This window comes from Phoxinus phoxinus (genome assembly GCF_949152265.1).
Source record: "Phoxinus phoxinus genome assembly, chromosome: 16".
Classification (NCBI taxonomy): Eukaryota; Metazoa; Chordata; class Actinopteri; order Cypriniformes; family Leuciscidae; genus Phoxinus; species Phoxinus phoxinus.
Window position 1 is genome coordinate 7,553,094 of NC_136891.1, and position 130,907 is coordinate 7,684,000.

At 36.7% G+C, this 130,907-nt stretch overlaps 5 protein-coding genes and 1 long non-coding RNA gene across 10 annotated transcripts; 4 read left to right on the forward strand and 2 right to left on the reverse strand.

Moving 5' to 3' along the window:
* Positions 1 to 11,820: 11,820 nt before the first annotated feature.
* On the reverse strand, positions 11,821 to 55,786 carry LOC306983275. 2 transcript variants are annotated; one of them, XR_013794329.1, is made up of 6 exons: positions 55,628 to 55,786; positions 54,822 to 54,878; positions 44,910 to 44,996; positions 36,878 to 37,180; positions 36,010 to 36,180; positions 11,821 to 12,129 (listed from the first exon to the last, which is right to left on the reverse strand). It is a non-coding gene; the product is annotated as an uncharacterized lncRNA (long non-coding RNA). The 2 variants fall into 2 exon arrangements; XR_013794330.1 differs by lacking the exons at positions 11,821 to 12,129; positions 36,878 to 37,180; positions 55,628 to 55,786 and adding an exon at positions 55,043 to 55,141 and having other exon boundaries at positions 36,043 to 36,180.
* Positions 55,787 to 55,818: 32 nt separating this feature from the next.
* On the forward strand, positions 55,819 to 66,128 carry hsf2 (heat shock transcription factor 2). Of its 3 annotated transcripts, XM_079583498.1 has the most exons (14): positions 55,819 to 55,908; positions 56,020 to 56,177; positions 56,352 to 56,449; positions 56,825 to 56,933; positions 57,029 to 57,156; positions 57,351 to 57,475; positions 57,955 to 58,030; positions 59,529 to 59,590; positions 60,262 to 60,340; positions 60,671 to 60,795; positions 60,888 to 61,142; positions 64,526 to 64,628; positions 64,823 to 64,886; positions 64,983 to 66,128. In XM_079583498.1, the coding sequence occupies exons 3-14, from the start codon at positions 56,357 to 56,359 to the stop codon at positions 65,273 to 65,275; spliced, it is 1,512 nt and encodes a 503-aa protein (XP_079439624.1). In that variant the 5' UTR covers positions 55,819 to 55,908; positions 56,020 to 56,177; positions 56,352 to 56,356; the 3' UTR covers positions 65,276 to 66,128. The 3 variants fall into 3 exon arrangements, with proteins under 3 accessions (XP_079439624.1, XP_079439623.1, XP_079439622.1); XM_079583497.1 differs by having other exon boundaries at positions 55,849 to 56,177; XM_079583496.1 differs by lacking the exons at positions 55,819 to 55,908; positions 56,020 to 56,177 and having other exon boundaries at positions 56,200 to 56,449.
* A 93-nt stretch (positions 66,129 to 66,221) lies between these two features.
* serinc1 (serine incorporator 1) lies at positions 66,222 to 76,026 on the reverse strand. The gene is made up of 10 exons (XM_079583500.1): positions 75,839 to 76,026; positions 73,465 to 73,626; positions 73,141 to 73,334; positions 72,371 to 72,450; positions 71,961 to 72,098; positions 71,124 to 71,293; positions 70,824 to 70,914; positions 70,596 to 70,737; positions 70,280 to 70,504; positions 66,222 to 67,190 (listed from the first exon to the last, which is right to left on the reverse strand). Exons 1-10 carry the CDS (start codon positions 75,875 to 75,877, stop codon positions 67,052 to 67,054), a joined length of 1,380 nt encoding a protein of 459 aa, XP_079439626.1. The 5' UTR covers positions 75,878 to 76,026; the 3' UTR covers positions 66,222 to 67,051.
* Positions 76,027 to 80,200: 4,174 nt separating this feature from the next.
* On the forward strand, positions 80,201 to 112,829 carry pkib (protein kinase (cAMP-dependent, catalytic) inhibitor beta). Its single transcript, XM_079583520.1, has 3 exons — positions 80,201 to 80,344; positions 107,276 to 107,444; positions 111,780 to 112,829. The coding sequence occupies exons 2-3, from the start codon at positions 107,300 to 107,302 to the stop codon at positions 111,863 to 111,865; spliced, it is 231 nt and encodes a 76-aa protein (XP_079439646.1). The 5' UTR covers positions 80,201 to 80,344; positions 107,276 to 107,299; the 3' UTR covers positions 111,866 to 112,829.
* Positions 112,830 to 113,145: 316 nt separating this feature from the next.
* fabp7b (fatty acid binding protein 7, brain, b) lies at positions 113,146 to 114,663 on the forward strand. Its single transcript, XM_079583519.1, has 4 exons — positions 113,146 to 113,319; positions 113,682 to 113,854; positions 113,970 to 114,071; positions 114,417 to 114,663. The coding sequence occupies exons 1-4, from the start codon at positions 113,247 to 113,249 to the stop codon at positions 114,465 to 114,467; spliced, it is 399 nt and encodes a 132-aa protein (XP_079439645.1). The 5' UTR covers positions 113,146 to 113,246; the 3' UTR covers positions 114,468 to 114,663.
* Positions 114,664 to 114,971: 308 nt separating this feature from the next.
* smpdl3a (sphingomyelin phosphodiesterase acid like 3A) lies at positions 114,972 to 121,606 on the forward strand. Of its 2 annotated transcripts, XM_079583504.1 has the most exons (9): positions 114,972 to 115,127; positions 115,279 to 115,327; positions 116,456 to 116,669; positions 116,845 to 116,989; positions 118,462 to 118,558; positions 119,347 to 119,510; positions 119,699 to 119,879; positions 120,034 to 120,158; positions 120,910 to 121,606. In XM_079583504.1, exons 3-9 carry the CDS (start codon positions 116,626 to 116,628, stop codon positions 121,222 to 121,224), a joined length of 1,071 nt encoding a protein of 356 aa, XP_079439630.1. In that variant the 5' UTR covers positions 114,972 to 115,127; positions 115,279 to 115,327; positions 116,456 to 116,625; the 3' UTR covers positions 121,225 to 121,606. The 2 variants fall into 2 exon arrangements, with proteins under 2 accessions (XP_079439630.1, XP_079439629.1); XM_079583503.1 differs by having other exon boundaries at positions 115,084 to 115,327.
* The last annotated feature ends 9,301 nt before the right edge of the window (positions 121,607 to 130,907 follow it).

Below are 130,907 nucleotides of genomic sequence, written 5' to 3' on the forward strand. Positions count from 1 at the left end.
TCTGTTCATAATATTTATGAATTATTTATGAATTATTATTTGTATCAGATAATGTTTAAAAGATTAATAAATACTGTAACTAATGTATTAGCCATTGTTAGTTAATGCATTAACTATGAACCTTATTGTGAAGTGTTACCGATAAGGGTGCGTAAATAATAACTTTTATGAATTTAACTTTTTCACTGAAATATGTTTATTGTTTTAAGCATATTACAAAAGCAGAATAAAATGAAATCACCACTATTAATATTAGAAGAGGACAACAAGAGTTAAAATATACTTTTGCTTACTCATAGATGATGAGAAGTGCATTTCCCACAGATGTATCATGGGATTTTCCTGAAAAACATAAATTACAGTACTTGAATATGAAATATGTGTGCAACCTGGACAATAATATTTTAATAATATCTCACATTGCCCCAGATTCTCGGTTCCCTCAGCATATGTTTTATGTCATGCAGTGACACTAGACATAAGGACAAACGCTTTGGGTGAGAAGAGGTGAGGAAAGGTGACGCAGAGGAAGGAACATAATAAATCTTTTTAATATTCGCAACTAATGGTAGACTTTGAAAGCAGAGAGAGGCAGAGACGTTTGCAGCATTTTTACTTTATTAACAGGGAAATTACAATAAGGGAATTATTAAACCTGTTACTTTGTTTATTTTAAGAGATTCATTTTCCTTTAGTTGATTTTAGAGACATTTACGGGTTGATCTGCTGTAATATATCTTATGAATCTGGAACAATCTGCTCAGTACTGCTGATTTTCTTTTTCTTTTTTTTTATGACCACAGCCATATTTATATTGACAAGCTGTATAACACTTGTATACACTTTGCAGGTCAGAGAGTACAGGCAGTTAATTTTTTAATTAATAGTATAGTATTAATAACTCATTTTACTTCTACAGTTATTTCAAAGCACTCTGCCTCTATAAGTTATAAAGGCAAGGATTCATTAATGTGGTTTAGAAGAAGATACAGTAGGCCTAGTTTGTTCTCCCACTGTGGCTAGAAATTACCCTGACACTGAGGATTAAATCTGCTAACAGGTCCTTTGCTAACTTCGGCTAGCAAAGTAAATCCATTTCAAGCCGGAGATAAATGCAGTAAAGCCATTTAAATCAGTGTTAAATGAAAATATAAACTTTAATGTCAAGTGTTACCTTATATCAGATGTGATTGTACTTTGCCTAATTTCTAATCTGGAGAAAGGAATTTATTATTTACAATCAGAAAAGTTCCCTCGATTGAAGAATAAGCCAAATATGTTTGTTCAAGCCATTTCGACATGTTACATGACGGAGTTGGTTGCAGACGTGAAGGATGCTAGGATGATAATTACTGCTAAGATCACAAAGAAACGGCTCTAATTTAAAAACAATTCAACACCAAGTATCTGCTGTACATCTGTTCTCCCTTTCGGTCTTTGTTTTACAGCACAAATGTTTGGCTTTTTATGTTCTGTTTTTTAATAGTCTTGATCACAAATCCATCTGGCAATTACTTCAAACATACTTTAAATAGGCCAATGCAGAGTCAAGACATGCACTACATGCACAGTAGTCCATAAACTGCATATATTACAATATTCCCAATCCCATTATTTTCTATACTCTTGGTATTTCGAGGTGACATTTGAGCCTTTCTTGAAACTAAAGATCCTGTGATAATGATGCCTAGTTCCTTAGCTGATTAACTTTCTCATTGCTTTCCTTCCATACTGACACACAGAAACGCCACCCTTGTTTCGTGTCAGTCCAATCACCCAGAACTCCACAAGAGGCTCTACGTTGGTTGTGGTTTTAGCCAAACATAAGCAATAATTACCCACAATGCATCGCTGCTCACTTTCTATAACTCTCAATTAAAGTAGCTCTCTATTTTAGCAATGCATAGCTGTGATTCATTTAATTTTAATGATAGATAGATAGAGACAGAACAACAGTTAGTCAGATAGAATGACAAACAGAGATAGAATGATAGAACGATAGATAGATAGATAGAACGATAGATAGATAGAACGATAGATAGAATGATAGTTAGATAGAACGATATAATGATAGATAGATAGATATATAGATAGATAGATAGATAGATAGATAGATAGATAGATAGATAGATAGATAGATAGATAGATAGATAGATAGATAGATAGATAGATAGATAGATAGATATTAGATAGATAGATAGATGGATAGAGACAGAACAACAGTTAGTCAGATAGAATGACAGACAAACAGAGATAGAACCATAGAACAATAGAACAACACACATATATAACAATAGATAGAACGATAGATAGAACGATAGATAGATAGATAGATAGATAGATAGATAGATAGATAGATAGATAGAACGACAGAGATAGATAGATAGATAGATAGATAGATGGATAGAATTGCAACTTTTCTTCTGTTCTCCATCTGTTAGCAATAATGCAGAAGTTTTCGTGCAGTCATGAAGGAGTCCTTTTCAACAGTGACAATCCAAGAGCTGACCGATATTCCGCAGTGTTTTAGCTTTTGGCCACAGTTTTTCCACTGACATCATTAGCATGTTGTTTGCCGGCTTGATAACTCGTAATTGTTTGTTGGTTGGAAATTTAAATAGCGGCCTGACCAGCATTATGATCAAATAATATTGCTAGACTGCAGAATTCCTCATTTAAGCTTTCGGTCCAAACCTAAGAGACAATTGATTTAGTGAGCATTTATATATTCCCGTTCCAGTTTATCAGTCAATAGACCTATTCTTGACAGCCTGAGATCATATTACGCCACAATAATTAAGAAGTAAAAACGATCATCATGTACTGTATCTATGTAAACAATTTGTAAAGTAGAGGAAGATGCAACTTTGAAGGAAGGAAGTCAATGTTTTGGTAAACTCCGTCCTGCAAGCTTCCGGAGAGGAGGTCTTTGTCTAATTGAGACTGGTTTTTCTGGGGCAGGGGAAGAGCTCTCCTCTGAGTCCCAGTTACAGGTCATTAGTCTGGAGCGGCACCCAGCTCCATAGCATGAGAGACTGACAGCTTAATCCTGTCCGAGCCTTTTGTTTTGTGCACCATGTTACTCTTTCATAGATGACTGCGTCACCCCTGCCTGGAGATTAAGTAATTTCTTTAACAACTTGAACAAGTGTCAGGTTTACTACTGTCCTCAGCTTAGATATTGTTGGGCAGAGCATGAGAGGCCTGAAGACTCTGTTTTAAGTTGACCTGCGAGGTGACCTAATGCTCACGTCAGTGTAAATGAGTTCCAGTAAGAGATGAATTATCATTCGAGTCAACCTATAATCTTTTTCGGCAAACAATCATTTACGAGAAACGGGAATGGTAGGACAGTGACGCAGAAGAAAGCTCATGTACTAGTAGTCACTTTTTTAAAAGATCTCTCCCTTATTTTTACTTGGTCTGTAGGTAACAAAAGCCATTTCTAAGCACAAAATACACACTGCGGAATTATGGATGAGCAAATTCATTTTTACCTCGATCAGGGACTTACTCAAGCTTACTTCCAAATCTGTGTCTGTTCATTGCCAGCCATTTTGAAGATCCAGAACATCTTCATGCTTAGAATGAGGTTTAAGAGTTGCTGAATAAACTGGTCAAAATCACACACACAATAATAAAAAAAAATAATAAAAAAATGGAAAAGTCACAATGAAGAAGTATAGTAACTGATCTTTGTAGGGTGGGATTTAATTATGGTTATTGGTTGTTGATTGGATGATTGCTGATGATCGTAAGAAAGGGACAAAATGAGTGGAGAAGTCTGGCATTGGTCGCCAGAGAGAAATCGTTCAACTGGACGATTGAGTTATGAGATTGATTAAAATTACAGAAGTGTCCGGTAATCAGGCAGTCCTTAAAGGGGACCTTATTCACCGTATCCCCCAGAGTTAGGTAAGTCCATACATACCCTTTTCATCTCCGTGCGTGCCGTAACTCTGTCTGACGCACCCACCGCTAGCCTAGCTTAGCACAAAGACTGGAGGTGAACAGCTCCAGCTAGCATACTGCTCCCAATAAGTGAAAAATAACGCCAACATTTTCCTATTTACATGTTATGATTTGTATAGTCACAGCTTGTACAAATAACAAGGTCACATGAGACAGCCATCTTCTAACCGTATAGGCCTACATACTGGGAACTATATTCTCAGAAGTTGAAGCACTGCTACTTGGGTGGAGTGATTTGCTCGCAGCGTCTGAGAAGCCCCGTGGTGAGGAGCAGAGAGTTCGCTCAGAGTGTTGCGCTAATCACTCCACATAATTAGCTGTGCTTCTCCTTCTGAGAATATAGTTCCCAGTATGTATAAGGTTAGAAGATGGCTGTGTCTCATGTGACCTTGTTATTTGTACACGCTGGACTATACAAATCACAACATGTAAATAGGAAAATGTTGGCGTTATTTTGTCACTTATTGGGAGCAGTATGCTAGCTGGAGCCGTTTACCTCCAGTCTTTGTGCTAAGCTAGGCTAGCGGTGGGTGCGTCAGACAGAGTTACGGCACGCACGGAGATGAAAAGGGTATGTATGGACTTATCTAACTCTGGGGGATACGGTGAATAAGCTAAAGTCCCAAAAAGTCGGCGTGTTCCTTTAAGTCTGACAATCCAGATTTCTGGATTAATACATTCAGCACTAGCCTAACATTCAATATCACTGATGGAGCTTTATTTTTTGCTGTTTGCAGTTGACAACGGATTACCAACACACATTATACAGTCTCTGGCTTTACAAGTTCACTACTCGGGTGAGATAAGACACATTAGCATCAAAAATAAACTTGGACAAACAGGTTTTCAGGCCTCTGTTGGAGTTTTCACTGATGAAAACAACTAACTAGTTTGTTGCCAGGGTTAATGACCTATAACATAGACATGAAAGAAGCACTGTTTGACCAAGTGATTTGGCCACGTTTCAATTGCTTCAAATAATCTGGAACATTATGGTTAATCATGTTTGTTCTGTCATCAGCGATGAACACTGTATCCAGAAAGAAGTTCACTCGTCCTACCCGGGTTGCGCAAACGAATGGAACAAAAGTAGCACAGGATTTTTCGCCTGGGAAAATGTGAAGAGAATACTGAGCATTTGGGCTTCTATATGGACTCTTTTGAGGGCCTCTATTGCTGGCTGTGCTGCCAAAAAAACTGGGATAAAAAGCTCATTCTGCCTCTCACAAACAACCATGCAGAGCCTCCTCTTTCCTCAGAGCCCCTTTAAAGCCTGGCAAATCAAAGTATTTTGCTTTATGAAAATGCATCAGACTCCAAAGCGTGTTTGGCTCTAGGGATGATGGTAAAAGTTATTAACCAGGCTAATGTGCTGGTAAGTAAATTCTCTCAGAGAAGCGCTTGGGCATGAAAAATGTGAGCAATTTTTATCATGTTAACCATAACGCATCTGACACCATATCTCTGAAAAACCAAAAGAAAATCAATCTAAGACAAACATTGTAAGACAAAGCAACAATCTTCCATATTAAAATAAATAAAAAGGCTTTTCAGCACTTGACATATATTGTTCAGAAAGAACTAAATGACATTACACAAACTATATCTGATGAAGTTGTAAAAGCTTTGAGAATCATGGCAAGTGATTCCACAGTAAATCAGCTCTGTTAAAGTGTCATTTATCTAAATGCTCAAATTTTTTATATAATTTATCACAGCTGGATGCTGAACTTGTCTGGCTGTTTTCAATTCTGTTTATTTGCTCATTGCTCGGCGGAACTCAATCTATAGAATAAATAATCTGGATTTTAAAGGGGTATAATAAAGTGGTCTAATTGGTAATGAACTGTATGACCTGCCTTATTTGTTACTGGAATTCACTTCAGCGGGAGCGAGACGTCTGGCTTCGTAGTAGAGCTAGCCATCCATCCATCCATAAAATTGTTATGTATGGCAATACATATTGTAAGTTAACTGAACTTTTTGTGGAGTATGTAGGGAGCAGTGAACACTAATGAGAATCAGAGCACTGCTACTGTCTCTTTTTCAGAACAGGTTGCAGGGGTGCTGATAGAGGCCGGCACGCACGACTCCCATAGACCCCTGTGTTTCGCCGCTTGTAAAGCCCAGTCAGCCGGACATGCCATTCAGACTGGCATGCTAATTGAAAACAGCACCATTCTCCAGTTCCTAGATTCTAGCCCCCTCCAGAAGTCCCACAGCACATGCTGTAATACGCTAACAGCCTGAGAATAGCATTGTTAGGTACTGTATGCAGTAAACTTGTTCTTTATACCCAATTTAAAATTAATATATAGAACCTTGGTGAATTCCTCTACCTCTCAGTATTCCATTAAAGTCTATTGGATGTGACAGGGAGAGGGAATGAATTCAGAGTGCATTTGCCAGAATCCCATTTCTTTTAACAGTCTGATTATTTGGTGCTCTTACTTAAATGCCGCTGGGGTCTGCCAGCACATTGCACCTTTTTTGCCTATCCAAACTGAAAAGTGACACTAGAATTTCCAAAAATAGTGATTACTCTTCATTCCAGCTATGCAGTGCATATTACAAATGCAATTAAGACAACCTCCTCTGTGCCTGTGAAATAATGATGCTATATAAAATAATCTTTGTAATGGCCCAAAGGAGCTTTTTTTGGTGAACTTTAGCATTGTTTTGTCACATGGCATCCACCCATTTAAGCAAATCCTCTCTGGTTTTTCGTTTAATTTTTATGGCATGTTTTGTAATCACTCTGAGTTATGGACAATGGCAAACATGTAGTTTAGATCATTGATATAAATCTGTAAGCAAATTAATACGTTTTAAAGAGAAGACAAAGAGTTATATCTTAAAGGGCTAGTTCAACGTTTTTATCACTCTCAAACTGCACTTGCACCAACGGGCGGGCCACATGATTCTACACATTTTAAATACTTAACATATTTTATGTACAATGTAGAAAAAAATGATTTGTTTAATATAAATTTGTGCTTTTCATAATTAAAGCCCAATGTAGCCCACTGCATCAGACATGGTACAAAATGCTTGAGTACTACTGATCTAAACAACCCTGAGATTATCTGAAAGCATAAACAGGTAAACACTGAGCCGTACGTGATTATTCAAATGTTCCGTTGTGCCGGTCCAAGTCTAATTCGGGTTTGTTTGCCTCTTTCAACGAACAAACTAATCCAATTTTCACTGGTTTATATAGGTAGCATTTTCACATGTACAATAAACATTTTTTTTCCTTTTGTTTGAGCACTGTAGTTTAAATTTCATCTCATCACGCACAAACACGTGTTGTCGGTCATCTGTTCAGTGTTTAAAACCATTGCATTCCTCAAACATCCCTCAGTGCATCCATACTCATGGTGCTGGGGAGTTGTAATGCGTTTCTTAACCCATTAATTATATCATGTGACACATGGGAACCGGTTTTATAGGTGTGGAATAAATGTATTTCCTGTTAGAGGTTGTTGGGTTTGAAAATGTTAAAATCACCACTCTTAGCTCAGGTGGAGAAAATTCTTTTGGTGCTGGTGTTCTCGAAGTGTTGATGACATAGTCGTCCAAAAAATGGGCCGTTGTTATTCCAATTATGTCATCCATGCTGGATCTACGCGAAAGGTCCATATAGGGTTCAGAATCATAACCTTTATCTTGACTTTTGCAGAACTACATGAGTCATATACAAGCGAACATGTAGGGGAAAAATGCATTATTCTGCCAGATTAGATTGTCAGGTAAATGTTAAAGGGCACCTATTATGACATTTAAAATGTTCCTAATGTTGTTTAGGGAGTCCCCAACAACAGTTTTACATGCATGCAATGTCAAAAAACACTTTTGTTTTCGTATAATATGCATTTATTTTTACCTGATTTGCTCACCGACTCCCAAATGATTCGTTCAACGACTCATTTTTCCAAACCCCTCCTTTGCGCGACGCTAATCTGCGATTGGTCAGATGACCCAGCAGTGTTTACAGAGATAATACTTATTGTTTAACACGGAGTACAATGATGCTTTTATCAATTAAATCGTGTTATAATAATGATTATAGTAAAAAACTAAAAATAAGATAAAGAATTTAATGTTATGTTAGCGAGCATAGCCCAGAGTTCATATTGTAAAAGCACAATCAGTCTTTCTTTGCGTTAGCCCGATGCATAAACATAATGTTTTTACAAAAAAAAAAAAAAAATGCAGTTATGTTACTACGAGGTATTAATCTATTCTATAAGACAACTCCGAAAACAACGACAACACTTCACATATCTCAATACACTTGCCATTGAAGACCTAGAAGCTAAACGGTGCTTACACAACAAACAAAATAATTATTAAGCATGCTACATAAAACATAAAAGCAACAATTATTAATAACACTTACAGGTTGTGATACGGAGGAGGAAGCTGATGCAAATACACTTGGAACTGAACCTTCCTTCAATATCTCGCGAATCCAAGTTTGATTGCATTTAAGTTGGTAAAGCAATCGTCTTCAAAATGGCGCTAACAAAGCACAAGGCTCAGACTATACTTCTGTGGTATACATTTCCATTTAGTCATTTAGCAGACGCCTTTATCCAAAGCGACTTACAACTGAGGACTACAGCAAGCGAGTCATCGTGAAGAGGCAAAAAATAACGCAAGAAGTGCTCAAAATACAAAGTTCTGGCATTGCTCAGAGTAGCATAAGCCAAAACAAGGGAGGGTAAAGGAGAGGGTTTTTTTTTTTTTTTTTTTTGTAGTTGTATATATGAATTGTAGCCACTTAGTCTTTAAATGCTCCTCCTTGGGCAGATGAAAAAAGTTGGCTTTTGAGTCGCACTTCAGAACACAGCGTCTCGTCGCCATGATGTTTTCCCTGGCCTTGGAGCGCAATAAGTGGGCGTATCGTATTCAAATAACTTGACAAGTTGACGTCATCTAGTCAGAGAAAAAGCTTCGGTCTTCTAACGATTCATAAAAATGACTCCGAGTCGACTCTTACTTTTGAAAGACAATAACTTTATATACTGGGCACTTTCATATTTCAAACTTTGCAGGATGTTTTTGTTCACTTAGATATATGTTACACACTACATGAAAGGTAAATTTCAAAATTCCATAATAGGTGCCATTTAAGACATTTTAGTCCACTTTATTCGATCAAACGATTGATTGAGCTATTAAAACAGTGTTGTACTGTAAGATTACAAAAGTTCAAGTAAAAAAAAACACCAATAACTAATGCAATTTCTATAGTTGGTCAACTTCTTAGTAAAATATCCCATTACACTGGCAAATTCTCTTTTGCAACCACCCCTAAAACTGACATAAATCTATAGCAATCTATGAAAGTACTGTATATGTATATATATATATATATATATATATATATATATACATATAGAGGACAACTGAGGGACACAATAATTGAAAAAGGTTCAAACTTTCACTGAAGCTCCAGTAGGAGACACAGTGAATTATTGAGAGCCAGGGGGTGAACACTTTTGAAGAGGATGAAGATGTCCAAATTTTTATTTTATTTATTGTTTAAATATCCAATTTTTCAAATTAGTACTGCTCTACGGAAGCAACATAAGATAATTGCATGTTTCCCAAGTGCACTTTTCCTTGATCTTCAAATTCAAAAAGTTTTCACCCCTCTGCTCTTAATGCATTGCGTTTCCTTCTGGAGCATCAGTGAATGTTTAAACCTTTTTAATAGTTGTGTTTGAGTCCCTCAACTGTCCTCGGTGTGAAAAGATGGATCTCAAAATCAAACAGTCACTGCTAGAAAAGGGTTCAAATATGCAAAAGATGCTGGAAAACTGAAGAGTTTGGTTCTTATAGAATAGAATAAGGATTTTTATTATTCAGTTTAACTACTCAGGACAAACAAGGGACTCAAGAACAACCATCACAACAACAACAAAAAAACCGTTGTGGATCATTCAGGTAACAACACACAGTATTAAGAATCAAGGGTATGTAAACTTTTGAACAGGGTAATTATTATAAATTCCCATTTTGTATGATCCTATTATTTTGAAAACTTTTAAGCACGACTGTATATATAAAATGTAAATATATTTCAATTAAAATGTAAATACTTTTTTCAAGCCCTTGTTCTTCTTGCATATGCATTAAACAGTAACACAATGTTTTTTTTCTTCAAACTGACTGAACCGAGAGATCTTCTTAGTCAACATAAGACAACTAAAGAGCTGACATACAACATTTCAATGCAAACTGCAACCCTGCACTTAATGAAGGGTATCATTTTAGGTCAGGGTTTCCAACAAATTTGGTTAAAAGACATGCATGTAACCCAGACAATGCCGATTTACTTTGTGATTTGTGGTTGTTTGTGATTTGTAAATCAATGTCGTGGTTAGCGTCACAGGAAATGCTAGAAGCTCAAAACCTCCATTGGCTCATTTCTCAGGCGAAGTTTGAGCCCTCAGCCTTTTATTAAGGCATAAGCAATACCATCAAACCACGATACAAAAGACGCAACCATCTAAGACCACATACAATGTTAGATACTTCCATTTAATATTCCAACCCTTCAGCAAAAACCAACATGACTTCCTGAGCTTAACCAACCTTTGAGATACTGTTTCTCACATTTCTGACATTTGTTCAGTATAGATAGAGCACTCATTCGTTCTATTGTGTCACTGTACAACCTCTTTAAGTTAAAGACATGTTAGTACTGAGGGCTTAGAGCACGCTCAAGTGTTATTCGCTCTCTGGCCCGAGTCGGACTTCCATTGTCATTGCGAACCCTCCACACCACTCGGGCCGTTGTGGCATGCTGACAAAGCACTTGTCGAAGAAAAAAAAAAAAAAGCCCTCAGTCAAGCAGCTGCAACCCCGCACAGAGGAAGCACTCAGCTCAGTTCGCCTTTCATTCCTCTCCTGGGAGAACGTTCTCCAGGAGGCAAGAGCATGGCAGGAAATCCGCGCACACTGCCACTCTCTCCCACGCTAGCCATTTCCAGCCGTCTGGGCCTCGGAGTTGCCGAGCTGAAGTCAAATGAATCTGTCATCGGTTCCCTGAGCTGGGAGGCAGCGGCCACGCTACAATCTCTAAAGAACATCTCCTAATTGCCTGCAGACCCTAGAAGGGCTTACGTACCAAGGCATCCCCGGGCGGCTAACGTTCAGCATACGTCTCACTAAAGTTCACAATTGCCCAATGTCCCTGAAAATGCTGGTCGACTATAGTGGGAAGTGATTCATTCTGTTATGGCGATCTTGGTTTTCGATCACCACGTAGACATTTTTTTCAGATGGCAATTGGCAGGGAATTTGTTCTTCCAACTACTGAATCACTAACCTATTAAAACAAGCGTGGCCTGTTTCACCATGATGAACAGGATGAGGCAGAATAAGTGGGCGTTTGAACAGGAAGGGCTTCCACAAACAATCCTCTGGAGTGGGCATCCATTTCAAACGTTTCTTCTTGTCTATACAAAGGCTTACAATGCAAAAAAAATATTATATTCTCCCTCAGTATTTTTGTCTTGTTTTCCAGTACAGTTAAAGCAAAAGGACTTTAAGAACTTTGATATATTTGTAATAGAAAACAAGACCACCCTTTTATGCAGTGTATACACACAATAGACACCTTTACTCTGATACCTTTCTATTTTGGCCACATATGGGCAGATAATTATGGGTATCCTGTTAGCAAGTTTTCCTGTTAGCCTAAAAAATACATGGTCCGCAATTTTAAGAAAGGTTCTTTTAAACTGTTCAGACTTACTCTTTGCTTGGCGTCATGTGACATATGTAAGCCATGGGGTCCCTTTACATTAACCTCAGTCAAAACTGGACCGGCCTCAGTTATCACACCTTTTATTTGGGCCAAAGGTCAGGTGAGCTAGAAGAAAGCATTATAGTTTAGTCTCACAGTCTTTCTATTTAAGCTTTAACCCCCGTCTTTCTCATCCTCCCTTTCTTTAGACAGGAAGAAGAATGAGTGTCCTCCAAGGCACCGTCAGACAGGAGAGGGACGGGAAGGGGAGGTGGGGTTTTCCTCTTTTTTGTGAAAAGAGACGCGGCCGCTCCTCCCTTTCCTCTCCTCTATCAGGCCGCAAGTTGCCAGGGAGTTGTTCATATTGCTCGGGTTATGCACACTCACTCCGTCATCTAAATGGGGTTACAAAATTGGAGGAAATTATTAATTTCCCATGTTTAGAAGCTGGAATCACATAACTCAAAGGCTTTGTAATATATCAATATTCATAATAATAACATATGAATATTAAAAAATCAAATATAAAACTAAATACAATTCAATAATTAAAATAAAAAAAGATACAACAATCGAAAATACAATCAGAAGTTATATTATAAATAAAAACAAACATGAAAATATAATGACCAGCCTGATTATTGAAAACTTATCATATTCCAAAATACAAGGTGGATATATTATTGGAGACTGGGTGTTTTTACTCAGCTGTCTGGAATGCAAAATCCCTCTAAACACTCCATGAAATAACTAAATTACTTGTGTACATAACTGGTTGATTACAGTGAAGGCAGTGCAGTGTTTATTTTCTGATTCTGGTAAGTAAACATAGAATGGGCAAATGTGTGGAGGGCTGGTTGCAATGGTCTACATGGGTATGCAGCGTTCAAAGGGCAAGAATAAAATACCAGGAATCCCCGAGAGACACTTGATTTTCATAGCTTTCAATATAGGGGAACTGCCAGTTGTAAAATAGTGTTCCTAAAAAATAGTTGCAAATAAACTTAAGATTCTTCCAAAATGATGAAAGAAATATCCTATGAAAGTCACGTTTCTCTACTCCTAGAATGAACTGTGCAGATACTTCAGTACTTTCAGGGACTCAATCAAGAGCCTAGACTGAATGTAAAGGTCTCGAGTCACAATGCCCTCTACTGGTCGTCAAAGGAATTGTAAGATGCAACAATAGTAAAAAATCAGAGGAAATCATCAGGGTACATTACATATATGTGCTCTTATATTTAAAGAGGCTGACCGTGACCACAATTAGGACACAGAATTAAGATGGAAATCAAGTGCACAAAGTATCTCATTAATGTAAACGCGGTTATACAAAAACAAGCGATCCTCGAGATGTCATGTATGGCCTTTTTTGCAGCATCCCATGCTTATTACAGTGAGCATGTGGTGTCTGAAATTGAATCTTGGCCAGTGCTGTAAATTTTGGCCAGTGCAAGTTAGTGAGATAACTGAGTTGGGATGACTACAATGTTTAGATGCACGCAGACCCAATGACACCCATAATTCCTTCCATTATGTTGAATCACACATTTCAGATCAGGGTGTCTGTGAGGATAAGACAAACCCATTGTGACCTTTAAATCTTGCAGTGTTATGACCAGTTGCATTAGCACCCAAGTGATGCAACCAGATATAAGCAACTGTTTACTGTATGTTTATGAACCTTGGTAGTCATTTTCTGACAAGGCACTTGGAAAACAATTTGTTTTGCCAAAAATGTCCTTGTTGTATCAAATAATAAACTGTGAAGTGGCTGTAACATAATAATTTCATCTCTTACTAATAAAATAAGTGCACTGAGTTTTTGTGCACGGCAAACATTAGGGGTAAACGTATTAAACGCTTGCCACTGACAATATCATCAGGGTAATGGCATCTAATCAGTGTCATGCTTTTGTTATTTGCTTAAAAAGGTCAGACGTAAAGCTGTCCCACCCTTGCAATGCTAATCATCAAACTGGCAAGGATTTCCAGGAATTGAGCTAAAGACTCTTTTTGTAAGGCTACATCTTAGGCTAAATCTAACGTCTGTTGGCAGTTACTCCGATTGTGTACCCTGATAGCAACTTTTTTGGGGCGTTGCTAAGCAATTGAAACATATACAGTTACATCACACAGCAACAAAAAACTTTTTTACAACCTTGAAGTTGCATACATTTTTTTTACCAATGCACGAATACATGTAAAATACAAAAGGATCAATACGAAACCTGTCAAAACAGCAAAGAAAACTGCACTCGTCAACAATTTCATAGGGAACTTTAAAGCATCCAAGTTAAATACAAGCGACAGCGAGACGATTTTATGTTAAGGAATGTAGGAATATAAAAATTCTTACAATTTCTCTAAAAGAAACACTGTGGTTAAACTGGATTATTAAAAGGCCATTTAAATGCTTGTTATGGAATCTTTTCCCATTTGCTTCATTATGCCAAATACTTTCACTAAACCAATCCCGGACTTGGCCAATAGCAATTACAGGGTAACTCTAGTCATGAGGTACATTTACAAAACAACAATGAATTTTAGCCTATCTGTGTGTCGAGGTCAACTGCAGCACATCAGATGTATAGTGGCCTTGAAAAGTACTTTGATAATGAAGTCACACCTCAGAAAGAGAATTTAGTTCTGGCATTGTTTGTTTGCAGTTACAACTTAGATATATAGTTACTTTATTGATCCCGGTGGGGAAATTAGCTCAATATTAGTCCAAAATTGGTCCGATATTTTATGCATTGACATTTATACAGTTTTATGTGATACTCCAGTGTTCAAATACTTTTTTCGGCCACCATAAGCATTCCGTTGACAACTAAATCAAGCGAAAACAGTAAAAACTAATTTACTTTAGACAACAAAGCGACAAAAAGTACACCTATTCTAAATGTTACTAATCAGTCACACCGACAGAAATAACAGTCAAGGCTGATTTAGCCTATTTGGTCCATGTAGCTCAGCTTAGGTGAATTTCCAGTCAAGCCGATTGCATGACAGTTCTCCGCCACATTAGTCTCCAAATGAGTTCCGTTTCATGTTGGGGAACACAATGTGATGCAAATCAAACAAACACAGTGCATTCCTGACCCCCAATAACCAGACTGGGTCGTCAGAGAGGCAAAGTGTGTTGTAGCTCGATCAGCCAGACAAACCTCTTCAACCCTGATACAGCAGGCAAAAACATGAGAGTTATGTTTGTTTTCACTCAACATGAGAGAAAGAGAGAGAGTTCAGGGCCGCAGTTCACTGCCACGCCATAAGCCAGCTGCCCAGATGTTAACACTTCCTGTTCCACACTCTATGACTTTGTTGGGACCCACCACTAATAGACCTCTATTAGCCAAATTGTTTGGGGGAGCTTGCTGCCCACCTAACTAAAGTTGCATTTGCATGCGATATCAATGCAGCATGTGCAAACCTGATAACACTGAGGGGGCACTACGCAAAAATGATATTCATACAGATCAATAACACTGAACCATTTAGGGTTTTTTTAATGCACCGTTCACTCTTGTCTATCATTCTAAAAAAATCCGTCCAATCACACCGCACACCCTGTTCGCTCAGACATCACACATCATTAGCGCGTTAAGGCTATGCAGAGTTGTGGACAGCCAATCACAGAGTGCAGTAAACAAACAGCAACCGCGTTTTATAGTTCCTCCTGACCTAAAACAACAAGCTTATGCTGCGTTCACGCCATGTCATGACCGTAATTACGAGATGGCAACCTGTGACGTTGTTCATGTCCTCAGATTCTACAAAGTACAAGTGGTACAAGTAAGAGCTCTGTAAGTTGTTTACGTTCATTATTATTGTAATGTTCTATGCTTTGAGACATGAGGTAACATGAGGTAATCAGACTCTGCTGTGCGTGTTCATGTATTGTGAAGGAGGTGTGGCTTTGGAGACACTCTGAAGGGAGGGTGGGATATGCTTTCAAAGCTAGCTTGCTATTGCCTCTCCAAAATTGCCTACCCTACCTTTAATGAACTGTGATCAGTGAAAAAAAAAAATATTGAACCATGTTCAACATAAACATCTCCATTAAAGGAATTTTGTTTTTCACCCACTTTGTGCAGGCTGTAATAGTGTCAATTTTAGCAGCCAAATAGAGCATTAGCGAACATATAAAATTGTTTTGCCAAAAATAAATTTATTTTCACCAAATATCAACAAAGTGCATATGTAATGTAATGGTTAATTGTGGCAACCAAATGCTGCATTCATAAACAGAGAGAAATCAACTTTTTTATTATTTACATACAAATTGTGTTTGCACTTCTTTTTTAAACCAAATTTAAATTCAGTGTGTAATCTGTAGTGTAATTGTTCCATTTCAACACCCACCCTACCACAAACTTAACCTCTTGCTGCTATTGTCCCCCAAGGACTGTTCATCTAAAAATTGTTTACAATTTTTATGTGCAATTCATATGTGCAACAATATGTGAGCGAGTAGGCTACTCATATGATGAGTGGGCCTTACAAACCATGCAGCTTTCTGTAATTCTCTCATCTCTCCCTGTTGTGCACTGGACACTTTAATTACTTTTCTCTCATCGTGCACTGTCTCTGTTTGCACTGTTTCTTGCCATGTTCCTGGATATTTTGCTGATCCTGGAACAACATTTCTGTCTGAAAATTTAGTCCTAATCCTATCCCTACCCCTAAACCTAACCCTACCCATAATTTATCCCTAAAATCAGAGGGAAATGATAGGTGAATAACACTGATGTAGAAGCACCTAACACTGGTTGTAAGCCTAAACTTGACAAACTGTAAACTTGTCCCTCAAATCTGATTGGTTGTTTGGAATGTTGTTCCAGGATCAACAAAGATGTTACTTGATGAAATCACATTCACTGTAGATGTATAGGTTATATGTTTATATATATCTATGATTATATGCAGCACCGCGGTCCAGTGAGGCATTTTTTCATTCCCTAGTATGACTCTACATGTAGCGGAATTACAATAAATCTCACTTGAACTTGAACTTAATTGTGGCAGCCTAGTACTTCTTTAATGAAGAAAGCAAGACCGAATTTACATAACTAATTAACATTAATAAACATTGTACAACCCAATGTTTTCCCCCATACTATGGAAGTCAATGGGGATGACAATAAAGCTCACTTGAACTTAATTGTGACAGTCAAATATTGCTTTTGCAAACAAAGAAAAACTAATTTACATCACAAATTACCATAAACACTGTATAACGGAAGCGTGTTTGCACCTGATTTTTTTCACCTGTTTGGTTACCCATATTCTCTCGTATACATGTTCTTCTTTTGTGTTCAGCAGAAGAAAGAAATTCATACAGGTTTGGAACAACTTCAGGGTGAGTAAATGATGACAGAATTAAACATTTGGGTGAACTATCTCCAAATTGTGAACAAAGTGGAATCTTTTTATATAGGAAATTTACATACTATAGAACATAAGTGTTTAGTTTTTTTTTAACCAAATTTTATTGTAAAATCATGTTTCTCTCCCCGCGTCTGTTTGGATGTAACCGATTTCCCTCACACATGATCTGAATTGTGCTGCCGTGCGATGCGAACCCTGACCACCCCAAAAACAGTTAGTCATCTGGAGAATGCAGATATTAAAAAACACATGTTGTGAACAGGACAGCGCAGCGGTCCAACAATCTGTCATTCCCACTCCAACTCACGTCACGCAGTTCCGACCTGTGCTCTTAACAAACAACACATCACTCGATCAATCTATCAGTGGAATAATTATCGCCTGAGAAGGACGGCCGGGCATTTGAGCTGAGTGTTTACATCCAGCCGTGCTAGATTCCGCTCCCCTCCTTCCTCGACCTCCAGTATCGAATAATTCGTCTCGCAGACGTGCGTTTCAAAGGGACAGATGTTTAATCATACACACTAGCACAGGGCCAGAAGCAGAGATTTCATTAAAAAGTCTGTAGCCGGGAGGAAAACACCAGCGAGCGATCCGTAAACATTAACGCTGGGAGCGCAGAGTTGTTTGAAAAAGACTGATGCACGACATCGCTATTCAAATAGCCTGTCGTCGTGAGGCCAAAACCCATTATTTGCCCCATTGGTAATCCTGTGAGCGTTCAGGCATGCGGAATATGCAACACCTCTAGTCTGGAGCTCCGCAAAAAAAAAGGCCGTCTAGCTTGTCACCACATTCGGGATTGGGCCGCAGTCTCTGTTTGTGTGTGTTCCATGGTGATGCTTCCTCAGGGACGAAATCTATGGGCGTAACATAATGATTAAGAAAATGACAAATGGACCTGATCTATCGCTCTCAGGCGATGTCTCAGGAACATCTGTGCTTGAAACCAGGCAGAAAGGGCTCCGAGTTCATACAGTACCATCCAAATGGGAGGTGACCCACCCGAGGTCAGAGTTGAGGGGCTCGGCTCACTCGTCTCCCCAAGCCCTACAGTCTTCTGCACGTGTAAACATTTACATATCTGTCTGTGCAAAACACAGGCTAGGAAATAAACAAGACGATTGGCCTTTACAGAACATTGCACCTCGGCTCTGGTGTTGATTTGTCCCTGTTGCCTCTCTGGTGAACTGCATCTTGTACTGGCTGCGCCCAGTCGACCATAGCGAAGCGTTCTATTTTCAGTGCTCTCTGCGCAAGTCCATGTCCCGGCAGAAAGCATCTTATCCTCCTTGTTTTTGAAATTTTCCGAGTTTTATGGCTCGGAACCTACGCACATCATTGAAAACACACCGAAAAGAAATGGAACAAAGCAAAGGTGCGTGTGAGAAATTGTAAACGGTGCTAACACAAACTAATTCGGCCCACATCATCAATGAAAGCCAATAATATGTTGTTGAAAGTGATAACAGATGCACATCAGTTCAGTTCAGAAAACTCTTACGGATATCTGTTATTATTCGAATGCTTGAAAAAAAGGTAGATGGGATAAATACATGTCAGCTTCAATCCCTTCTCTAGGCTCTGAGTTATGTCTGCTTCACCCAACATCTGTACAACACATGACAATGCAAGGTATTTCAACACCTCCAAGACCACTTCTTTTAAAAGGCGAGAGAAAACACACTCCGAAAATGTATTCTGAGCTGAGTTTTGCCCAGTGTCCCAGGATATTTAGCAGCCTAGAGGGGTTGCAAAGTGCATTCCCTCCTCTTTTCTTTAACTTTTACCAGGACTTTACTCTCACTAAAAGCCAAACTTTGTAGGTGAGACCACAAAAAAAAGGTGGATTTTCATTCAGGCTTGATTTACATAGACTGGATCTAAACTTAGCCCAGCTATGCTTAGCGCGAGGGTGAGAGATGCTTGGCCCTTGATGTGATGTGCAGTTATGTGCCATGGAGAAGTGAACAGCAGAGGAATGCATTCATTCGTGCATAAAGGGCTGAGAGGTGCATAGAAACAAACAGATTACAAAAAGAGGCATTTACTTACCCATGATGTTCCAAACCTGTAAGATTTTCGTTATTTCATGGAACACAAAATGAGAAGTATTGAAGAATACTTGTAGCTTATTTCCATGCAGTCACTGTGCAAATAATGGGGACTGAGGCTTTCAAACAAAAGACACCTAGGCCAGGTTTCACAGACTAAGCCAGTATTAGGCCTTAGTTCAATTATGGCATTTGACTAGCTTTTAACAATTTCACTGTAGCTGAATCGACTTTGTTTCATATTTGATGAATTTTGCAACATTGACACGGTTACTGAACTGAATTACCGCAATTTAACATGACACCACTGCCTTCTGTAGTGCTGCTTATATCGTATATCACTAATCTCTTAATTATAACTTTACACAGTTATTGAACTGAACTGATTCAACACTAAACTGACTTGAGCTGAAGGATGCTATTGTCTTTTTAGAGCTGTTTTACAGCAGAATATGAATTTGTCTCATTTTTGATGAAGTTTGCAAATATTCTGTTTTTTTTTTCTATGACTGTGAATCAGCTTTCAAATGATCATATTGCATAAAGCGCTATATAAATAAAGGTGACTTGAGTGAGGAAAATATCAAATGTAAGTTGTTGTTAAAATGTTCATCTTTCTGGACAAAAGGAGAGAATGAATCGCTTGCAAACAAATCATTCGTTTGTGAACTGAATAAATTCTTTAATTAAAAAGATCGGTCTCAAAAGAACGATTTGTTCACAAATCAGACATTGCTATGAGAACTCCTATTGCACTACAACTTAATTTTTGGTCTTGTTCTCACACAAAACTGTATGAGTTAAGAAGATGTATAATATAGCGCAATAATCATATGGACTATTTTTATCATACTTTTATGATGCTTTTGCATCTTTTTTTGAAGATTGAGAGCCTCAGAGCCCACTCATTGTACTGCACGGAAAATAGCAACCATTCCTCAGAATATCTCTTACTATGTTTCATGGAAAAAAGAAAGAAATGTGGGTTTGGAACGACATGAAGGTTAGTAAATAAAGTCAGAATTTTCATTTTCGGGTGAACGATTCTTTTAACGAACTAATCCAAAAAACCTGATAAATAGTTTAAACAAAACACAAAATGTAAACTTGTTTTACCCAAAATTATTTCAAGTTTGGAATATAATCTGCCAATGCAATGGAATATGTTTGAATTTGCACCACTGAGAATATATACAATCAGAGCACTGGTGCATGTCTCAATTTTTGTGTTGATTTGTAGATTTTATTTTACTCTCCCCTTAATTTGGGGGGACCGAAGGAATCTGTTTCCAATACAATTAACAACAGAACATTTTTTTCCTCAATACTTTTTCCAATATAGTAACTTTATAGTAAGGTACATCACTCAAATTATTAGCATTCAAGATCTCAGTGAGATTTGACGAAGCATGTTGACAGCAATATAGTTCATAATGAAAAGCAGACCCCAAAGAAACCAAACTATGTTTTCTAAAAATGCTGAAAGCTTGGCACATGCACATTCGCAGAAGGCAAAGAGGTCTGAGGAAAGACAAGGCATTAAAGACCGGTTCATTATCTACTTATCCACTTACTAAACCTCATGTAATTGGCAAAGGGATGTGCTCTAAAATTAATGAGTGGTGTCTTGGGTTGAATCCCCCTACTAAGAATAAACCATCATGCAAGGCGGCGTGGTGAGCGAAACCATGATGCGGGATACAGCAAGGCCCGTGTTTGTGCACTTAGGCTGCATTTTAAAAAGGAAGGACACGCCACACAGTCCAAATGATCTGATTAAAGGAGAGGTGGAACAAGGACAGATGGTCCACAGGCTCAGCTGTCTGGGAGGAATTACCATCAGAGTCCAGAACCACAGAGAACTTGAAAACAAGACTGTCCTCGGATACTTGTGTGGGGGACAAACATTAGCCTTGATATCAGAACATTGAGGAATTCACAAACTGTCCCTGAACTTGTCCTAAAAGAAGCACTACGGTCATTTGTATGCGCGGAGCCAACATCTGAACCAGCTCTCCTGCTGTTGCTAAGGCCCTTTCGGCTAGATGGGACAGGGACATTTATTGAAATGGATGTGAGAAGGAAACAAAACATGCCTGGACTGACAATAATTACTTTCTTCTCCCTTTCTACAGTGCTGCTGAAGTCCGTTTACAAAAAACTCCTAGCAAACAAGAATTCTCTCTCTCCCTCTCGCTTCACTGTGCAAGTCTCAAAGTTATACGTACCAACACTGCCTCTCTGAAACTTTGTCTATGAACTGCCACGTTAGATCTAATCTGAATCATATTGGCTTAAACTATGTTTAAAAGCCACAACTGTAATGTTTAGAAGTATATGCATGACTTCCAAAGGTCTGTCAGTGTCCATGCAGTACTTAAGATGTTAAAATAATTATCCAATTGCAGCTTAATATGGAGAGACAACTACAAGTGAGCCATTCATAGGATGACTGACTGCTCTCAAAGTGTAAACACTTTCAACATCTCTGTTTGTTTGAAGAATCCAACATCCAGCAATCCAACCAATGGCATGAGTTTAGGGCAGGACTACCTGTTTGACCTGACAATAAAAGATTGGGCATGAAAGGGGCAGTATGATTGTTTGGGAAGCATGTTTGGAAGATTGCTATGCTATTGCTCATATTGTATCTTTTTATATATGCTAAAACCACAAAGCTTATTGAGATCTGTGGAATAATTCTGGCAGGCAATACAACCATCAAAGTTCGTCCCATAACCATATACACTATTGCCAAAGGTTTTGAGAAGTCTGCCTTTACATGCACATGAACTTTAATGACATCCCATTCTTAATCTGTAGGGTTTAATATGGAGTTGGCCTACCCTTTCCAGCTATTACAGCTTCAATTCTTCTGGGAAGGCTTTCCACAAGGTTTAGGAGTGTGTTTATGGGAATTTTTGACCATTCTTCTAGAAGCTCATTTGTGAGGTCAGGCACTGATGTTGGACGAGAAGGCCTGGCTCGCAGTCTTCGCTCTAATTCATCCCAAAGGTGTTCTATCAGGTTGAGGTCAGGACTCTGTGCAGGCCGGTCAAGTTACTCCACACCAAACTTGCTCGTCCATGTCTTTATGGACCTTGCTTTGTGCATTGGTGCATAGTCATTTTGGAACAGGAAGAGGCCATCACTAAACTGTTTCCACAAAGTTGGGAGCATGAAATTGTCCAAAATGTCTTGGTATGCTGAAGCATTAAGAGATCCTTTCACTGAAACTAACTCCATGTGTTCTAACCAAGCCCAGCCCCTGAAAAACAACCCCACACCATAATTCCCCCTCCACCAAACTTTACACTTGGTAAAATGCAGTCAGGGAAGTACCGTTCTCCTAGCAACCGGTAAACCCTGACTCGTCCATCGGATTGCCAGACAGAGAAGCGTGATTTGTCACTCCAGAGCATTGCACTTGGCAACCTATTACGGTACCACGCTTTAATACACTGAGCTGCTGAGAGAGACCAATTCTATCATAAATGTTTGTAGAAGCAGTCTGCATGCCTAGGTGCTTTATTTTATACAACTGTGGACATGGAAGTGATTGGATTACCTGAATTCAATGATTTGGAGGAGTGTCAAAAATACTGGACAATCTGACAATATAGTGGATCAAAACATCTTAAAGATTTGAGGATTAGCTTTTTTGACTTGGGGTAGTAAGCAACAGCTTTATTCACAAAGAATAAGTTTTTCCATTCCACTGCGCTACTTTTCCATTGCTTTTCAATGTAAACATGCGCTAGACGGACGTCTTTAACCGTTGAACTAGACAATGCACTTTTCTAGACCTTGCACTTTATAGAAAACACTTCAAAGTTCAAACACCGTCTCAACTGCACAGACATCACATCGCAACCACTAAAAACACCTTATCGAATACTACGAAAGCTGTCAGGCTTTCCAGTAACTCACACCAGTGGTTGAGCCAATGTTGCTTTGTCAGGCTGGTTGAGATGCTTGGACAAAGCAAAGTTTTGATACTGCCAGAGTGGATTAATCTACAAAAGCCTTACTTAGTTCACTCAAATTTCTGTTATCATTACTTGTTTTTCCAAACCTGTATGAATGTTATAGAAGTCTACATTCTCCGCCCAAAAATGAAATTTCTGTCATCATTACTAATACTCACCCTCATATCTTTCCACACCTGTATTACTTTTTTCCTGCTGAACACAAAATAAGAATGTTGGTAACCAAACAGTTTCGGTTCCCATTGACTTCCACCATATAGACTTTTGTCTAAATAAAATAGATGTCAATGCTAACCGAAACTGTTTGGTTACCACAGAAGTCCTGAACCGCAACGTTCAAAAAAAAAAAGAAATCACAGTTTCCACAAAAATATAATGCTGTAAAACGGTTTTCAACATTGATAATAAATGTTTCTTGAGCACCAAATCAGCATTCTAGAATGATTTCTAAAGGATCACGTCACGTGACATAAATTAAGCAAGAATGCTGCCATGCCACCTAACTGGCAGTTAAGATCCAATACTAATTTATCCCAGTTCACACTTTCCAGAGACCTTCATGCCCTCCATTTATCTTCTGAACCATGTGATACTGCTTAACATTTTTCAACCCGCAGACACATACCTCTGGAAATCCACCTCGTGGTTAGTCACAAGAGGTAATGCATATTCTATTTAACATTATGATGATTAAATATATCCTTTTTCTAAAAATAGCAATCTTGTTCCTTGTGATCCCACAGTTATTGGGCCCAAACCAGATTTATGTAAATATTGTAATAGTACACAGGTGTGAGAAGAATTCATACCTGAATCACTTAATCATATTATGGTCCAAAGCAGTGGTTCTCAACTGGATTGACCATGGGACCCACATTTTCCGATGGTCAATTTTTTCAGAGATTTGACCTAATTCCTAAAAAATTATAAAAACCACACACACACGCACACACACACGCACGCACACACACACACACACACACACACACACACACACACACACACACACACACACACACACACACACACACACACACACACACACACACACACACACACACACACACACACACACACACACACACAGGGTTTTACATGTCAGAACCCAAGTCTAATTCAAAGCTGGATCCTACGAGATTTATTATGGCGTAAACACCCATAGCTAAAACGATAATTTTTGTAAACATACGTTTTACATAACTAGACAAGACAGCTTGGGGTGTGAGTGTGTGCAGTGAACATAACATCAAAGTATCGTCAAGTTATGTTTACCGCAGGCTTTATACCCCATTATATATGCTACTGAATCAGGACCACACACTTTTCTCAGGCACTTAAAGCTGTCTGACAGAAGAGTCAACAGCTTTCACGCATGTCTTCTTTAAAATATAGGCCCATCATGGTCTGCAACAATACCTAAAAATAAATGTAAAAAAACCCCAACAGCTTTTTCTTTTTAAAATTAGCATAACTGTGTGCATGTGTGGCAGAAAATGTTTTAACCTCTGTCATGGAAAAACTCGGGGCTTATTTTCTCCTTGTGTTTCAGGTTTTTTGTTGTTATTTGAATGAAATTCATATGGCTGAAAAGGAGCATTTTTTATTGCGTCTCTCAAAGCTATTTCTAGTCAAGGGTCGGGTTCACAAGTGGAACACAGCAACCCCACCGAGTCCTTATAAAATGAGTATGTGTCACAATCACAATTTTTAGAGTTTTCGAAAGGCCCCTAGGCCTTTTCTGGATGATCCACAACACATAAACACACAGCCAAGCCTAGTAAACCATGGTCCTTATATTCAAGAGATGCAACTTTATATAACTGATGAATGAATGAATGAATGAATGAATGAATGAATGAATGAATGAATGAATGAATGAATATTATTGCTGTCAAATTGATGATTAATCGCGATTAATTGCATCTGAAAACGTTTTTGTTTACATAATATACATGTGTGAATACTTTAAATTATATTTCTATATATTATATATTATATTGTGTGTGTGTGTGTGTGTGTGTGTGTGTGTGTGTATACATCTATATATACACCTTATATATACCTTAATCAATTTAACAGCACTAATATATACTGTATATATAATTAAGCAAAATTAAGATGTTAAGATATTAAAAATTAATTTTAAGAGAAAACAATCTTACTATTTTTCTTATCCCATCAACAAAGTGTTTTTTTTCTAGCATAAGCAAACAAACACAACTTATGCAAAATGTAAAAAATAATATGCAGTACATTAAAAATTAATAAATAGGCCTAAATGTTGGCGGGGTACGAAAAAAATACTTAATATAATTTTTTTTAAATTATTTTACAGAAATTTTCATTCACAAGTAAACTGACCATGTTTGAAATATATTTAGATATTTTTACTGGAAACAAAATAACAACAACAGACTAAAAATACTTTTTTTCCACTGCAACTGGATGTTACCTGTTCTAAAAAACTCTTTGATATATGAGCTCCCCTCTCCCACCAATGGGCCGAGCGAGAGACCACCCGCTAAATAGCCCCCGCCTGCAGCGTTTTTCTCACCGAGTGTTGAGGTCGGATGTGAGTGGCACATGGAGTAGAGTTTTACAGAGGTCACCGGGGTTGACACGTAGCTTTTACATGGTGACTGTGCCACCTTGAATCACTCAGTGTTTTTTTCTTGATGTCTGCCTCTTTGCAAAGAGCCAAACCCTCAGCTCTCTGCCGCACAACTTCACCGGTGACCACATCGATTTTATAGTATTCATTGGCTGACTCCAGAACACCAGTCATTTGGTGATGCAGTGCGCTAAAGCTTCTCTCGTGCTTTATCGTCGTAAAGCATCTCCACTACGCTGCACAAACAGCAGCAGGCGGCCAAACCACAGAGGGCCTCTCAAATTAAACGCTTATTTAAATCAAAGTGAAAAGTGAGTTCGGAGCTTTGTTGTTCTAAAAATGAAAGAAGGGAACTTCAGAAATATGTGATGCTAATGGATAAGATGATTAAGCACTGTGCAAGGTTCAACTCGTGTAACATAGTCCACCAATACACAAGTGACTTTTAATCGAGTAAGCCTGCAAGGCGGTCTACAATATCTAGAGAAAGCTATCTGATGGCATTCCCATTCATCTAAAGGCAGTTGCTTTGCAATCTTTGTGGGGTTGTGAACAGATCACCTGAGCTATGAGGGCTGTGTGACTAATCACTCTGGAGCTGCAAAAAAATTATGTTATGACAACACCACGAAAGCACACACAGTATAGCAATTAGCCTTTACATTAATATTACCAAATACTGTATATTAATATATTTTATCCATAGGAGCTATCAGGCTTCTAATGAGCCAAAACCTGACCCCTTATATTGGAAAGCAAAATTGTATCTGGTATGAACACTTGTTATGAAAAGGTACAGTACTTTTCTTTACCATACAGCGAATCAATATTTTATTCAGCAAGGATGCAATAAAGTCCTACAAAGTGAAAGTAATGTCATTTATAATTTATATAAATCATTTATAGTTTCAAATAAATACGGTTCTTTTAAACTTTCTATTCATCACAGAAGGCTGAAAAAATTTACTAGTTTCCACAAAAATATTATGCAGCAACTGTTTTCAAATGTGATAATATAATAAGAAATGTTCCAGAAATTCAGCGTATTAGAATGTTTTCTGAAGGATGATACGACTGAAGACTGTAATGATGCTGAAAATTCAGCTTTGCCATCACAAGAATAAAATTACATTTTATTATAAGGCAGTTATACAGCCTTGGCGAGCATAAGGAACTTTCAAAAACATTGAAATAACCTAATCCAAATAACATAATCCAAATTTATGAACTTTCAGTCATTTTGATAGAAGTGTTTTGTTCTCACCTTGGCAAATAATATGTCCTTATATAATCCTAACTAACGCAACAAATGTCCTAATGTTGTTTAGGGAGTCCCCAACAACAGTTTTACGTGCATGCAATGTCAAAAAACACTTTTGTTTTCGTATAATATGCATTTATTTTTACCTGATTTGCTCACCGACTCCCAAATGATTCGTTCAACGACTCATTTTTTCAAACCCCTCCTTTGCGCGACGCTAATCTGCGGTGATTGGTCAGATGACCCAGCAGTGTTTACAGAGATAATACTTATTGTTTAACACGGAGTACAATGATGCTTTTATCAATTAAATCGTGTTATAATAATGATTATAGTCCACTGCTTTGAAGTTTGTAGTAAAAAACTAAAAATAAGATAAAGAATTTAATGTTACGTTAGCGAGCATAGCCCAGAGTTCATATTGTAAAAGCACAATCAGTCTTTGTTTGCATTAGCCCGATGCATAAACATAACGTTTTTACAAAAAAAAAAAATGCAGTTACGTTACTACGAGGTATTATTCTATTCTTTAAGACAACTCCGAAAACAACGACAAACACTTCACATATCTCAATACAATTGCCATTGAAGACCTAGAAGCTAAACGGTGCTTACACAACAAACAAAATAATTATGCTACATAAAACATAAAAGCAATAATTATTAATAACACTTAACGGAGGAGGAAGCTGATGCAAATACACTTGGAACTGAACCTTCCTTCAATATCAGCCGGCTCGCGAATCCAAGTTTGATTGCATTTAAGTTGATAAAGCAATCGTCTTCAAAATGGCGCGAACAAAGCACAAGGCTCTGACTATTCTGTGGTATAGTTATATGAATTGTAGCCACTTAGTCTTTAAATGCTCCTCCTTGGGCAGATGAAAAAAGTTGGCTTTTGAGTCACACTTCAGAACACAGCGTCTCGTCGCCATGATGTTTGTCCCTGGCCTTGGAGCGCAATAAGTGGGCGTATCGTATTCAAATAACTTGACAAGTTGACGTCATCTAGTCAGAGAAAAAGCTTCGGTCTTCTAACGATTCATAAAAATGACTCCGAGTCGACTCTTACTTTTGAAAGACAATAACTTTATATACGGTGCACTTTCATATTTCAAACTTTGCAGGATGTTTTTGTTCACTTAGATCTATGTTACACACTACATGAAAGGTACATTTCAAAATTCCATAATAGGTGCCCTTTAAGAAAAAATATTTTCTGTTGCAGTGTGAAAAATCCGACAACAGCAGATCATTAAAAGAACATTTATTAAAACAAATTGCTAGCCTGAAAAAATTGAACACATGGGCTTTAATTGTCTCACTATTGCTGTTAATATGTTGTTGTAATGCCTACAAGGTACCAATGCATTTCTTTGAAACAACCGGAACAGTATGTTGGCTCCGCAATAAAACTTTGATTCCAGTAACTGCAAATACATCCAGACTCTGAGCTGTAAAATGCAGTGGGCGTAATAAAATTGATTCAATGATTAATTATTGAGCTATTCACAATTTTACAAGAGAACACCAGGTTCTTTTATTGGGCCCTTGCTTATTTCAAGTAAGGCCAAAAAAACACATTTGCACTCTGAACAATACATAATTTCATATGTATTTTGTGCATATGATGGGAATTCGCAAAACTGTGCTATTCTTAGACTTCCATTAAAAGTAGTTTTGACAACTACCAACAACAACATTACCAGAAGAAGAAAAAAAGGGAAATTTGATTGGTATACTACACTCTAAAAAATGCTGGGTTGTTTTAACCCAAATTTGGGTAAAATATGGACAAACCCAACCGTCGGGTTACCATTTTTAATTAAAAAATTTTACCCAACGGCTGGGTTTGTCCATATTTGGGTATGTACCCTTAAATGTTTCTCAACGTTTAAAAGAAGCAATATTGCCATAGACAGAAATGTAAAAAATAAAAATAAAAAAATTATATATTAAAATGCCCCAAGTGTATGGAATTCCAAAGCTTAAATAAATACAAAAAAGAAATATATGAAGAAATGTTAAAAAAAGAAATATATAAATAAATGTAAAAAATAAAAATAAACATTTCTTTGTATATTTATTTATGTATTTCTTTTTACATTTCTTCTATGTATTTATTTATTTATTTATTATTCTGTCAACTTTGGAATTCCATACAAATCCACTGTTGCCAAGGGTTTAAACTGGGTCTAAAAAAGAAATGCATTGGTTGGCAGTTAATTCTTTCAATCCATTCCCTTGCTCCAGTCCAGTTTTTGTTCATTCTACATTTAACACATGCTCAGAAAATCTTTAAAGTTCATTGCAATAAGCACAATACTTCCCTCTAGTCAGAGTAACAATAGACCAACTTCGAAAATGCCAAGTTAACCCCAAAATGTGAACAAGGATTAAAAAAAGGAAAATGATAAGATAGGAACACTTTCATTATATTTAAGCGCTGTCCTGAAAAGAGCAAAATTCCATGTCAGCTATAAAACAGTGTTGGGATTTATCACCCATGCACGATCCCTTTCATTCCCACTCTCACCTGACGTACATGGTGTCATGAGGTTCAGTCAAGGATGGAATCATGTTGGAAACTTGTGTTCCCAGGATGAATTTTCCATTTCATACAGAATTTGTGTTGTTATTATTATTATTCAATTATATGCTGTATAAAATGTGAACCACCTGCCACAGAGCCTTCGGGGGGAGAAGGGAAACGTCTGTTTCGGGAGAGCGGATTGATGCCCGTTCCCTCCTCCAGCTCCCAACTAAACCCAGACCGCCTTCTTCAGTACTGCCCTGATGTTAATCATTTGGAATCCATATTAATAAATGCCTTATGTTTGCTAGGGCCTGCACAAAGGCATTAAGTGCTCTTTTTGTGTGGCCTGATACAATTCCAATGCAGCCTCAATAAAAAAAGATAAACTTTCATTTTCCCGAGAGTCGACAGCATCACTATGCGGGAGGCGCTTTGCTGCCGTTTCTTGCTGCATTTAAGTGGAATTTCCTAATCTTAAACTCCCATTACTGAATAAGATAGACCACCTAGCATTCAGACATATATTAGACAACAACTCTACCAGGCCTTAACCACATCTGTTGTTTTCTGTTCCAGTTTTACTGGGATAAATGTGGGTCTATGCTGAATATTGCTCTGGAAGAAATTTGCTGAACTCGACACGACTAAAGCATCATCGTTGTCCATCATCTCAGAAGGCTAAAAAAACTATTTTAAAAGCAGATGAAAGAAACGGTTACACACTTACACATTTCGTTACAGTTTAAACAAGTCAGATGTGTGTATGATTACAAAGGCTCTTTACAAAAAAAAATTATTCCACAAAAATATTAGGCAGCACAACTGTCAACTTAATATATTCTGATATTAATGAGAAATGTCTTTTAAAGCAGAAAATCTTTGTGTGTCACTGAAAACTGGAGTAATGATGCTGCAAATTCAGCTTTCCCATCAAAAGAATACCTGACATTTTAAATTGTAAAAATAATTTCACAATCTTACCGCTTTTACTGTAATATAAATTCAGCCTTGGAGAACATGAGAGACTTCCTACAACAATATATATATATTTTTTTCAATCTTACCGACCCCCAACTTTTGAACGGTAGTGTACATATACCTATTCATATCATGTAATCATCTTTATCCCTATGGCAAGACATTCCACCCGCCTCTGCCAAAGTAAGCTAAGGTGTTATTGCCAACTATTGGGAAATTCAGAGACCCTTGGCCCGACTTCACAGGAATTGTTGTTGTCAGATTTTGACCAAAGTAACTGGATATCTTGCTTCACAAATGCGCAAGACAAGAACAAATAACTTCAAAAAGCTTCTTAAAGACATCTTCTGTTGACAGACCAAGGGTGTGAAGCAGTTCCTGTACCCTTTACTCCTTCAAGTTCACTACGTTCTGTTGTTAAAGATCTTTTCACATGACAAAGCATAATAAACACAATGTAGCCCAGCTATCTGATCTTATCGGATCTGAACGAAGCAAAAAAGAGGTCACTGTCTTTAAACTGATGTAAAACACCCAAACAATAACTTAATGTCTACATGATTCAGTATTAATAGAGGAGCAGTAATCAGTTTAGCGACGTTTACTTGAAATTAAAGTTTGATATTGTTTTGGTTTAGACTTATGTTTATCATGCGCATTCTATCCTAATCAAGATTATTTTATGAAGTAACCCAACTGTCTTCTTCAAGTAACATCATTACTTGATTTGTGTCCTGTGTGCTGCAGAGGTTTACACTTGATTACAGAATGAATACACACGTGTGTGATATTATCATCATTTAGTTCTTTTAGACATTTGTATATGCCTCAAAGCACAATGAAGTCCTTAATTAGACATGCATCCCCCACATTACTTTAACTATTGGTTGGATTGAATGCCCTGGGAGATGTTTAACACTATCCTTGTGGTTTTGCCTCAGTTCTCAATAATCACAATTCATCAGGTAAGATATTTCCCACATGACTCATGATGATCCACATTAGGTTTAGCAGATGAAGCTGAGGTGATGATGATGATGAAGGGGGTTTTACATAAATTTTGTTTGAGAAAAGGCCAGTTACTTCTGGCTCGATTTACACCAGGAATTAACATTCGTCTCAAGGGCTGTTTACACGACACAGTTTTCAAGTAAAAACGTAACACTTGTTATGTATTTTGGCCATTCATTTACACGACAGTGGCTATTTGGGGGCCTGCAAAAACGCAAACTTTTGAAAACGGCTTTCAAAACCTTTTTTTTTTTCACTTTTTTGAAAATGAAACGATTATCGTCTCCGTGTAAACTACAAAAAATTTGAATTTGTAAAAACGGTGATGTCATGTGTTCAGTCTATAGGCGCATAGTGTTTCTTTACAAGTGACATTGCCAACTACTGGCCTGACAGCAGAATACAGCGTTTTTAGTCGTATTCACGGATCCATGTGAATGGGGATCATGTTGACAATGGTGTCATTAGTATGCAAAAAATGCAAAGGAAAAAAAATCCGTTTTAGTACATCGTTGTCGTGTAAACGTATCCTCAGGTGAAACATTCACATCAAACGAGATCATGGTTTTGTTATAAAGTTTAGGGATGGGCAACGATTAATAGCGATTAATCGCATCCAAAATAAAAGTTTGTGTTTAAATAATATATGTATGTGTAGGCTACTGTGTATAATTATTTTGTATAAATAAATACACACACATGCATGTATATATTTAAGAAAAATGTGTTATTTATATATAAAATATATTTATATATAATATAAATTATGTATAAATATATACATGCAAATAGTTCTTAAATGTATATATATATATATATATATATATATGTGTGTGTATATATACAAAATAATTATACACAGTACACATACATATATTATTTAAACACAAACTTTTATTTTGGATGCCCATCGTTGCCCATCCCTAATCCAGTTATCCCTTGTTATAATAAACAGAAAATACACTACTGTTCAAACGTTTGCAGGTTGGTATTTTTTTAATGAAATCTCATACTCACCAAGCCTGCATTTATATGATCAAAAATACAGCAAAAAACGTAATATAGTGAAATATTGTTGCAATTTAAAAGAACTGTTTTCATTTAAAATTAATTAATTTATTAACTTTTTTTGTTGAAACTGTGACATTTTTTATGAACGAATAGAAAGTTCAAAAGAACAGCATTTAAATAAAGTCACTTTTGCTGCATCCTTGCTGAATAAAATAATGTATTTTTTCTCTCTCTTGAGAACAGTATAGTTTATTCATTATATTACAGTTTGGACTGTTTCTATATCAATATATTATTACATTCAAATGCTATACTGTTATGATTTTGTATCAATATGATTTTGGACACCTGCCACGTTTTTGATTGCTTGCTTGTCTATTTTATCATTCTTATGCCACCAGAGAATTATGGGAAGATAATTATGTGAAGTGCAGTTGTGTTATGCAAGCCTGTCAGCATAAACCAGCTAAATGAGTAATATTTCATGTATTTATCAATAAAATGCATGCAAACTAAACTGTGCCATCAGAATTCTCAAATACAACTTAATGTGACCAATGCCTCTCAGGTTTTGTAATGAATCTCAAATCAACACACATTCCCAAATCAGAAAGTCAGGACATGTAGGCTAGCTAGCTAACCTTGCTAGCATCATATGCTTGAGCATGCTAACAATAAACCCCATATGGCACTGTGCAAAACACCTGTGCTTGCCTGGGATAGAAGGAAAATCCTCCTGAGAATGCTCCTTTTGTTTCAATGACACTTTGATCCATTTGTGCCAACTCAGACAACCTTGATTGAAGAGAGGGGTCAAAACAGTCACATGCCTGCTCCTCATAGAGTTTGGATCCAGCTCCCATTTTCTGCTTCTTTATCCATGGTCCACAGAGGCTTTAGTCCTCACAACACATAATGACGGTTTTCTAGCAACAGGCCAAAACAGTGTTATAAAGCTGGGCAGACCAGAGGTACGCTCTTGCATGTTGAGAGAGTCTCCAGTGGAGGGCCGGAGAACAGTTAGCGCATTTCTGTGTGGGTGAAGGCCTGAGCTTAGCAACAGCTTTGTCCTCTGCAAGAAAATCTACCAGTAAGAAACTTTTTCATGAATTAAACATGTGGAACACAAGGTCCTAGAAATGTCCAAACATTATTTACTGATGCTGTGTTATATAACCTGAGACAAAAAGGCACTTTAATGAAGTTGAAATCATGCCAGGGGCTCTGCAAAACAATGACAGATAGTAAAGACCCCGTCAGATCTGTTTACCAATGTAATATCACATTGGATGGATAAACAGCACATCTAAACAGTAATATATTAGGTTACATACTGGTCAAAAGTTTGGAATAATATATTTTTTTTTTTAACTCAACATATAATAATAATAATTAATAATTCATTACATTTATATAGTACTTTTCTCAGAACTCAAAGCACTTTTACATGGAAGGGGCATCTCCTCAACCACTACCAATGTGCAGCATCCACCTGAATGATTCGACGGCGGCAGCCATATTGCGCCAGAATGCCCACCACACACCAGCTTACTGAGTGATGAAGTCAATTAGTATATGGTAAATGGACTGCATTTATATAGCGCTTTAACAGACATGGCCACACATTCACCCATTCATTCACTCATTCATACACCGACAGCGGTATCAGCCCACCAGCTTGTCGGGAGCAGCTACTCGCTCATATATATATATATATATATGGGGATGATTAGGAGGCCATGATGGACAGAGGCCAATGGGCAAATTTGGCCAGGATGCCGGGGTTACACCCCTACTCGCTTCGAAAGGCATCGGTTTAACGTCTCATCCGAAGGACGGTGCTCTTTGACAGTATAGTGTCCTCATCCCTATACTGGGGCGTTATGTCCCACACAGACCACAGGGTGAGCGCCCCCTGCTGGTCTCACTAACACCTCTTCCAGCAACCTAGCTTTCCCAGGAGGTCTCCCATCCAGGTACTAACCAGGCTCAACCCTGCTTAGCTTCAGTGGGCTGGGCAACCAGTCTTGGGCTACAAACATGATTTCTGAAGGATCATCTGAATCTGAAGACTGTAGTAATGGCTGAGAAAAATTCAGCTTCGTTATCACAGGAATACATTACATTTGAAAATATATTAAATATTGTTGTAATATTTCACAATATTATAGTTTTTACTGATTTGATCAAATAAGTGCAGCCTTGGGGTGACCCTTTTGCCTTCAGAACTGCCTTAATTCTTCGTGACAGATTCAACAAGGTATTGGTGCTCCATATTGACATGATAGCGTCACGCAGTTGCTGCAGATTTGATGGCTGTACATCCATGATGTGAATCTCCTGTTCCAGCACATCACAAAGGTGCTCTACTGGATTGAGATCTGGTGACTGAGGAGGCCATGAGTATAGTGAGCTTTACTCAAGCTTTGTGACATGGCGTGTTATCTTGCTGGAAGTGGCCATCAGAAGATGTGAACACTGGTCATAAAGGGATGGACATGGTCTGCAAGAATACTCAGATAGGCTGTGGCGTTTAAAATATGCTCAATTGGTAATAGGGGGCCCAAAGTGTGCCAAGAAAATACCCCTTACCACCATTACACCACCAGCAGCCTGAACCATTGATACAAGGCAGGATGGATCCATGTTTACATTTTTTACGACAAAGTCTGAATGTCGTAGCAGAAATCGAGACACATCAGACCAAGCAAAGTTTTTCCAATCTTCTATTGTCCAATTTTGGTGAGCCTGTGCAAGTTGTTGCCTCAGTTTCCTGTTCTCAGCTGACGGCAGTGTCACCGGTGTGTCTTCTGCTGCTGTAGCTCTTCTGCTTCAAGATTGGACGTGTTGTGCGTTCAGAGATTCTCTTCTGCAGACCTTGGTTGTAACGAATGGTTATTTGAGTTACTGTTGCCTTTCTATCAGCTTGAACCAGTCTGACCATTCTCCTCTGACCTTTGGCATCAACAAGGCATTTTCACCAACAGACAAGCCACTCACTGGATATTTTCTCTTTTTCTGGCCATTCTCTGTAAACCCTTGTTCATGAAAATCCTGGTACATCAGCAGTTATGTCACCAACAACCATGCCACATTCAAAATCACTTAAATCACTTTTCTTCCCCAATCTGATGCTCAGTTTCGTTGAACTTGACATTGTCTACATGCATTGAGTTGCTGCCAAGTAACTGGCTGATTAGATATTTGCATTAACGAGAGGTTGTACATGTGCATCTAATAAAGTGGCAGCTGAGAGTACTGTATATAGTGTCCTCATATAGTGAGAGAAAAACATCAGTTGTCATCAGTGCAACATCGCTCAGTAGTGGAAGTCAATAATACATACTACTATCTACTTTATATATCCATCAAACTACTGTAAAACAACAAAAAATGCTCTTCTCGCTGTTGTTGAGGCATGCAAACCTACCTTCTTTTTTTTCAGCATATGGTCCTTCCTTTTTAAATGTGGCAGCTTTGATGTTTATCACACAGGGTTATTTTGATCTTATTGAATTTGTGAGGAATCCCAGCATGGTCCTCGACAGGAAATTAAAAAACAGGTACCCATCGGCTCAAAATTTTTGTAGAACATGGAAACCTGGAATACACAGAAAGAACATTACAATAGATCACACATTGATGAGTTGTCCTGTCATGGTTAAAGAGAATAATACTGTTGTTTTGTCATGCAACGTAATTGACTTGAGAGTTCAGGAAATCATTTATGAATAAAAGAGGATTCAGTGGGCCCCCTAGCGAAAATGCCTTTTTTATTACAAATATAATAAAATAGACTTGTCATATTGCAAGTTACTCGGTATAATAACATCTTGTATGTAAAAAACTATTGTATAAAAGCAATATTATTCTCGCAATTGTGCCCTTGCCGGCTTGTACTAAATAAAATATGCAGTATAAAAAAAAGTGTCAGGAAAAGTATTTGTTAAATGATAAAATATAAAAGGTTACACTATTTTAAGGTGACGTAGACAGACGTTAACATTGTCTGTCCTCAAATAAGTACTGAGTAAAATGTATTAACTACATGTAGTACTATAGAGTTATGGTTAGGGTTTGGGTTAGGGTTAGTTACTTAATTATGCCTAATTAACTGTTATTACTATAGTAAGTAACCTAAAGTACGTCACCTTAAAATAACATGTTAAAATTATCAAATAAAAAAAGGTTTCAAAAATATCTACAGAAGAAAGAAAAATATGCAATCTGAAAAGCACCACAAAGAAACAAAAGAGAAGAGTTTAAAATGTTTACAATGGTAAATTATTAAGTGTTACCTTATTTTTCACTTTTCAGTGGCTGGTTGTACTCATTTTGTGTTCCTGGTTTCTAAATCATTTCAATTTCTGCTGTATTTGGTCTTGTTTTGCTGCCTTTTTCTTTGTCACAAAGATCTTATGAAGGGCAGATGGGTAGAACATGTGTTTGTGCCTTCTTATGTGATATAAAAGCGACGTGCCGAAGTCCACAATAAAGCACTGGGACAGTTTGTCCCAACACATGGTAACCTGTCACAATAAAACTGATAAAAGAAGGACCTCTGCTGGAAGCTCCTCATTTTTGTCCGCATCTCGGTGGACCTTTAAAAAAAGGAAACAGGGAGTTGCTTCAGGACATTCTTGACTTGGACATCACATTCACAAACTAACAAGAGGACACCAAATAACGTGTGACAAATGGGAAACACGTGACAATGTCCACTGTGATGTTTGTGAGGTCTCACATTTTGCTTTGTACCAGATCTCACTTAACTGTTCTCATATGAGATCAAAAAGTTAGCCCTACAAGTGCACAACAAGTTAGGAAATCTGTGACATTCCAGTTACAGCTTATTTTAATTTAAGAGCAGATGATATTTACCATATTGATGTTTATCATATGAATATTAACACAAACTGTCTTCAACCCTAAATGCTGTTTTAAGTCTCACTTGTCCCTCTGGCTATCACAGGGTGATGTTTTAAGACCTCCAAACACTACAGAGGAGCCAGATGTCTGTCTCTGTGTGACAATCTTCTAACAGCGGCGTTTTATTTTTCATTCATTTGTAGAGCTGTTTTGTCTCGGTTCTGCGCACAAGAAATATTGCTTTTGTCAGTAGTTCAGTTAATTCAAGCGATGTGAGGGAGTGGTAAAAACGTGGACCTTTAGAGACGAATATGGTCAAAGCTGTGACTGTATTTAAGCAAAACTACCTTGATTATAATCTCAAAGGATCTAAATTGCATAAGGAGACAATTCCCTCTCTAAAATTACACCTTTGTCAAAAGGCACAACACTGAGGAGGGCCAGCATCTTATGCCATTGTCCAAAACATCACTTTGCAGTGTAGACATGTCATTGAATGCAATGCAAACGTGGAATTTAGTGTGGTCCCACACCACCATGTGTGGGGTTTCTCCGCCGTTCAAAATTGCAAGTTAAATATGTTTTGTCCTCTAAGGATGCAGCCAGTGCATAATTAACATTCCCTGGCTGTTTACAGTTGATTATTTAACTCAGTGGTTTTCCCTGGGAGCTGGTGATTATGCTGCTGCTCGACTACTAATAAAGAAATCCCTTTGAAAGTCAAGGCTCGTATCAGGGAGATTTGGCGAAGAGGAACCAGTTATTAAGACGGAGACCAAAAGATCAGCACCATCCTCACATTCAGCTTATGAAGCAAATATAGATAGATAGACGGATAGAGTCAGTCAGACAGACAGACAGACAGAACGATCAATGAAACATTAAAAAAATACAGACAGACAAATCAACAGACAGAACGTCAGATAGAACGTTAGACAGACAGACAGACAGAACGTTAGACAGACAGACAGACAGACAGAAAGAACGTTAGACAGACATACAGACAGAACGTTAGACAGACAGACAGAAAGACAGAATGTTAGACAGACAGACAGACAGAACGTTAGACAGACAGACAGACAGAACGTTAGACAGACAGACAGAACGTTAGACAGACAGACAGAACGTTAGACAGACAGACTGAACGTTAGACAGACAGACATACAGACAGAACGTTAGACAGACAGACAGAACGTTAGACAGACAGACAGACAGACAGACCGAATGTTAGACAGACAGACAGACAGAACGTTAGACAGACAGACAGAACGTTAGACAGACAGACAGACATGTTATCTGTCTGTCTGTCTAACGTTCGGTCTGTCTGTCTAACGTTCTGTCTGTCTGTCTAACGTTCTGTCTGTCTGTCTAACGTTCGGTCTGTCTGTCTGTCTGTCTAACATTCTGTCTAACGTTAGACAGACAGACAGAACGTTAGACAGACAGACAGAACATTAGACAGACAGACAGAACGTTAGACAGACAGACAGACAGACAGACGGACGGAACGTTAGACAGACAGACAGAATGTTAGACAGACAGACGGACAGACAGACAGACAGACCGAATGTTAGACAGACAGACAGAACGTTAGTCAGACAGACATAACGTTAGACAGACAGACAGACATACAGACAGAACGTTAGACAGACAGACAGAACGTTAGACAGACAGACCGAATGTTAGACAGACAGACAGACAGACAGACAGACCGAACGTTAGACAGACAGACAGAACGTTAGACAGACAGACCGAACGTTAGACAGACAGACAGACAGACAAACAGACATACAGACAGAACGTTAGACAGACAGACAGACAGACAGACATACAGACAGAACGTTAGACAGACAGACAGAACGTTAGACAGACAGACCGAAATACAGACAGAACGTTAGACAGACAGACAGAACGTTAGACAGACAGACAGAACGTTAGACAGACAGACAGACAGACAGAACGTTAGACAGACAGACAGACAGACAGATGCCCACAAATAGAGGCTGGCTAGTACTGTGGACCACTGAGTTTGAGGACAATTTCTCACATTGGAGAACAAGTGGAATGCGCCAATAGAAAGACAGATAGACAGATAGACAGACAGACAGACAGACAGACAGACTGACAGACAGACAAAGCCTCCATCCTAACACTATCTGTGCTCACATAAACACGGTTTACAGTTTGGTTGAAGTGTCTATATGTCAAAACATTATCACATCCAGCGACAGAAATCTGGAGTTGGACAGCTTGTAGTCTCATGTTTGCTCTCCCCAGTCTTGCCACATAAATATACAGGCTTGCTTGCCAGTGTTTACAATTCGATAAGTGCACACAAGTTAAAGGCTTGTGTGCATATCGGCTGGTTGGTATAAAACAAGCAAACCACACACAAAACTAAACAGGCACATAGTGCTACTTTTTGCCAGGAACATGCAATTACTTGTAGTTTTAAGATCCAAGCACTTCCTTTTTTTACACGTTTTCTTTTCCTCTTTGAGAATCCCATTCGGAGGAATAACCACATGTTGCACTGGAAGTGTCTCAAATGTGGTGACGGGAACACAGTGGATGAACCATTAAAATTCCTCTGGGATCATATGGTTGATATACACGAAAGCCATAAGGATCAGTGTCAATTTTCTTTAAGAGATACATGTTGTGTGGACTTCTGAACCCTGGGTGTTGAACACTTTAGGCAACTTATATTTCAGCAACCAGTGTAACTGGCCATTTCAACATTTTATATTTGTATTAAATACATTGTTATTTTAATTAATAGGAAGCCACCATTCCTATTATTACTAAATTTGTTGCTCATAACCACACTATCCGTCAAAAGTTTGGGGTCAGTAGGTTTTTATTTATTTTATTTTTAAAGAAATTAATACTTGTATTCAACACGGATGCGATAAATTGATCAAAAGGGACAGAAAAAGGATTTTACATGTTACAAAAATATCTTTAAATCAAATGCTGTTATTTTCAACTTTCTATTTATCAAAGTATCCTGAAAAAAAAATCACAAGTTTCCACAAAATTATTAAGCAGCATACATTGACATGTTTTGAACATTGATAATAATAAGAAATGTTTCTTGAGCAGCAAATAAGCATATTAGAATGAAATTCAGCCATCACAGGAATACATTATATATTTAAATAAAAAACAATAATATTATTATTTGTAATATTTCACAATATTGCATTTTTACTTTTAGATTAAATAAATGCAGCCTTGATGAGACTTTCTTCCAAACACATTTGAAAAATCTTACCGACCCAAAACTTTTGAACAGTATAATTTGAATAATTTCATAGAGAAGTGAATAGGCAAACACCCAAAACACTCTAGCAACCCCATAATCCAGAATCAGATCTTCTGAAATTAGTAAGGCTGCTCTAGTAAAGTGCAGATTTAATGTGTAAGCAACAGCTCTTGAGCACCACCAACAAGAATAGCAATGTAAAGTCATTACTTTTCCAAATAATAATTACAAAATTATGTAATATGAAAATTAGATTTTTTTATCTCTTATTTACACTGTCTATACTTTGTTATAATGATTCTTTGTTATAATGATTCTTTAGCGTGCAGAACTCAGAGTCAGCACTAAAAATTCATTTTGAGTGATGAGTGGATTCCCGACTAACTTAAATTTTCTAACTTAAAATGTTATCCTTTAAAACTCATCTTTGATCACCACAATTAAAAAAATTATTAATGCCTTAAAATAGATTGAATGTAACTGTACACCCTTGCTTCAATTAGAATACGCGGAACCATGCATATGCAAATGAGCCCCGCCTCCACTCACTCATAAAGGCTCGTATACAAGTCGATGTATTAAAACGGTAATGCGTTTAATGTATTTATCCCTACTACGTCGGGTCGGACACATAACGGTAATTAATATGATTAGCTTTTTGCTTAACTATCAAACAGCTAATAATGTGTTGCTAATGTTACACAAACCATGTTCCCGTTCGCATCTCAGAGTCAGACAGCTGTCTTCTAAAAACCAGCATTCTTACAATTGCTTTGAACAACTTAGAACGTCAGTGGAGAAAGGCGTATAGTTCATCATAACATCGTAATATGCATCATATAAATAATTTACTATCCGCTATATTGCTACATGTACCCGATTTCTTATATATCAACATAAAAATATATCGGGAGAACCTGGCTTCTCTCTTTTTTCCACTGCGGATTTAAGGAGAAAATACTCAGCAATGGTGTTGACTTGTGAATTTGCACGTGGTTTGTCTTAAAGCATATTAAAAACACCACATAGACATATAAACAACATGAAAAACTTGATTTTCACCACAGGGGGACTTTAAACACCTCTGAGGCCACTGTGTTCAAGAGATCAGACAGATGCTGCAAAAACATGTAAATAGAAACCTTTGACAATCTCTAGACTAGAGCACAAACACAAATATGCACTGGAGCGTTTGCCAAATCTATTTCACCAAATACTATTATTACAGTTTCAAACAAGATGCTCTTCTTTTTATTTTCACCCTTTAGCACCCGGCCAGCAGAAACGTCAGAGCAATGTGCTATAAAATTGAAACGAATAAGAAAGACCATTAAGGGTGGGTCTAATCTTTACTAATCAAAAGACACAAACAAAAGAAAGGCAATAAGTGTTGGTTTTATTTGTAGCCAATGCAGTGATGGGGGGGAAAAGTGTCCCGTTGTTGTAAAGTCACATACTATACAACAGCTGAAGTTAGCTCAAAGTAAACTACATCATATCCACACACCAACGGCTCTCACTTCCAATATCTACAAAAGATTTTGATTAGCCTTGCTTGACCCCTTTTAAGGATGTTTATAGAACAAATCACAATTATTTGACGTGCATCAATGACATTTCCAAGCGTCAACAAGTTCACAAAAGGTGGTTGTTATTAACACAAGCTTGAGTTCAGATGGCACGGAATTAAAGCCATTTATGTGAAATCACACTTGACATGATTTATTTTTGCCATCTGGCAAACACTGCGCTTTTGATACGACCAACAAAGTAAAAATGCAGTGGGACATTGTGTTCATCATGAATTATTTCATTTCCCCACTTATGGTAGATAAAAGACTTTGAGTGGGAATTTAAAAAGTTTTTTGCATGTGACAAATATCGCTTACTTCATGATTCTTAGATGCATTCATCTAATCCAGGAAAACGTCTCCGACCATGTAATCAACTTATTTAGTCTATTGCCTGATGCATGAATTAATATTATCTTAAAGCTAGTAAAATACAATACAACAAATATTTAGGCCTTAATCTATGTATATTGAATTATTTATTTTTACATAAACTAATATTTGTCAGTCATAGATAATATTTCTGTAATAGTAGTAATAAACTAAATGTGTTTTAAATACACAACAACCAGATTTATATACATTTATCATCAATAAATCTAATTTGTTTCAATATCATACAAATAATAGAATATTGCTTGCTATTTTTGCTACACCGTGTTCATACATTTTAACTGAATACATATAATTGTTTTTATAATGAACATATTTATGCTGATACTAAGCTACTTGAATTAATGCATTTTAAAAATATGAAAATTTAAATAAAAACAAATACAGTAGATGCAAATAGTTAATAATAAATTATGCCATGTTTGTTTTTTTGAGTGAAAAAACCTTAACCATTTCATTTATGCATGACTAAGAAATATGCATTACATTAAGCTCATGTTAAAACTGTGTAGTACAAACGGAAGGAAAATGTATATGCAGTTCTTAAATTTAGGCCTAAATATTTTTTCAGCATACTAAAATATCTGACCGGATGCGGAGATTTGACAATCAGGGTCAAGTATTCCAGAGAGCCGGATCAAATTCATACTACTGTATACCCCCAAACACCATGTAAAAACTATTGTTGGCACTTCACATGTCAGTCAGGCGATCGCTTCCTGTCTAAGTGACCAGTTATTGTCCAGATGACCAAACATCTAGTTCTTAGATTTATCATACTAAGTCATTGATTCAACATCTTTATAACTGATCAAACATATCACACTGTTTCTAATTTAGCACTGGTCACCTCACACTAATAAAGATAATAATGTGAGACAGTAAAGAAGGAGAATGATTGAGACTAGTACAGTTTCAGAACACAATTGTGTCAGTAAACACTCACTACCACATGCTTTGAAATACTTGACACCCTGTGATTTGTACAAGTGGTTGGCTCCAAAGCACATATCTTTGAGTTTGGGACCAATTTCCTATTCGGTTAAAAGAGCATTGTTTGAACACAACAGGCTTTTCTGACAAATACCAGATAATTGTCAAGAGTTTTCTTTTTACATTTCTCCAAAAGGACAAAAACAAGTCATCAAGTCAGGGTGAATCATGGCTATTGACTCATAACCTCCACTTCAGCGTGATGTGAGCTGGAGGTTAAGTGTGTTGAATGCTTAAATATCTCCACAAGAGAGGGACATGGGAAAGAGCGTTGAGAGATTAGAGTACGCACTGCGTTCACTGCTCAAACCCAAGTGCACCGGGGATCGAGGTCACGTTTGAGACACGCAGGATAAGCTGATAACACAGGGAGTAGCTACAGTATGTGGATAAGAACACCTGTGAGTTCACAGAGGACATGCTGATGTGCCGCTAAAAACATTATAAGATGTATTGCCAGTTGTTCCTTTGCAATGAGGTAGATGTGGTAATTATAGCATTACTAAGTTATCTTTATTACACAGCTCTCCATAATACTTGATTCTGATTGGTTAAATGCATCATTACATTGCATTCCTCTGTCAGATGTTTTTGTATAATGATGTTAAACTATAAAGCTGTGCTAGATTCATGTCTCGTGTATTACTCTGCAGCCTCTTTGTACTTAGATAAATATAAAAAAATCTGTATTTCACGCCCATTCCTCTTTTTTGATTGTAAAGAAATAAGCAACTTATATGAATAGTTTCTGTTTTCATTTACTTCACCCTCATGCTGTTCCAAATATGTGACCCTGGACCACAAAACCAGTCACATGGGCCAATTTTTTGAAAATGAGATTTAAACATAAAAAGAAAGTCTGAAAGTTGAATAAATAAGCTTTCCATTGATGTATGTTTTGCTATGATAGGACAATATTTGGCCGAGACACAACTACTTGAAAATCTGGAATATGAAGGTGCAAAAAAATCGAAACATTGAAAAAATTGCCTTTGAAGATGTCCATTCATGTTCGTGATTGTGCAGCATTCTCTCACAAAAATAAATGTTTTATATATTTACGGTAGGAAATTTACTAAATATCTTCATGGAACATGATCTTTACTTAATATCTTAATGATTTTTGTCATAAAAGAAAAATCGATAATTTTGACCCATATACAATGTATTGTTGGCTTTTGTCACAAATATAGCCGTGCGACTTGGTTTTGTGGTCCAGGGTCACATGTGACTTACTTGAAATAGAAAAGGAGACGTTTAGCAGAATGTTGACACCACTCTCTTCCATGCCATGAAGGTGATGGGTCATCATGGGGTTTCAAGCTGCAAAAAAGACAAAACACAGCATAAAATTTGTCTTTTCAAGGCATATGACAGTTTGAAAGATGAAAATAACTTATCAAATGTAAGTTGTTTACTGATAATCTCACGAGAAAAGAGACACATTAACATTCTACTAAACTTTCTTTCAGTTTTATTCCATTAAGGGTGAGAAATGTTTAATTTAGGCAATAAGAGGATGTACTGAATTAAAAAGGTGTCTTTTGGCCTCTAAACTTTAGTCCACTATTTGAAACAAACAAATGGTTTCAGCGGTTATTTATCGCATTAGAAGAAAAACAAATGACCTCAAGGCTAGATTATGAAAAGGCCTCTGCCAGTGTGTCTGTAATCACACAAAGAAGCCACGCAGAATGTCTTTAGCTGTATCCGTCTGTCACACTTTTTCAGAGATAATAGCAGGTGGCTACAAAGCAGATAATGAATGGACAAAGAACATTGTTATTGACATATTCAAAGCCAATATTTTTGCATGCTCACCTGCTCAGAACCAACACAACTGAACAACTGTGAGAAAATAAAGATATGACAATGCCAACATCATTTGAAACATCAGCATCTTTAAAATAATAATTCATTTGTTAATGGCTTTTGTCTAATTTGTGTCCGATTGTACACCATTGAAACACTTCTGATGACATTCATTCAAACGTTCTATTGTTCTCTACTGCTTTTGAGTAGGATACAGTATACATTTGTGTAAGAAATGTAACTCTATAATAGAATACTATGATAAAATGTCACTAAACATGCTTGTAATATCTGAAAATCAGTTTAAGATGATTCTATTCTTCTCAATGGTATATAATACCTGATAGTATGCGACTTGAAATCTGCCAATATTGCTTATGGGCACTCAGTTCTGTGGATGTTTTAAAGCAATAACCTGAGCTATAAATGCCATGAGAAGACCAGCTGAAAATGATATCACGAAAACACTGACTGTGCAATTGCACCATAAAAAAACATGCACATCCCCAATCCCTTCACTAGTGACAAACCTGAGCCCTATAAAAAATTAACGGCTATAATATAATGAAACAACTTGTGATATTGCTTGCAACAAACAAAAATTGTCAGCATGTTGTGATATTGCTTGCAACAAACAAAAATTGTCAGCATGCGCAGTAACTTTTGAATAGCAGTTCATGTAGAAATATGCATTCTGCTGCCAAATGATACAGCATCTACAACAATACAGCTACAGTATCTACCAGCATGGGCCATACGAACTAACCTAAGATATATACTACCATTCAAAAGTGTGAGGTCAGTAAGATTATTATATTTTTAATAAAGAAATGTATACTATATTCAACAATGACTGATGAAATTGATAAAAAATAAAGATGTTTACAATGTTAAAATATTTCTATTTAAAGCAAATACAGATCTTTTGAACTTTCCGTTCATCAAAGTATCCTGAAAAAAAAAAATCATCACGGTTTTCACAAAAATATTAAGCAGCACAACTTGGGGAGCATCCTTCTGTAGCATAAAATACTTTCAAAAGTAAATCGGAAGTACATAGGAATTGTCTTTTTAAACAACAGAACATATAGCAATATATTTAGCAGCATTCGACTAATAATGATATGGGTGGCACCAAATGACAAACACATAAAATGCCCACCATAGAAAAGTATGTTCACTTGAATAGATACTGTGTCTGAATGGGTTAACAAACCCAAAGGTCTGGTGGTAAAAACTGGCAGGTTTTATACCTTCATGTTCAGCAGTGGCTGTATTTCTTCTAAACCTAGAGGACACCCAAGTTGATGCCTCTAAAATGGTCACACTCCGTATCATATGCCAAAACAACTCGTGGACCACGGGGGATAGAGTTGGATGTCAAATAGCCTGTATTAAAAACAGCTTTGCTTAGAAAGTAAATCCAGACAGTGGGTGGAGGACCAGACTTGCCCAGATCAAGTGGCTGGAGCTTAACAACTCATTCCTGAACAAAAAGCATAAAACCTTCAAAAGCTTGAAAACCATGTGTAGTTCTTTATGCTGGATATATGATAAGGGATGGTTAAGATGTTAGCGACGTGACTGTACACAGTGCATAACAATGTACCAGAGAGTTGAGAGTTGAAATTATATCTTGTATCCAAAAATTCAGATCAAACATGCAGCTGTTTAGTTTATTTCCATTTTAGGCCACAGATTGTTGAATTCCATTCTCAGTGGAACTGTTGTTAGTTCATTTTAGCAACAATATCATGCAATGTAACAGTAAGATTAACAACAGCCAAGCAATTCATTTTTTTTGGTGTTAAAGTCGGATGTGATCAGAGCAGACTTATCAATATTAGTGCACTACTTTCAGACACTTGCAATATAGTCGATGATATAATGCAATAATATTGTAACTGAGTCAAACTATAAGACTATCCTTACTTCGATTTTGCAGTAAGATGCAAGTGGTCAGGGTTTGGCTGGTTGGTACGTCCCATTTAACCCCTTCTGGTAGAATTACACACTCCGCCAAGGAAAAAATATCTTTCTCCAATGATCATTATTGTAATTGCACATTAAAAAATTTTTTTATTATTATTTCATATTGTATTTTTAATGGTTACTTTTATTATGCCTCACACTGAAAAAAAAGAAAGTTTTCTTACTAATTTTTATCTTGTTTTCCACATCAAATCCAAACCAGGGGTGTCCAATTCCGCTCCTGCAAAGTTTAGCTCAAATCCCTATTAAACCTGAACCAGATAATCAAGGGCAGCGTTTAAGTCCAATTTTGTATCTCCTTACCTCGCAAAAAAAATAACAGACGAAAATGATAATACAATAAACTATAACTGTAAAAAACAAAGGTTGTTTAAGGTAGCTACAATTATTAAATGCGGTTAAAAATCTAAATAACTCCAATATCATACACTAGAGTTGAGGTGGGGATAAATTAAGCGCGACCTGCTGTGACGTCACAATCGTGTTGCATTGTGGTCTATGGATCTGACAAAAGTGAGGGGTCGAGGGTCTGTCCATATAAACCTCTGGATGACGCACTTTAGTATGGTGGCGGAGATTCCCAGAGGGAAAGTGTTTTGGGGAGAGTGTATGTCTAAAAGTGGATTTAAACACAGCCAAGGTCTTGCAACTTCCAGGCAGGTGTGTTGAGGCGAGCTGGAGCTAAACTCTGCAGGACAGTGGCCCTCTAGGGACCAAGTTTGGACAACCCCGACTAAAATATTTTTTAATTTACTTGAGAAGCGATACAACTTATATGTTTTTTATTATTGTATAAAAATGATGTGAGTTTTTGCTTTAAACAAGAAAAAACTGCCAATGTGATAAAAAAAATCTTGTTTTTTTAATAAAGTTTCTTTTTCTTACCCCATTGGAAGATATTTTTTCTTGTTTTAAACAAACACCTTTTTTTTTTTTTTTTTTTTTTTAGGAACAAGACTTTATATTAAGTAATTTTGCTTCTTAATTAAATGTACTTGAAAAGAAGATTTAGATATTTGTACTGGAAAACAAGACAAGAATACTATATAAATATAACTTTTTGCAGTGCAGGGATCAATGAACTATATTGTCTTATTACATAAAATACGTATTATTAAATACATTTTCTGACACATATGAGAACTTCGAAACCTCAGAAATCCCACACTCTCAGGCAGATCATTTCAAATTGTAATTCCCATGTAAAGTCCTTCTCAGCACACACAGCTCGCCGAACCTCCTGGTTTGCGGTCTGCCAGGGATATTTTAGTGGTTACAACTTGTACACAGTTGGCTGTTCCTCTGTATTTACTGCCTCTGTGTTTATGGGGAAGTGCTGAATATGCATATGAGACTCAACAGGAGTCTTAAACCTGGCATCATCAAATACCTCCCTCTGAATCCACTCTTTGTACCAGCGCTTCCAATGAAGAGGGATTCACGTTTCTTCACTATAACCCAAATGAGAAACACCTGGCAAGGTGAAGCCTCATAACTTGCTCTCTTGAGGGTATTTAGCACCCTCAAGTGTATTGAGCATCTGTCCAACATTTAAGCCTATAGTGAGCTAACTTGCTGTCTGTAGACTAAGGCAGCATCCTAAACACTGTGAAACATCTTTCGATTTTGGAAAGTCATAGAAATGCTATCGTGGTTTTTTCTTTCTTTTGCTATTGGGGCAAATGGGAACCCAAAAAATTATATTTGTTGTAATTTCTTTTTATCACCCCAACAGTGACGACTTACGTTTCCGAACCCCAGAAATGAGAAAAGGATCCATTCGCAATGCATTATGGGATTGCCTCCTCCACAAGGATGCATGTAATGCTGCTTTATAATTTGCCTGAAACGAGGCATTTAAGAATGCAACAAAATTAAGTCGCCTACATTTTGGAACTGCTTTCATGTCAGGAGTAAACGCATGATTCAGCAAAATGCTTTGCCTTTAGGCAGCTAACTTATGGAACAAAAGATTTGTTTGTCTGAACAACTAGCACTTAAATATACTTGTAATACCTGTAGCAATATCTTCTGCTCACAACGGAATTCCACCTGGGTCATGTGAAACTCCAGAATACGGCCAATCACATCCCCGTGGCCTAATGACACAGCGCTAAGTGTTTTTTGAGCAATAAAGCACAAAACAATGTTAATACTGAAGCATATAAATGTACATGCCAGGTGGTTCAGAGAGCTTGGCTGCATTATTTATCTCTTTACTTTTATGACACTTGGCATGCTATGATGCAAACCCCCGATGGAGTGAAAACAGAATACATGCTGACTAAATTGCTTCATTGCTTCATTATCATGGAGGTGAATCGGGAAAGACATTTTGAGAAAAGTGAAGTTATTTAAATGGAAACCAGGATTGTCAGGCGTACAGAGTAAAAAAAAAGCTTAGGGATTTCAAACAAAGGCCTGAAATGCGTCAGGTTATGTAATAGGCCTACAAAAGTGAAGAAACAAAGGCCAGATGTGAGCGTCTCCCCCTCTTTGATAGTGACTAATGCGTTAATGAGGTGGCAGAAGAGCTGGGTGCATTGGAAAAAGGCTAACATCATTTTGCAGACAAAATACCACGAATAAAGATGAAGACATGATGATTTGAATAGACACAACAAGTACCATTCAAAGTCCATATTCCATTTTTACACCATTAAGAGTCATTATTAGTTTTTCTTTTGTATTATTTAATTATCAATTCATTCAACATTTACACGTAGCAGAGCGGTGTGCGATAATGATTAGAATTACAATACGTGTCATTCAAACATTTAAACCTCCCTTATTAGAAAAATAGAGAAAAACTATTTCTTCACCTAATTTAACCTTCGATTCTGAGCTCCGTGAGGTCATACGTGGCGACTCCTTGATGCTGAGGCTAAATGTGAAAACATACCTTTTATTGCCCCTGGCTAGCATATCGTCTATAACCATTTCCAAGTCTCACCGGGCCGAAAGAAACGAAATGGTTTTTATGTTCTCTTTAAAAAGAACTTCCTCAAAGTAAAGAAAAAAAAGTTTTTCTCCCTGACATCCAACTGGTAAGGTGTGTTTTATTGTTGCAGTTTAAAACATTGGCTCTAAAACAGGAACTAGTTGTATGATGAGATCATTTGATTTCAATTTGTGTGGTGGAATATGGAAATACTGCACCAATTAATACAGAGAGGCAAAACCATTCAGCTTCGCTTAATCAAAGATGTTTCGAGCGGCAATAAAAATGGTCTCCTTGGCAGCTCTGCGTGGCATAACCCAAACTTATCTATTCATTAGGTAAAAAATAAATCTGCTGAGCTCAGCACTAATATATTTTTCTCTGTTTCATTTCGGTTCTCTTAGACTTCAGGATTAATCAAATAATGAGAGGGAACAACAACTATAAAACAGAGGTCCAAGTTCTACATCCAATGGAAAATATCAATTCCTTCCAGGCTTTTATGGTCCAACTCTGTTGGAAAAAAGAAAAGAGAACAAAAAAAAAAGACAAAAAGAGAGGGCAAGGGCGAGGGAAAGTGAGTGTACTGCTTCACATCCAGTACCTACCTGAAGACATCAAGCCTGTCCAAGCAAACGGGTTCAATGATACAGTGTGTCAGTCCACCTCGGATGACTCCGACACCTGTTTTTTGTTTATGATTGTTTGTTTGTTTACATTATGAGCATGCCATGAACCTTACGTTCGAGCAACTCGGCATAATTTTGCAATTGTGCATGGCATGTGTTTGCACACAACAAAAATATCTAACATAATATCCCCTTTCCACTTTTTAAAGTGCCCCTATTATGCTTATATACTGTATATATATATATATATATATATATATATATATATATATATATATATATATATATATATATATATATTACATGCTGTGTCTAATAAAGCTGCTTGTGAAAGTAAAAGGTCTGCAAAGTTTTAAAGATCAAAGCATGACAAATAAAGTTATTGTCTCCGAAAATAAATAATCAATTCTGAAGTGCTGAAACGAGTGGTCAGCAATTCTAGTCTCACTTCCTGTTACATAACTACAAAACAATGTAACACGCTTGCATTATGCCAGCCTATGGTCTTCATTATCAATGTTTCCATCCGAAGTTGTGAATTGACCTTATGCTCAAAGTTGGAATATGGCATAAAACATTTGCGAATAAAGCACCGTTTCTATCCAGTCAGTCAAAGATGCCTGCGGTTTGGGAATGCAGTTGTTTAAAACAGTTTTGGGAGGAAATCACACCTAACATTTCACATGTCTTTAATTTATTCTTTAAATGTGTTTCCATCGTAGTTTATGCGCATGTTTTTTTATCGGATAAATTTATCTGACTCAGTTGAGCGCTTACGTTTTTTGTGTGCATTTTAAAAATGTATGCGCATCTTGGCTTTTCCATCTAGCCCACGAACAACGTCTACTTTGACCCGCCCTCAAACCGCTGTAGATGTGGCCAGGAAGATTTTGGTTTATGTTCTCCCTGTTTTCAGCGTTGTGAACCCACTTTGCATGCACTTCTAAAGGATGACATGATGACTTGCGCTGGAATTGATGCAATAAAACCGAAGGCATCATTATTGTTCATATCACCGTGCACAAACCAGAAGAGTAGGTTCATGGAAAGGAGGAGTTTAGAGAGACTGAATCTATGAACGAACTATTTCAGACTCTTTGAGACATGAGGTGATGTGCAAAATGAGAAAATTAAAGTGTTTTTTTACCTTGGATGCATGCATGTAAACCTGTTGTAGGAGACGTCCAAAATAATAGCATAATAGGGACACTTTAAAGGTTTCATTTTGCTATGATATTTGCACCTATCACAGCTATATATTCAAATACAATGTTGTGGCACTTTGAAAACTTAGCTCTGTTTGAGTATCCCGACATAGCAACAATGACTCAACCAAAATAGAGCTTGCGTATGGAATTACGTCACCCCAACGTTTACTTCACTATATTACAATTAAATCCTAATCTAATCATGACACACTATATATCGTTGGAAAGGTCTAAGACTCCTAAATAGATATTTTAGCACTGTTTTTTGTTACAAATTATGTAGGAACAGTAATAGATGAATTTATGACAAGAGTGCACCTCAAAAAATCTACATCATAACAGGAGTTCTGACCTTTGTCACAAAAAGTAGACGCAAACACTTTTAATAATTGAAACTAGGGTTTCATGCTAAAAGATCATAATAAAACATATAATCTAGTATTTGACAATACAAATGTATAAAATAATATTATCCTCTAAAAAGTATAATATATATATTATCCTCAAAAATATAATATTACGCCTTTTTTTACATCACGTATTTTAGTATATCATAAATTAGGTATCATTTGAAAGCTTACAAACTCAGAATTAAATTCATCCTTTTGAAATTGGACGTTGCATTACCAAAGAAACGGTACTCTAAATGATTTGATCTGGCTCCTCCCCTTTTGGGCATCATCATGTTTCATATTTATGATCAAAACCTTTTCTAATCTTGACAAAACACATATTGTCAGAAAGGTCTGAGTCTCAAGGTTCCATATTTTGTGACAGAAGTGATATTTTGACAGAAATGTATTAATTTGTAAACATACAATTAAATTCAATGGAAAGTATGTCACCCGGTGGCTTTCTTTGGTATTACTCCTAAACAAAATCTCACGGGAACTTACATTTTTGTGATAGCAACTTCAAACTTGGAACACAATTTGGTTAGATATGGTTTTGATTTTATAGTAATTTTAAGAGTAAAAAATATTTTGTAAAATATATATATATATATTATATAAAATAAAAAATATTAAGTACAGTATATTTGATTTAATGTACATTTAAACTTCCAGAACTTTTTCATACTTTAATTTCATATTATTCACATATTTAATTTTCATAGCAATAATCTGCTGAGTGTTTTCTTTAAAGCAAGACCAAACTTAGGTCTATATTCCAAAGCATTCTTGAATTACAACCATTTAAGTTTGAACAGTGCATTTTAATGTCCATTCTCAAAAAGGGGGTGACAGTTAAAGGGTTAAAATGTTACGTAATTATTTTTGCTAATCTGTTTGGTGACATTAATATATAGCTTCAGCATTAACGTAAATCTCACCAATCTACAGTAGAGCAGCTAAACAGTTATTATCTAGAATTGGTCATACTTCATATCAGATTAGTTCCAAAATCCATTCATCCAAATATTTACCTTTCCTTTATTATGATAATAACAATGTACTACCTAAAGTCAAACACTTCAGATAAGGCCATTATAACACAATCTGTTCAGAAAGAAAGAAAGAGTTCAGGTGTTCTATTGCAATTTTCTATACTATGCAGTAGTGACTTTCCTATCACCTGTCTAACTATAATTTGCACTGATTCTTGTCATCTCCATAATCTCTCTTACCAAGAATCAAAGAATGTTGTAATTATGGCTATTAGGAAAGACTCTTTGATGTAATCGTTTGATGTGATATTACTGTCTGCTCCCATTAGTCAGGCTTGTCAAGTTCATTCTCTGTTACTCTCACCTTAATGTTCGTCTCGTAGTGTTGTAAGTCCACTTACAGTTACTCTCTGTCCAACATCAGGTCTGGTTAATTAAATACAGCCTTTTATTTCTCTCAGAAGGCTATTTGTTTCGCAGCTGGCTTAACGAATTAAATCAAGTGCTAAGCATTTAAAAAGCACAATATTCAGTTATTTATAACATCAGCTAAAACTGAAATTAGCATACTATCACATGTGTGTACGTGTGGGGGAGAGAGCATTTGAAGGCTCTTTTTTTTGCAGGTGCATAGGTAAAATCCTCTTCAGAACAGACTAAAGGGCTCTGAGGAGGACAACAGTTTAACCTTGACATGTTTTTGCCCACAGGTGCTTAGGTTTGTTGAAGAACGCTGCCCTTTGAACCCCTTAATAACAACGTCTTGCATTCTGCACTATATTACTACATGTTTAGCATCAATTTGTAATGTAATCTACTATACTTGAACAATCTGAATGTCCCCGACAAGTGTAATGACACCAAATAATCAATCCGTTTCTGAACTTTTAAGACCAGATTGATATCAGTACACGCAATGCTGTGTAATGCTGACCTCTAGTGTTAGAATATGGCACCGGATTCTAATAAGGCATGATGTGCCAACCAACAGATCTTTATACAATGCATCATACATTTTATTCTATCCTCAATTCCCTAAAAGTCATTCAAAAGACTTTTCCATCGCATGTTGCTGGCAATTAATCTAAACATTGTTAACATAACAGTGGATTTATAATGGAAAAATATAAACCAAAATAAAAGTGACATCTTAAAATGCATAAGTTTAATAATACTCACATGCTGCCCTTGTGCAAACTGTATGTTCTGAAACTGCAATACGTCGAACTGGATCTGCTGTTAAAGTAAGAGACTGGGTTTAGTTGTCATACTCTTGCTCCAATACAGACATTGCTCTGGGTACATATACTGTAGGTTTATTTTATTAACTTTACTAGCTGCAGGGATTCAGAATCTTGCAAAAGCATTTCGTTTTATAGAAGCCATCATTGATGAAATACCTTATAATAATTTACTGCACACGCAAGAATCCAATACCAAGGGAGTTCAGCTGGTCATGTGATCTCAATATGTCTGCCCACATGAGGAAACCCACTTCATATAAAATAAACTTTGATGCAACAAAAAATATGACTGGTATTGTCATGTCATATGAGTTTGTAAAGCACTGTATATATATAAAACTTCTCAATAAAGCTAACTTAATGCACATTTGAAGTCTTGGCTAGAGGCTTCAAAGAAAGAAGATATTAAACATTTTCACAATGATTGTCCTTGAAACGAAAAAAATAAGATTAATTATTGATACACATTGATCTTTTGCGGGGCCCTGTTTGGCAACTGGCATTAAGTTGTCACAAACAGCCTATTTATTAAATAATTAAAAATTATAAATATTTAAAAAACATGATTTACAAAAATGTAAAAGTAACATTAAGCAATATCACACAAGCAAAAGTGAATATCTGCATGCATGTCTGCACAGGTGTGATTCAGCTGTTGCCATGAGGCATGTAAATGTGATCGTAACTGTATCTTTTTTAATACAAGAATGCTAAAAAAGTCAAAAATATAAAATAACTTACATTTTAAACAAAAAAATGTCCAATTAGGTCGTATGTTTCTTCTCCGTCAACGAAATAAATTCCAAAAACAAAACATCAAGCTTAAAGCATCATCAAACAAGCAAACCACAGGCTAAAATGCGTTATGGAATCGTGTAAACGAGTGGAACGGAGCAAAACTGATTTCCCTCACTGCGTTCTGTAATCACTCTGCACTAGATTCATTCCGGATTTTCCATTTCACGGTCCACGCATGCAGACTCCGAGAAGTGTGGACAAAAAAACGCAAGTTGGATACAAATGTAATGTAGTTTTATTGTGTTTCTTAGAAAACATTCTAATTTAAGTTTTATAACAATTGTGCTTTTGTTTAATGTTTTCTGATAATTAATATAGTGATTTGCAACACACAGCCATGCAAAACACGAAAAACCTAGAACTACGCAGCACAGCAGTTCATGAGCGCTGGCGTCGTTATATTTCTCTTGGGTAAAGAAGTAACCAATCAGTACTCTCTCCTCCCAGCGGAGCGTTTTCATTGGCTAACACCAACACACAGATGCCCATACACGTGAGTAAACTTACGTAAACCCGCAACGGACCAATCAGCGCTCTGAAATCCAACAGGAAGTTGTGTAGTTGCGTTGCTATTTTTCACTGTTACTCGTGTTTAGTGTAACCCAAGGGGAAAATATCTAACCGATTCGTATTATTTATACTTTGCAACGTTTCGTTTTCATTCCAGCAAATATGAAACATAACTCCAACGTTCCCGCATTTCTCACCAAGCTTTGGACCCTCGTCGAGGATTCGGATACAAATGAATTTATTTGCTGGAGCCAGGTAAACAAAAGCAAAAGACCTAACGTTAAATGTTAGCATTCTAGCTTAGCTTTCAGTGACACCGTTGTTTGTTATCCGGGTCCTGTGTGATCCGTTGTTTATTGTGATGGACGTGTGTCAGATCATATGATAGAGTGCTGTCTGTGATATAAATATACCATTATCTTAATTGTTTTCATTCCATTTTTTTTCTTCCATAACGTTATTGATCAATAAGCTGAATCACTATTCTTACTTGCAATTAAATTAATCCTATAACGTTAGTCCATTGATTTGATTCGATATATATATTGTTATGCTAATCTAATTATTTTTATTTCCTCGTGAAGTCTGTTTTCTTTCGTTAAAAACAAGGCTCTTTATTTATCTTTATAGGAAGGGAACAGTTTCCTTGTACTGGATGAACAAAGGTTTGCAAAAGAGATTCTCCCAAAGTTTTTCAAGCACAACAACATGGCCAGTTTTGTCCGACAACTGAACATGTGTAAGTGGTTTCTCCACAAATTATTCTCCTTCCTCATTGTTTGTCTGTAATCTGAAGTCAATGTTTGTTTCTTTGTTAATTCCCCGTACAAACAGATGGTTTTCGGAAAGTAATGCACATTGATGCAGGCATAGTGAAGCAAGAGCGGGATGGACCAGTTGAATTCCAGCATCCATACTTCAAACATGGTCAAGATGACCTGCTAGAGAACATCAAAAGAAAGGCAAGACATCTTCATGTTGAAAATTAAGAAATACAAACATTAGTTGTAGTGTACAAAAATTAGTTTTTTTTTTAATGCATAGAATACTTGAAAATAAGTAGCAAATTTGGCATGGTTTGGTTTTAAAATCGTTTTGCTGTTTTAAAAAAAATCTGAATTTAAGATTAAGTTGATCGTTGATATTATTGATATAGGTGTCCAATGCACGGCCTGAAGAGAGCAAAATAAGACAAGACGATCTTTCTAAAATTCTGACGAGTGTTCAGAATGTCCATGAGCAGCAAGAATCCATGGATGCTAGACTTGCCACCCTGAAAAGGTAAAGAAATACTCTTTTAGAAGCATAATCTATGCTTGTGCTTTAAATTATCCTTTATTAGCTCAATTTATCTGTGTGTATGCATCCAGAAGTTAAGGGAACGGACTGATTATTCACTAGTTGTGCTTAATAATGCCCTTCTACGACTAATTTCATTACCATTTAAACGGAAATTTTGCAACCAACTAGTCAATGATTTTGTTTTCCGCTGCAGATATACATGTTTTTTCAAAATATATTAATTTCAAGATGTGACATTAACATGACTATAAGCGTAGCCCTTGTAAAAAAAATATAAAGAAAAACATTAAATGTGCAAAAGGGAAAAAAATAGTAAGTGACTAGTATTTCCAAAACGACTAGCAGCAGTATCGTTTAATCCAGTAATATCTAAACTATTCGGCTAGTCTCGCACATCCCTAAAAAACACTCGGAATATCTTAGCAACTACAAAAAATGTTCTGTTCTCTTTTCCTCAGAGAGAATGAGGCTCTTTGGACGGAGCTGTCAGACCTCAGACAGAAACATGCACAGCAACAGCAGGTCATAAAGGAGGTACGTTCTACCTGTGCGCTACAGTTTTGCAACCAGTGCAATAGGCCCTATTCACATGACGTCACACAACTTCCGTTCTGACACGAAGCGGTGTATTCTTACTTCCGTCAACATAGTGGAATACTAGCGCCACTCGAATGGAGTACACCCAGTGTTTGTATATCTTCCACAAATACAGTTCGAGGATGACGTCAGCTGCATACTTTTGTCTACATTCACGGCAAGGTCGTTTGGCAGATCTCAAAAGAACTTACAAATCGGCGAGATTTGCCGCTTGAAGTCGAGGGAGGACTTGAAAACGGAGCACTGAAGTCGTGCTCTTTACTCACAGTGTTTGTTGTCTTTAACAGTTGATTAGATGTATTTGTCAAATAACCACGTTTTAGACGTTTACATGTAGCACTAGCAACATAAAGGCTTTTCATTCAATATTTTATGTACTGCTTAATTCAGCACCTGTATGTACAAGAATAAAGTTCGACATAAGTTTTTCATTTCAGTTTTATTTTTGATAAGCATGACATAACATAATAAATAAATATTGCTATTTTTAATATGACAATAAATATATTTATACGTGAGGACTTTTTAATGTTATAAAAACATGAATATTTAACATGAAATGTGATCAGTCATGAAATAACCAACAATAATTCGCAAATAAATATTAGGACATGCATGTATATTTAAATTAAAATGAGGGATTTAAGTAATTGTAGTTCTATGGCTTAAAAGTCCCTGCAATGTTTCAAAGCAAAGCTTAACTTTAGTCATCAACTGGATAATATTGGGTTTCTTTTCAGACAACTTGCATTAATGGATGTTAAATTTGCCATGTAACATGAAAATACTTAATATGAATAAAATATGACTCTGTTCATGTCATTTTTCCCATAGTAAAAAAAACAAAAACATTAGTCGTCGTTTGACTTTTTATTGCAGAGCAAGAACATCGCTTACACTGAAATATACAGAGGATTTACACCGTATACTCAGTTACAGCCATAGCAGCACCAAATAAATGATCTAGGGAATAACATAAAATGAAAGCATAGAATGTGTTCAATCATTTAGTCTTTTCTATGTCTTACATAATTTAATTACATAATCAGTTTAAAAGGGTATGTAAAATGATCTAAAATCTTAAAGGGATATTTCTGTCGTCGTTTACTCGCCCTCAAGTTGTTTCAACCCTGTATGAACACAAAATAAATTTTTAAGAATATGGGTAACCCATATGGGGCCCCATTGACTTCCATAGCATTGACTTTCAGTATCTGCATGTAACAGTGTGTAACACAGTAACACTGTCGTCGTTTACTCGCCCTCAAGTTGTTTCAACCCTGTATGAACACAAAATAAATTTTTAAGAATATGGGTAACCCATATGGGGCCCCATTGACTTCCATAGCATTGACTTTCAGTATCTGCATGTAACAGTGTGAAACCAATGTACAGGCTTGAATTCTAATGTCACTTTTTGCATTGCTCCTTCCAGCTGGTGCAGTTCATCTTCACATTGGCTCAGAACAATCGTTTGTTAAATTTGAAACGCAAAAGGTAAGACCAAGAAGTATGTGCCTACATCTAACAAAAGTACACAACCACTTTTCAAAAGTCTGGGGTCGTTTTTTTCTTTTTGTGTGAGAGAAAGAAATTAATACTTTTATTCAGCAAGGATGCAAGTATCCAGGAAAATTCAGTTTGGTTTTTACCAACAAACAAAAAAACACCAATCATTTTATGATATTAGCATATTACAAAGATATCCGTAGGATCATGGAAGTAATGATACTGAAAAATCAGCTTTTCCTTCACAGGAAAAAAATACATTTTCAAAATGTATTCAAATAGAAAGCATTTATTTTTCATTCTAATGGTATTTTATAATTGTACTGTACTTTTGTTCAAATAAATGCAGCCATGATGAACGTAAGGGACTTTTTTTATTTTTATTGTACATTTTTAAAATCCTACAAACCCCAGACGTTTGAACAGAAGTGTAATTAAAAGTCATATTGTTGACCTTTGCTATTTTTGACCAAGTATATTTGCTATTAAAGATGAGAATTGTAAGAAATTGAATTTTCCCGGTTCCAATTCCTTAAGGATTCTGATTTTTTTTAAATGTAATTTTAGTTTTGGACTTTATTTTTAATAATTGAAAAACATATGTTAATAGACTCCTTACCTTATTATTAATATGCACATTACTTGCTGTCTGATTACAGGCCGCTTGCACTGAACATTAATGGAAAGAAGTCCAAATTCATCCACCAATTCTTTGAGGAATCCATGGACCACAGCAAAGTATGTGCAGAAGCATCCGGGAGTGATTTGGTTTCATTCACTTTATGTCTCTTCTTGCTCGAAAGAAACGTGCTGTTGTCAGTTATTTTGTTACCATAATGTTGCTATTCATTATCTTGCGTTTTTCTCTCTTGATGAGATTTAAGGCAGGGTTCACTTTGTGTGAAAGTGTCCTGCCCCTGGATATGAACCTTAAATTGTGAGAGTCACCGTCAGTTAAATTCACGTTGGTGGGGGACCGATTTATTTATATAAACACGATATTCCTAATTAATATTGAAACTTGGAAGATCTGTTTGTCAGAGACTTATCCAGTGCCTTCTCTGTAAGTCCACAGTGAATGGACTCAATGGACTACAGAACAATTCCGACATTTCGGATGACGTCATCATCTGTGACGTCACAGACGATGATCCAGAAGTTACAGATGGCCTATCTGTACCGGTTGACCAAGGGTAAGTATTTAGGAGTTGATTCAAACAAGTTGAGCCTCTAGTCTTTTGCTGGAGGGAAATTAGAAATGAGTGTTCTTCTCAATTTCCTACAGGGATGCTGAAATCGTGGAAGTCGCGCATGAAAGCAGCCCGACTGTAAACGACGATAGCACAACCGGTGGCACTGTAACAAATTCAACCACTCAGCAAGAAGCAGTACCCAAAAGCAGCCCTGACATTTCACCGACTAATATCGCTCTGCAACTGAACAAACCCTCAGGTCTAAGTTTAGAAGATCCAGTACAGCTGATGGACTCCATTCTCAGTGAAAATGGCGCCATTTCACAAAACATCAACCTTCTTGGGAAGTAAGTCAGCTTAAGTTGCGCATATATAACATATAAGGGAAGCTAAGATTTAAAGTGCCCCATTATGCTTTCTACCTTTCATGTTGTGTGAAATATACAGTAGCTGCTTGTGAATGTAAAATATATTGTCTCCTAAAAAAAAGAAACTAATCTGAACTGCTGAAATGAGTCGTCAGCAATTCCAGTTTAATTTCCTCTTACATGCCTATGTAACAATGTAAGAAGTGTGAGATTTTAACCTGCGCTAGCAGCATGCAGATCCGCCAAACCATTGGCTTCATTGATTATCTCATATAAGTTTGCTGACCACTGCGGTAGACCAATATCAACAGACTGGGCTATTTGACCAATAAGAGTAGGCTTGCAGGAAACTTCTTCTTCGAACAAACAGGTTTTTTTTTTTTTTTTTTTTTGACTCTTTGAGAAATGATGTGATGTGCAGGGCTCTACAGTGCGAGTGTTTCACTCGCATTTGCGCCTAAAAATAGTTATGTGCGAACTTGAAAAATAATTTACGAGCACAGTGTGCGAGTGACGGGCTGTTCTCAATACACTGAACAACAGCGTGATGAAGCAAAGCATCCCATTGATTTCACATGGAACTGAGCAACATAGACAGTATATAAAAGAGCAAGAGGACGTGACAGCGTCGCGACTGCGCGATGTGAACACATAGACAGTATGTGTGAAAATAGCATGATGACGCGCTTAACTTTATGCAAATGAGAGCGACGATTCGCAACCAATGAGCCGATCACTGAAATAGTGTGGGAATGTGCGGGAACTGCTGGATTTTAAGTGAGAGAGTCAAGTGAGGTAAAAACTGGAAAGAAAATATTGGTACAATAGAAGGTACAAAATGAAGAACATAAGTTTTTATTTTAAGCGAAAAAGAGATGAGGAGAAAGAGGAATCAGGTGAGGGGGATATGGAACAGGGTGTCCGCGGGGTCTTAAAAAGTATTAAAAGTTGATAAATCCATTTTAGGAAAATTAAGGCCCTTAAAAGGTATTAAAAAGTCTTAATCCCGATTTTATGAGGTATTAAATTTTGTTCAAGCTTTGTCCAAAGAATTTTGACTCCAAAAAGTATGCATGAATATATTTATTTTCCTCCCCATTAGCCTACTAATAAAAAACAACGGCGTAGTCGGTCAGTGAGATCAGAACGCCGCATACAGGTGAGGTGATGTCACATATTTTGCGAAACGCGTGGTTAGGTGATGTTAAAGCTGCAGTCCGGCACTTTTTTGGGTTTAAAAATATCAAAAAAGACATTTTTGAAAAAAAACGTAACCAGCCAGTGTTCAAAACGATCTGCTTGCCTTACCTCGATTCAAAACGGTAAGCTTGTAATAATGATTTTAATTCCAGTGGTACTGGTGGATTTCCGCGGGAATTTCGAGCATGTCTTTGCGTCATTACGTCACTTCTGTACACATAGAGAAGGAGTCCCCGGCTAGCGTGTGTGGATGATGGAGGTGGAGATTTAGCTTAGCACTTGGTATGGCGGATCCCGAAAGTTTAAAGCGACAATCACCAGTGACAACTGGAGATTCACCAGTTGTAAAACCCAAAGACTTCGGACTTCAGAGTGGCTACAGAAAAAATATATTTTTCACGTTTTGACGTGATATAAGCAATCGTTAGATTTAATCAGCATGACATAGCCTAACGTTACTGCAATGCTTCTCCCCACCCCCCGAATATGGTCAGAACAAAAGTGAATGTTACTTACTTGTTCAGATGACATTTTCCGAAGAAAATTCTAATGTTGACACTTTCAAAAAGTATACTCTGAGATTGCTGATGACAGTACAGTATCCACAGCGACGCGGCAGCCTCAATACATTGTGTTCATCCGCGCTGTTTCATGCCGATTTACTACCCACGCACAGTTAATAATTCCGCGAATAACTGCAATTGCAGATTTCGAACAGAGATGGCGACAAAGAGGAAAAACGACGGACTGCAGCTTTAAATAAAAAAACTAAAACTATTAGGTGATGTGTCATCGTCCTCTACATGGCACAAACAACTGTTTATTAAGTTAAAGGTTTGTTGCTGATTAGAACTTGAAGTAGGGCTGTGCGATATCTCTTGATCGTGGATGATAAATGTCTCCACGATCTGCTTTTGAAGAAATATCGTAGGATCGTGCATTCTATCAGTTTGCAGTTCTGGCGCCTCCGTCTCAACATACTGTACAGCACGACGTATATTCACATGAAATGCAGAGGAACGGGACACTGTAGTTCATAAAAATTAATTATTTGCATGTGCTTTAAAGCCTTGCCGGTTAAACATGTCATTTGCTGCTGATGCGCTGTTCTAACGAGCGCAATACACCCGACGCGCACATGCACTAAAAGCCTGTTAACAGAGATACTGGACTAAGTTATCTTTCGAGTCGTATTGCGCTAACACTGTCAAATACACACAAGGTTTACATAAACAAAGTTGGTTATGTCTAAACTGAAAGAACAGTAGAAAAAAATTAAGAAAAAAATCTGGTTGTAAAATGCGTGTAGACTCATTGCGCGCAGATCTTAAAGTGACAGTAGCCCTAATAGTAAACATGCTGCCGCTTGTCCTTAAAGGGACAGTTACCCAAAAATAAAAATTCTGTCATTATTTACTCACTCTCTAATGTTGTTAAATACCTGTATTAATGTATTTCTTGTGCTGAACACAAAAGAAGATATTTTTAGGAGTGTGGCTAAAAGGCGGTTAACTTTTTTTGTACTGTGCTCCTAAATTTCTTTGTGTGCTCCTAAATTTTTTCATTTAGGAGCACATGTACTCCTTGGGAAAAAAGTTAGCGTAGAGCCCTAATGTGCATTGTATATTATGAGAAAATATTTTGACCTTGGATGCACGTAAACCAGACCTCCAAAACAAAATAACAAAAATAAAATAACATAATTAGGGGCACTTTAATATTCATCGTGATGAGCTTCTAATTAGCTATTTTTAACAAAAAATGGTTTCTTGTTGTACATTTTGAGTAAACAAATATTATTCTAATTCTTAAGAGCAAATTTATGGAAGCCTATTTCTGTCACATCAGAAAAAAAAATTATGCTTTGGGGAGTCATAATTTAAAAATTTTACTTAATCTCATAATTATAATTTAGTATCTGTAATTTTGACTTTTTACCTCAATTTTAACCTTTTCCTCATTTTGACTTGGTCCTATTTATATATATTTTTTGTGGTGGAAATGGGATTCCTTTCATATTAAACTACCAAATAATTTGTTCAACAACAACAAAAAATCAAGCTCTCTCTCTAATTGATGTATTATTTTTTTGACAGGTACTTCTGCTTTATATATATTTATATATAATATTTAATATTTCATTGTAAATTAAATCACTACAGAGTAGAGTTGATGGACTATCTGGACAGTATTGACTGTAGTCTGGAAGACTTCCAGGCCATGCTGTGTGGAAAACAGTTCAGCATTGACACCGATATCTTAGAGGTATGTTTGGAGATTTCGTAATCTCTTTGTGCCTTGTGTACTTTTTTTGGTGGGGGTGGGGGTGGGGGTGGGGGGTGAAAATGTTTTCAGTGACGCATCATTCAGCTGCTATAATTTAACATTTCATGATGACCTGTTGAATTTTATCCTGTGTTCAGTGTCATATTTTTCCTAATGCTTTTTACCTTTAACAGGGAACTGGAACAAAAGAGAGCATCATCAAAGCCAACAAAGGGAAGTCTGACCCTGAAGACATAGGTAATTGTTGCATAATTCTCTGTAAATCAACATCCTCTTGTCATTTGTGTGGCATCGCTGTGCTGCATTTACTAGCCTGCCGGTTTCTTTATTCAGATAAGCAGCTGATCCAGTACACGACCTGCCCTCTGCTGGCCTTCCTGGATGGATGCACCCCTCTGGCTCCATCAGATTCTGCATTTGAAAACCTAAGCCTGCCTCTACTGCCCCAAAGCCCTGAAGAACCCACAGATCTGTTGGACGAGGCCCTGGAGATGAAGACGCCTCGCAGCTCTCTGATCCGTCTGGAGCCCCTCACAGAGGCGGAGGCGAGCGAGGCCACGCTGTTTTACCTGTGCGAACTAAACTCTGACCTGTCATGTGTCGACACGCCACAGCTCGATATCTGAAAGCGGATTAGCATAGAAAACAGGGACCGGACCTTTTTGTAAATATTCATCAAAATGATGATGATATTTATTTGCCAGAATATTTGTTTTTGGTACCATCTATCCATGAGTTTGACATTCCTTAATATCACAGTTTTTTTTTCCCTGTTCACTACTAGATAGATAGATAGATAGATACTGTTCACTTGCTAGCGTCCTTTCCACGCTCGACATCAGGAGATTGGGCTGCAGCTATGTTGCTGGTTTACATTGCAGCTGTATTGTTAAGCACGTGTTTTCCTGTGTTGTTATTGAGCAGGTCAAAAAATGTCATAGCTATCCTTTATATATATGGTATAAAAGTGCCTGCCTGATATCCTAATGTCACTATAATTAGACGTGAAGATTTATGGTTATTCCCATAATGTTGGGCAATATACAGTGATTTCTTGTTACCGTGAGCTTTTTCATTATTAGCTTTGCAGTAGCATTAAAGAAACTCAAAGGTCAATCCTGGTGTGTTGTTTTTTTTTTTTCAAAATGAGCAGAGTTGAAAATATCGATTTTAGCGAACCAATATTGGTCCTGTCCTTTTAGTCTATACTGTGTTTAGTTGATGCGTGAATATAACTTCAAGTTAACAAACTTAGTTACTTTTGATAAGAACTTATTTAAAAAAATATATATATTCTGACAATACCGTTTTGACGCTCCTGAATGGCGTGGCGCCTCAGTTCCAGCGAAGCAGCATCACCGAGCACTCTTGAAATTATAATTTTTAAATTCACTCCTAGCTATAGCACAAAATAAACATGAATGACCATCAGAAGGTTTGGTTGAAAGTATAATGTTCAACTTACTGAAATGCCTTATCCTATATAATCGTGGAAAGCCGTAAATACAAAATTACCTCAGGAAATACATTCATAGCTCCTTAGTTAGGAATTTTCAAACTCCACTCAGGACATACCGGTAATTGGGTTTTAAACCTTTAATAAGACGAAATTGAGTTATTACAATGCACGTCAAAAAGCAAACACTGACATCCAAAAAAAAAAAAAAAACAGGTTTTGCAAGTAGTCATCAATAAAATTAGCATTATGCCAAATACAATGAAGGATAAAGTCATCTATTAAAGTTTTATCAGCAAAGATAAATTCAGTGCAAAACATTGTTCAACACACACATTGGCTACAAGCATAAAATTAGTATTGCGCCAAACAACTAACATGTGCAAGTTGCAAAGGGTAGCACTATTACAGTCATATGTTCATGGTGCAAATAATGGAGAAGCGAAAAGTATGACAAAAGCTACAATTACCTGTACATTTTTTTCAAATGCTAATTCAACACTGTATAGCCTATGTTGTGCATTCTATAGGAAACTATGAATGGCATGACTTATGGGAAAACATTACCTGCATTTTCACTACTCTCCACAAATAACTTAAGATACATTTGATTGATTTATTAAACCATACAGAGATTATTTAACAAGGTTACATTATCCTTAGCATTGAAGAACACACATTCTTAAAAGAAATATTAACATCATAGCACAGACAACCCAAGGCCGTGTTCTTCATTTTTTTTGAGTGTGTTTGTGTCTCTTACATGACACAAACACCTACGTAAAAGCATGCTAGATTAAAAAAAAAAAAAAAAAAAAACCTGTAGGGTTAGCTGAATGAATGAAAGCACTCACAGTATTTACATTTACACCCTCTTATCCCTATACATGTGGATATTCACAAAAGTAATGGCGGATTCTAATTGCAAGCTTTTATTTCCATCCTCTCAGTCGAAGTCACGGTTGGTGAGGACCAGTGGAGCCACCAGGGTCCACACGTAGAGAGAGATGCAGATCCAGCTGGAGGTGATCTTCACCCACACAGAGGGCCACTTGCTGGTCATGGTCTCATAGGTGGAGTCAGGGCTATAAAATTGACAGGGGGGAGTTTATTAAAATCAGAGATAATTCTGTAAACTTTGGCAACCATAACCATTTTAATATAGTGACACACCAAAATGGGCAGATAGCAATAACTGACCTTCATTGTTATGGCATTTCCAAATGGTTTTATTATTAGAACAGCTATCATTTAAGTTATTAATTTTAGTTTTAAAAAAAGAAAAATATATATACAAACACTACTGTTCAAACATCTGGGACCAGAAACATTTCTTATTATTTTTTATACATTTTATCCAGGATTTTTTAATGAATAGAAACTTTAAAAGAACCACATTTATTTTTTATTTTTTACATTTTAAATGCCTTAACTGTCACATTCAATCAGTTCTTGGTGAATAAAAGTATAATATAAATACAATTATATAATTATACAGCCATTCTGAAAATGGTTATAGACAATAAATGTTAATATATATATATATTAAAGCTGCAAGCAGCTTTAATTATATATATATATATATATATATATATATATATATATATATATATATATATATATAAAAAAAAAATATATATATATATATATATATTATGTAAATTCTTTTTCCCCCCCTATTTTTAACATATATATTATTATATATATAATAATAATATATATATTATTAACATTTTTGGATGCTAAACTATTCTTTTTATAGGCTTTGTACTTTGTACACTTTGTACACTCACGTTCCAATATAGAAAAATTAAAAAAAAATATTATGAACGGCACAAACTGTACAAATGACTATTTAAACAGAGCAGTGTAATTTTTATATGTAAGGTTGACTATTTTATTAAGGCTATAATGAACATTCTGCGATGTCAAGATTGCAATGCTGGAATGCTGTGTGTGTGTGTGTGTGTGTGTGTGTGTGTGTGTGTGTGTGTGTGTGTGTGTGTGTGTGTGTGTGTGTGTGTGTGTGTGTGTGTGTGTGTGTGTGTGTGTGTGTGTGTGTGTGTGTGTGTGTGTGTGTGTGTGGCTCGATCAAACAATGGAGACATAAAAACATACTCCGTCATTTTGTTCATACAGACCATCATTCAAAATGCAAAGTGTTTCCTTATATTTGTGTACACTCGCAATGAAACACAACATTGTGCTTTTATTAAACTATAAACTCTTGTCAAACTGTAACCTACAACTGTCACCCAACCAAAATCACACACACACACACACACACACACACACACACACACACACACGTTCTCCAATCAACCCGTAATAGCCGACTTCCTGTTGGGCTGGCGTAAAACTTGACCCAGGGAAAGTTGTTCGGCCCGATTAAATCTATATGTGTACCGAGTTTCATATTAATTCATGCAAGCGTGTTTGATATACGGACAAGTGTTCGAATCCCATTCCAGGGGGCGCTGTCGAGCCCCCCTGCCACGCCCGGGTACCAGCTTCAGCCTGGCCCTAATGGCCGCGGGTTCTGACCTGTGTGCAAAATTTCAAGAGTTTGAGCACGTTAAGGCCCTCAAAAGTGCCAGAGATTTTGCACACAGCAGAGAAATGGTTAAACTAAACTAGCCCCCCTCCTCACACACACACACACACACACACACAGAGGGGCAGAGGGAAAATGCTCCAAACAGTACACATTCAAACCAAAATATCTGACTTCCTGTTGGTCGGAGCTAATGACTGTAAATTAGAAAGTTGTCCGGATCGAAGAGAAGAATATACGTACAGAGTTTGGTTACTGTAGGTAAAACTAATACCCCATTTTTGACTAAAGGTGGCGCTACTGAGCCCCTTACCACGCCCGTTTCTGAAACTTCGCACAAGTGTACTAGGCAATAAATGTGATATGAATGTTGAGTTTCATGCAATTTGAAGCATGTTAAGAGCCTCAAATGCATCCAAAAAGAATATAAAAGTTTAAAGCGTTGCCATGGCGACAGTATTAAAGATATCAATAATCCTTTCACAGGTCTACATCTGTCGTGTGTTTACATTATACAGATGAAGTTTGAAGCAAATCGGGTAAAAATAAGAGGGTGATTTCAAAGCATTTTGAAAGTGACACTTCCTGCTGCCAGTTGGTGGCGCTATAACTTTGACTCACAATAGTCACATCCATGTGATCGGCCTCTTACAGCGAACACACTGCTGAAGTTTCATCAAGATCAGTTAATGTATGAGGATGTTATAACACACTTCCTGTTTCCAACATTCGCCATAAATTCGTTTCCTCGCCACGGCCAAACCGTTCGAGATATCAAAAATCCCCTCGCAACTTTTCATCCTCAATGTCTTGACTTCATGCACACCGAGTTTCGTGGTGATTGGTTGAATCGTCTAGGAGGAGTATTTTAAATTCCATTGCATGTGTTTTTTAAACTACGCCAAATAGCCGACTTCCTGTTGGGCTGGGGTAAAAAGTCAGAGCATGAAGGATATATGAACCGATGAGATCTATAAGTGTACCGAGTTTCATATTATTTCATGCAAGCGTGTTTGATTTATGGACCAAGTTTTCGGACCCCGTTCCAGGGGGCGCTGTCGAGCCCCCCTGCCACGCCCGGGTACCAGCTTCAGTCCGGCTCTAATGGCCGCGGGTTCTGACCCGTGTGCAAAGTTTCAAGAGTTTTTGAGCACGTTAAGGGCCCTTTCAGGGCTTGGGCCCTAATAAAATAAATAATAGTTGAAATATTGAAAAAAGTTTAATGATGGCAAAAAAAAAATATGGTACATAAACAATTTCAGTTCATTATCCATTACTGTAATTATTATTCAAGGTTGTCAGTAGATATTGGGGGATTTTTTTTTTTAAATAACAGTAATGTCAGTCTTTTAACATTTAATATTATAATTCATTACACCTATATTTTTATTTACAGAATTTTACATGTGAAATTAAGACAAAAACATTATAATATACAATAGGAATAATAATATTGTCAGAAAACAGCTTTTTTCTTTTCTTTCTGTTTTTAAATAAGTGCTTGATCTACTTCTAATATTGGCCTAATCAAACCCAGACAGATAATTTACAGATACCAAACGGTCACCAATATATTGTGAAATTAAACCGATGAAAAAGCATCATCACATAGGCACATACCTGTACCAGTTGGTCAGTGTCATCATGATGTACAGGGAAGCCAAAAAGAGCATGAAATGGAAGAAAGAATAGCTGTAGGTGACTCCATCCTTCTCGTTGTCAACGGCACGGTTGGAGCCATCGCCCACTTCAAAGTTCTCTGGAGCGGGACCATCCTCGATCAGAGCAGACTCGTCGCTGGTGAGGGTCAGCTTGTTCACCTGAGCATTGCTGGAGTTGCGGATACTGAGAAAAAAAAGAAGGAAATTTGACTGCAGTGTTGAAAAATAGCATCAAAAATACAACATATCTATTAACAAATTTCAAGCTTTCTTACCTGGAGTACAGCACACACATCAGGAACAAGATCAACCCCACAATGCCCTGGGCATCCCACCATTGAACGACACGGTCCTGACCAGCAGGGCTGGTGCTGTTGAGGCCAATAATGCCAAGCAAGCTTGGGTTGCATTTGCGTTCTTTGGTAAAAGAAAAACTTTATTTTTAGACCGATTTTATGAACAACAGAATATCTTCTTTTAGACAAATCTTTCACGATGCTTACCAGGTTCATTGGTCATGGCAGACCAGGTCAGATACATGGTGTACATGGTAACAATGGAGGACTGCAAGAGACCAGACCTGGGCTGGGACTCCTGGAGGAGAGGAAAGAAAGAATGAAGAAATTGCATAAAGAAATTAAATTAAATTTGAATTTATGACTCCCTAAGGACCACGGTTTCAGCTAAAAATCTTATTTACATTTAAAATTTTCATTTTTAGGTGAGCTATTCCTTTAAAGCATAGGAGATTATCACAGTTCCAACACTAGTCATACAAACTCCCTCTGATGTGCATTCATTACCTGGATTTTAGGCAAGACGGACAAGACGGATGCACCAACGCACAGCAGCATGTTGATGCTGATGAAGACTTTGTTCTCAGTGCAGCCATCAGAGTGAGTGTAATACACATAGAACAAGACCAGAGACATCAGGGACAGAGCGTAGTTGATGGCCGTGGCAGACAGAAGAGCTATGGGCGGTAGAAAAAATGTGTTAGGAGGATGCAATCAATCTTCTTTATGATTGCATATACACCAGCATCGCAAGAAATATCTAAACATTAAAGGAGCAATATCTTATATTTATGTAAAAGATACACTAACATTTAAAAGTTTGGGGACAGTAACTTAAAAAAAAAGAAGAAAATGATTACTGTATTCAGCAAGGATACATTAAATTGATCTGAAGTGACAGTAAAGATGCTCTTTTGTGCTTTCTATTCATCAAAACAAAGAAATCACGATAAAAATGTATCAAACATTAAGCAGCTCAAATGTTTTCAACATTGATAATAAGAAATGTTTCTTGAGCAGCAAATCAGCATATTAGAATGATTTCTGAAGGATCATGTGACGCTGAAGACTAGAGTTATTCAGATTTGCCATCACAGGAATAAATTACATTTTTAAATATATTTAAATAGAAAACAGTTATTAAATTGTAATAATATTTAAAAATATAACTGTTTTAATGTATTTTAAACAAATAAATGCAGCCTAGGTGAGCATTCTTTCAAAAACATTGAAAAATCTCAACAACCCCAAACATTTGATTTTATACTTTTTTTGTCAAGCTGCACAGCTGCTTAATGGAAAAAAAGGGGGTGGCAAAACAAATCAAGTTCTCATAATACATACCTGCATACCAGCAGCGAGAGTTTCCCTCCTCCATTTTCTCCACCCAGGACTCGTTCCAAGAGTGAGCGAAGTCGATCAAGAGCACCAGCTGGATGAGGATAAAACAGAATGCTCCAGCCATGCCTAGGTAAAACCAGACTAGAAGAAGCCAAGCAGAAGGTCATCATTAGATCCTCACAAATAAAAACAGGGAACAACTTGAGTCTGCCTAGTGTCACTCTTAAGTGAGCTTTACGATAAAGCCAACTGCAGATTGTATAATGTATATTGAATGCACTGTCACACATTTAGCATTTAGTGTTTAATTTGGTCACTACTGATAATGTTGAGTGGACTTATAAAGTCACATACATAGTATTTATGTAATTGCAATTATATTTCATATTTAAGATGATAAAGTAAGACTTTACCAGTACTAAAAGGGCCTTCAGGAATAAAGAAAGCTCCAACTGTAATAGCAGTGGCGGCAGCAAATTTGAAGAACCAAAACCTGCAGAAGATCAGAATATTTAGAAGAATTAATCAAGCTCAGTTAAACATTTCTGAAATTAGTTTGCATGTTTTGAATACCCGTCTTCTTCAAGAACACAATAGCCCCGTTTCCATTACAGATGCGAAATGACGGCGTTTCAATTACCCGGACGATGTTATGTGAAACACGTTTTTTTTTCCTCTCACGATAAGTCATTCTAAAATCATGGTTTACGTATATCGCAGCCACTGCACTAGCCATTATTTTTAATCGAAGGAGACGTAGGCATGTTATCCAAGCATTAATGGCAAGGAAAGCCACTTATACTTGGGAGCAGCCACGTATGCGATGTTTCTGGGTGTTTGTCTTTAATGGATTTTAATAAAGAACTCTGTCTCTCTTCTGTCCAAACATACGGCGCCATCTACGTCAGGTGACCTGTAAATGTGCAAAAACTTTTTCTATATAAGTTTTGCAAAATATTCCTTTTTCGAATTGCCTGAAAAACCACCTCATGCGAGCGTGAAAACATTTTTGCCATATATGGGAGTTTTTGCGAAATTGACGTGTTTCCATTGAAAATTTCCAATTTTAATTTGCACAATTTGAAGGGTAATGGAAACATGGCTTGGCTTGTGATGGGTTTTGGTTTCAAACGTTCAACCTTTCAGTTACAGGTCAAGAATTTAACCACTAGGTCACACTAACCCGTTATGCACAGCGGCTCTTGGGTCCTGGCTGCTTTTGACCTTCACCATGATGAGAGAGAAGAGCAGGAAGAACATGGCCATCCCAAAGCACACGCGATACACGGCCTTATACCCAACCAGCACGTCGCAGTTCACGTGACCTTCGACCCCTGGGATGGACGTCCCCATTCCTCCTTCACAAAAGCCTGGAATCTACAGTGACATAAAAAATTAAAAAACATACAAATGACCAACATGCTTCAGTCGCAACCATGAACATCAAATAAGGCATATGTACAACACATTTAAACTTGTTTAGAATAAAAGAAGCACTCAGTCTCACCTTCTTTAGATGCCCTTCCATGCCTGGCATGAGCATGATGCAAGCAATGCCCACACCCATCAGCATGAAGAAGGCATAGATCAAGCGAGTGACAGTGGAGTTGTTTCCACTTGGGCAGCATCCGCACAGCAGGCAAGGAGCACTGCCACAAAGACAAGGAATCTACACAGGAGACAAACACACAGTAAAGGTGATGTACGCAGTTTTGCTAACTTCAAACACACACTGCCAATCCAGATCTAGCAGCAAAATTAATTTAGGTATTACAATAATATAATATATAAAGATGGCTAGTATTAGATATTTATTTTGACACATGCAATTAAAAATATAATAGAGACAAAAGTCACAATAGCCGATAAGCAATATGATGATGTCGATATATCATCCCTTAGCTATAAACAGCTTCATTCTGCACAATGAGCAGGGCTGGGTGACGCATAAACATGGTGACTTCAAAGTGACTCATATCAGTGCTTAAAAACATAGACTAATCAAAGCGGCCTCATCCCTCACTTGCACGCAGGGTACAGACCAGACAAAGCTTGTGTCTAAATTTGTCTGGCTTTACATAAACACATAGGGTTTAAATGTGATTAGTTCAAACATTAAATCCTTCTTAAAATAAATGTCTGTATATATATATTTTTAAAATAATACTAAGGTTTGGAGTAGTTAAGATTAAGACTTTTTAATGTTTTTGAATGAAGTCTCTTATGCTCACCAAGGCTGCAATTAAGTAAAAAATACAATAATGCAATGCTGTAAAATATTATTATAATTTAAAATAAGTGCATTTTTATATATTTCCTTTATATTATATTAATTATATATTAATTGTCTATATATTATATATCAATTATATTAATTTTCCTGTAAAGCTGAATTTTAAGTATCATTACAGTCGTCAGTGTCACATGATCCTTCAGAAATCATTCTAATATGCTAATTTGCTGCTCAAGTAACATTTATTATTATTTTCAATGTTAAAAACAGTTGTGCTGCTTAATATTTTGTAGAAACAATCTAAATATTTTTAAGGATGGTTTGATGCACAGAAAGTTCAAGAGTAGCATTTAGGCTATTTAAAATAGCCTTGGGTTTTTTTGTAACAATGTAAAAATCTTTACTGTCACCTTTGACCAATTTACTGCATCATTCATTGCTGAATAAATATATAATAAAATATTATATATTTTTTATCTTATCTTAAATCTAATTTCTAACCCCAAACTTTTGAACTATAATTCATACATACATAACATTAATACCTACATACGTGTCTCATCAAGCTATTATGAAGTACTGAATAGCCTAGTAAATAGTGCAACATAGCCTCAGAATCTAATGTTTTCCAATCTCTCTCTCTTTCTCTTTCTCGTGTGTGTGTGTGTGTGTGTGTGTGTGTGTGTGTGTGTGTGTGTGTGTGTGTGTGTGTGTTATAAGGGCAAAAATGTGTATGATGACATGGGTATACAACGTAAACATGGATCCGGTGTTCTCACCAAATAGCTTTAAACAAAAACAAAAAAACATACTAAACAGGGTTTTGTTTTTTATTAAAAAAATGCCATACGTTTTCTGTGATGTGGAAGGTTAAGAAAGGGGGTACAAAATTTGGCTCAGCACAAAAACAATTAAGCTTATGGAGAATCTCCGTAAACCACATATAAGTTAGGTGTAAGAGACACTGATATAGAGAACAACATTTATATAGATCAGTGGTAAGAGCTGTGTGTGTCATGAGCTGCCATTTGATCTGTGTTTTGATGTCGCAACACTTGAAATCCTAACAAACATGTGACCTTCTTCGAAAACCTCATGTTATGCTGGCAGATCATCTGTAAATGTGTTGTAGTCCCATTTAAACCCCCAAATCACACGTGTCAAAATCAAAAATTCATATCAAACGAGCAGCTGTCATGATCACAAGAGCATAGTACAAAACATTTTCATCTACAATTATTTGCCTGCAATTACGACAAGAATAGAAATATATACGTTCGGTGATCCACAAGCACGCAAAAAAAGCAAACCATAACAACACAAAAAAATCTGCTTCATCACAACAAGGGAACCACCCAATATGGCACTGTGCATTTCGTAAAGCAGAAAACAACTGATTTAACGTTAAATCACGCTTAAAACATATTACAAATAATTAATGTGATGTTATGTGTCATTATTGGTAATTGGTATACAGATGCAGTGGGTTTTAAGAATTTAGGGGATCACGAAAGGCCCAGACACCATTTTCTCTTGTGTCTCTTTGCCGCTGCGGATGTCATCAGCTCGCAACTCGCTGAAAACCCAATAGTTATTAAACCCAACGATTATATTTAGATTCCAGCAGTATATAAATATGTAAACTCACCCAACTGGCCATGGAACAAAGCCCGAGTACGGCCCCCATGTTCAGCGGTGATGTGCGACGTTTCTCCGGACTGGTTTGAAAATGGACGCGGTCTGTTTACAATGTTGCTCTGCTGTCGGATGAAGCCGGAAACTACAGGTCAGTTTCACATTGAACGTTTCAAAATAAAACGTCGGTCTTCCACGCTGACAACATAATGGGGGGAGGAATTAATATGAGGTTTTTTTTTTTTTTTTTTTTTTTTTTTAAATATATACATTTAATAAGTCCCAAAATGAGGGATGGATGGATGGATGGATGGATGGATGGATGGATGGATGGATGGATGGATGGATGGATGGATGGATGGATGGATGGATAGATAGATAGATAGATAGATAGATAGATAGATAGATAGATAGATAGATAGATAGATAGATAGATAGATAGATAGATAGATAGATAGATAGATAGATAGATAGATAGAATGAAAGCCCATTTCATTATCTTCAAATAATGTTAACCACAGACCTAATTTTATTCATAAAGCTATACTCTCTATTCAAAACCCCTTATAAAACAGAAAACTCTTTTCTGGGTTTATGGACTACAAAATTAAAATGTCCCTTCTCACACAGACACAGATCAAACCTTGTTTATGTCCCTTTAAGAATGGAAACTTCCAGCCAGTTTTTTCACAGCATTCATTATTGTTTCATGGGTTATGTTCTTCTGTGTTTTGTAGGATGCTCATTAGAGGAGTAATATATATCTTTATCTAAACGTAATAATGTAAAAGCAAGGTGATCAGAAATTGTGCAATACAGCCATGTACGCTGCTTGGTCACATTTCCTCTTTAATGTTCTTATGGTGAAATCAAACATCTAGGCCTACATCATTAGTTCATCAAAAGAAATTCAGTAATGAAATAGAAACCAAGAAAACCTGGAGTCAGTTCATGGAAACAGCTGTACAGTCATGGAAGTCAATCTGTTGCTAAATCCAGGTAATTGGCACTGAGGCAAATGATTAAATAAAAAGGAGGTCTAGAATATCTGTGTTCTGAGAAATGTGATCAGGGAAATGTTATTGGTCATGATGTGAATATCGGATTTGCATGCACTATTATTAGAACAGCACATCATTTTAAATGGCAGTAAAATTCTTCCACCGAGATCATGTTTCTCAACATTAAGTCAACATAATCTTGTCCCTTTAGTAGTTATTTGTAAGGATTAAACATATTTTCCTTTTTCATGCAGCCAATTTATAAATGACTTCAATCGGCTTATTTGTGGGATGAAGCAGAAGTGATCATTTACATAAGAGCTGTAATTGGCCCAGAAGGGCCACCGTTCTGTGATACACTTGGTCAGTCATTTCCCCATCCCAGGAAAAGTGACAAGTGGCAAATGTGTACTTCTGGAATCTGATCTTTTCCATTTTAAAACTTACATTTATTATGGACAATGTTTTCATGCCTTCAATGTCTCCTTGTCTGTATTCCAAGTAGATGATTCTAATTATATTAATGGATCTCAGGGAAGATTAAGGACATTCTAATCTAGCCACTGTACATATCACCATCACATGTGAACCCAAAAGTGATTGGCCCATTTTAAACGGACCAAGCCAACACATGTTGGCTAACCAGCAGCCATATCACCCTGTAACCCAAGACTGGTTTCCCACTGAAGCTAAGTGGGGCTGAGCCTGGTTAGTACTTGGATGGGAGACCTCCTGAGAAAAACCAGGTTGCTGCTGGAAGAGGTGTTAGTGAGGCCAGCAGGGGGCGCTCACCCTGTGGTCTGTGTGGGTCCTAACACCCCAGTGTAGTGACGGGGACACTATACTGACAAAGAGCGCCGTCCTTCGGATGAGACGTTAAACCGAGGTCCTGACTCTCTGTGGTCACTAAAAATCCCAGGATGTCTTTCGAAAGAGTAGGGGTGTAACCCCGGCATCCTGGCCAAATTTGCCCAGTGGCCACTGTCCATCATGGCCTCCTAATCATCCTCCTATATATACTGATTGGCTTCATCACTGTCTCCTCTCCACCAGTAAGCTGGTGTGTGGTGGGCGTTCTGGCGCAATATGGCTGCCGTCGCATCATCCAAGTGGATGCTGCACATTAGTGGTGGTTGAGGAGATTCCCCCCTTCTATGTAAAGCGCTTTGAGTGTCCAGAAAGGCGCTATATAAATGTAATGAATTATTATTATTATTATTATGTATGTGCAGCCCATATGAATATGAAATGGGCTGAAAAACTGGGCCCTGTTTAGGATTGGCCACATATTCCACAATGGCCCCATGCCAATTGACCACATGGATTCCATGCTAAATTGCACTTGCCAATTGTGGGTCCCCACTGGGCAACATGCGCAAGACCCACCTTGGCCCCAGCTTTAAAGGAACACTCCACTTTTTTTGGAAATAGGCTCATTTTTCAACTCCCCTAGAGTTAAACAGGTGAGTTTTACAGTTTTCGAATCCATTCAGCCGATCTTGGGTCTGGCGGTAGCACTTTTAGCATAGCTTAGCATAGATAATTGAATCCGTTAGCATCTCTCTCAAAAAATTGACCAAAGAGTTTCAATATTTTTTCTATTTAAAACTTGACTCTTCTGCAGTTACATTGTGTACTAAGACCGACAGAAAATTAAAAGTTGCGATTTTCTATGCGATTTATCTCATTCCTGCGTAATAATCAAGGAAATGTGCTGTTGACCAGCAGGCGCAATTATATTACAAACTTAGTCCCGGTCATGTTGGAAGTTACCTAGCTGGGGACTATTTTCAGGCACTGCATAATATCATTGCGCCTGCTGCACCCATGGTACTGCAGCACAGTTCCTTGATTATTACACAGGAATGAGAGTTTAGTTCATATTGGCCTAGAAAATCACAACTTTTAATTTTCTGTCGGTCTTAGTTAATTTGCTAACGGCGCCCTAATCAGATTCAATTATCTATGCTAAGCTTTGCCTAAAGTGCTATCGCCAGTCCCGGAGATCAATGAATGGATTGAAAACGGTAAAACTCACCTGTTTAAAAGGGGATTAAATTTTTTGCCTATTTCCAAAAAAAGTGGAGTGTTCCTTTAAGTTTACTAAAAGGTTACTGCATGGGCTGAAATATGGGTTGTAAATGGGTTTGTCCACATGGGATTCCATGTGTGGGGAGTAAAAAATGTACAGCATCAGTTACATAGTTCTTCCAAATAAATTCTAATGAATAGTTTTGATCTGTGCATCTGGTCAATTTGTTTGAACAACTTTGGCTTAAAAAGCTTTGGTTGGGTTTTATCCTGTTGTTTGTCTGACAATAGGTAAAATTTCCATTACCATGCAAACCAAACAATCAGGATTATGCAAAGCAATAAGACATGTGATAGTCGTATTGCTTTACAGTAATAGTCAAATTTAGATTGGTTACTGTAATTTCTCCCTCTAGTTCCTCCACCATCTGCCTTTTCTCAAGAGAGCTGGGCTGACTTAATCATCCCTTCATCAATTTTTCAGAAAATAATCTCTTTTTGTCGGTCTTTTAGATCAATACTCTTTTGGTACAGACATCCTCTATCACTTCATAATTAAACACATGCCTTTGGGCCACCAGAGTTCATTTTATTTTTGGAACTGACAAATGGGATAAAGTCGCTGCCATGTGGAGCAGGACAGTACAGAAGTGATTATCCTCAGCCAGTTCAGAGGGTTACCGTTTTGTTTGTTAAAGGGGATGATTGTGATTGCATAAGGTGTTTAAGGTAGTAGTAAGAGACAGAGTGGTAGGTAGGTCACTGAGTTAGTGTCTGGTAAAAATATTATATTATATTATATTATATTATATTATATTATATTATATTATATTATTATATTATATTATATTATATTATATTATATTATATTATATTATATTATATTATATTATATTATATTATATTGGGTGGATTCAGGTAAATTGGGACACTTTTGCCATTGAGAGAAGTCTCTTATACTCATCAAGCCTGCATTTATTGGTTAAAAAATACAGAAAACTGTAATATTGTACAATATTACAATATATATATAGGCTATATATATGTATATATATTTTTACAAAAAAAATTAAATACTTTTTTAATTTAAAATAAATCATTATTTTAAATGTGCATGTAATTATTCCCATTCACATATTAAATAGCCTATAATGTGTGTGCCAAAAATTATTATATTATTATATTATATTATATTATATTATATTTATTATCATTCGAGTGTAAATCTGCCAGTTCATATATGAATAAAAAAATAAACATACTTTTCTCTGTCTGACAGGCATTGTTTGGCTATGCGCGCTCTCGTGTGATGTCAGCAGAGCGCGGTGTAGTTGTGCTCGCTCGCGCTGGATTCAGTGTCAGAGAAGGAGAATCACGACGAAGATGGTCTCAATATGCGGAGTTCCCCTCGCGGATAGCCTCTGTTGGTACTGATTCGGAGTGTTCTCCCGGATAACGCTGCTTCGAGGAGTCGCTTCGTATTCGGAGTAAGTAAACGAGCTGTTGCAGGACTGTCATGAGACAGACAGAGAGGGTTAGAGATGTGCCAGAATTGTATGTGGAGAGCATCACTGCGCGCTTTGAAGTTCTTTATGCACTGGTCTATCCAGATGCTCACTGATGCATTACAAGTACAACTATCCGTTTATTTACATGCCGCCTAAACGACAGGACAGTACCTAAATGAACGAGCCACGTGTTATGAATGTGTATTGATAGTAGTTAAATAATCCCTGCTGTCGTTGGGAAAATCTATTGTTCCTATTCGAGTGTCATCTGTCATCGTTTATATTACCAGTTCATATTCACTGTGACCATGCAATATACCCTGTACGCGTCGGAGACATGAAGGAATTTAATATTTTAATATTTTTTATTTTATTTTTATTTCTTAGATCTATTTATTTAACAATGCAATTTAATTAATGACCTTACGAAAGGTTTTTATAATGTAATGAAAAAAGGTTAGGCTATCCAAGAACATAACTATAATATGCTTATTTTCTTTTTTAGTTGACTTCATTTTTTTATGGTGTACTGTATATGTGTCTGAATTCACACTGACATTGGATTAATGGATTGGATGTAGTCTCTTGTAAACCAGAAGTGAAATGTATTCTATTATAGCTGTATTCTAACTGATCTGAGATGCTTAGTTGCTGGTCCATGCTGATTATTGGATCATGCAGCAACAAACTGGCTGTCAGCTGGTCATGCAGGTTAAGTAAGTCAGTCAAATAGTTTTTTTTTAGAACATTGCTGGTCTACCAGCAAATGACCACCTAGAAACATGTTTCAAAACTGCTTAAACTGGATTTTCCAGCAGGATTATTACAGTTGAAGGCTAATATAGTAATTTGAATGTAAATGATTAATCTACAATGCTTCATGGCAAAAAATTAATGCATAACAAAAAGCCAATATAAAGTTAGTGTCTGACTCTGAGCTAAGCAGCACCTTCCTTCTAAAAGTTGTGATTTCAAAACACAAATAGACCACAATTAGTTATGTTTCTACCGTGAACATTTCTTTTTCATTTCTGTTTTCAATCTTTAATTGAATTAATTAATTTTCCTCTCTAAAAGCCCTGCATGCAGAGAATGCGCAGATCTGATATTGTGACATTTGTGATCATTTAGTTGCTAAGTTAAAGGTGGTTAAAGTTGCCTAGGAGACACAGCAGTTTCATTATCTTCTCATCTAGAAGCATTTACTCAAACGGGCACCGTGTCCTTTCCACCATAACGAGTTTTGCATTTACATTCTGGTTTAAGGGCCCTTTGTTCGTTGCTATGGGTGCTGTCTCTTTTTTTTGTATGCTATGGTGTTCTTGAAAACAAAAGATTGTCATATTGCTGCACTGTGACAATAGATGAGCCTCCAGCAGGGTTAAATCACACATGAAATTACATTGATAAGTCCTATCTTTCCCCAAAACAGCTCAATAACCCTCACACGATTTCATAGAGGGCATGATCTGGTGCAAAGGCTGTCATTTTATTGCAGCACACTTAATAATATAGCCTTAATTCTTATAGTATACAGGTTATCTGCTGTTTTCTGGATTCAAATATTGGATGATTTCTAATTGCTTGGGGAGTTTTGTCAGAATTATATAGACAGATAGACGTTTCTATGAAAAGCATACATCAAATCTCATGATAAATTGCTTTGATCCAGAAGCTGCCCTTCTACATCAATCAACCTCGACGTCAGAATGTGTCTCGGTCACACCGTGTGTGTGTGTGTGTGTGTGTGTGTGTGTGTGTGTGTGTGTGTGTGTGTGTGTGTGTGTGTATGTCGTGCCATGGTACAGTATGAGTATCTCCTGCTGGGTGCCGCCCATGGAGAATCTATTTTTAATTGGCCTTGTTGATGATAACAGAAACTTTGCAGCGGTGTTTGCCTGCTCATGAAGTTAATTGTGCTCACGGGACTAGACAGTATCGTTTGGCACAGTTTATTTTCTTCATTACCGCTGGTGCTGCACATTCACACTTGCTCGTCTGCTTTCACACATGTCAGAAGACCGGCAATTAGACAAGAAAAGCAGATTTGATGCCCAGACTTGTAAAGTTATAGTTTTTTTTTGACAAAATGCTACAGTTAGAAAATCACAAGCCAGAAATAGTTTAAATACGAAAGGATTGTGACAGTGATGTTGTTCTATGGATCATATCTAAAGGGCTTTTGAATGGGAAATATCTTGAAAATCTGTAATGCTGTAAGAGAGTGATGAAACTGAGCCGTGCTGTAATTGCAGTAGAATGCAGCTCCAATGTTTTTTTTTATATATTTATATTAAAATAATCGTATAAATGTGTCTGCATATTAAAACCTGAATAACTGAAAGCATTTTTAAGCCAATCATAGGTTGATTCCCCCAAGAAGTTTCCTTCCAGCCAACCGACGGTGCGAGTTTGAAGGCGGGTCTGTCTGTTTATTGACCAATGGCAGGTCCCCAGGAATTTATTTTGAAAACAGTAAAAATTACACAGTTCACCTTTAGATTTTCTTCTCTTTTACATTTACCTCAGCAGTTTGAGAAGAATTAGCCTATTAAACAACTTCAAATACATTTAAACATGTTATTACGACAAAGCATTGGGAGCTTCAGGTGCTTATTTGTAACCCATAGTCTCTTAGAGCAGGCATTTAAAAATATTGAAACTGACAGTATGCAACAGATCAAAATTTGGCCTTGAAGAAGCGCAGCCTCTATTTTCTCTTTGAACAGCTGATATTCATTCTGTTTCAGCCTCCTTCAGAGTATCATCAAGGCTCTAGTGAAAGGCATGACAGCTTCTGTTCAAGTGTTTCGCTGGCGAGATCCCAAGAGAGCTCAACGCTCCATTCATTGCACCAATTGGTCCATGCATTACATAAATATTCTCCTGTAAACAAACTAGAAAACATTGCACCATGCAACACAAACAATCACAGATAGTTACTTAACAGTGACTTTTTTTACCGAGTGCAACTTACAATAGTCAAGTCACGTATTTCACTGAAAGGCGCACAATGAAGGAGATTAATAGTCAATAGTCTTTATTATTACAAAATACAAAACAAAATAGCCTTTATTATTATCATCCACAAACTAAAACACTGGAGATCGCTGGAGAATAATGTAAAACAACCATTATACTATCAACGTTGACATAAACAATACTGGACAATGGAAAATCAGGGCTTGAATACCGGAATGTAATCCAAATGAAACAGAACTTGTGTGGAATTGGGGCCTATGGAAACTAATTAGAAACTTGAACAAACGGGATCAGAATCGAAACGAAACAGAACATACAAATATCACTATTTTAAATTACTTCTGAAAATCTTAAAATCTTTGAAAAAATAAATTACATGAAATAACCCATTAGATTATTTGTTTTTCCACTATAAGGAAACTTACTGTTAACCATAACAGTTTTTTTTACCATAGCATATTTACAGTATTTTACCATTAAAATTATGTTTTGCTCTCGGCCAAATTAATCATTTACATATAACATACATTTTGTTGTATTACCCCTACGCCTTTTTGTGACTGCACAGGTGTATTCGGCAGGGGACAATGATGATCAGCGGTAGTTTGCAGAGGTGCACATTGCTAACATGTGGGGTGTTTTATTCTTCTCACCATATGGGGTACATCATGTGGTGTTCCTAAGGAGTTAAAGACCACACAGTGTAGTGATAAGCCCTAATCTTAGGCTCTACTATATAGCAGGGCTTATTGTATAAAAATCTGGCACCGGAGGGTTATAAAGTGCCAGGGGTTTCACTCTTATCTGTTATTTGTTATCTTAAATCGCCGGATTTGAGCGCATCATTACATCGGACCTAAAAATACACCGCAACAATCTAGGGACCAAGATATCCATTTGAGTTTGATCTTCCCCGCCTTACTGTCAAAATATCTTGCACCAAGACAACAGCTTATTTTATTGTCTGCTCTGAGCTGTACATAGTATACCATATGTCAAGTAAATAAAACAGATTGTTGCGTGTTGTGAATGTGAAGCTTTACAACTCTCACTTTTTTTGTCAAATAAACCCCGTGCCTGTGTTTGCGCCGGATAAATTGTCTGTGGCGGGAGAATAAGGGGTCACATTCACATGGAGCTCTTATCGATCGTACACTGGAACCCTCACAGATGTGAATTATTTATGTGTCTTTATGCATGGCACACCATTTGTGTCATGAGCCTAGACTTGGTGTACGGTGCAATGTTGTAAAATACGATCAATGCTGCTTTGGAAGACCTGTCTTAAATTTGACATTTTGTGTTTGGCTAAATGCAACATAGTGAGAGTTTTATAAACCCAATGATGCCTGTGTTAAGCCCCACTCACATTCTGACAGCATTTGCTGTCGCTCATGTCACCAAAAATCTTTGCTCATGTCACTAGAAATTGGCATCTCTTACTAATAATTAAGTAGGAATATAATGGAGCGTGCCATTGTAGGCCTAATGAATACATATTTGTAAAAAATAATAATATATATAATAATAATAATAATTACACAGACTTTTCAGTCTTATTACAGACAGCATAAATGCAGTCCATTAACTGGCCTTATATTTGATAAATACTAAACAAACAAACCATGTAGTTACACACTGCATTCATTTATTTGTATAAAATACTGCCAAAACTCATAATTTGCTCAAAAGTCTCAAAGGTAGTTGTGAATAGACGGTTATGTCTTGATTTCAGACTTTACTGGTTGTGTTGTTTTTGATTCACTAAAAAGGACTGGCTCATGGGAATAATTTGTTGAAGTTATTTGTTGCACTGTTTGCTTTTGATTTAAGAACCGGCTCATAATATGAGAGTCGGAATACACTGGTTGTGTCGATTCACTAAAAATAACTATACTCTTAAAAATAAAAGGTTCCAAAAGGGAGTTTTCATAGTAATGCCATGCCACGTTCGCTTCCCCAACTAACCTCTCAGTGAACCGTTCTCAAAATAACAATTTTTTTCTTAGTATGAAGAACATTTTAATAATCTAAAAAAGCTTTTTCCACTATAAAAAAACCTTGTGTGCAATGACAAGTTTAAAAGTTCTTCATGGAACTAAGGTTATTCAAGCCAATTATATATAATTTTTTTTGTCAATGCAAAGCAGCATCAGTCAGTTATCTTTTCCCAGACATAATAATTAATGATTTCTGGTCGTTTTGTTGTGCAAGTTGCTGTCTGAACTGTGAACAGGCTCTTAAAGTTTAGGATTTAGGAGCCATCATTGCCTACTCATAATTGTCCATCCATAATACAAAGCAAAAATGAGCAAATTTGCATATTATAAGGTTATCTGATAATATTTCCCCTCTAATGGGAATTGATTGAAGGTTGTTCCTTATGGTTGCATTTCTATTGACCAGTCTTAGTTTTGCTCCCTCTCCTTTCTAGCCATTTTCTATACAGCCTGTCATAAATCTTTTAAAGGTGTTTTTATACTGTATAGGGGTAGCAGCATCACAATCTGTGCCAAGCAACAGCGAAGAGCCAACATCTCAGGCTGATTAATTTTTTTAATTTTTTTTTTAAAGCTAACGTGGACATTTAATGATTAGGAGCATTTAAGCATATATTGATTTGCAAAATGAAGCTTTAGATAAATGAACCTGATTGATTTAATTTTGTCATAGGCTGCTTTTTGTGAAATCTCTCCCATGCAGATTCACTTAAATGTTCTGTGAAAGAAAGAAAGTCCATTTACTTTATTGCTCTGCCTGTCTTGTTGTTTGTTACCGCATATAGAATTCATTGCTCACTTTGGAGTCAGCAGAATGCTTGGTTGAAGCCGGTTAAAAGAAGCTATAGCAAAGCAAACTCAAGATGCATGAAAATTGTTCTACAAAAAGGGATCAAAGAAAAAATAGGGTTTTTTTCACAGCGGAATATCCCTGTGAGACTGTTCTAATGCTTTATAATAGGCTACTACACTGTTTTGTAGGATACAACTAGATTCTAACCTTTTTATGGAGAACATGTGAATGATGCTTGTAGTCTCGGTTCTGTTTGCCAATAAATAGTTTACTGTTTGCTAGGCAGTTGCTATGGTGTTTGGAGTGGTTGTTAGGTCTTTGCCAGGGGATTTGCTATAACTGTCTCAGTTAAATCGAAAGAGCCAATCTTCTCTAAAATCTTCTTGTTTCTAGATCCCTCCAATGATATTTTTGGCCCACTTTATCATCTGCCCAGTCAAAAATTCGGAAGTTAGATTGATTATCAAAGTAATAACACGTGCCTTTTTTTAACAAGCTGCACAATTTGAGATACCATTCATGTTTGTAGTACGGATAGTACAATGCAATCTCTAAATGTATAAGCATACTAATAGTGATGCTTGTCTTGGCAAGTACATCTTATCACACCAATCAACATTGCAATCAATCCTTGAAATACAGATGCAAAAACCATTGCCATTTCTGATATATTTGATTGTTACAATTTTACAGATGAAATGATTGTGTTGCAACTGGCTTGTAAAAGCCTAGAACTAATATGGGATGATAGTTAAATGCTTGATGTTCCCTATCATCAGTCCAAATATAGATTTGGATAATGTCAAATCTGATTGATGCCACTTTGCCTTTCTTTGGTATTCCAGCAGCGTCCGGAGCACATTGATGTTGCGTCATTGAGCACGATCTTTGTTTGGGGAGGCAGATAGCCAATGGGAAAATCATTCCCTGGGGATGCACTGTGCAGGGAACCAAGGTCTGCATTTGAAACGTGAGAAGATGAATCGCATGTAATCTGTGCTTTGTTCTTCTAGCCCACACGCATGGGCTTTGCCCTCAAGCGGCTGGCATCTGCTATTAATAGGCAAAGATTAAAAAAACCTTTCTTGTCCAGCTAACCTACAGTTCATCTTCAATCTTGCTGCTGATAAGTATGTATCTGGTCATCTGTAGATGATTGGATGTGACTTGGCTTGTGTTATTTTTGGCCGTACATGTGATGTGATGCAGTAAACAGCTTTGATAGCTATGGGTATGGCTGGAGACGTCGCTGTAATGCAGCGGTAATTGGCTTTGTTCACCATGCACAGATGTGTCGGAAGGTGTTGGATTATTTGAGCGAGTGACCAGTTGAATTGATTTAATCAGACTACATTTAGACCTTGAAAATTAAATCAACTACAATGTAGGAATATTTTGATGCATTTGAAGCTTAGGGATGCTGCAGTCAAAACAATATTTTCAAAGGTTTGAGGTGGAATAAAGACCGGCAGATGAAAATGTGTGACAAGGGAATGCTTGGAGACATTTCATCTGACTCAGCTGGAGCTCTTTGATAGTTGTAGTGTGATGGCTGTTCCTCCAAGCATTAATGGCATTAAATCCTCCTTAAAGTCCCCATGAAAATAAAATGTATGAAAAAGTATGAAGTTGTTAGTCTTTAAGGTTATATAATGTGCTCCAAAACAATGACAAAATTCAAATTTAGAAGATATAACTTATAAGTAGTATTAAAAATTGCTCTCACTTCTGCCAATATGGATTAACGATTTTGATGACATCACTCTGCATTTCAGCTTCTCATCAGATTTTCTGTCCAATCAAATGCTCTCTAGAATCTAAAGCGTCCCGCCCCCCTACTACACTATAAATAGACACTGAAGCTGCGGCTGAGATCGGTCACTTGTTCACATGAACTATTTTCTTTATGGTGAATGGCACCTAATGCACTATATAGGGGATAAGGAACGTTTCAGACACAGTCTGGTCGAGTCCAGATACACGATCGACCACAAAACTAATCGGACCATTTGAATTCTACACAGAATGCTATATTTTAAAGCAATATGGAGGAGATTAGGAGGAGAAACGGTTAGACAGACTCGGCACTAGAAACAGCACTGACGAGTAGAAGGGATAACGCCGGTGCCATGCACCAACATAAATTACACACACGAATTACAAATCCTAAGCATGACACTCTTTTGCTTTAGTAATAGTTTCATGATAAATCTAAAAGGGGAATCTATTGAGACTTTGCTGTGGCTGTCAAAAGCTGTCTAATGCGGCTTTGCCGAGCTCGACGGCTCTGGCCGAGCTGTGATATAAACAAAACGCTATTGGCTATTTAAAAAAAGGGGAGGAGCTGCTCATTATGTCCCGCCCTGTCTTCCTGTTTCAGTGGAAACACACTGAATAATGCTGGCCGTTTCATTCAAAGCACTTCAGTGGACCTTTAATTCCTTCTGAAATGTTTGCTATGAGTAACTCAGCCGAAAATGCAAACTTAAACCAGTCTTATTAGCTAGTTTACCAGTTTCCCCTACTAGTGTTCAGCTGTTTTCATCATTTTTGGGCAGTAGCATCTCTAGAAATGTTCTTCTTCTCTCCATGAAATGTCTTGAAATAATGTGTAAAAAGTACTGAAGACCATAATTAAACAGATATGTAAGAACATTATTGAAATTCGTCAAATTTATTTAGACTAATATTGATTTTTCTATAGCTTGATCGAAGTCATGCTCGGCATATGGATGAAAATAATGATTTGCTTTCCTGTCATTTCTGGGAAAACGCATATGATGTTTATTACCAGGCATGGAGTCTCTTAGATTTGAAGACATGCACATTTAAATAAAAACTAATAAGACTTATTTTGGTCTTTGATGCACTCAGATTTAGTAATATTCTGTAATATGAATCCACAAATTGATAATCACTTATCATCACCTACTGCAGTGGCCATATAGTTCTGTGTAACCTGTAGAAAGAATCAACCCAAAAGTAATTGTAAAAAAACTCGAATCACTGAATCTGAATCCCCAATTTGTCATTTCAAATAGTGAAGTTAGCCATATATCTCACTGGTGAAGCTGAGGTAGTAGAGTTACTATTTTTTTCAGTCATGCAACTATCGCTTAATCAGCCGGAATCATTTGAACAGCTCACGGATGCGCTGAATCGTTTAGAGCGGATTATCACTCATGAACTGTTTAGAACACAGAGAACAAAGACAGCACCAAGTATTTAGGCGTCTGCAGGTCACTGTGTCTGCTGCTTGTGAACTATTTGTACTGCAACAAGGATCACCATGTTATTACCCTGTTTTTTGGACATGTGCCATGGCAATACTACCATGGTATTCTTTGAAATACCTTGGAATACCATATACATATAATAGTGGAAAAAGTTGAATTGTTCATATAACTATAGCCAGACATGGGCAGTATTTCAATTAAACATATTTTAAATACGTATTTAATTACTTTAGTGTATTTTGTAATTTGTATTTTGCAGGTGTGGAAAAAATAAAATGTAGTTTGTAACAAAATATTTTGAGGGAGTGTATTTAGAGTATTTCAAATACTTAAATACTTAAGAAAAATAACCATATGCTTATCACCATAGTAAATGATTTTGCCATATTTTCGGTCTGATGTTGGCAATGTCCAGGTTAGATGCACGAAAATCACGTGACACCCTGTAGACCGGGCTCCCTCCAAACCTAAGTGCCAACTAGCCTCATGGAGGATCCCTTTACCACTCTACAGATAAAGCGTTGTGGGGAAATTCGGCTCGCGTACCTACCCCGAAGTGATAAAATAAAATTCTGTATCAAAATTTAAGACAAGTATACTTGATAGATGTACAGCTTTGCATCGTTCATACATCGGCCAGAGATCATTTGCGAGCAAAGGCCTACTTCACGGCGACATTTTGCCGATTAGCAAACTATCTCTCAGCGACATCGTGCCGATGGAACTTTGTTACCTTAAATCGGCCCGACGTACGTGTGCTATCTGGGTAGTTTGTTTAGGCTTGGTTTGTAGGGAATTACAAACCTGCGCACATATATTCAAACGCATATAACTATAGAATTAATTCTTGATGCGTACGTGAGCGACATCAGCGTTTCTCACAGGTTCGCGTTTAAAGTCTGTTTAGAGAGAAACGGTGTCGTCTTAGAGGCCTCTAATTTAATAACAAATGATCACTTTGACCGAGGTGAGTCGGTCGGGGCTGGCTTTGGCTGGAAAATATCTTTATTCAGGAACCGGCCGCTATAAAGCCAAAACAATCTCTGTTACCTTAAATTATACGTTTATCTCTGTAAAGCTGCTTTGAAACAATCTACATTGTTAAAAGCGCTATATAAATGAAGATGACTTGACTTGACTTTAGTTTTCTCTTTTGTAGTATAGTTGTGTTATTGCTACTATTTCTGTTATTGACCTTCCAATAAAGTTCCTCATTAAAGCTGTTAGTGCACATAACATAAGCCAGTGGTGAGGAAATGTCTCTCTACGCTTATTCAAGCCTTAAGGCACGAGTAGAGTAACGGTGATAATATGGCTAGCCTACATCAAACACGTTTAGCTATTAAGGGCAGCCTACCACTAGCCTGGTTCTACCAGACTCTCGTACATTTCATTTGTACAGAGAGTCTGGCATCTCTCCATTGACAAGCGTTAACTTCCTTGAAGGCGGATACTCTGTTGAAGTTTAAAACTATTGGATCTGCCCAGAGTCACTCTGGATCTGCCATAACCAATCGCTAACGTTTGGTCGTGACGTATGACGACTCAAACTAGCGCACAACCTCAACGTCATCGTTCTCAGCCACTCCCTCTGTTCCTCTGATTGGACCTGCAAAAAATGTATCGGAGAAAACCCAAGAATACACCACAATCCCAGACCTAGTACTGAAGGAAAATGAAAATTGAGCGGAAGTACGTTGGAGGGCGGAGCCAGGATAGCCTACCACACCATTGATACATGCCACTTACATCAGAGGGAGCTATTTCAGGCCCTGTCGAGATTTAGTGAAATGGCCATGCTTTTTTCGTCATTTTGAATTTACACATTTCTCATATTTTTGTTATTGCTACTATTTGTGTTATTTACCGTTCAGTAATAAAAAAAGATGTACGATTATTGTGGGAGTATTTTTGTATTTTCAAAATACTAATTACTTGTATTTTATTTAAATAAATTTTTCACATCAGTATTTTGTATTTTATTTTGTACATTTCATGAGCCAGTATTTGTAGTTTGTAACAAAATAGTTTTTGATGTATTTGTGCCCACCTCTGACTATAGCGTCCCCACAGCCAAATATTAGGCTATATGGCACTAGGGAGTTGTCCAGATTACCTTGATTAAGTAAGCAAACATTGTCAGATGTGCGTAGAAATCTTGTTGTATATGATGACTTAATTGGTGTTTTGAACCTCAGGCTTTTTATAAATATTCAGATATTCAGTGTAAAATCTATTTTTATTTTAATTAGTCATGACAACCAGCAGCTCCAAAACCGAGTTATTTCACAGTGTGAAATGGCTAATCCACTGTCTACAGAATACAGATGTACATTTTCAGTTTTTTATAATCAGCATTAGTTGATTATTATATATTTTATGTGATTCTATCGATAATTAAGACTAAGAGTTCAATATTATTAAAAAAATTATTGTTTACTATTACTAATATTTGTGTATTCTATATATTTCTATGCTTATGGAGGTTACCACGTCATATCAACAGCTCGCATATTTTAGAACAGAGCTGAGTTTTTGTTTTGTTTTTGACCTGCGAAAGACTATCTTTAATGGCTCAGATTCTGCTCAGGGAATAGCTGTCAAAAGCTTTATCATATCTGGTACTGAAACTGCACAATAGAGCGGTGTCAAAACAGTGTGATCGTGGCACTCGCTTTGTGCACTCAGAATCAATCAAAAGATGCCTGGACCGAGAACAACTCAAATATAGAAAATAGTTTTTGTGCTTTCATATTTATTTTGAAGATCCTGAGAGACAATATTTTGACAACATTGTCGTTTCAAAGATGGATACGTCTGTTATATGCACAGTGTTGATATATTTTCACAGCTGCGTGACAGTTATGGGAATGACAAGTGAAGGTAGTATGTTCAGCTGGATTTATTATGTACACCCACCACAAAGTTATGAGGTCTTGACCTGCACCCCCTCAAAAATCAAAGAGCTAATCCTTTATGCTGCAGTCACATTGCATGATCATACAGTAAGGAAAAATATTAAGGGTGAGTGGGATGGCTAAAAGCTGTTGTAATGGTATATTGTAAATTCCGAAGATATAGGCTACCGGTAGTTATTTTAGCTGAAACTCAAAATATATGGTATTTATATACACACTACCATTTAAAAGTGAAGGTCACTAAATTTTTTTAAATGCTTCTGATTAAAAAAAAAAACGGTTGTGAAGTATAAAATGTAATTTATTCCTGCAATGGCAAATCTGAATTTTCAGCATCATTCTTCAGTGTCACATGATCCTTCAGAAATCCTTCTAATATGCTGAATTGCTGCTCAATACATATTTTCTTATTATTTTCAATGTTGTAAAACGTTGTGCTGCTTAATAATTTTGTGGAAACCGTGATACATTTTGTTTTCAGGATTTCTTTGATAAATAGAAAGTTCAGAAGAGCAGCGTTTATTTCAATTACTTTGTTTGCAACATGTAAAAGTCTTTATTGTCACTTTTGATCAATTTACTGTATCCTTTAAAAAGTATCAGTTTCTTTAAAAAAAAAAAAATCTGAACAGTAGTGTATATTAAATATGTTTTGGATAATCTATCAAAATGATAATAACCTCACAAATTAAATGATATAATTTGATTATTTTCTCATTTTATTTGGACTTCATGCAAACCAAAAGATACAATTTCAAAAACAAAAGATTCAAAGCACCGAAACTACCGTAATATAGAATTGATGAGCTGTGACTCTTAAGGAGATATGTCAATGGACTATCAAGCTCCAAAAATAAATAAATCAACTTAAAAGACGTGCAAAGAACTCAAGCTCTATATCCCAAGTCTTGTGAATAGCTTTGTGTGAGGAAGAAACCACATTTTAAATAGCAAAATCCACCATAGCAATAAAATCACATTTTTGTCTAGTTTATTCTTTGGTTTTCTGACACTCCTGTTTTGTCATGTCTTTGTGTGCGCGCGCGGCTTCGAGCGTTCTCGAACCGTGCGCTCTCTTGTCTGTATGCCATGTGCGGGGCATGGTGTTTGGATCCCGGCACATCTGTCTTTGGTTTCGGTTCTGTCGGGATTCGTACATTAATGCTCCGCGTATTTGTCTTCTGTCGTGAGCGCACAGGGTGAGCTTTCGCTCGTTCTCGTGCGCTCTGTCTTGTTGTGTGAGCGTTTGGTTTCGAGTGCGCTCGCACTGTACACTCTTCTATCCGCGTGTTTTGTTTGTATTTTGTTTTATTTTTATTAATAAATAAAAGTCCATCAACTCTGCACCTGATTTCTCGCTCCTTTCACCACCCACATACCTGACACATTGGTGTCAAACCTGGTGCGACATTGAATTATGGCATTTCAAAATGTGTCACTATGCACATATGACATTTCAGTCTGTTCCTTTTATAGTTATCATATGGCTTCAGAAAACGTATGCACTCAATTCATATGGATTACCGTTAAGCTGGTTTTAATAACCATGAAATCAAAATCGACAATTTTTGTTTTTAATGGAATATTGCAGTATTAATCATAATTGATTTAATATTTACTGTGCACATCTTTATTTTCTAAAATGTCATGTGCCCTCGTAATCTTTGATCAAAATAGCTTCCCTCCGTCTTGAAGCAACATCTCTTCTCTGATGACATGTTTACTGGCGCGAGGGCGGGACAACCTGTCACTCACATGACATCACAGCAATAGCAAACCACAACCATCCAATCAATTCCTGATGGACAAAAATCAAGTCCCACCCTATTTCTTCTTCTTTTTTTAAAGCCATTTTACTCAGAAATACATCGAAATAGGGAAGAAAAGACTATTGCAATTTCCTTTTCATGCTGAATTTAATGGTGACCTTGTTGTCAATTTTGCAGTTTGACACCCCATTCTCGTTCATCGTACTGAAAAGATAAACAATCTGTGTCATAGAGGCATGAAACATGCATATACCAGCTCTAGTGAAGACCAGCAGTGCGTGATGTATATGTGGCATTTATCATCAGGGTGGAAATAGGATAGTGAGGTCTCTAGTGACAGTGGTGTTGCAGACTTACTATTCACTGCTCATCCACTTATCTGTGTCCACGTAAGCCTCCTGAGGAGGGAAACGCACAGGCATAACAGTCCCGCACGCAGTAAGCTCGTTCAGAGGTCAGGCAGCTTTTTTAAGGATCAGACTCAGTGGTTCCGAGGTTGCTTGGATTTATCTGGGTTCGACCATGATGCCCTAGACAATGTCCTATTAGCTGTTCTAGGAGTGATGGTTATGCTCAGGCTGTCATTAGGAGTAGGACAACCACAAACCTCGTCCTGGGCCCTGTGTGTAAGGGAGGACCAAAATTTAGTGTATATTTGGGTCCACCCTTATTTTACCCTGGGCCTGTGAATTGAAACATGGACCTGGTAAACCCTTCTTTTCTTTCTTTATTTTATATATATACTGTAAAAAAAAAATGTAACACCTTTATTCAGAAAGGATGCATTAAATTGCTCAAAAGTGACAGTAAAAACATGTATAATGTATAATACAAATATTGTACTTCATATAAATGCTGTGCTTATTCATCAAGATGTATCACAGTTTCCACAAAAATATTAAGCAGCACATCTGTTTTCAACATTGATAATCGGGAATATTTATTGAGCATCAAAATCAGCATATGACACTGAAGACTGGTGTAAGATTTTCAGATTTTCCCTCACAGGAATAAATTACGGTACATTTTTGAAATGTGTTCAAACAGAAAACAGTTATTTTTAATTGTAATAATATTTCACAATATTACAGTATATTTGATCAAATAACTGCAGCCTTGTTGAGAATACATTTCTTTCAAAAACATTAAAACATCTTACCGACCCGAAACTTTTGAACAGTAGTGTAGATGCAAATACTTAAGATGGAATATATTCACTCCTGCTTCATGCTTTGCTGATTCATTAATTCGAATAAATGATGATTGCAACTGTTCGACATATATTGATAAGTTTCATTTGCTGTTGAAAGCTTTTGAACATATTTCAGCGTCATTGTACAATTCTCATTATTGGATGTGTGTATAGTATTTCTTTTTTTTTGGTGATGTAGTCCAGCTGCAGTACTTTAAACCATCTAGGGCAGTGATTCATAACAAAAATGGGTCGCATAGTTGTGATAGCACATTGCTTATAGTGGAGAAAATGCTGGTTGTTGTTGTTAAAGGCTGTGTGTCCAATCAAACTCTTTTGTCAGAGCTGTGACACAGTGAACTGTGCACATGCTGAAGACATGAAAGAGCTGTTGGCTCATCGGACGCAGGTTCAAGTCAGGTTATGTCCTGATTTCATTCTCTTTCTCTCACTGTCTCCAGTTTACAATTTAAAATAAAGGCAACAAAGAAACAGATTCCAACATGGATGGGATGACATTGCCTCATTGTAAACAAACTAAATTACACATGGCAAAATAAAATGTATATGTATGATAATGTTTTTTTTAACAAATCATTATAAATTATGTCAGGGTTTGATTTTATATGTTTACTTTTGTGCCGTGAAACAATCCGCTCAGTGTTGAATTGCCAACATAAACTAATAAACTTAAGCTCTATTTTAACCATGTTCATGCTTTTTAACTGAATATAATTACATTTTCACAATTACTGGTTTATGCTGATTCTAAGCCTTTTGAATAAATGCAATTTAAAACAAAATATGATTTAATGATTTAAATAAACAAAACAGAAACTGTACTTCATATACATTTTTCATGTATGTCTGACAAATATACGTCACATTAAGTTTGTTTTTGCAATTCAAGTATATTAACTTTAGGCCTAAATATTTAACCACATAAGAACCACTATTCAGGTTTTGTTTTTAATACATTATTTTTCCATAGATTGTTTCAATGATTTTATGAGTGATGCATTCGTCTTCCTCATGCAAATGTTGTCCTCCCAAGCCCAGCAAGTCAACACCTTTACACTATAGCGTTAGCCTCAGGTCATTGCTCTTGATAAATTGCTGTCCTGTCATCGCTTGACCTTACACAATCCCAGAGAGGGGAAATGCACTAAAATAAACACCTCTGCACAACTGCCGAACCATCAAATCAGACAAGCTGCTTCCTCGCCGGCTTATCGCACTAGCCCACGCGGTTGTAGGTCATCTGCCACATTGTTCTCACTTTTATTGATCGGCATGTTAGTTTGCCATTAGCATTATTAGTCAGGCCGAACAGATGAGTATATAGACAAGACCTTTAAATGCTAGGTGCTTGGAGACTTGCATGACGTCTCTCCTCCTCAAACAGTTCCTCTGACTCAGTTTCTGTTTTGTTCACTTCTCAGAAGCAATGGTTTTATTACATAACCGTGTGCGAACAAGCTATTTATTTCCCAATGCCGTCATCGCGACAATGTCACTGAGAGCTACTCCTGCTTCTTGTCAAGTCATGCTTTACAAGGTTGTGTTGTCTTGTTGCAGACTGTCAAGGCTGCGTGGAAGCCGAGTGGAAGATGAGATCAGGCCCTTGTCCTTGATCCTCAGAGCGGAGATTATTCGGAAAAATCCAGCTCTATTTTTCCCCCTCTTATATTGTTTGCCTGGACAAAGGCCCCGAGGGGCCCTGAGTATTTGGTCCAATAAATATGAGACTTTTGTTTGTGTGAATTGATTTTTTTTCCTGTGCTTATAATCACTTAATTATAAGTGTTTACTCGTTTTAATTTTATTTTTTATTTATATTCATAATTGTACTTTATTTCAAAGACTTAATTTCCTCTAAACGTGAATTAAATGCACTTTTGATGAGCAATTAAATTGGTGCTTCATTAGGCAAAGCAAGATGTTGAATACTTATTTGCTATTGAGTGCTATAGATTTATTATAAAAGCTATGATACTCATACTTCAATAAAGTACAATACAAAATAAGTATTGCATCCGAAATCGCATACTGTCTGAGTAGGTACTACATTTTAATTTGAACTTACTTTGCGCCCTGAAGTATGTTCTATAAAGTATGAATATGGGTTGTATGAAAGAATTTCCGATGTACTGTATACATGCATCTGTGCACTACTAGTGCATCACTTCACTGCCATTCATAAATCCTCTCCCGTGGCCTCATGGGTTATTAACCCTCATGGGTTACTTGCACTTTGAAACCTACTTCAAAGTTTGCGCAAATAAGCGGCCAGGGAAGTATTCGATTTCAGACGAATACTGAATAATTGATTTTCAAAGTCTGTTTGGTTAAAGGATTTGGTTAAAGAAATTCGTTCACACAAAAAAAATTCTGAACATAAATTCATTAATGATGGCGGATTGAGGCGATCATGAATTGTTAGTGAGGCAGTGAGTTGAACAAAGGGACCAGATGAGTTTGATTTGTGAACACACTTCAGTGAATAATCTCATAAAAATCAGTCACACAATGCTATTCTACGATTTCTTATGAAAAAAGTCTTATGGACTACTTTTATGATACTTATGCTCTTTTGTGATTTTTAAGTTTTACAGTCACAAATTCACATTGTGTGTTCCATGGAAGGAGAATAATTTGAGTTTGGAATAACATGAACTTTTATAAAAAATAAAAAAAGCAAATGACCACCACAACATTTCTCATCATTATGCATAATCCTTCACGTTCATGCTTGTGAAAAAAGGCCACCTCAGCCATGCTTAAAATGGGCCTTATAAATAATACAAGGAGATTTAACTTGACTGTTTAACAATTTCAGTTTTTATTTCAGTCATGTTTGTCATGCTCTTTGCAGTGTGGTCCATGAGAGGAAATGTCATTATATTTTTTTGCATTTAGGCGCAGATTGCATATCTAAAGCAGAAAATTAGCTGTGTTAAGTGTGAAGTTAAAGTGTGCGGAAAGGAAAGTTGCAAACGCCTCATCCCTTCTGTTAGTGCTATTTTAAAGCTTGTTACTGGGCTGTACGTATATGGATTAAGACCGGATTAACCTTGTTTGTTCTGACATTTAAAGTAATGCTTCTTTATATTTAGCACATTTTTGTGCACGAACTTCACATCTGGGGTACATGCTGAATCCAAGCCTTTTTGCATAGTGCAGCATATATACATATATATATATATAGAGAGAGATAGTTCTTACCACTCAAAGTTTATGACTATTATGACTAAACAGACAGATTGTTTTGGACTTTTTGACCAGACACAGACGTCTCTGTGGGCTGTGACTGAATTCTGACTGGTAAACATGGTAAATGCCTATTGAGACATGGGCACAGGTGTGCGCAGTAGCAGCTGCACTTCTTTTGGTGCAAATCTCTGTTGCGGGTTCACAAGAGGACTTGAGTCTTGACCTCATGGAGCGATCTGCTGCCCTTGTTGCTCAGTTCTGGTGCTGGTTGCTAAGTGTTCTGTCTCAGGTGACAGAGCTCTTCTCAGCCGAGAGAATTGTCCTGAAGCATATACCAGGGGCGTGCATACCCAAGCCATTTGAGAGAGTTTATGGTTCGCTTATGAATACTATAAATTAATAAATTCCTTGTCATAGGTACGTGTATAACTACGGTTTCGGGTTAGCAAAATACTTTGTTACTGTCCACCACTATTTGGTCAAAATATCTTCCTTTATGTTCAACAGAAGAAAGAACAATAATATATTTTTTGGGTGAACTATCCCTTTAACAATTCTGTTTACTCATTATGCTAATATTTCATCCCAGGTTTGTATTGTTTTTATTTTCTTATTGCTGTTTTATGTTGATAAATCCTTTGAAATACATGTTTCATATGTTAGTAAATGTTACATTTTCACATATTTTTGCTGGTTTGCAGTCTGATTTATTTTCGTCATTTTGCGGACTTGAATTAAATGCCAAATTGGACGATATCACTGAAATGACATGACAACATATTGACTAAATTTAAAGGACATATTTGTTGAAACACAAAAACTGTGATTGGAACAAAAAAAATAACAACATTTCTCTTGCCCAAAACCCATCAACAGCATGCCGAGATGTTATCTTCTGGTGGTCTTGTTCAGCGGGGGCTAGACCAGCCAGCTGGCGTCATCAGGAACCAGATCAATTATCATTGCTGTGGACTGTTGGTGAGGGGTGTCGTTTCCAGTCCGAGGATCACTGATAGTGCCTCAATGCTGAGCATTTGGCACAGAGCTTATTAATACATATGGAGCCTTTATAGTGTCATTGAAAGCCACAGTGTGCATCGATTTTAGTAGCTTCTGATCCCAGGATTGAGTGAAACAGAGAAGAGCTTAGTGGCACAGGTGAGTGAGGCCATAAATAGCTATGGAAAAGCACTTTGAAAAAGAACAGCATACTTGTGGTGTTTGATAAATTTCTTAATTCAGCTGCTGAGCATTTGCCCCTCCTCTGGAGCACCTTATGTACTTATGATGGGACACCATCTGTTTAGTCAGTTATGTCTTAGCGGAACAGAAACCAATTTATTCATGTATTTATTTAGCATGTTTTTGCATTTGTGCATCTACTCCCGCATACTGCTCTTAAACATAAAGCTTTTATTGTGCATGGTTTGGTTAAAGCCAACATTAAATATGTTGCATTTTTACATACTTACTTATGAATTAAACAATATTTTCAATGCGGATTGTTTTATTTGTAACACTTTACAATGATCTTATTCTTATATATCTGATCTAAGTCTTATTTGTTAACATTAGTTAATGTATTAACTAACATGAACTTAACAATGAGCAATACATTTGTTACAGTATTTATTCATCTTTGTTAAAGTTAAAACAATTGTCGATCATTGTTCGTGTTACAACTTCTGATTTTAATTATGTATTTGTAAATGTTGATATTAAGATTAATAAATGCTGTAAAAGTATTGTTCATTCTAACATGGTATCTAATGAACTGTGTTACCGTTTTATTTATAGTATTTTTCAAAGGGATTTTAACATACCAATTGTTTTAAATAAGAGAAGTCAGGTTGTTGGAGGGGAGGCATGGGAAAAATAAGAGGGCTTAGTGGCATCAGCCAAAACTTTTACCCCCATCTTTGGGATAACAATTATTTTTGTCATTTTTTTTCATTTTAGATTTTTTTATTTTTTTATTTTAAGTATAAACCTCACTATTTTGTTAGATAACAAGAGTTTGTTATTGGAATAAGACAGAAGTCTTGATGACATCAGCCAAAAAAAGGAATATCCAGTAAAAATATCTGAGCATCCCTAAATCAATTAAATTAACTAATACGTTTATTTTTCTTACCACAATTTGTATATAGTTATATAGACATACTTTTATAGATTTTAGTTGTAATAACAGGGTAAACCTGTCTCATTTATGCTGGTCAAATAGCACTACGAAGGACATACTTATTCAGAATATAATTGTCTTTGATTTCACAGTGTATACAGAAAATACTGTAAATGGAACAGTACCTTTACTGTAAAAAGTATTCACAGTAACTTACTGGCTAATCGTTGCCTGTAAGTTACTGGAACTAATTGTGAACAGGCAAATGGGAACAGAGCAAACTGACAGAAAATGAGACCAAAACAGAATGAAACCAAACCAAAATATAGCATACACGTTACAAAACCTAAACCTAACAAGAAATTTGCTAATAGAATAAGAAAAATAAACTTAACCAGAGATATGTGATCAGAAAATGTAAGTCTTCGTGTGAAATCATATGCAATTTTGCTTCTCAAGTAAATCTTGTTTTAAGGATGCTTGTACAAGGTAAGATAATAAAATCAAATAAAAAACTGATTTAGATTTTTATATATTAATTTAAAAGGGGAATTTATTTTAGAGCAGGACTTTTTCAAATGATATTTAGGCCCATTCACATAAGGACTATAACTATACAGATAAAGATAACTATATCGGTCTGTTTATTTTAATCGCGCGCTGCAGTTTTGTCATCTGCCATTTAAAAGGCTCGAGCTCTGCAAGCAGGGCAGATTATTATTGGCTGTCAATGTTTTTATGATTCATCAGCTGGAAAAAATCATTGTGAAAGTGATATTGTTTCTCTGTGCCGTTATAGTGGTGTGGACTATTCTTTTATATTTAGAACTATATCGTATCGTTGGTTATCGTCCTTTCATGTTGATGTTTTAATCGATTTCTTTTAATTTAGCACTAATTTATATGTATTTTGTTCTGCTGTTCAGTAACATTGAGCTGATGCAGTTGCAGCAGATGTCTCTGATGATTTGGTGTCCCACATATCTCTCTGCATCAAGATCCAACCAAACAATTCGCACTGAAGCATGCAAATATGTCACATTTCCAAGCAATGTTTTCTTCATTATTAGGCCTCCAGCAAAAGCTCTTACCATACTGACCGAGAAGCAACCATTAATTTACCATTTCAAAAGTCATTCTTCATATTGCAATCTTACTGTTGTAAGATTATATCTGGTAAATCAATTAGCTCGAGTTTGTAAGAGAAAAACAAAACAAGAAATAGACATTAGAAGTGGTCAGTCCCTGTTTAAGGAGCCGTGTTAAGGTTTAAAAAGAAACTGTAGGGGAAGATGTTTGTATGCTATAGTTTTGCTAAATTTGCTCTCGCTAATCATCCTGGATCTTCACACTTAGAGACAGAGCAGATGAACAAAATGAAGAAGCTGAAAAGATACAGTTTGATTGATGTTACATTTATTTCTCATGGCAGAATGCAGAGGCGTCATGCACACATTCATGTTTGAGAGGACACCAGTGCAGACCTGGCACACATGGTGCCCTTGACAAGACAAGACAAGACAAGACATGACTGAAGGAGAAAACAGTGTTAACATCATATAGTTCTATTCAGAAGTGTGTTGGTCTAGATAGGTTTTAGTTAGTCTGCAAGATGCTTCAGGTTCCAATTCTGAACTAATTTGAATATATGTTAATAAATCAAGCAAGATTGCAGTAGAACATGATTGTGAGTGATCACCAAGAGCAGCTTTGACATTTTGAAAATCCATTCTGTTCACCAAAGGAAAAGGTGACATGACACTGACACCAATTATTCAACTGACCAAATTTAGACATGAATGTGTGATTTCTGCCACACAGTCTTTTTTTAACCTAATATAATTGTGCTTCCGCGTTGTTATCGTTAACTAAAACTATGAAAAATAATAATTACATTTACGGCACTTGCATATTGTTGCCCTATTGTTGGTTTGATTGCTTCTATTGTTCTCCTCATTTGTAAGTCGCTTTGGATAAAAGTGTCTGCTAAATGATATGTAAATGTACATTTAATCATTGAGCATGATGCTTTTGTCCAAAGCAACTTACGAATGAGAACAATAGAAGCAATTCAATCAACAAGAGGGCAACAGTATGCAAGTAGCACACTTAGTTTTTTTGATTAAATAACTAGAGAAACAGAGTATAATAGAACAGAATAGAACAAGTAAGTGGTAATATGAATGGGTCAAGTGTTGACGAAAAAGATTCTTCTTGCTGTCTTCAGCCGTTTTTTTGAAAATGACATAAGACTCTGCTTTGATTGAGTTAGGCAGGTCATTCTACCAGCAGGGATCAGACAAGGAAAAGGTCTGTGAGAGTGATCTTGTGTCTTTTTGGGATGGCACCACAAGACACCATAAACTTACAGAACGGAAGCTTCTGGGGGTGCATACTGTAAGTCTTAAGTGAGTTTAGGTATAGTGGTGCAGACTCTATGCGCAGAGCCTATGGTTGTCTTGTAGGCAAACATCAGAGCCTTGAATTTGATGCGAGGTTTGACGTGCGCATTCTTTTGCTTGTTGAAGATGCTGCCACATTCTGGATCAGTTGCAGAGGTTTGACAGTACATGCTGGAAGACCTGCCGAGAGAGCATCTCAATAGTCCAGCCTGGATAAGAGCTTGGACAAAGAGTTGTATTGCATGCTCTGATAGAAAGGGTCTAATCTTCCTAATGTGGTATAAGACAAATCTGTAGGTTGTAGCAATATGGCCTGTGAAGCTTAACTGATCATCAATCACAACTCCAAGGTTCTTGGCTGTCCTGGGAGGAGTTATGGTTAACGAACCTAGTGTAATGGAGAGGTTGTGATGAAGTGTTGGGTTGGCTGAGACCACATGCAGCTCTGTCTTCGCAAGCTTGAGTTGAAGGTGGTGGTCCTTCATCCTGCCAGAAATGTCTGTCAGGCAGGTTGAGATGCGAGCAGCTACCGTTGAATCATCTTTTGGAATGAGAGGTAGAGTTGTGTGTCATCAGCATAGCAGTGATAGGAAAAAATGGAAATCTGTCATTTCCGAATGACAGATCCCATTGATGACATGTAGATGGAGAAGAGAAGTGGTCGAAGCACTGAGCCCTGAGGCACCCCAGTAGCAAGATGTTGCTACTTAGACAGCTCACGCTGAAGGACCTACCTGAGAGGTAAGACCTGAACCACTGGAGTGCAGCTCTTGAGATGCCCTTTGTCATGAGGGTTGAAAGGAGTATCTGGTTGTTAACTGTGTCAAAAACAGCAGACAGATCCAACAAGATCCAGTCTCAGGGCTTCAGTAACCAAGAACAGGGCAATCTCAGTTGAGTGGCCGCTTTTTAAGCCAGACTGGTTGTTGTCCAGGAGGTTGTTCTGTATGAGAAAGGTTGAGAGTTGGTTGAACAAAGCTCGCTCAAGTGTCTTTGCAATGAATGGAAGAAGAAATAACGGTCTGTAATTTTCTAAAAGTGCTGGATTTAGAGTGGGTTTCTTATCTGAGCCTGCTTAAATACTGTGGGAAATGTACTAGTGTGAAGAGAGGTGTTGATAATGTAAATGAGTGCATGTACAACTGTAGAAGAAATGGCCTGAAGGAGATGAGCAGGGATAGGATCAAGCGGACAGGTTGTGATTGGGTAGGAAGAGTTTGGAAAAGTAATAAAAGATAAAGCTAAAATAAAATAAAATAAAATACAAATATTAGATGAAAAACATAATTTCAAGATAATAAAAAAATAAAAATAAAAAATAATATATATATATATATATATATATATATATATATATATATATATATATATATATATATATAAAGCCAGTTAATTCAAAATATGAATATAATATTATTAATGCAAAAATATCATTGATTAATTAAAAATTGCTTGATTTGCAATTTTAAAATACACTTGGTTCAAACATCTGTGGGGATTTTGCATTTGTATTACACTTTAGGGGTCCAAGAAAAGCCATGGTTACAGAACATCTTTGAATCTATACAATAGAACAGGGGTATTTTTAGCCTCCTTCATGTGAAATCTCAGTTTACATGGATGCAATGCATGCCCTCTGCTGGCCAGATTGAATACGTAAAGAAAATCCATCTTAAATCCAGCTAAATAGCTCTCATTAGCAAAAGTGATGTTTTGATTCCATTAAATTTAGCACCAGTGAAGCAGGGATGGAAATCGATTGGAATTTTTTATGATTAAGCTGCAGTGGCGCCATCTAATTTGAAATAATGGTTTACCATGGAGGGTATTGATTTTTCTGAAAAGAGAAAAATACTCTCAGTTGTGGAGAAATTATTTTTTAATTTATAAAGATATTGATTAGTTATCAGGATGTTTCTCACAGAATCAGTAATTGATTCAGTATTAGACTGCAGAGAAACTGACCCAGATATTATCACTGTTTAATCTTATATTTTATCTGATTAGCAAAGCCATCTGTTTTTTTTTTAGGATGAGAATGAAAGGTCATTTGGTTGGGCTGACTGTGCAATTTATCAGTTAGTCTGTTTTCCCACATTCCCATCTGCCTTTTTCTAGTAGTGAATTTTCCCCTCAGGCTACATGTACAGTCAGGTCTGATTTAACGATGCTCTAAACAATCACTTAACTAAAGGCCAATCAAGTTTGTCTGCAGATTGAAGGCATTGCCAAGTGGTTTGGAAACTCTGTCTTGTACTGCCAGCACAATGAATGTTATTTGCAATCCTCCTTGACACAGGAGGGATTCTGGCCAAATTCCTCAAAGCTACTCCATCTTGCATAGTGTGGTTGACTGAATGAGGAATAGAGAAAGGTAAATGTGAAAAAGGGCTTTTAGTGACAATGCAATGAGGAAATGATAAGGGATGTTGCAGCTGAAGGTACTGTAGACAGTGTGTGGGGAGATAAGGAGTCAGCGACTCGGTTCAGTCACTCCCTGGAGAGAAGAACAGTCTCATTAGAGATGCAGTGGAGAACAAGCTCCACTAATTTTGACACTGCTGCTCCTTTTGTACTCTTGACTGATCAGGGACAACGATGATTGAGAACGGGTACAATATCATCAATTTCTCTTAGGGCTATTGTCATTGCACAAAATTATGCTGATTCATGCCTTACTATCACTATATGGGTATTAATTAGTTTATATGAATATTAATTTGTGATGTTTAGGGATTTTTCAAAGCTTAAGATAAAAAAAAAAAAAACTTTGATATGGATTGATGGAAGAAACCCAAGCCTTACTTAGGGATATACAAATAACACGAAAAAAAAAAAAAATTGGGGTTGGCCTATTTTGACTTGGGTCAGTTAAACAGTTTTAATATAGTAACCACCAAGAACACACTAGCAACTGCATGGCAACAGGCTAAAAACCACTCAGAGCACAAAAGCAACCACATAGCAACACCCCGGCAACCACATATAACACCTTAGCATCATAGCAGCAATTTTTTTTCACTGGCAAGCAACATTCCATTTTCTTTAGAGAATGTCAAACTCTAATTGTGACCTAGTTAGTAAACACCTATAGGTGTTTTAATATAGTAGCCACCCAGAACACCCTAGCAACTGCATGGCAGGGGCTAAAAACCTCTCAGAGCACATAAGCAACCACATAGCAACACCCTGGCAACCACCTATAACAACCACCTATAACAACCTAGCATAATAGCAGCAGGGTTTTTTTCACTGGCAAGCAACATAAACTATATAAGGACATGGATGAATGTGAGGATGTCAGCACTGACGCTATTCGAGAATTGCGTCGCGCAACAGATAAACTATATGGGGGAGGGACGGTTTCGAGAAATCGTTTCTCCTCGGCGTCCTCTGGGGGGCGACTCTCTGAGGAGGGTCGCAGCGCTGCCAGTTCGGTTGTTTTCCTGCTGGTGGCCACGAAGTGATATATACGTTTTTCTGATGTAAAGAAAAATAAAGAGAAAAATATGTCTGTTCTCTGAACGCTTCGCTTTCAACAAAATGAAGATATAAACTATCCAGCGGCGTTCCAGAAGTGTCTTCCTCACCGATCTAATGTCCCTGAGACTGCTGGGCGGGAGCAGTCTCAGCCTACTCAAACTCTAATTGTGACCCACCTGGTCATGGAAATATTTTGTTTATTAATCACACAGAATTTGAAAAGGAAACTAATCCAAATCGAAATTGTATGAGTTACCGTACTTAATATTTCAAGTTAGCAATTAATATGCTTGTGTAGAACAAAACAAAAATCTAAAGTTCCACCCAGAACACACTAGCAAACACATAGCAATGGGCTAAAAAAACACTCAGAATGCCCAAACAACCACATATCAAATCTCTGGCAACCTACAACATCATCATAGCGGCTTTTTTAACACTTGCTGAACACAATTTTCTTCATAAAAATTTAAAACTAGTTATGAACTGTTGGTAGTTTGTTTTATTAATTACACAGAATTTGAAAAGGAAACTGAAAACGAATCCCATCATATCTACCAATCAAGTTGTATGAGTTACCTTACTCTGTATTTCATGTTAAGGCCATTTAATATGCTTGTGTTGAACAAAAGTAAAATCTAACATTCTACAAACTTAATCTTTAAGTTAATTAACTTAATAAGATGAATTATTATTATATGTTACAGTGTAGAACTGCTAATGAACTGTTAAACAATCCTCTAATTTAACCTTCATAATATCAGTCACTGAGCGAGTGCATTTCATTTGGTTTGTTTCAGATGATGCTATGAAGACCACCAGAGATGACTGATGTGGAACCTGTTGTCTCTGACTTTGCAGCCACGGGCAGGACTGGCCGGCGGAATGCATTGCCAGATATTCTAGGTTCCACTGCTGGTTCTGGAGCCGCTGACCTACCTGATAAACTAGCCGAGCTTTCAGTAGAAGGTACTGTATGTGGTCCTGCACTGTTTTTTTTTTTCTGTTCAACTGGGCTTATTATTGTAACAATGTTGTAACAGAGTCGTACTCTGGAAGGAGGCAGGAACCGGCAAACGATGAACGTAAAGTTTAATCACAGCAAAACGAAAGTAAGCAGCAGCCCCTCATGGACGACTGTCGGATATAAGCATGAAAACACAACATAAATGTCTTAGGCCTGGTCCTTTCTCGTCTTCCACTGTCGTCACTCATTTTATCTTTCCAGAGCTCCACTGTGGGACTCGAGGCCGGTGTCGTCCATTTGTCGCTCATTAAAGGGGTCATGACATGGTTTTTTTTATTTTATTATTATGTTCCCTTAGGTGCAATTATAGTATTACTATAGTTTTTTTTACAAAAAACTTTTAAAATGTAGTGATTTATGACCTTTTCCCACCCTGTTTCTCATCCTCTGATTCAAACAGTCTGTTTTGGGGGTGTTTCCCCTTTAAGAGTTCAGTGTTAACGCCCACTGTTATGATTGGTTAACGTCAGTGCCTATGCATCAATTATTAACGCCCCCAGCCAGAACATTTGCGGATCAGCGTATTTAAAAAGTAGTTTAAAGTTTTAAATACATTACTTACAGTTTGCGTCGTCGTTGTTGAGCCCAGAATAGTCGGCACGGACTTATCTTTGAGCAACAGTTTTCTGGCAAAGCCAGCATCATTTTGGGATTTGTTTTCAATACAGTCATCCTTCAAATGGACTGGGACGTCGGCAAACAAATAAAGTGCATCCATTTTTCTCTGACGACTGGATCTTTCGCAGCGTATTCAAAGATGTTGTTTGTCCACAGCCAGGAACAGCACATCTGCGTGGCATCGTCATTTCCCTGTACACAGACCCACTCGGCTCGCTGTCCGTCGACTGAACACTTGTGAGGCGCGCGGGCGCGGTCGTGACAATGATACGAAATGAGCGTAGTTGTCTTGCGCTTTAAGCGTAGTTGTCTTGTGCCGGAGGCGGTCGTATGCAAACGCGGGTACGTCACTTCGTACCATGACGTCACTTCTTACCATGGATCCAGAACAAGCTGTATTTAGAGCTCGATTAAATAAATGATTCGTTTATAATGGGGAGGACGTCTTAAGCTATGAAACTTGCAGGACGTTTTAATGGTACAAAGACCTCTTATATACCAAAAGATCAAGGCAAATTTGGTTTCTCATGTCATGACCCCTTTAACATTAGCTCGATCTGCTTCCACGGTTCTCGGCCCCGCCTCTCTTCACGCCACAGTTATATGTCCAGTAGTCTCAATGTATATGCTGATAATCAGAAATATGTCTTTTCGAGAATGCTGGTCTCACAAACATGTTTTTGGTATGAACATTGAGATTAATGGACAGGGCTATGCAAAATATGGGAAAAATAATGAAAAGGATTCAATACAAATGAATAAAGAAAACAACCCTCCTAACTCATAAAATATGACTATTCTTATTGGTGCATTCACTGGATATCAACAGCTTTATCACTCGGCAAGTGACTTTCAATTTGAAAATATGTCTAAAAGTGTGTGAGAGATTCCTTAACGTTCCTTAAAATATTATGTTATTAAGACTAGAGAATAATTATTAAATATTTTAAGTAGCCTATTAGTTTTTAAATTCATATTTTTATTCAGCAAGGATGCATTCAATTGATCAACAGTAATATTAAAGACATTTATAATGTTACAAAATATGTCCATTTTAAATAAATACTGTTCTGTTGAGCTTTCTATTCATCAAAGAATCCTGAAAAAAGGAACTTGGTTTCCACAAAAATATAGCAGCACGACTGAAGAAGGAGAAGAAGAATTGTTTCTTGAGCAGCAAGTTAGCATATATCATATAATATCATATTATCATGTGAGACTTTTCCATCAGATTAATTAAATTACATTTTGAAATATATTTTCTCAACATAATATGCAAAGAAAAAGTATAAAGAAATGGTGTGCATAAAAGGACATAACCAGAATGAAATACTGCAGTGTAATTAAACAGCACATTTATGCAATGGGAGTAAGAATGAACAGGGCTGAAAACTAGTTCAGTGCATAAGTTAACTTAATCGATACAGTGAACCTGATATATAAAATGGGCCACGATGTTGTCAGAGTCTAGCTTCATCCCTGTGCGAGACTAAGCTGTGATTGACTAAAGCACCTCTCTTTAAAAGGTGCTTTTCAACAGAGAAAGAAGCGCAAACACACTTAAGTGCTTTTTGCGTGATCGAGCTGTCATTACGGGGCCGGCTGTGCGTTAGAATGCCACCAGACGCTGGCAGAAAGTCATTCCTTTCTGTGGTTGCTGGTGAAAACCTGTGATTTAAAAAAAAAAATAGAAAAGGAGAGAGTGATATCAACAATTTAATGCCCTAGGCAATGACCTTGATTCAAAGCACACATCTCTGATCAAATGATTTCAAAATGCCTTCTTGCAGGATTAGATGACTGAACCTGCTTCAATAATTGCCTGCAGTCAAACACTTTTTGATCTGCTCTGTGTTAGCCATAAGCCTCAAGGGCATAAACAAATGATGTATGAGCTGTTTGTGATGACCGTGGAGATTTTCTGCAGAAGAGTGATGAATCATACATTATTTATCCTGTTTTAAATAATAAACAGAATACTGTTTCTAAGTCAGCGTCTTAGAGGGATAGTTCACCCGAAAAAGAAAATCCCGTCATTATTTACTCACCCTGATGCTGTTCCCAACCTGAATGACTTTCTTTCTTTGCCGTGATTGCAATGTGTTGTAACTGGGTCCTGTTGAATAATAAACGAGCTCTTCTGCCATCTAGTGGTGATGATTTTAATCGTCTTTTAGTACAAAGAACATTAGATCTGTGTCAATTTTCAGCCGAGTTCTAAGGGTGAGGTCTTCTTCATTTAAAATGAAATCGGATGGTGATTAATACTGTCAAGCTCCAAAAAGAAACAAAAATTATCATAAAAGTAGTTTATATTCAAACAGGGAGCCACAAGGGAGTGCTGGTTCATAACAATAATAATAATTACCAATAAAAAAAGTTTTCAAAATACAGAAATTGACTTTCTAAAGACTGATCAGAAATCACAAGAATGATTTTGTTCCACAGCCAACATTTTATGTTTCTCTTCAGAGATACAGTGTCAATCATTGAAAATCAATGTTCACCTGGAAATATTTAAACATTTATACTAGTATGACTTTTCATTGTCTAAATTGTGACTTTAGCAAGGGGACTGGGACATCAAACTGTTTGAAAAGCCCTGGTTTATCCGAATTATATTCCAAGTCTTCCAAAGCCAAATGGAATGCTTTGTGTGAGGAACAGACTGAAATTTCCCCTTTTTCTTCTCATCCGAAGCTTTCAAATCCCATTGACGCTTGTGTTGAATACAAATAAAATGGTGCTATTAGATAGATGTGCAATCACAGGTTTGGTGACACTAATGCCAAATGCCATTGGTTCTGGCATGTCATGTGATCAGTTGACAGCCAGAAATTAGATTTGAGAGCTACAGAAGATTATCAGTGGACAAACTACTTAAAGTCACCATGAAATCAAAATTGACAAAACATTTTTTAACGGAATATTGTAGTGTTTATTATAAATGATTTATACGTGCACATCATTTTTGTTTTATTCATGTGTCCTCGTAATCTTTAATAAAACGTTCTTCCCCTCCCTCTTGCATTGACATCTCCTCTCTTCTCTAATGATGTATTTCCTGCAAGAGGACGAGACAACCTGTCACTCACATGACATCACAGCAATAGATAGATAGATTCAAACATTGTTTATCCACTTAGTGTTAAAGGGAAGGTTATTCCGAAGATAAATTATCTAGGGAGACCAAAAAACATAAAATATCATTACATATAAATGTGAAAAGGTTAATAAATAAGTATATGGGTAAACAAACTCTCCTACAAAAAATAAAATTGGTCCCATGGGAGTTTTATTTTTATCTAGCAAACCACAACCATACATTCAATTCCTGATGGACAAAATCAAGTCATTTTATCTTGTTCAAGTAGCCGATTCACTTCGTCATAATGGGAAGAAAAGACCTGTTTCCAATGCCGTAAGTAATGTGAGAAACAGAGCAACATTTACTACATCAATTCTATAAACTACTTAGATCATATTTTTACCTTTTTGTAGCTTGACAGTATAAATCCCCATCCACTTTCCTTGTATGAGTTCCTTTTAATGTGGCACCGCTAATGTTGCTCCTTGTGTTTGAATAGCTTTGGATGAACTGTCTGCTTAAAAACAAATGTACCTCAATTAATAAAGATAATTGTTTTTCTTTTGCACAGATGATGGCGAACACGGCGGAGAGAGCTCATCCTCGGCCGACCCACCTAAAGAAACCACAGGGGAGACAAAGACAGAGGGCTCATAACTCAACACCAACATGAGAGACTCACACATGACCTGCCTCTACTTTTGGCCCACTGACCAAATAACTGTTACACTCTGCTATGCAACATCAAGACCACCTGTGATTGGCATTCAGGCATGCATGGGTCAGCAGGAAACAGCTCATTCCTATAGAGGAACTCACCTGAAGCCATGTTTATCAAATGGCTACGGTTGGTCATTTTCACCTCAATGACTTTGACTCCCCCCCGCCCCCCCCGCCCCAAAGACTCTCTGTCATGATTTTCTTAATGACCGGCTGTTGTGTGTCTTATGAAAACAAGACGTGACCTGCTTTCCCATTTGAAAGGAACATTTTGTTTAGTTATACGACTTTCCATACAGTCATTTTCTCTGAATGTTGACATGTAGTGGCAAAAATGTCTCTTTTTGCACAAAAAAAGTAAAAACATTCCATTTGGTGATGTAAGTAAAGTTTTTTTTATCTTACAATATGTGTCTGTCCTTGTACAACACCACATCTTCTGTGTTTTGTATTGTAAAGATCTGCATTGTTAACATTCTAGCCAGAGGATAAGAAACAGTGCTGAATAACATGAAATATGATATTTTCTTCTTGTAAATAGAGAATTGTACATTATATTTGCTAGTTTTGTTTAAAGCCTTCCTTTGTGTGCTGTCAGTGTTGCCCTGCGTGAGCTGGAGTTGGATTGTTCGCTGTCTGATGTATCGCTGCAAACATCTGTGGTCATGTCTTAAGTGCTTGTCTCAGATATTTCTTTACTGTTGTCAATGGCAATGGAAAAATATAATTGTGGAGACGTGTTGTTCTTCCTCTCTTTCGTCGTTTCATCATGCTTCTGTCAGAGAATTGCATTTTATTTTATTTTTTACCTGCCCATAAATCTTGTGTTATTTTGTCTGATGTAAGCTACATATAAAATGGCATTATGCTATGTTTAAAAATTACAATAAATCCCGTGCTTAGTTTTAGTAGTTTTCATTTTTTGGTCCGTGGACCAGACGTGGTAATTTATGTAACCAGCAGAGGACACCAAAGGTATCTTTTATAATGTGTGGGCAGTGGGCACAAAAAAAAAATGTCACCATAATATCCCATTAGATTTTTTTATTTTTATTTTTTTTAAATATCATTATTGCATATGATCTAAATGTATTTACTTCGTAAAAACTTTTACAAACTCAACAGTCAATCAAATGTTTCACTTTCGACTAATAGCCAATAGGAATGCTGACTCCTCCCACTCATGTTTAGTCATTTTCATGCAGTTGAAAAACACTATTTAAGATCCTTTGCAAAGAGAAAATGCAGCGACATATTCTACAGAGCATTATTATAAAGTTTAGCGTTTGCTTATTGATCAAAACTCTTAGTTTTGAAAATGGTAGAGGCTTTCTGTGGCACATGGAAACTGGTCAACAGTGAGAACTTTGATGAGTATATGAAAGCTCTAGGTAAGTTTTATGATAATAATTATTAATATAGTTTATTATTTCTGATCATTTTTATTTATTATGGTGATAAGTAGCTACACTATAATGTCTCATTTGTTAACATTAATGCAACAACTAATAATGAGCAATATATTTGCATTTATTAACCTAATTCACTACATTAATGTTAGCAGATACAACTTTTAGTAGTAAATGTTGAGATTAAAATTACTATTAAAAAATTATTTAGAAGTATTTTTCATTGTTAGTTCATGTTAGTTTATTAAACCTCAAAGTGTTAACCATTATGGTAATTTCAGACACATCCTATTAAAAACCCTGGGTTTAGTGAGCAGATTTCAATGAATGTGATTCTTTCTAAGGTGTTGGGTTTGCAGTAAGACAAGTTGGAAATGTGACTAAACCGACCCTCATCATCTCGAAAGAGGGGGATAAAGTGGTCCAAAAAACACAGAGTACTTTTAAGAACACTGAGATCTCATTCATACTGGGTGAAGAGTTTGATGAGACCACCGCAGATGACCGAAACTGTAAAGTAGGTTATGCTTCATAACATGATTTAATGGCAACTGTTACAACTGGGAACAATGCATTCCCATTTCAGAGCTTCTGTCTGAGATGAATAAGCAGTAATGTGTTATTTTTACCAGTCCACGGTGGTAATGGATGGAGACCGGCTTGTTCATGTGCAGAAGTGGGATAGAAAAGAGACCACCTTTGTCCGGGAGATCAAGGACGGGAAGATGGTGGTGGTAAGGCTCTTTACAATAGTACTATTAGCCTATATTTATATTTGGTCAATAAACTAAACTTTAGTTTACGGTCATAAACTGATATTTGTTCAAGTTCAAAGTGCTTTATTTTCATTCCAACCACACAACAAATAGTGTACTGTGTACAGCAGAACGAAAAAGTTTCTCCAAACTCAAATGTACAAAGTTAGAACAAGCATAAGACAACAGCATAAAGGTGGACGTAACATACATCATTGATAAACAAAATAACAAATCAACTTATAAGACAGTCAAAACTAAATGTATACAAATATTTGACATTTATATCTTGCACTTTGTTTGCTGATTTCAATTTTGTTTCAGAAACTCACCTTTGGGGACGTGGTGGCTGTGCGCACCTATGAAAAAGCATAAGTTTTGGGAATATCAGGTTTTTTCTTCTTCACTGGGCAGCAACAGATATGATGTGCTTTGATGCTTTATTGAAAGAACAACTTGCACTTGGTTCCTTCAAATCTTATGAAACAATGGACTTCCAATATTTTTGATCATTTTTAAAAATACCTTTCAGTCAGTGTGAATCATTTAATAAATAACCAGTCAAAAATTATGACTTTGTGTGTTCATTCATGAGTTTAATGTACGTATTAAGATGGTCGACAAAAGGTGAATTCAGTAGCCTAACAGTTACTAATATCAGGTTCTGGTTGTTTTGTAATTTTACAATGTAATTACAGTTTCTGTTGAACAAAACAATTTTCTGTTTAAGCTAGGCTAGGCATTTGTAATGACATCCGCTTCCAACATTGTGATAGTAGTAGGCCTATCATCATGATACATTTGGCTAACTCTGCAATAAGCAAAATACACTTAACCAGCTAATTCTTTAACAGCGAAGCAATAGAAATACACAGAAGTAGGCTACCACAAAAACGGAAGTTCAAACACTAAATTCTAAAGATGGCTGCAATAAAGTAAGGTGATGCCTAGTGCCTACTATCTATGTGTCCAATCAGTGATGTGATGACCAATCAGTGCGCGTGACTGCAGAAGGTTGCGCAAACAAAGCGTCACGTGAGAGGCTTTGCTTTTCCTGTTTTGGTTTACACCTATCTTTTTTGTACAGTCTATGGTTTACACAAGGAGGGTTTAATATAAACAGGGACGCGCAGAAATGACTTTACTCGTTCTTTTATGCGTGTTTAGTCATGTTTTTTACCTGCAGGTTTCTGCAGCGCCGGTCAATAATGTCTTCAAACACCTGCAGAGCGCATGTAAGTGTTTCAGAGCCTGATCAGCTGCTTCATGTTTCCTCCTGATGTTGTCTCTATGCATTAGTTTGCTCTATCGCTCACACACTTTACATATGTTTTGGCATTTGCTGGTCTTTTATTGGCGGTTTTAACAGACTTACCTCGTCAGAGATTATTGTACATTTAGCTGTTGTTGTTGTCCATGTTTGCATTATGTTCTGTTTGGGACTTTGATACTCTTAACATCAAGGTGTGTGTATTGATATATTGTAACATTTGAATATAAGTATGTACACGACAATGATGTTGCATCAACTGATATTAGTACAAATAAATGAAATATCTTGTAATAATCAATTGAGTGTCATTAATATACAAATCAAACAGACTTTTTAAAATGACAAATAATAAAAAGTAAATGAATTATGACAGTCGAGGAAATGCATCTGAAAGAAACATTAAATTACAAGAGCATATTGCCGCGCTGAAATGAGATTTTCTGTGGTTAAGAGAAATATAAATAGGTTGATATTGAATTAGGCTGATGATATACATAATGATTTTTCACAATTTTATGAGCAATTATTTTGAACAAGATTGTTGCTGACATGTTTGAAATGTAGGCTAATTCAAATGTTATTAAAACATTAACACACACACATATAGCTACACACACAAATAATTTTCAGTTGCAAAGAAGATGGTGTATTACATTTATATGGAGTTAAAGTAAATGTTTTATTTATTTAAATGAATGTTATTATTTTCAATATTTTGTGGATTTTCTGGAGACCAGTTGTCCATAAACACAAATTATGTATAATTATGCTGGACAACAGTAATTTTTCTTGACAAAACAAAAATGGTCAAAATAAAATGAATGGGTAAGAGTTCAATAGTATCTTTCTACTGGGTCAAAACAAACAAACTAACAAGATTAGTTTTGAAATATTTGACTGAGGAAGTCGATATACGAATGAATTAATAATTTATTACACGTTCTCTTTCAGTGCTCTTGTACAATAGCATTGGCCTGATTTGCTGTGAAATAGCTCCTGAATGTGACCAAATATGTGACACATCAGTATTTAAGGGGAGTATTTTGCATATTTGTCAAATGGCTTTTAACTTGCTCATTTTAAATTCCAGCTAAATTCTGGCATATCTCAGACCTGCACTTGGATCCAACCTACCATGTCACAGAAGACCACACCAAAGTTTGTTTTTCCTCCAAGGGAGTTCCTGCATTGGATCCAGGAGTGTTTGGAGATTTCCTGTGTGATTCTCCATACCAGCTCATTCTCTCAGCGTTCAGTTATATGAAACAAGTGGACCTGCAGCCCGACTTCATTATATGGACGGGGTATAAAGCAACCACATTTTTTGTCTCGCAGCTGTTCTGTGTAATCAGTTGGTATCATTTTCTTTCTACTTGAAAGTGGGAGATTATTGAATTTGGGAGCTAATGATCACATCATGGTTTTTGTCTTCAATATTTCTTATTAACTTTTATTTAAATGTTGTGCCCCTCACTGCAGAGACAGCCCTCCACACGTCCCAAAAGAAGAGCTTTCCACTGATATAGTGATCAATGTTATTGCCAATATGACTCGCACCATACGTCAGTTCTTCCCAGAGCTGCCAGTTTACCCTGCCCTGGGAAACCACGACTACTGGCCACAGGTATTTCAAATCCAAGGGCAACTAGAGCTCTAGGAGTTCTAGCCAAGACAACAGTTCTGGGGTCAAATAAAGGGCAGACATGTTTAGGTTGTCTGAATGGAATATTTGCATGCTGCAAAGCATACACTGAAAATGTATTTATATGTCTGTTTTATTAAGTTGTCTAGTTTTTTTTACATAAATGCATTTAAACAATTATGCGACAAAAAAACTATTCAAACATTTCCATATCTCTTTATTAGGGTATTGAGTGGCATTCATTTAAGCATTTTTAATTACATTTTACATAAAACATCTTATCTTTGGACATTTTGATGAAAACATAAATCAAGAAAAAGATGTCATATTCGTTACTGATATTACCTCTGTTTCCTTTATGAAAATAGAAATGGATAGTGCATTGCATTGTGGGATCAGTATTTGAAACGGCGTACTCTGTCGTGTACGGCTCAATTTGGCACAGTATGATTGAAGACTATACTCTTAGGAAAAAAGTTTTAATGGTGTTTTATATAGAACCCTAGGGTTCTTGACTCAATGTTTTTCAAAAAGAAGAAATGTCTTAAAAGATTGCATAATACTTTCATGTTTAACAGTTTTTTTCTAGTGATTAAGTACATTTATGAGCTGTTCAATTCACAAAATTTTATGAATTAAAAAGGAATTAAAACTAAATGCATTCATTGAGTCTAAATCTATAAAATGAACCCTTAAAGCAGGGGTCACCAAACTCGGTCCTGGAGGGACAGACTCTAAACTCTGCAGGACAGCGGCCCTCCAGGACCGAGTTTGGTGACCCCTGCCTTAAAGGGTTCTATATATGAATCACCTGACAGAACCTTTTAAGGTTCTATATATATAGGCTGCGTTCCAGTCCACTTTTAAAAGCGCACTTGCAAACTTCCCTAAGCACTTCCCCTCGGGGGAATCCCTGCCGCCATTTTGAAGTGAGTTCCACTTCGTAAAGTGGACGAGGGAAGTTTATATGGACAGACCCTCACTCACTCGATTTTGACCGATTTCTACTTCATGTGATTGTGTACTCTTCAGGCAGCTCCATATACCACAATGCAACACGATTGTGACGTCAACGCATATTGCGTTTATTTACCCCACCACAAACAACTCTATGATATATTAAACACACCTATAGACATATGCTGCATTAAACAATTTTGTAAGGGGATTTTTTTATATATAAATCAAGCCCATTGTGGCTTAGCACTTTCCAATTCAGCCTATTGCAAAGGTTCTGCCAGTAGTGGGCACTCATGCAACGCAAGCAATGACGTACATCCGAGTGAACGAGACTCAGGGAAGTTGGCGAGTGAAGGGCATGACCATTTTGGACTGGAACCTTTTTACTCTAAAAGTGCAGTGTAGTATGCTATTTTGAATATTAAAATATTTTATGCTGTTTATTTATTTTTGTGTGTGTGTGTGTTTTCTAATCTTGCTTTAAATCATTTTAGGATCAGTTGCCAACATCTGGAAATGCAATTTACGACGCTGTAGCCAAACTCTGGTCTCCGTGGTTGAACCCAGCAGCTGTAGAAACTTTGCAAAAAGGTAACCGCAGATAAGGAAGACATGAATGAAAACATGAGAACTTTTAAATTACTACATTATTTGGGGATTTTGGATGCTGATTGGTCGATGCAAAGTTTTATCCTTGATAAAATACTTAGGGATATTGCATCATACATTCGTTTGCAGCCGTTTATCTAGCCACTGTTTTTGTCACTAATTTATATAGGGATGCACGATGGCATTTTTGGTGTTATCGTTATCGGCCCGATAAGAAAATTTGGCCGATATATTAAAGCTGATAAATAATGGATTATTTCCTTGAGCTGAGACACTTCAGATGTGCACTGTTCACCATCATGGGTTTGAATGGTTTGAAATATGATTGGAATCACTTAAAAAAAGGAAAATACAGTTCAGTGCAACATGTGCATCACAAGTCTGTCATATAGGCTGCATAACATTATAATGAGAACATTATAATTGTGTGTTTGGGTCATGGCTTTTAATAGTGAGACTTTTGTTTTTGTAATCAGACTCTCAGAAATGATAAAAAAAAATGTGGATTTAGATTTATCGGCCAATATCGGTTATCGGCTTTCAAATAAACAATTATCGGTATCGGCCAAAATTTTCTTATCGGTGTGTGTATATATATACATGCATATACGTGTGTGTGTGTGTATATATATATATATATATATACACACACACACACACACACACACACATTTCACTATTACTGTGATGCATGGTGCCTAACAGTGGTGTTTAGCTCTGTGACAATATAGTGAGCTGATACTCTTCATATGTTGCTTATTTGCATGAAGGTGGCTTTTATTCTCTTGTGATCAAACCTGGCCTACGTCTGGTGAGTCTCAACACAAACCTGTACTACAGTCCAAACGAAGTGACTGTAAATATGTCTGATCCTGCTGGGCAGTTCCAGTGGCTGCAGGAAACACTTGAGCTCTCAAGACAAAACACGGAGAAGGTGAGTATATTCTGTCTGCTTTCACAAGACAGTTTAATTTTAGAAAGAGCCCGCTGCACTGATCATAAGAGGCCATTTTGTTATAAGGCTGTAAATTAAGAGTTGCAAAGTGGTATGTCCATGCAAGTGACATCAGCAGCGTGTGAGTGACCGCTGAGTTGAATTTCACTGTCATCTGTTCCTCTGAGGTCTATGTAATTGCTCACGTCCCCATCGGTTACCTACCCTTTGCTATAAATACAACAGCCATCCGAGAAAGCTACAATGAACAACTGGTCAAAATATTTCGCAACTACAGTGACGTCGTTGAGGGTCAGTTCTACGGTCACACTCATCGAGACAGCATAATGGTTCTGCTGGATCAGAAAGGTAACATAACACCGCAGTTCATTCATATTTGAAGTAAGAGATTCAAAAGATGTTTTTTAGCTCCAAACTGTTGACTTAGTTCAAATAAAATACACATGATTATGTATGTGTATATACCATACTGATTTATGTTCCATAAATGCATCTGGTCAAGGGAAACCTGTGAACTCTATATTTGTCACACCTGCTGTAACGCCTATCAAAAGTCTATTGGAGCCATTTTCCAACAATCCTGGCCTCCGTGCGTATCTGTACCACCCTGAGAATTATGGTTTACTGGTAAGTCTCCACCTACTGGCAAGTTCAAGCACTGATTTATTTACTCTTAGCGTGCCTTTAGAATTATTACAACATACTTATAATTACCGGTATTTGAATGGAAGCTTGCATCCATCATGGAATAAAACAATTAAAAAGGTAATTACAGCTTTTTATCTCACAAAACTTTTCTTCTTTTTTTTTGCAATTGCAATTTTTTTTTTTGCAAAAAATAAAGGCCCGTTCACACCAAGAACGATAATTACAAAACGATAACTCGCAATTGCAAGTTTATACGTCCCATTTCTGAAAAATGTCTTGCAATTGCAAGTTTAGATATTGCAATTTAGATATTCTCTTAATTCCAAGTTTCTAGGTAGCAATTCTGACTTTTTTTTTCAGAATTGTGAGATATAAACTCGCAATTGCAAGAAAAAAAAGTCAGGTTTGTGAGATAAAATTACAATTTTTTTTTCATTTTTAAGACAAAAAAAGCTTTCATATATTAGGCAAGCCACTGTGTCAATATGATATGAGTTGTTTACAGCTAAATATTTGGCTTAATTCTAATAAATGTGAAAATAGTTTTTTGTGTGAGGTCATTTCTGCACCACCAATGTGTCTCTTCTTTGAGCAAGTCCTGTTTCTGAATGATTAATGGTAGTGTCAGTTCTAATTACATGCTGTGTTTTAATCAAGGTGTCAGCTCAAAGCATGGCTCTTCTATTGTATCTCTTGTAATAATCACTCTCTCTTTTTTTTTCTTCTACAGGATATTTGGCAGTTCTATTTAAATCTCACAGAAGCGAACCTGGAAAAAAGGTCAGAGTGGAAGCTGGAATACATTATGACTGAGGCTTTTGATATCGAAGACATTCAGCCCCACAGCTTGCATGAACTTGCTCTTAGATTCGAGAAGCCACAGAGCAAAGCCTTTGAGAAGTATTTTAACCATTTTATGGTGAGCTACAACTTAAGCATCACATGTGAGAGTTTTTGCAAAATGGTTCAGGTGTGTGCCGTGCACTTTTTGGATCGAGAGACCTACCTGCAGTGTATGGCGAGGGCCGGGAGACCAGAAGGTTGAGATGAAGTTACAGTTCTGTGGATACTCTTAAAAAAAAAAAAAAAAAGGGTTTTTAATTTGTTTTATTAATAGAAATCAAGGAACATTTTTATTTAAATAATAATAAAATAGGGAACCTCAGGAAAACATGTCTCACTTCACCCCAAAACCAAAAGCAGCAACTCCAAATTTACATATGTAAAGAAAATTAAGCCTAATTTAAGACTATTAAGATTTTTTCATTTTTGTTTTTTCATTATATCCTTGACCATTTAACCACATTTCCCCCTAGATATTCTCAGTATCATAACGTTTCCTTGATTGTATTATCATTGGTAAATGCCACTATTCGTAATGGTGTCTGCTGTAATATAGTAAAAACATATGTAAATGAATAACAAAAAAGGCTGTATAACAAATACTATGGTGATTAAATGTAATTATTCTCAATCATTTTGGGGTGAAACATTATATGTTTTTTAAGATTTACTTGTGAAAACTTATACTGATTTTAAGATCTTAATATTTTAAAATTATTGTAATGCATTTTATACTTTATTTGCTAAATAATTTTGCATCCTTTTCTATAGACTTTTTTAATGAAATGAAGTATGCTTTTAGTTGCATTTTTTTATTTATTTTTTTATATTCTGCTAGAAATTAAAGGGAAAAATCTTTTTATTTGATTGGACTAGTCTTCCTTGCACAAAAATAAATAAATAAAATATGACCGCTTATGCAAGCTTTTTATTGTTTTAGTGTTTCATGTCTTTCTAATCCTGGAATCATCAACAAGAATTTAGTTTTGCTTTCATTATTTTGAAAGTTTGTTGTGTTGTAACTTGTCAATCTTCACTACACCACACTAGTTGTAAACGTGGTCACATTTTTGAACAGAAAGCCATAAAATCCAGTCCAAGCACCCGACTCAGAGGCCCCATACACACTCAGACCCCTCGCAGGGATACTGTCTGCTCACTGCCTCCACTGAGGGTCTTATGAAATGTTCTCTAGTTCATTTGTCTGGACCCCCTCCTCGTGTGGTCATTGGCATTCAAGTGCTACACTGCCTTTGATGACTCACAATGGTTTGTGGAGCCAGAAAGTTGACACTGAGATAAAGGGGGTGCCGTGGTGACTCTGGCAGGTTGTTTTAACGACTGACTGAGATGCTCTAATCAGCATTCATCAGTGGTCTGCCAATCGTGTTCCTCAGAGTTCCCCACAGAGACTCATCTGTACGAGGGACGGGTCAATATTTGCCCTGCTGCAGTGGCGGCACTAAAGGAGGGATGGCTGTTTTTAAGCACGGGCCACACAGGGCTGTACTGAGTTGGGCCAGGGTTTGACAGGCACATAAATCTCAGGGAGCTTTGTCTCCCTTCATGGATTGGTTAGCAGAAGATGTTATCCTGGAAAAAGAGAGTATTTCAAATGTAAGGTTTAGTTCTGTCCATAATTAGTGCATAGCCTGGAGAGTATTTCTTATGCTGGGTTCAGTGCTGTCCACAACTACAGTTTTAGTTTTAGTTTTTTTTTGTGGTTTTGTTTGTTTTGTTTTGGGGAAAATATTATGGGGTTGATACATAGTTTGGTATTGTATTGCTGGGTTCTTTGTTTTGTTTTCTATGGGGTGGGGTGGTAATGGAGTTTAATGATAATGATATTAATATTATGGTAATGGGGTTGATACACATAGCCAATTAGTATTTTTGTTTTGTTTTGACAATTTTATGGTAACAGGGTTATTACATATACTGGAGAGTATTTTCACATGCTGGGTTCAGTTCCTTCCACAATTAGTATTTTTGTTTTGATTTTAAAATATTATGGTAATGGCCCGAAGAGCATTTCAAATGCTGGGTTCAGTTCTGTTCACAATTAGTGTTTTTTTTTTCTTTTCTTTTTTTCTTTGCTTTGTTTTTTGTTTTGTTTTGTTTTGCGGAAATATTATGGGGTTGTATAGCCTGGAAAGTATTTTGAAATGCTGGGTTCAGTTCAGTCCACAATTAGTAATTTTGTTGTTTTGTTTTGAAAATATAATTTATGGTAACGGGGTTCATACATATACTGGAGAGTATTTCATATGCTGTTTTTTTTTTTTTTTTTTTTTACTTTGCTTTGCTGAGTTCAGTGCTGTCCACAATTAATGTTTTGTTTTGGGGTTGGTTTTTTTTTTTTTTTTGGGGAAAATACTATGGTAATGGGGTTGATACATATATTGGAAAGTATTTCAAATGCTGGGTTCAGTTCCGTTCGCAATTAGTCATTTTGTTGTTTTGTTTTGACAATATAATTTATGGTAACAGGGTTGATCCATATACTGGAGAGCATTTCATATGCTGGGTTCAGTTCCATCCACAATTAGTATTTTTGTATTGGTTTTGTTTTTGGGTTGACATAACCTTGGATCAACTTAAATTTAAACTAAAGTTACTGGGGGTTTTGTGTTGAGAACAATTTCTTTATTAACACAGTAAAACACATGTATGTAAGAGAGAAACGAATGTCAGACATTTTGTAAAATGACCCTTAGGCCTATATCACATATACATTTAGCAGTTCGGGAATCGTCCCAGAATGCATTGCTTACTACAAATGTTTTTTTAAACATCAAATGTCCTTTGTTGTAAACATATGAGACCCCAGGGTCTAATCATAACAGATTACTCTCTGGCCGATTAGCTAGTTATTGCTGTCAGATATATTCAGCTGGGCTGGCAGTTCTGTGTCTACTTTAAAAGTTAAAGAGCTGTAACAGGGAAGGTCAATGCTTGAGACCGGCATGGGTCAACTCGGCACTGATTACAGGGCCTCATTATACTTGGGCAAACCCTCATCAGAGCCCGTTCAGTCGTCAAACTATTGCTTTGATGGGCATGCTTAACCTACTGCACTATTTAAGCTGTGGATTACTGTCGTGATTGTGTAACCATGGCAGCCCCCGGGGAATTGGAATTCATGGAATATGCTGGTTAATTTTGAGCTGGGGCAGCGACTGCATGAACGTTTGGGATTACATACCAGTTGATTAAGTTCAGGGCAGAAATTATTAAAAAGCCCTTGACCTGTTTTCATGTAGCTTAGTTCTATAAACCCATGTGTATTTTGACAATTTTTTATTTTTTTTAAATGCAAGGATTTTTAAGAAAAAAAAATGATCTGAATTGTGTAGTTATACAGTACTACTCCCAGTGCTGCAGTGATTATGTATTTTTGTTGGCCAACAGTTTGCACCTGGTTCCATCGACAAAAACCCAATTGTTTTTTCTTTTCCAATTGGCTTTATGAATGATTAAAGAAATAATGATTACAGAAATAATATCTGCATGTAACCAACAAACGTTTATGATTCGTTCTCTTTTTGTGCATCATGATAGTCTTCACAAATGAACACAACGTCTGTGAATTTTGAAGCCTAAATACAATCAGCAGAAGTAAAAAGCTAAACATACACAAGCCCAAAATTATTATGCATTTTATTGTCTTAACCACAAATTATTGGGTCATGAATTTAGCTCAATTTAAGCAAATGCACTTATTAAAAAAATATCTATATAAATAGCTGTCTCAGAAAAACATCTAAGACAGAATGAGGATTGTGGCAGAATATGGGAAGTTGTGTGTGAAGTGATGAATCACTGATGCTCCAGAGCGGTGTCTTGGAAAATCTGCTGAGAAATATAATAAATGCTTCTCTAGCACAGTGAAGCACGGAGGAAGAGGTGTCATTGTACAGGGAGCCGTTTCAGCTGCTGGTATCGGTGAGCTGCTTCCCTGTGAAAGATCATTTAATGCTTTAGAGCACAGGAGAATATTGCAGAATGGCTTGCTTCCCATAATTGCAAGTTGTTATCTTAAGAGGAATGATCCGATGTTCTTTTTCAATAAGACAACACTCCTGCCCACATTGCAAGTCAACCAAGAAGCGGCTTTAGAATAACTCCAATCAGTCTCATGTTTTGATCTGGTCAGAGTCCAGATGTGAACCCTAGTGAATATTTGGTCTCACTTTAAACTCAAACGAACTGGGAGACATTTTTCAACCACTCATGAACAGCTTGAAGCCGTTAACATTGAGTGAAACAACACTGACTCTTCTTCCTGTAAAAAGCTGTCTGCAAGTTGGGAGTGGCTATTCTGTGCTAAGTTACTTTATCTACAGTATTTATGCAATTTTTTCTTATTTCCTGACCAGTGATTTGTGATTAAAACATATTTTGCCACTTTTGACTTGACCAGGAGTGTAGATGTTTAGCCATTGCTCATTTGTCCGAGGGCTCTTGACGGTAAATAATGACAAAAGTAAACTTTTTGTGGTGTTAAAATGTGACTTACTGCATTGTTTACGTGTGCACACTCAGCACTGAATGCCGTGCGCCACTTCCTTTTTCCTTTTTAGCTTGTATAGCTCTTTTGTCTGGAGTAATGCAGAAGTTTGCATTGTGAGTCACTCAGAATGGCTCAGAGATCTGACAACATATCAGTGACTGTTAAAACCCACAAACAGAAGACCTGGGAAAAGTTACTTTCTGTTTGAATACTGAGGAACAGTAAATGGACTGTAGCTTCCCTTTGTGGCATGCATTGTCTTGCTAACCATGACCATGTGCTTATAAAGGCTCAGATTTCAAGGACAGCTGAGTGGAATGCATTGCTTGCTGGATCAGGATTAACTGGCTCTCTTGTGTTGTTTCTTGATGTCATACTGTATTTTAATTATGATGGGCCTATGAGATAATTTATACACATTATTATAATTTATATAATCTATCTTATTTTTAAATGTATATGTTTTCTATTTTAATACATTTTAAAAAGGTAAAAAAATTAATCTGTGATGGCTGAATTTTCAGCAGTCACTCCCTTCAGTGTCACATGATCCTTCAGAAATCATTCTAATATCCTGATTTGCTGCGCAATAAACGTTTTTTTTTAAAGCATTGTTAATAATATTAAGAAATGTTTATTGAGCACCAAACCAGCATATTAGAAAGATTTCCAAAGTATCACGTGACACTGAAGATTTGACATGCAGGTAAACAAATAAACGATATACTTAACTGTATGAACTGTAGTGCCATGAAACTCAAAAACACATGGATGGATCTTATTACACTTTTCCAGGTGATCACATGGCAATAATGAAACTGAGATTTCCTCACATATGTTTTTGCTTTAAAATGATTCATTTTAATTAAAAAAATAAAGCACTTCATGTTGAAAACAAAGGATGGAAAATATTGTATTTCTCTTTGTATTTTCCTATCAACATGGTACAATAGTATCCTGTTCAATTCTGTGTTAAACTATTAGTAAAATGTAATAAAAAAGTCAGATTATATGACCTTAAATGTGTAAGGTAATGGATTAAGTTACTAAAAAAAATTCTATGTAATGTGGAATCAGTAATGGACTACAATTTGTAAGTAATCTACCCAGCACTGCCAGCCACTATAGTAGGAACACATGTTCAACTGGTCATTGGCGCAAATATCTAACCAGCCAATCACATGGCAGCAGCTACATTTAGCCATAGACATGGTCAAGACGATCTACTGAAGTTCAAACTGAGCATCAGAATGGGCAAGAAATTTGATTTAAGTGACTGTTGGTGACAGACGGTCTGAGTATTTCAGAAACTACTGATCTACTGGGATTTTCACAAAAAAAGAAACATCTAAACGCATTGTTGATGCAGGAGGTCAGAAGAGAACGGTCAGGCTGGTTGGAGCGGATAGAAAGGAAACAGTAGCCACTCGTTACAAACGAGGTCTGCAGAAGAGCATATCTGAATCAGCAGAAGACACACCAAAATTGAACAATAGAAGATTAGAAAACGTTGCCTGGTCTGACCAGTGGTCTCTTGATTTCTGCTGCGACATTCAGACGGTAGCGTCAGAATTTGGTGTAACCAACATGAGAGCATGGATCCATCCTGCCTTATATCAACGGTTCAGGCTGCTGGTGGTGTAATAGGGGATATTGTTTTAGCACACTTTGGGCCCCTTAGTACCAATTGTCATCATTTAAACGCAACAGCCTATCTGAGTATTGTTGCTGACCATGTCCATCCCTTTATGACCAGTGTTCACATCTTCTGATGGCTACTTCCAGCAGGATAACACGCCATGTCACAAAGCTCAAATCACCTCAAACTGGTTTCTTCAACATGACAGTGAGTTCACTATACTCAAATGGCCTCCACAGTCACCAGATCTCAATCCAGTTGAGCACCTTTGGGATGTGCTGGAGCAGGAGATTCACATCAATTTGGACCAAAATCTCTGAGGAATGAGGAATGTTTCCAGCACCTTGTTGAATCTGTGCCACGAAGAATTAAAGCAGTTCTGAAGGCAAAAGTGGCCGGTAAGTGTGTATAAATTATATAATATTTTGTAAAATTATTTCAAAGGCATTTTTTTTTTTTACACATTTGAAGGCATTTCTTATATTAAAGTGGAGGTCTGAACTCTATCGATTTAATTTATAATTAACATTTCTCTCAGACGTTTTAAATCAGTTTGTGGTGAATTTTTTTATTTTATTTTTACATAATTTTTTACAGATTAACAAGTTTTTTTTTTTTTTCTGAAAATAGTATTAAACTTACCATCATGATGCTAATGTGTTGCTATGCAGTTCCTAAGGTTTTCTGTGTAGTTGTTAGCTCCTGGCTGTGGTGTGGTGCCACTAATAAGTATGAAGGGCAATGAGCCAGGCACAATGTAATTTTGGGAAAAGCCTTTATGATTGTGTAATTCCCTTCCAAAATGAGGGTGTTTGGAAGAGGAAGGGGGAAACTTACTTTAGTGAAAGCAGGGAAGCACACCCAACTGCGGCTTTCCTTTGGTTTCATGCTTGAGTGGCATTTCTTCGCTTATTAATCCATATGAAGGCATTTCAAACTTTATTGAATCCTAAGCTGATTGTTCTCATATCTTTGTGAGGCAAGAACAGGCCAGCGTCTGTGCAGCCAATGGCCTTTCACTTTGGCTGTGACATCAGTGTCAACCGATGCCCATGCAAGACTCGCCCTGATTTTATGGCATGACTGCAGAAAGGCATTCTGGCAAAGAATGGAACTGCAACAAAGTCTTCATTAGACCTTCAGAGATGCTGACTTAATACAATGTGAGCAAGAAAGCAAGGCTGAGCAAAAAGGAATCTGACACGGAATGTTGATATAATAAAAGTCTTCAAAAGTCATGTAGTTAGAATGATCTCTGAATATAAAGCATGTACTGGGATTAAATGTAATATTTATGGTATAAAAAAACAGTGGTTTTCAAATGGTGTGTTGTAAATCCAAAATTTGATCCGTTCCCATATCTTTGGTTGTTGACGTCAAAGGCTTTGTGTCCAGTTAAACTAGTATTTTGCCACAATGTAATGTAAAATATTGGTATTGAAATACACAATTTTACAGTCCTATATAGTGGCATTTAAACTATATGAAAACTTCTATAGATATATTAGACATTTTTGCTGTGCTGACGTCTCAGATATGATGCGATAGACCATAATTTTAACCGTAAACGCAACCAGACAAGGGCATGACCTCTCTGATCACAGCAGACCTGTGGGTTACAGTGATGTTGGCTTATTCCACATGGTCAGTTCTGCATTCACCACCTTCTCCAGAGGTGATCTCGAGTTGAAGGTTACGCTGATATGAAGAGGCAGTTTGACTCATTACACTCCCTTATTTTATTACCTGACAGCCCGTTCTCTGTAATTCTCAATTACAATTCTCAATGTAATTCCTGTTAGTAACTCACAAAAACTACTGTTGTACCCCTCAAATGTAACATGATTAGCAGCAGTATCGTATAGTTGGCCTATACTTTGTTTGTGTCTCCAATGTTATTGTCTTGTTAAAGCATGAAGAGGCTCATTGTGAGTTTTACAGATTTGTTTAATGACATATAGGAATGACAGCTGACTCATGGAGCAAATACAAAGTGAAGTTATTTCATGCACCTATTTGTAATGCATGTAATGTTAATCCACAGTTTTAGCACAATACTGCCATCATCTGGTCAAGTAGACAATAATCATGCAAGTTATTATACAGCAAGATCACACACAGATTTCAGATTCCTTGAGTATAGCATGACATCATAATGTCACTGGATGTTCAAAACTTTGTTTATTGTTTTTGACATGGTATTTGTAACTGTACTGTAAAAAAAAATGATTATGTACATAAAACAAAGATGAGTGCAGTAGGCCTACGTTGTACAAGAAAATACTATTTTGCTCTTTCTTTCATGTTCATGGTTCAAAAATTCATGTTTCATTCAATGTGTTACTTGTAAATTCTTTGTTAAAATTCTTTAAAAAAAAAGTGAAAATTGTTTCAAAGTAAATCCTTGACTCATTTTTTTTCAGTGTACTATATGGTCTGTGCCAATAAAAAAATAATTGAGAATATTTTAAATATAAGATTCAGTATTTTTCAATAACATTTATTATTATTATTGTATTTAAATAATCTATTTAATTGATAAATAATTATTATTATTACCAATATTTTATACATTTACTTTCATTTTATAGACCATGTTGGAAGAAAGTTACTGAGTCATGCATTAATATAATAATATTTATTAATTATTATTATAATTATTATTTAAGTTCAGTTCACATTTATTTTTATAGCGCTTTTCACAATACATATCGTTGTAAAGCAGCTTTACAGATTAAAAAATATATTTTCGAAAGACAAGTTGCGGTCTAATATAACAACCAAGGTTTTTAACTGTAGAAGATAAAGTAGTCCACCCTTGCAAATTGTATTCTAAAAGATTCTGTGTACAGGTTTTTGGTCCAATTTAATATCCGGATGTAATACAAAAAAATGACTGGCCATCCAATGTATTATATCTTTAACACACTCTATCAACTTGGATAATTTAAAGATTTCATCTGGTCGTGATGAAATGTATAACTGAAAATAGCAGAGAACCTAAAACAGACCCTTGCGGCACTCCATACTGACATTAACTTGAAAAAATGTAAATCTGTTTTAATTGCTGGGTTAATTGTTTTGACAATAAAATGCTAGACGTGTTTAATCAGTGTTTCTAAATTAGTATAAATGAAATGTATAATTATGATTTGTCAGAAAACTTCTCTTTGAACTTCTCATTTCTTTGAACCGCGTGTCTCTAAATTCCACCTCCTGTCTTTCCAGGTCATCATCCGGTGGGACAAGGGCGTCTTAAATTCAGAATTTTGCCCAATGCTGGTCTATAGCATATTTAGGTGAATTCATTAAGGTGATAATATATATATTTTTAAAACCACACAAAGACTAAAGCCACACTGGGGAAATAAACTCCACAAATGCATCCAATAATTAAACATGACATTATTTGTCAACATATAATAGGCGATTTGGATCAAGACCAGGTTTTTACAGTCTATTTATCACAAGTGTATAATTGAACTCGTCTCACCATTCAACGCTGTGTATGCCTGCCCAGATGTCACCATTAGGAGGAATGGCTCATGCCACTGCTAAGAGGCAGATGACCATCTGGTGTGTAATTTTTGACGGGTTACGCCAGGAGTCATGGCCCAGAATGTGTATTGCCAGCTCAAAATATCATTGCACACAAACGCTTAGAAAATACTAGTGACAGAAGTGCAATTCAAGCTATTTAAATCACTGTCTGGATTAACAAAGGCAAAATATT

Coding starts and splice junctions, on each gene's coding strand:
- smpdl3a (XM_079583503.1), top strand. CDS start 115,228: ATGACTTTACTCGTTCTTTTATGCGTGTTTAGTCATGTTTTTTACCTG. Junction 116,670..116,844: donor GACTTCATTATATGGACGGG/GTATAAAGCAAC, acceptor CCCTCACTGCAG/AGACAGCCCTCCACACGTCC. Junction 116,990..118,461: donor ACCACGACTACTGGCCACAG/GTATTTCAAATC, acceptor AAATCATTTTAG/GATCAGTTGCCAACATCTGG.
- hsf2 (XM_079583498.1), top strand. CDS start 56,357: ATGAAACATAACTCCAACGTTCCCGCATTTCTCACCAAGCTTTGGACC. Junction 57,157..57,350: donor TAGAGAACATCAAAAGAAAG/GCAAGACATCTT, acceptor TTATTGATATAG/GTGTCCAATGCACGGCCTGA. Junction 61,143..64,525: donor AACATCAACCTTCTTGGGAA/GTAAGTCAGCTT, acceptor AAATCACTACAG/AGTAGAGTTGATGGACTATC.
- fabp7b (XM_079583519.1), top strand. CDS start 113,247: ATGGTAGAGGCTTTCTGTGGCACATGGAAACTGGTCAACAGTGAGAAC. Junction 113,855..113,969: donor CAGATGACCGAAACTGTAAA/GTAGGTTATGCT, acceptor TATTTTTACCAG/TCCACGGTGGTAATGGATGG. Junction 114,072..114,416: donor AGGACGGGAAGATGGTGGTG/GTAAGGCTCTTT, acceptor ATTTTGTTTCAG/AAACTCACCTTTGGGGACGT.
- serinc1 (XM_079583500.1), bottom strand. CDS start 75,877: ATGGGGGCCGTACTCGGGCTTTGTTCCATGGCCAGTTGG. Junction 73,627..75,838: donor TTTGTTCCATGGCCAGTTGG/GTGAGTTTACAT, acceptor TCTCCTGTGTAG/ATTCCTTGTCTTTGTGGCAG. Junction 67,191..70,279: donor ACACTGACCAACTGGTACAG/GTATGTGCCTAT, acceptor TCAATTTTATAG/CCCTGACTCCACCTATGAGA.
- pkib (XM_079583520.1), top strand. CDS start 107,300: ATGACTGATGTGGAACCTGTTGTCTCTGACTTTGCAGCCACGGGCAGG. Junction 107,445..111,779: donor AGCCGAGCTTTCAGTAGAAG/GTACTGTATGTG, acceptor TCTTTTGCACAG/ATGATGGCGAACACGGCGGA.